Raw genomic sequence first — 121896 nt, 5'->3', positions numbered from 1 at the left:
AAAGTAATTTAATTTATTAAAGTATTATTAGAGTATTGAGTTGGTAAAATGAGTATAACCATTGAGACCATATCAATCACAGTTCTAGTCCATGTTATTAACTATGCTGTTATGTAAATCTATGACTTAAGTACTAATTTTTTTTTCCCTTTCTTTCCTTGAGCTGTCGTAGCAAACAGTGAGGATACTCAACACCTGACACCAGGAAAGATGAGTCAGCGCCAAGGGAAAGAGGCTTTTCCAACGCCAACCAAAGATTTGTATCAGCCATCTTTTAGTCCAGCAAGTCCTCATACCCCAGGTATGGAGTTGTTCTTCTAAGGTTTCTTTGTTGTTACTGATGGTGGGCTGTGAGTGTATGGATTGTTTTGGTTTTTTTTAGGGAGGTCTCTCCTTTGCTGGTGTATCATGACTTTTCTTTTTAACTATTTGGTTTTATAGAGGTTTATGTTTGTTTTGTTTTGGTCACCCATAATACACTTGAAATGAGCGCATTTTCCTTTGGAATACTTTTTAATTCTCTGCTGGGGTCCAGCCCCGGTGGATCCAGGGTAATTTGAAGTGGGAACAGAATCGGCAATTAGGAAAGAATTACTTGATTAGAGATATAAAGAGAGATTAGGGAAGAATAGTGTAGTGAGAGAAAGGAGAGAAAATAGGGAAGAAAAAGAGGCTGTATTCCTTGGTTTACATAGAAAGCCAATAAAGCCCCGAGACAAGGGCCTTACACCATCTACGCAGGCCGCAGGCGCCCCCTTGAATAGCGGAGGGTGCCCCACCTTGGGCTCCCTCTCGCATGGTTCTTAGAAGCCCAGGCAAATAAGTAGACATGGTGAGCCTCTATGCTCCAGACGGGAATTCAGCCTGAAAAGGAGAATAAGAAAAGAAGACACGGGGGGAGCCAGATTTCTGAGAAACTGGTCCGTCTCTTTATTTTCCAGGAAAGCTTTTATACTTTAAGTTGTACATAGAGATCAATGGATAATACAAAGTCATGCAGGGTCAGCAGCCCTGACCCTTATCGAGACCAGGCTTTCTCTCTGCATACCTAGCTGTATACACAGGTCTTAGGTGATTTACATCATCTTCTGGCCAGGAGGCCTATTAGCATTTTATGGCCCTTTTCTGATAAGGGTCTGTCAACCAGAAAACGTATTTGCCCTAAAAGTGTTGTTCTTACTAAAGTCTGGTGCCACTCTCAGAAAGCACTAATTAAGGTTACATTCTTACATAGCAAGGACACAACAATTTATAACAAAGAAAGAGGAGTACAGTAATTTATAAGAAAAAGAAAATTCATTAACTCAAAAGTCTAGTATTGCTAACATCAAAACTACTATATTCCTTTTTCTATATCCCAATTACATTGATTAATATCCTCCCAGGTGCCTAAAAGATAAAGGATTTGGAGGCCTGGTGGCAGTCATTAACTCAGCAATATAATTCTTAGCCCTTTAAAAAGGCTCTATATCTTTAAGATGTTTTAAGCTTCGTGCCTCTCATGGTTGGGGGGCTGTAAATAATCACATGCATAGTTGTAAAAGTCTGGGTAAACCTGTCAGGCAAGTTAGAGAGCCATCAGAGGGGTTTGAGCAGAGACACTCCTTTTATATGTAGGAGCTCTAAGTTAACTTTTTCCAGAGAAAGATGGTCGGGAATAGCCCCTGTTAATGTCATAGGGGTCGGCGAAAGTAATAAAATAATAAGACAGACAGATTCTGGTTTGGGGGTAGATGGTCGAGAAGTTCCAGGGGGGCCCCATGAGGCCTGATCCCGCCTTTGCATGTGAGGCCCCTTCCTCATGACCTTTGCCACAGGCGGGATTCCCCATGCTAGCTCCCGGCAATTCTCTTTATATTCTCTAAAATATTTAGTTAGTTATACCATTCTTTTAATTCAGTGATTTTTTCAAACTTTTTGATCTCAGGACTCCTTTAATACTGTCAAAAATTGAAGACCCCAAAGAACTTTTATGTGGATTAATTAACCTATTGATACTTACTGTATTGCATGTTAAAATTAAAACTTTTAAAAAATGTTCACTTTGTTTTTTGAATTGATGTATAGTTGATATACATATCAACTATATACATATGGACTTCCCTGGTGGCTTAGTGGGTAGTCTGCCTGCAGTGTGGGAGAGCCATGTTCAATCCCTGGCTTGGGAAGATCCCCTGGAGAAGGAAATGGCAACCCCCTCCAGTATTCTTGCCTGGAGAATCCCATCGACATAGGAGCCTGGTGGGCTACAGTCCATGGGGTCGCAAAGAGTCAGACACGACTGAGTGACTAACACTTTCTACACTTGATATACATCTGTATGTTACAGGTGTAAGTATCAGTTCAGTTCAGTTCAGTCACTCAGTCATGTCTAACTCTTTGCTACCCCTGAATCGCAGCACACCAGGGCTCCCTGTCCATCACCAACTCCGGAGTTCACTCAAACTCATGTGCATTGAGTCGGTGATGCCATCCAGCCATCTCATCCTCGGTCGTCCCCTTCTTCTCCTGCCCCCAATCCCTCCCAGCATCAGGGTCTTTGCCAGTGAGTCAACTCGTTGCATGAGGTGGCCAAAGTATTGGAGTTTCAGCCTCAGCATCAGTCCTTCCAATGAATACCCAGGACTGGTCTCCTTTAGGATGGACTGGTTGGATCTCCTTGAAGTCCAAGGGACTCTCAAGAGTCTTCTCCAACACCACAGATCAAAAGCATCAATTCTTCAGCACTCAGCTTTCCTCACAGTCCAACTCTCACATCCATACATGACCACTGGAAAAACCATAGCCTTGACTAGATGGACCTTTGTTGGCAAAATAATGTCTCTGCTTTTGAATATGCTATCTAGATTGGTCATAACTTTCCTTCCAAGGAGTAAGCGTCTTTTAATTTCATGGCTGCAGTCACCATCTGCAGTGATTTTGGAGCCCCCCAAAATAAAGTCTGACACTGTTTCCACTGTTTCCCCATCTATTTCCCATGAAGTGATGGGACCGGATGCCAGGATCTTAGTTTTCTGAATATTGAGCTTTAAGCCAACTTTTCCACTCTCCACTTTCACTTTCATCAAGAGACTCTTTAGTTCCTCTTCACTTTCTGCCATAAGGGTGGTGTCATCTGCATATCTGAGGTTATTGATATTTCTCCCGGCAATCTTGATTCCAGCTTGTGCTTCTTCCAGCCCAGCGTTTCTCATGATGTACTCTGCATATAAGTTAAATAAGCAGGGTGACAATATACAACCTTGACATACTCCTTTTCCTATTTGGAACCAGTCTGTGGTTCCATGTCCAGTTCTAACTGTTGCTTCCTGACCTGCATACAGGTTTCTCAAGAGGCAGGTTAGGTGGTCTGGTATTCCCATCTCTTTCAGGATTTTCCACAGTTTATTGTGATCCACACAGTCAAAGTCTTTGGCATAGTCAATAAAGCAGAAATAGATGTTTTTCTGGAAATCTCTTGCTTTTCCCATTATCCAGCAGATGTTGGCAATTTGATCTCTGGTTCCTCTGCCTTTTAAAACCAGCTTGAACATCTGGAAGTTCACGGTTCATGTATTGCTGAAGCCTGGCTTGGAGAATTTTGAGCATGACTTTACTGGCGTGTGAGATGAGTGCAATTGTGCGGTAGTTTAGTTAATTCACAAATTTAAGGATTATATTCCTTTTAAGTGCTGTGCTGTGCTTAGTCACTCACTCATGCCACACTCTTTGCGATCCCATGGATTGTAGCCCGCCAGACTTCTCTCTCTGTCCATGGTGATTCTCCAGGCAAGAATACTGGAGTGGGTTGCCATGTCTCCCTCCAGGGGATCTTCCCAACCCAGGGATCGAACTCCCACATTGCAGGTGGATTCTTTACCATTTGAGCCAGAAGAGAAGCCCAAGAATACTGGAGTAGGTAGCCTGTCCCACTCGAGGAATCTTCCTGACTCAGGAATTGAACCGGGGTCTCCTGCATTGCAGGTGGATTCTTTACCAGCTGATCTGCCAGAGAAGCCCATACTGCATTTATAGTTATTATAAAATATCAGTTCCATTCTCTGTGTTGTATAATATAGCCTTGTAGCTTATTTTATACATGATAATTTTTTTTAATGCTTACCCTTTATTCATTTTAAATTATAATAATAAACCTATTATAGGCTAATGTGAATAACATATTCTTATGAACAATAGCTGACTCCCCTCCCCACCAAAGAAGAGCTGAGTGAGAATGAGAAGAGTGGTATTCTTTTCCTTCAAGGTCCCACAGCCTTGCCCCTACTGTCATTTTGGGCTGGGTAATTCTTTGTTGAGGGCAGCTATCCTGTGCATTGCAGGATATTTAGCAGCATCCTTGACCTCTATGCACTAGATGCCAATAGCAATTTTCCTGGATGTGACAACTAGAATTAGCCCTAGATCTTGACAGATATCCCTTGTCGGACAAAATTGTCTCTGGCTGAGAACTACTGTTTAACATTTTTTGCTAATCTCTTTAATTTATGTCTGGCTTTATCAAGGGTATTTGTCAGTGAAACCGAACTTTTACTGCATGTGCATGGCAGTGAAGAAGTCAGTGCCTACTTCGGTCGGATGCCTCTGCTTTGATAGGGCCAAGGTTCCAGTGGTCGTCTCTAGCATTGGTTTTGCACTACTAGTGAAAATGTCAGCACGATAAGAAAGTATTATGAAATTAGTTTTGACCTGGCAGACCTTTTGAAAGTGTCTTGGAAACTTCAGTGATTATGCTAATTTCTAATTCATAAATTATACTTTTTTAATATTGGATTCTGTTTCTTAGCTGAAGTTTATTTGATCATATACTTTGAACTCTCCTTATCAGTTATCAGTACTAGTGATAATTACTGATCTCCAATTAGTTATCATACTGATAACTAGGGGGAAAGACTTCTGCTTTTAAAGCTAAGAACTTAAATTTGGTATTTAAAAGCCAATACATACTTAGATTATCAAACTTTTTAAAATTAATCATTTTAACTGAAGGATACTTTACAATATTGTGATGGTTTTGCCATACATCAACATGAATTAACCACGGGTGAGTCTTAAGTGTTATGTTATACTGTCTGCGTAATTAGTCAGGTTTTGGTGTTGTTACTGTGTGAATTATCCCTTGGGGTAGGCTTTAGTTACTTCTTTTAAAATGAGTATTAACTGGTTGATCGTAAGTTACATGACCATTTTCTAATTTACTCCAGTAGAAAATTTTTCTAGTCAAGTATTAGATGGAAACATTTTTACATAACCTTGTAAAAAAATTGTAACATAAAATTCTGGAAGGATGCAACTTATGTGATTTTTTTTTTTTTTTTGGTTCTGTGCACCAGAATTTTGACTGTAATAAATATTGTTCATCTTTCATATATTTGTGTACTTGAATATTTAGAGAAATCCTTTAACTTGATATTTAATGAAACAACAGAAGGGTTAGTTACTAAAGCTTCTTGTATTTATAGGTATCATGAACATTTTCAGACAAGCAGGGAGTTTGTAAGAATAATGCAGTTAACATTAATAAACCCATCAGGTAGATGTAATAAATTATTAACCTTTTGTTGTATTTTATTTATTTGGCGGTGGGACTGGAATATTTGGAGTAAATCATAGACCTCATGATGTTATACCCCCAAATACTTAATCCATCTCTGAAATTTAAGAACATTTTCTTACATAACCATAAAACCTTTATTAGGTCTAACAAAATTGATGATAATTATTTAATATAAGCTAATACCTAGTTTTGGAGAAGGAAATGGCAACCCACTCCAGTGTTCTTGCCTGGAAAATCCAATGGACAGAGGAGCCTGGTAGGCTACAGACCATGGGGTCCCAAAGAGTCAGACATGACTGAACGACTTCACTTTCTTTAATACCTAGTTCATAACTTAAATTTCCCCAGTTGTCCCCAAATCTTTTCCGGTAAGCTTGTTGAAACCAAGATCCAAGAAAAGTTCATACGTTGCATTTGATTATGTCATTATATCTCCTTTAATTCAAAGAGTCTCCTTGTTTACTCTATTTTCTTTTGTGCCTTTGACGTCTTTAAGAAACTAAGTCAGTGTCCCTGTGTCTGACCTTTTGAATTTGATTGCCTCCTTGCAGTGTTGTTTTGTTTCCCTGTCTTTGATATTTTATATGAACTGAAAGTTAAATGCAAAGGCTTGATTACGTTCAGGTTGAGCATTTTTGGCAAGATATATATTAGTGTGATATATCACTTGTGTGGGACTTGTGATTGTCTTGCTTTTCGCGGTGTGAGGTTGGTCAGTAAACTCAGCTGGTAAACAGCCTGATCCTCTTGTTACATCTTTTCTCTCCCTATAACCTGAAAATAAAATGTAGTAAATATTCTGTTCCTCTTTAGCTTTTTACCTAAAAATGTAAGCACTCTTTGATGATCATTGGGAGGTGAAAGTAGGCTGCAGTCCATGGGGTCACTAAGAGTCAGACATGACTGAGCAACTTCACTTTCACTTTTCACTTTCATGCATTAGAGAAGGAAACTGCAACCCATTCCAGTGTTCTTGCCTGGAGAATCCCAGGGACGGAGGAGCCTGGTAGGCTGCTCTGTGTCTACGGGGTCACACAGTGTTGGACACAACTGAAGTGACTTAGCAGCAGCAGCAGCAAGGGGTGAAAAATAGTGATTTTTTTCTAATTCTATCATTCCTTTTACATTTGTTACTGAAGTTTTTCTCTAAGCAAGAGATCTCACTTATCTTAAGCCTGCCTAGTAAACATTGGAATATAGTTCCTGTAGGAAAGTCAGGATAAATGGTTCTTAATGCCTAAGCACTAGTTTTTAGATTAAAGAGACGACATGAAGTCTACTTCTGGGGATGACAAATTTTTTTGGCTTAAACTTTTTTTTAATATCATAAAAAAACTCTCACATTTTAATAAAGTAGTTATGCTTCAGTCATTGGTAAAGTGAAGATAATAATAGTGTTTGTGTATCATATAAGATTTTATAAGGCTTAAAATGAGTTAATACATACAAAAAGCTTGAAACATAGCCTGGTAAATGAATACCACTCAGGATAGCTGACTAACAATAATAATAATAATAACCTCAACAACTATTACTATTATTATTATTTTAAATACATGAGTTTGAGTTGAAGAGTGATATTTTGACCTTTGCGACACTTCAGCATCTTATAGAGGCTTGTTTGGAAATTCTTTTACTATGGATGGCCATGTACAACCTCTAATTTTTGCATTTACATCAGCCATAGTGTTAGATATATCTTGATTTACACCTAAATGTTCTTGGGTAAGTTATGGGTAAATTAATATTTATAGTGTGAATTACATATTAAATGTACTTCTTTGTTAAACTCAGCTTATTGGGTTTTTGTAATGCACAGTATCTCCCTCTGGTTTACCATGATTCCATATGATAGTTTTCAGAAGTGAGAGATGTGTTTAAAATAAGATTGTGAAGATAAATAGTTGGAAATTATCATATATAGAAAATATCTCTGATAGGTCTGCCGTAACTCAAGGATTATACTCTAGATCAGTATTTCAATTTCTGAATGGAAAGAATTAGAATTCCAAAAGCTTATTAATAGTAATAATGATTAAAATTCCCCATGTCTTTTATGTGCTTTTCACATGCATTAGCTCCTGGAATTCTTACAAGAACGTTATGGTATATAAATCATTCTCCCTGTTTCCCAAATGAGGAAACTAGGCAGTTGGTGAGGGAAATTTCCTTGCCCCGGTTTATGTACTTAGTATGTAGTAAAGCTAAAACCTGAACCTGTGTATAACTACAGAGTTTATATTGTTAAGGTTTCAGTCAGTTTAGTCATTAGATTTTTTGAGGCTAAAATTTTCCAAACCTTAAACTTGGCTCCTGTGTCTTTTGATATAACGCCATTATGTGTACAGTGCTTTTAGTTCAGTTCAGGCGCTCAGTCGTGTTCGACTCTTTGCGACCCCATTAACCGCAGCATGCCAGGCCTCCCTGTCCATCACCAACTCCCGGAGTTTACCCAAACCCGTGTCCACTGAGTCGGTGATGCCATCCAGCCATCTCATCCTCTTCGTCCCCTTCTCCTCCTGCCCTCAATCTTTCCCAGCATCAGAGTCTTTTCAAATGAGTCAGCTCTTCATATCAGGTGTCCAGAGTATTGGAGTTTCGGCTTCAGCCTCAGTCCTTCCAGTGAGCACCCAGGACTGATCTCCTTTAGGATGGACTCGTTGGATCTCCTTGAAGTCCAAGGGACACTCAAGAGTCTTCTCAGTTCAAAAGCGTCAATTCTTCTGCGCTCAGCTTTCTTTACAGTCCAACTCTCACATCCATACGTGGCTACTGGAAAAATCATAGCTTTGACTAGATGGACCTTGGCAAAGTAATGTCTCTGCTTTTTAATATGCTGTCTAGGTTGGTCATAACTTTCCTTCCAAGGAGTAAGTGTCTTTTAATTTCATGGTGGCAATCACCCTCTGCAGTGATTTTGGAGCCCCCAAAAATAAAGTCAGCTGTGTTCACTGTGTCCCCATCTATTTGCCAGGAAGTGATGGGACCGGATGCCAGGATCTTAGTTTTCTGAATGTTGAGCTTTAAGCCAACTTTTCCACTCTCCTCTTTCACTTTCCTCAAAAGGCTCTTTAGTTCTTCTTCACTTCCTACCATAACGGTGATGCCATCTGCATATCTGAGGTTATTGATAAATCTCCTGGCAATCTTGATTCCAGCTTGTGCTTCCTCCAGCCCAGCATTTCTCATGATGTACTCTGCATATAAGTTAAATAAGCAGGGTGACAATATACAGCCTTGACATACTCCTTTTCGTACTTGGAACCAGTCTGTTCCATGTCCAGTTCTAAGTGTTGCTTCCTGACCTGCATACAGGTTTCTCAAGAGGTATTCCCATCTCTTTTAGAATTTTCCACAGTTTATTGTGATCCACACAGTCAAAGGCTTTGGCATAGTCAGTAAAGCAGAAATTGATGTTTTTCTGGAACTCTCTTGCTTTTTCCATGATCCAGCAGATGTTGGCAATTTGATCTCTGGTTCCTCTGCCTTTTCGAAAACCAGCTTGAACATCTTGGAAGTTCACGGTTCACATATTGCTGAAGCCTGACTTGGAGAATTTTGAGCATGACTTTACTAGCGTGTGAGATGAGTGCAATTGTGTGGTAGTTTGAGCATTCTTTGGCATTGTCTTTCTTTGGGATTGGAATGCAAACTGACCTTTTCCAGTCCTGTGGCCACTGCTGAGTTTTCTAAATTTGCTGGCATATTGAGTGCAGCACTCTCACAGCATCTTCTTTCAGGATTTGAAATAGCTCAACTGGAATTCCATCACCTCCACTAGCTTTGTTTGTAGTGATGCTTTCTAAGGCCCACTTGACTTCACATTCCAGGATGTCTGGCTCTAGGTGAGTGATCACACCATCGTGATTATCTGAGTCGTGAATGCTTTATGTGAAGTTTAATTTTTTTCCTTTCTTTTGAGTAATATGGAGTACAGTTATGAAATCATATAAGTGTGTTTTACTTTATAGAAGTGGCCTGATTTCTAAAGTAGTTATATCATTTTACATTTCTCTCAGCAGTGTATGAGGATTTCTGTTGCTTTATATCCTTGATATTTTTTATTTTAGCCATTCTAGTGGGTGTATAGTAATATCACATTGTGATTTTAATTTGCATTTCCCTGTTGACTAAGTGTGGAACATCTTTTCATATGCTCGTTGGCCACTTGTATATCTGAAGTGTCAGATTAGAATTTTTGCCCATTTAAAAATTTGGCTTGCTTGCTTGCCTTACTGAATTTTAAGAGTTTTAAAAATATATTTCAGCATCCTCCTTTGCTAACTGTATACATTATATTTTCTTCCAGCCTTGGCATGCCTTTTCATTGTCTAAATGACTTTTTGCAAAGAACAGATGTTTTTAATTTTGATGAAATTCAATTTATCAGGTTTTCCCCCATGACTCAAGCTCCCTACCCCCACCCCCACCCCCACCCCCAGTTAAAGAAATCTTTGTCTATCCAAAAGTTTCACAGAACATTTTTTTTGTAATTTCTTCTAGAAGTGTTAGACTGTCACAGCTTTGGTCTTTATTTTCATTTTCCTTCTTAACTATCATCATCTTAGGTCAGGTCCTTATTATTCCACACCTACATTACATAGTAACACAGTATTCTAACTTCTCTTAGGTCTTTGCCTTCAAATAACAAGGCTCATCTTTCTTAACAAGACAACCAAACAGAAAACTATTGTTACTTGGTAAGGTGAGACTGTGATATGAATAGGGTTTTATGGATGTATGTGGGCAGAGAACACATGGATCCAGGGAAGTAGGTCTCTTAGGGAAATGCTATGAATAAATGGAAATAGAAAATTATAAATTAAAATACAGATCTTTATTATTCAAGCTTGTAACTGAATACCTCACAAGGCTTCTGCATTCATGACACTCCTGTTTTCAAACAGTCAATGGTTGACCGTCGCCTGGAGCAGTGGCTGCTAGGCATGGCTGTGTCTGAGAATCACCTGGAGCTTTCTTTGATTAGATGCAGATTCTACTCCAGCCTTTCAAAGTCTCTAGGGTGAGGCTGTGCATTTATAGAGCTCTCCAGGTGTGTCTGGTACAGCAACATTTGGATCAGCAAGCAGAAACCAGCAAGAGAGAGCATAAATTACAGATTTCATAATGTTGTAGTCAGCACTCTTAGTGTTTCTAATCTTATTCTTCCCTTCCAATTTCATTTTGTATTTTTCCCATCATGAACTCAGCTAGATGACTTGCTTCCCTGTTCCCCAGAAGACTGTGCTTTTATTTATTTTTCTTCTCTGTTGTGGAATATCCTCTCCCCGGTGCTTATCTCTGGTAGTCCAGTGGTTGGGAGTCCACCTGCCAGTACAGGGAACATGGGTTTGATCCTTGCTTGGGGAAGGTTCCATATTCTATGGGGCGACTAAGCCCACATCCTAGAGACTGTGCTCCACATCAAGAGAAGTCACTGCAGTGAGAAGCCCACACACCACAACTTGAGAAAGCCCAAACCTAGCAGAGAAGACCTAGTGGAGGCAAAAGGAAATAAATAAACAAAATTTTAAATTCTCAGTTCCCAGGGTGTAGGAAAAATGGCCTCAAAATAAAGATCAGATCAAGAGTGCTTCTGTAAGATTTTTTTTGGTTGAGACCTCAGAAAGATTTACAGTGCCTCTCAGCAAGACAGAAGCACTTCAAGAAAAAGAACAGAGGACAGAAAGAAGATTTGTTATAAGATGAGACATTTGAGCACTGAAAGGATAAAGTCAGTAAGAGAAATACTGTAGGAGGAAGCTAGGAGAATCGATAAGGCAGGTTTTCGGAGAAGGCGGCAGGGATGGAGTCAGGTGTGAAGATTCAGGGATTGACTGGACTAGGAATCCAGCTAGAAAGTGGAGGACCGCAGTAGTGGGTGTGCCAACTCATGTTGAGGTTGGCATCAGCCTGCCCTAGTATGGGACTTTCTCCTGTAATGGTAGGCTTTGCTAGGCGTGTGCAACGAAAGAATGGGACAGTGCACAGTCAGTATGGGACCCTGGTAAGGGAAGGGAGGCTTAACGGATGAGTTTGGCGACCTGCTTTGGTGGAGGGGGCGGGATCTGTTGGAGGAAATGCCGGAATCAGTGCTGAGGGGCACTGTGCAGGAGCGTTGTGCAGGAGTGGAGAGCTGTGGGAGCAGGGGCTCTCTTACAGATGAACATGAAACTGATAAAACTAACAGGGTTGGTGTGAAAGGAAGAGTGTTGTTGAGAGTAAATAAATGCTTGTGGATGTGTTTATCTATAGTCCCCCATGCCTAGCATAGTACCTGGAACATAAGGACTTGTGTGTTTATAAGTGAATAAGTATCTTTATTGAGCACCTCTTATGTGCTGATCCCTGCCACTGGGATCACATTTTAATGAGTAAATGAAGTTTTGGAGATGATCTTCATGTGTTGGAAGCCCTTCTCTGACATGAACCCTGCATGTATTACTCCTGTTTCCTGACAAGAGAGAGTGGATGACCAGGCAAATAGATAGGTAGATAGATTTGTTTTTTTTTTTTTTCAAATGGCATTTGTTTTGGTGGTATTTCCTGGACTCATACTAATACCTGCCATTTATCAAGCACTTACTGAGTTTGACTATTAATATATGCCAACTTATATTTAACTTTTGAAACAACCCCACAAGATACAAACACAATTACTATGTCTGCTTTGTCAGTGAGACAGTTGAAAATGAGGGATGTTAAGAAATTGTTCAAATTCAATAAACTAGTAAATGTCAGAGGCAGGCTTCAAATTCAGGACCGTCCAAGCCCATGGTGTTTATTCTACTGTACTGGAGTGAATTACAGATGAGCTGGTTTCTTTTTGTTTTATACATGGTATGATGCTGGAAATTTGTGAGTACTTTAGAATGGCAAAGATTCGCATTGTTTTCTGGCTGAGTCTCCTGTACACACGTTGATTCATACCACTTTAATATGGGTCACTCTCCCTTAAAAATAGCTTGTTTGGTGTTTTGCAGTGTGGTTTCCTTCCATCACTTAAGGTTTTCTTTGGTTGGTTTCTTTGAGAAACTAGGGAGCCTCTGGCTGCCCTCACTAAAGCCCAAGACACTCTTTCATTTGCTTTATGCTTAGATCATGGTGTTGGACCAGGTTATTCTGAAAAGCGTCATTTGCCAGACTTCTTCCTTGTTTGAAGACTAAGTACCAGTTTATTTCAAGTAGTTTTATCTTAAGTATTGTTACAGTCTCTTGAGTAGGACGACGTTTGTTTCACGCTGATTTGAGTGTCATGTATTTTGATCGTTTACCAAGAAAGATAGACTTGTGGTTAGTTAGGCTTGTCGTCCCCCTTTTCCCCCCGTATGTGAATAAGGACAATGCTGCAGCAGCCCGGAGACTAAATTATAGCTTATCTTACAGCTAGATGTTCTGTGCCCTCCAGATCACGTTTGAGATTATCATCAAAACTGGATGCATTCCTGACTTTTTATCTTGTAGCCACCCTTGGTTCTTTGGTCATAAGAAGCTCTTTTCATGCTTTTATTTTTTAAAAACCGTCTTTCAATTACAGTGCTCTGTGAGAGAATATAAAATGTTGCCATGCCAAAATTTATATGAATCCATTTCAAGCTAATTTTGTGTTTAACGTTTTAAAACTAGAAGTTTTCCCTGCTTAATCAGTTTTATCATAGTTAATTTAAGCCATGTTTGGTTCATCTAGGCTTGAATTTAAATGTCTACACTTAGTACTGTGTTTCTCTTACCCTTTAGTGAATCTTAAACCTGTGAAGTCCCTTCACCTTGAGTGCTCTGGCAGCATTGGATGTGACATGATGGGTCTATATCTAATATTTCTAACTTTAACAGAGGGTTTACTATTGAGAAGATGTCATACAGATTTCCCCAGGTGACAGTCTGAAACACTGCTGGTATAATCTCAGGTGACTAACACAGACTAGCTTCATTAGAGTGGCTCACAGACAAAAGGAGACCTAGAATTCCGTTTCCTCCATGAACCGAAGCAGTTCCTCTGTCCTTGGTAAGCCATTTCTAGAATCAGTTCTGAAACTATATGAGACCATACACACATAACAAGTGTGTTCCTGAATATATGTCTTACATTTCATGAAAATTGTTTTGCCTGAAAGAAAACTTGAATTTATTCCCGACCCCCACTTTCTTTTTTTCCCCTAGCCATGCTTTGGTCGATTGTTTTCTTTAGAAAGAGTATAAATTAGAGGCTATATTGATTTTCTCCTCTGAGTTTCTGAGCCCTAAATAAGTTAGATTTCCAAAGTTATATCTTAAGACATAGTTGTTTTCTGCTTTGAAATTCCTTGTGTTTGGATAATTGCTTCTTAGAGCTATGAAAGTACCTATTATGTAATGAAGAAGTAATATTGGGCCTGTTAAAGAAAATAAGAATAAAATATTTTTATAAATCTCTCTTGTTAAATGTTGCAGTATCTGTGTTCTTCAACTATTCCCACAGGGAAATATGAAATACTTTGAAATCATTTGTTGAAAATTCAGTGAGAATGAATAATTCAGCTTTGTTTTAAGCACCTTTATAAAGATAAGAGAGTCTGTCTTATCCTTGCCAGGCCTTATTAATTGCTTCTTTAAGAAAGCAGTAAGATGAACATTAAGAACAACAAAGGATGCTTTTCTCTGCATAAACATAAACATTCATAAATTCCTTCCTCCCTACTTTATTAAGATAAGTTTATTTATTAAGATAACAGTAAAGGGTTACCAGATAGTACGTGCGCTTGTTTCTCGGCTCTTTTCTGGTGGGATCCCCCGCCCCCCGCCTGCTCTTTGTTCCCACAGCCTGAGAGGCTGAGCCTGTTTCTGTGTATAGACTGTGGGCCAGTGCTACTGCGTGTGGTGAGCTCCTTGTGCATAAGAGAAAAATAAATACACTGTTAGGAGCTTTCACTAAGTGAACTTCCTCCAGTTTAAAGAACTGCCCTTTATTATGAGATTATAGTCTTCCTGCTATATGATATTTAACATCCCTTTCTGAATTGAAGGCTGTGAATTTAGATTTTAAAAATATTGTGTCTTACCAAGTTGAGAACCATAATATCAGTGCTATAGTTCAGGGAGGGGGAATTTTATTGGTCCACAGATTCAAAATCTAGGAACCATAGTTTTACCTGTGGTTTACCTGCCTCACATAGTCATTTACCTGTGTGAGGAGATCGTGGATATTGGGGTAAAAGATAAGGAAATCCTTGTCCTTCGGATGGAGTAATAATGGACCATGAAGTTAGTTAGATACGTGGTTACAACTGTGGAATCAAAATAGCTTCTTCAGGACCTTATTAGGCTCATCATTAGGAAGTATCTGGAGTGTGGCAGCCAATAATTTAAATTGTACCCAACTCCAACGCCTGCATAGAGTTGGACTGAGTCTCTAGTGGCTAAGTAAAATGATGTGAGCATTGGCACCAATATTGGGATATCAGCTAGGAGAGAGAAGGGAGAGAAATCGATATTCGTTCTTGCCATCCTAGAACAATGTGTAAGCAATGTTGTCTTATAACATGGTTCCCATTCTTGAAGAGAAGGCTGGAAAGGAGTAGAATTTTTTTTATCTGTTATGTTTTGAGAACTCAGTTATACAGAAGGAAAAAGTGTAGTAGTTTTTTTTCTAGCATGATATTTGCACAGCTTTCTAGTGGAAAATTTTTTGAGAAATAGTTGTTTAAAGTTTTGAATTGTGTCCTTCATTTACGAAGTGTCCCTGTCTATATGTGAAAGCTGATCCAGTTGAGTGGTCTCTGTCCTGTAGGCTCTCCTTTCTTCTTCACTGTCATTAAGATATTTCTCGCTTTATCCCTTCCTACCACAGACCCTGGGATGCTGTTTTTTGTCCCCACTCTTTGAGTCTCACCCTACCACAAAATTGCCTGATGCTGGCATTTGTGTTGGCAGGCGTAGGGAAAGCAGAATGAGGATTTGGGGGAAAGTGAACACTGCTCCCGTGGCTGGATTCTCATCTGGCTTATTGCTCATTTACTGTGTGACTTTGAGCCTGCATGCCTCAGAGTTTGTGTACGGGTTAAGTCGCTTGAGTCGTGTCCGACTCTTTGTGACCCCATGGACTGTACCCCACCAGGCTTTTCTGTCCATGGGACTCTCCAGGCAGGCATACTGGGTGAGTTGCCATGCCCTCCTCCACAGGATCTTCACCCAGGGACTGAGCCCTTATCTCTTACTTATCCTGTACTGGAAGGCGGATTCTTCTCTAGCACCACCTGGGAAGCCCATGCCTCCGAGCTTGAAAGTGAAAGTGAAGTCGCTCAGTCAAGTCCAAATCTTTGCGACCCCATGGACGGTAGCCTACCAGGCTCTTGGTCCATGGGATTTTCCAGGCAAGAATACTGGAGTGGGCTGCCGTTTCCTTCTCCAGGGGATCTTCCCAACCCAGGGATCGATCCTGGGTCTCCTGCATTGCAGACAGACGCTTTACTGTCTGAGCCATACCTGTAAAACTGAGATACTGTTATTCTTTGGATCTATTGAGAACATATGTGAAAACACTTTTGAAAACTTATTACTGTATAATTCTTAGATAGTATTAATAAAGGTTACATTCATAGATGCTCTTAGTACCTTTTCAGTTAAATAGATTCTTGTGAACAGTCTTAGAAAGAAACCTAAGCACCTCATTTAGCATTTGTTTTGTGGGAATAGACCCTGAGTTTCAGTCAGCTTTTAGCGACCATGTGCTCACACATGTTGAAAGCTCAATAAGAGCAGAAATTAGGGGCTATTATATCACAACTGTCCTGTGCTTAACCTTTCTAACCCAAAGTAGATGCCCATCACATCTTTTATTAAATGGATGATTATTTGATATACACAAATAGTTACAAAGAGCTTTCCACCCAAAGGAAAGTACTGTCTTATACTTGCTGATGTGAGTATGGATATATAGGCAAGAATGCTCTCCAGTCTAAAATTATCTTAAGCCATCCTTTTGATTTTGTACGTGCATTTGCATGTGCTGTTGAGAACATATGTAGTACTGAGAATCTACAAGAGTTATTTTCTGAGGAAATGTGAGATAAAGAAAATCGCTTTGTGTGCTTTTCAAGCCATACACTCATTAGTGAAATTTTACTAATTACAGTGAAGAACTTACTTTGTCTCTTTGGAGGATGGAAATTGAGAGCTTTATTGTTCTGTTTCCTTTTTTAAAGCAAAAATCATTGTCAGCCATCTCAAATTGTATGTCCTTTGAAAGGTTATTAATAGACTTGTTTGCTAAAACTGAGCTGCTTAATTAATAATAAATAACTATGTTATTTTTAAAATTTTGTGCTCTGTAAGGAAACACTGCTGAGTTTGTATAGTACCACTGTCAGATATTTAGTTCATTTTTTAAGGTGGTGGTTCTATTCATGTTTGGGTATAATACTTTCTTAAATTCTTGTTGACTGATGTTTGTTTTTAGTATTTTGATCTTTTCCTGATTCTTCGTGCTGCTTTAAGAATTTTAAATCTCTTAAAACCTTGCTAATTATCTTGAGATTCAAGATTAAAGTATATAGTTCTTATAATATAATAACTTAAGCCAATATATTTTATCCTGAGTGTGCATATGGAACTGTATAGGGTTTAAGTGGATTTTCCAGCTACTGAATTAGATTATTTCAAAATATCAGCTATGTTTGCCAGTCATCTGGTTTTTAAATAAAGCTGATCTGGAATTTGTCCAGGGAGCTCATTAGAGTTCTAACATGAACAGTGAGCTGCCTTCTCCAGTCCTAATCTTTTGGCTCTATAGAAAGGAAAACTGAAGCTGGGCGTTTTCTTTGGGCACACAGCAGGAGAATCTAGGGATTCTTTCTGTTATGGCCTTTTGTGGGTTTTGTTGGTGTTGTTGGTCGGTCACTAAGTTGTGTTTGACTCTTTGAGGCCCCATGGACTGCAGCATGCCAGGCTCCTCTGTCCTCTGCTATCTCCTAGAATTTGCTCAAACTCATGTCTGTTGAGTCAGTAATGCTGTCCAACCATCTCATCCTCTGCTGCCCCCTTCTACTTTTACTTTCAATCTTTCCCAGCATCAGGGTCTTTTCCAAGGAGTTGGCTCGTCATATCAGGTGGCCAAAATATTGGAGCTTCAGCTTCAGCATCAGTCCTCCCAGTGAATATTCGGGGTTGATTTTTTTTTTTTTTAGGAATGACTGGTTTGATCTCCTGGCAGGCCAAGGGACTCTTAAGAGTCTTCTCCAACATCACAATTGGAAAGCGTCAGTTCTTAGGCACCCAGCCTGCTTCAGGGCTTCCCTGGTGGCACAGACAGTAAAGAATCCGCCTGCAGTTCAGGAGACCTGGGTTTGATCCCTGGATCGGGAAGATTTCCCTAGAGGAGGACATGGCCACCCACTCCAGTCTTCTTGCCTGGAGAACCCCCATGAACAGAGGAACCTGGTGGACTACGGTCCATGGGATTGCAAAGAGTCGGACACGGCTCAGTGATAAGCACAGCATCCTTCTTTATGGCCCAGCTGCTGAAGAATTGATGCTTTTGAACTGTGGTGTAGGAGAAGACTCTTGAGAGTCCCTTGGACGTCAAGGAGGTCAAACCAGTCAACCTTAAAGGAAATCAAGACTGATGCTGAAGCTGAAGCTCCGATATTTTGGCCATCTGACCCGAAGAACTGACTCATTGGAAAAGACCCTGAGCTGGGAAGGATTGAAGGCAGGAGGAGAAGGGGACAACAGAGGATGAGATGGTTGGATGGTATCGCCGACTTTATGGATATGAGTTTGAGCAAGCTCCAGGAGTTGGTGATAGACAGGGAAGCCTAGTGTGCTGTAGTCCTTGGGGTTGCAAAGAGTCAGAAATGACTGAGCAACTGAACTGAACTCACATCTGTACATGACAGCTGAAACAACCATAGCTTTGACTATATGGACCTTTGTCCGCAACGTGGTATATCTGCTTTTTAATATGCTGTCTAGGTTTGTCACAGCTTTCCTTTCAAGGAGCAAGCATTTTTAATTTCCTGGCTGCAGTCACCATCTGCAGTGATTTTGAAGCCCAAGAAAATAAAATCTGTCACTGCTTCCACTTTTTCCACTTTTGTTTGCTGTGAGGTAATGAGACTAGATGCCATGATCTTAGTTTTTTGAATGTTGAGTTTCAACTTGGCCTTTTCACTGTCCTCTTTCCCCCCTCATTAAGAGGCTCTTTAGTTCCTCTTAATCTTGTAGGATTTTCAAAAGCTCATTTGGAATTTCATTGCCTCCATTCGCTTTGTTTGCAGTAATGCTTCCTAAGGCTCGCCTGACTTCATGCGCCAGTATGTTCAGCTCTAGGTCAGTGACCACACTGTCATGGGTGACCATATCATCATGGTTATCTGGGTCATTAAGGCCTTCCTTGTAGTTCCTCTGTATTCTTGCCACCTCTTCTTAATCTCTTCTGCTTCTGTTAGGTTCTTACAGGTTCTGTCATTTATTATAGCCATCCTTGCATGAAATTGTCCCTTGACATCTCTAATTTTTTTGAAGAGATCTCTCATCTTTATCATTCTGCTGTTTTCCTCTATTTCTTTGCATTGAAGAATGCCTTCTTATCTCTCCATGCTGTTCTCTGCAACTCTGCATTCAGTTGGGTATATGTTTCACTTTCTCCCGTGCCTTTCATTTTTCTTCTTTCCTCAGCTATTTGTAAAGCCTCCTCAGACAACTGCTTTGCCTTCTTGCATTTTTTTCTTCTTTGAGATGGTTTTGGTCACTGTGTCTTGTACATGCTGTGGTTTTTGCCTCTGCCCAAATATCTGCCATTTTAATATGGAAAGAGCCCCTAGACCAAAGATAATATATTCAGAGGTATTAGTTCTTTTTAGTGTTAGGGAATTTCAAAATACATTTACCGGTACAGGAAATGCCTGTACTTTCCTCTCAATTTTGCTGTGAACCTAAAACTGCTCTAAAAAATAAAGTTAAAAAAAAAAAAAAAACACTTCCATGTATTTGAAGTCTCCTCAGTTTACCTATACATCAAGGGACGAGGGAAAGAGAATAAACATCAGCATACTGTCAGGACCTGTCAACATCAGAAAAGAATGTTGGTAAATCTCACAGAATTTGTCTCTGGGTCAAGAAGAGATAGTGCAGTGATAGGAGGAGACATTTTGATGATGACAGCTCTTTATATTGAGTAACCTGTTTCCTGTATTCTCAGTTCAGTTCAGTCACTTAACTGTGTCCGACTCTTTGTGACCCCATGGACTGCAGCATGTCAGGCTTCCCTGTCCGACACCAACTCCTGGAGTTCACTCAAACTCATGTCCATCGAGTTGGTGATACCATCCAACCATCTCATCCTCTGTTGTCCCCTTCTCCTGCCTTCAATCTTTTCCAGCATCAGGGTCTTTTCCAATGAGTCAGTTCTTCACATCAGGTGGCCAAAGTACTGGAACTTCAGCTTCCGCATCAGTCCTTCCAATGAACATTCAGGACTGATTTCCTGTAGGATTGACTGGTTTGATCTTGCAGTCCAAGGGACTCTCAAGAGTCTTCTCCAACACCACAGTTCAAAAGCATCAATTCTTCTGTGCTCAGCTCTCTTTATTGTCCAACTCTCCCATCCATACATGACTACCAGAGAAATCATAGCTTTGACTAGATTGGCCTTTGTTGGCAAAGTAATGTCTCTGCTTTTTAATATGCTGTCTAGGTTTGTCATAGCTTTTCTTCCAACAAGCAAGCATCTTTTAATTTCCTTTATTCTGTGTATCCTTGAGTTGCTGTCACTTTTTGGTAGAGTATATATTCTTTCTCAAGGGAGTTCCTGAGAGGGAAATGAGGAAGGCATATAACAAATAATATAGGTGAATATTTTCTCAATTCTCCCAAGAATATGGTGCATGGTAAGAGCCAGAATAGATACATGGGAGAAAAGAGTTAATTCATTTTAAAGAGTGGATGTTGTAGTTCATTAAGCTTAATTCTATTGTAGAACCCTAGGTAAGAATGATTATCCTAGTAAATTCTTTAAAAACATGCATGGAAAGTAAGTTTTTAAGACCCTGCATATCTAAAAATATTTTATTTTACCCTAATATGTAATTGATAATTAGACTGAATTGGAAGTCATTTTCTGAATGTCATTACTTCTGAATTGGAAGTCATTTTCCTGCTAGTTTTGAAGACATTGCCTATTCTTTTGTCCTGGTTCCAGTATTGTTGATATCAGTAACTTATCTGATCCCTAATCTCGGTGCTATTAATTATCTGTGGAAGGATTTTTTGCTATCATAGGGTTGGTTCTCAGTTTTTGCCACTGATGTGTGGTTCAGCTTTCTTGAAGCTGCAGGACAAGTGGCTGCAAGTTCATCTCATGCTTTCCAGGGGCAAGTTTATGTGTTAACGTGTCCTCTCTTGGATGCATACTTGTGGAATACATACCCACATTTGTGTATGCTTTTCTAAAAAAATACTCCATTCCTATAAATTTTGTCGGAATTTTAGGAGAAAATACATTACTAGGTCACTATCTTGATTCTACCATTTTAACCTGGAATCTTTCTTGATTTTCCATCTATTATCCAATTTGATCCTTGTAACAGTCCTGTAATATAGATAATGTTATTAAAATTTTATAAATGAGAAAACAAGAGACTCAGAGAAATTAAGTCAATGGCTCTAATCTATCCAACTAGATTAGAACTAGGATTTGAACCCAAGCAATTTTAATTTCAAATTCTGTTTAACCATTGCACTATAAATGCCTTTTGTGGTGTTATATTCTTTATGCTTTAAGAGGTAGGCAACACTGTGAATTATTTATAAGTATTTCTCTGATGCCTATATTAAATGGCAGTTTATATTTCATGACAAGGGAGAAAAGTGGGGGAAAAACTCCCAAACCCAAAACCTGTTCTAGTTGTGGCTATCAACCATAAACCATTTTTATCACTAACTGATTTTTAAATGCCTTTGCCAAAGAAATAGTATGTGCAGGAAATTAAGTTTGTTTAAATGTCCTTTCTTTTGAAGAGAAATAGTCTTAGATTTTGTGGGATGCTGTTGTGTATGAATGGAGAGCCAGCCTTGAAGTGTATGCATAATGAGGAAGGAGGTGGAGATCTTACAGTAAGGCGCCTATAAAAGTGAGCCACCAAGTCAGCTATAATTGAGTTGTTGTCTAAGAAGCTGTGTTTCCAGGTTGAAAGACCTGTGGTTAGAAAAATCAGTCTAGGGTATATAAAGAAAATAACTGACTTAAAGCTTTTTAACTTTAGTTAAGGTATACAGTAAAGTAAATGCATTTTAATATAACTAGGAAAGTCTTCTTGGAATTTTAAAGATTAGGTATAAAGAGATGACATACTGTATCATTTTGGCTAGAGGTACTTTCCTGTTAGATTTAATGATATGGGATTATCCTAGTCACTTAGTTTTAACCCAGGGGAAAAAAAAAAAACGATATTTATATTTGTTACTGTGATAATAAAGTTGCATTTTTTAAATAAGAGTTTTAAGTGTAAAATATTCATTGGTTGAGGATATCTTTTGAAAAGTTTAAATGTAATGAAGAGGAACTATAGCATCTCTTTCAGAGAAACATTGGAGCATACAGCATTATTAGTGGTATCCTTTTAATCTTTTCTGTTAATGGTTTGCATTAGCGGTGTCTTAATGACACATGTATCTCTACTAGAGGTAAAATTTAAGTGTTTATTCTCTGTTAGCCATTGGAATCCATCAAAAATGTACTTGAAAGAATATCTTCCCTTATGAATTCTTAATCATAGCTAAAGCAAGCAGTAGATTAGATATAAATCTAGAAGCTTCAGGAAAGATAAACAAGTGTTATATCCATTTTTAAAGTAAGCAAAAACTGGAAAGAATTGGAAGACGTGGGAAGTGTGGCAGATACTATAAAAGCATAATGAGTATGAGAAGAGGATTGCGTATTTTGAGAAGAGAGAAACTGAGTGTATTATTTCATCCTGAATCTCTAAGTATTAATCTTGCTTTGTTTTACTAAGGCAGTAATTCGGTGCAGGGCATTACTGGTTTGATAAAAAGGTAAAACAGTAGAATAGCCTTTCTTGTTTTTCAGCTCATTTCTTTTAAAACACCCAGCAGCATGGCTTAATGCCTTTTCTGTCAGCCTCTTTCTCTATCTGTTTATTGCTGATTTGACGGTCTCTGGTCCTTCTCCTTTGCTGTTAAATGTGTGTGTCCTTTGTTTGTGCTGGTGGGTTCGCTATATTTGGATGTGAAGAAAAGCCTGTTATTGCCATACTGGTCTAATTAGCCTTCTGGGTGAGTGTATACATTACATAGGCCTTTTAAGCCATGAAAGAAGACAGCTCACAACAACGTAGGTTTTCTTCCTGTACTGTGGTTTCGCCTGTTTTATTTCCTCCACGAATTGATGGCCGAAAGCTTGTCCGGAACGCTTCATTTGGAGGATACAATGAACTTTCTCCTTCTTTGCCAGGTTTGTTTGTTTAATCTTGCATTCTTTTCTTAATTTCTTATAGACTTTTCATTAAAATAAACTAGACATCTTAATATCTTAAAGCTGCTTTCTTTTAAACAAAACAATTCTATAGTGAAAGGTTAGATTTTAGTAACTGCTACTATATGGCTTGGCTTTCCATATTTTCTTTTACATTCTCTTTATGCTTGAACTTGAAAGCTAGTGATTCAATGAAGTATGAATCTTGAGTGCTTATAGCATGAGTTTTTAACTATTGAAATAAATATTATAACCCTTTGATAAAAATAAAGCCCTTTGTAGAGTTGAGATAAAATTCTATAAATAAACCAATTGTTCTGAAGTTTCTGCAAATGAAACCCGCATATTTAATATTAATATTTGCTTGACTATTCCCAAGCAAAATAGTAACTGTGAAAATTGATGTTTAGTTTATGCTTTAATAGATTAAGTCCTGACTAACATGAAGTTATCTGTGTAATTTAATTTTTGAAATGCCTTACTTCATGTTGTTAAATGTGTTTATGTATGACCAGTTTTTACTTAGAAAATGTTATTTTTAGGGCAATATTTATTAAATGAAATTAGACATTTGACAGCTATGATTTAGACGTTAAACAATTGGTCAATGAGATGTAGCTGTTAACTGATCTTTTATTGTTTGAAAAAGATTTATTGTAGCAAATATTTGGATATAGATGTTAAGATATAAGCAATCTTTGTTTTCTTTTCAGAATATTAAACTGCTACATAATCATATCTACTCTTTTAAGGTTATATTTTTCTTTTAAAATAAAAATGTTCTTTTAATCCTCGTGACAAATATTGACTGAGCTGATGTTGTTTTAATTGTTTATGTATTTTTCTGACACTCATTTTGTGAAATTCGAATTATATTTTCATTTTTCACACTAGCCTTTCTTCTTAGCTTTTTGTTAATACTCATGCTGATAGGTCGGACATACATTCTCTTGAGATACAGTGTTACTTGGACAATTAAATAAATTATTATAAATTCACTGACTTCATTTTCTTTTCTAACGGTATTTTGAAAATATTGGAAGCCATAGTGCTGAACTGTTGCCTGAGTAACATAAGCTTTAAACAGCACTCATAATCCGTGTTGAGTCTTTTAGTGTAGCATGATTACTATCATGCTTCTTTCTTAATGTTCTCATAATGGTGTAAATTTTACCATTTGTCTTTGTTCAGAAGTGACTCTGAAAATACAACAAACAATTTTTTTTTTAATGTTGTTGGATACTTACTTGCTTTTTCAATGTGACTTTGTTCCATTTCTGTGTTTGGCTCCTTGTTTTTCTTTTTTTAAGCCAGCAAGCTTGCTGACCTTCATGCTATGAGTCTACTTAATGTAGAGAATAATCAGGTGACCTTACTTAACAATAGAAAACTTAACGTTTTAGAAGTTTGGTTTTTACTTCATTTAATTTAAGACAGAGCTGTGAGTTTCTTCTGTCAAAGAGAATATTGAAGGTCATCCAGATAGATTTCTTTTAGTGGAAAAGCAGATGTTTAGCTTTGTTTTCTAATTCTTGAACTAGATAAGGTCATATTCGTAAGGATGCTTCCACAGTCCTCTTAATACAACTAACAATAATAGTAAAACCAGCCATGATAAAAAGCGCTTTCTAATATGTTTTATCAGCTAGGTAGAATAGTTGAATAGAATCAGGTACTTCAAAGAAGTGGCTCTTTTAAGTTAAAAGTAATAATGGGGCAGTTTATTGTTTTTATCTGACAGCGTTGGAGAAAGAGAGGTTATACATTAGTGATATTTAAAGATAGCTTTGTTTCACTGCTTTGACCACAACCCCTTTTAGTTTTCATTTTCCTTAGGAAAATCCACCCACCCTTTTTTTGGTCACTTCTACCTTAAGGAACAAATTGGTATGACCTTTTTCTGTATGATAGAGTTATAAAACAGAATGGTACCCTTTGTCCATGTACCTAGAAATTGAAATAAACTTTGAACAAAGAAATTTACAGACACTCTGTAGAAGCTTTACTATATAGTTAGATCTTTTTAGTATATTTTGACTTCTCCGAATTTTTTTTCTTGTGCAATTTCTTAATTCTTGCCTGTGTTCAATTTAGTTAATGCAGTAATTCTATATTTGTAAATATTTACCGAATCTACATTTTTAGATACTGTGTATGTAATCTGATTTTAACAAGGCTGAAGCAGTATAAAATTTGCTTTATTATATCTAAACATTATTGAACCAATTTTTAATGAGGTATATAAAAAGTTATATCTTATCAGTGATGATAGCATTTTTCATCTGTTAATAAGAAGTTAGGGACAATGTACTAATTTATTCAGAAATCACATTCCATTGAATTTAGTAGGAGAAACTTTTACTACTATATTACTGGAAAATATCTTCATGCTATTTTCCCACAGATTTAGGGAAGATTTTCTTGAGACCCAAAAAGCACTAACTGTTAAAAGAATGAGGTTGTTACATTTGACAGTGTTCAAATTAAGAGACATTCATCTAAAGAGACCATGCAGAGAATTAAAAGACAAGCCATAGAGTGGGGAGATATTTGTAATAAATATAACTGGCAAAGAACCAATATTTGGAAAACATTATGAATTCCTATATAAATCAAGAAAAAGGACAGAGTTTTTTTTTTTTTATGTACTGAAGAGTTTCTTCACAAAGAGAAAATTTAAATGGTAATATATGAGATAGTACTCAATATCATTAGTGATCAGGAACACACTAACTAAAGCCTCACTGATATACCATTGACACACCCAATAGATTGGCAAAAATATTAAAAAATTTGTCAATGTTGATGTTACCATGGATGTCGGAAAAGCAGAACTATCATACACTGTTGGGGGAAAGTAAACAGATGGTAAACAATTTGGTGTTCTTAAAGACACATGTGTACTCAGACCTAGGAGTTCTGCTTCTGGTTTAAACCTTAGAGATATATGTCTACTGGGATGCATTGCCAACAATATTTGTATCACCTATATTTTAAGAGGGACAAACTAGCAACAACACAAGCAGATGGATAAATAGTAATATAGTCATGCAATAGGATTCTAATCAGCAGTGAAGATGCATGAAATGCCGGCTGTGGCATGCTGGCACATAATCGTAAAAGTCAAGGTAGTTATTTCTGAGGGAAAGAAGAGTAGATAGGGTCAAGAGTGGCATGGAGTGGCATAGGGAGTGGTTCTCACAGGATGGCGACAATTCTGTAATTCTTGATTTGGGTGGTGGTTATGCAGATAGTTACTGTATTCATTACATTATGTTTTTATGTTTTATGTATGTTTCTGAAGTATGCGTATTTCCCATATTTTAAAAAGCCACTACATGTAAAAGTAGAGTCCATTTTTATTAATCTTTGGATCAGTTTATCAAAAATTTAAATGGATGAATAAGAATTGAGACCCTTCTTTTCAGGAACTCCCAGTCAAGTGTGGGACGCGAACATGAAAACAGACAATTGAAATATTTTGTGATAAATAGAGTAGTGCAAATGTACCAAGTGCTGTGTCTCAGAGGAGACAGCTGACTGTGTTTATGCAGTCTAAACATGACCTCCCAGAAGACGGTGGCCTTAAATCTAGAGAAGCACTCTGACATTCCAGAAACACCATGAATTTTAAAGTTAGACCTAAGTTTAAATTCGCGCTGGTGCTGGCACCTATTGATGTTTGTCACATTACTTAATTTCTGTAAGCCTCAGTTTTTTCAGTTATATAGAATGTACCTGATGTTTGAGGGGGAAATTATCATCATATCTTAAAATTGCAAGGGTTCCTACAAACAGATACTGGTTACTTTATTGTTTTCATTAATATTATGTTAATTATCTTCTTAATTATCATGGTTGATGGAAGAATCAGAATCAGCCCAGAGCAGGATATGTTAAAGGGATATAGACTAAGAAAGGATGCCATAGTGAGAGCGGTCTAATACTTTGGGAGATTAAGGAAAGAGGGTGGCGCTAGTAGTGAAAACCCCACCTGCAGGAGACGCGAGAGACACTGGTTCAATCCCCGCCTCAGGAAGAGGAAATGGCAGCCAACTCCGGTCTTCTTTCCTGGAGAGTCCCATGGACAGAGGAGCCTGGGGGGCTACAAAGAATCAGACATGATCAAAGCGACCTAGTAAAGTGTGTATGAATTTTTAAAAAAATTATTAAGGCGTAACCTACACATGGTTCATTGCACAACTTTTTGAATTTCTAGTTATGTACCTACTCCAGTATTCTTGCCTGGAGAATCCCCAGAGGAATCTGGCAGGCTACAGTACGTGGGGTCACAAAGAGTTGGATGTGACTGAGCAGCAAAGCACAGCACAGCACACAGCCATATGTGTAGCCACTCTCCAGGTCCCCAGAAAATCTTCTCAGGCCCAGACCCCAGTCAGTCTCCTAACAAAACTCCACCGCTGTTCCAACCCCTGCCACCATAGGTTAGGTTTGCTCGCTGCTGTTTAGTCTGCTGAGTCATGTCCGACTCCTGTGACCCCGTGGACTAGCCTGTCAGGCTCCTCTGCCCATGGTATTTTCCAGCTAAGAGTACTGGAGTGGGTTGCCACTTCCTTCGGCTAGTTCCTGACCTTTATATAAATGGAATTATATGGTATGTGCTTTTTTTTTTTTTTTTTTTTTGATGGCGAGATGTGGCTTTCTTCACTCAGTATTCTGTTTGTTCTTTTGTGTAGTGGTGATTGGTTCTTTTTCATTGATGTTTATCATTCCATTGTGTGACTGGAGCATAAAGTGTTCATTTATTCTACTGTCAATAGTTGTTTGAGTTGGCTCCAGATTTTGCTATTATGAATAAAACTGTTGTGAACATTTTGTACCTGTCTTTTAATGACCGTGTAACGCACTCATCTCTGTTTAGTACTTCTAGGATCAGAATTGCTCTGTTTTAGAATATGAGTACTTTCAACTTTAGCGAATGTTGTAAAACAGCTTTCCAAAGTGATCATGCCATTCCCGTCAGTAGTGAATAGAGTTCCAGTTGTGCCATAGTCTTACCTGATGGTCCTCGTCCTTTTAATCTTAGCCATTTGGGTGGGGATGTAGGTTTCTATCTTATGGTAGCAGTGAGGAGGATAGCAGGAAGAGAATTTACTGCCTGATATCACTAATGAGCAAACTTGGTAAAAGTTATGAACTGAAACTGTTCTACATTTTACTGATAATGGTCAGTAATGTATTGTGGGGTGTGTGCTATGCTCAGTTGCTTCAGTCATGTCTGACTCTTTGTGACCCGGTGGACTCTAGCCCACCAGCCCCCTCTATCCGTGGGATTCTCCAGGCAAGAACGCTGGAGTGGATTGCCATACCTTCCTCCAGGGGATCTTGCTGACCTAGGGATCGAACCTGGATCTCTTACGTCTCCTGCATTGCAGGTGGATTCTTTACTGCTGAGCCAGGGGGGAAACCCATGCATTTTATTGATAACGGTCAATAATGTATTGTAGGCTTCAGGATTTTATTTATAAATGTCACAATAAAAAAATTAAGGAGTGATTTTAAAGTAATTTTAGATCCCCACACATGGAAAATAAATACAACTCTAAGAAATATTTTGGCTGAGCCCTTTTTGGCTTCTAATAAATACAGTACATTCATGACTGACATTTTAAGATAAATATTATTTTGCTCATTTTTAGGGAGCCATGTTTATGCAGTCTAAAGAAAAAGTCCTTCATATGATGCGTTTTGCTTTGCTTACCTTGGAATTATCCTTGAAAGCATACTGTACAATATGACAGTACCTTCTTTTTTAAGGCTTTTGTACATTTTGGACTATAGTCCATAGGGTTGCAAAGAGTCGGACACAACTGAAGCGACTTAGCATATGTGCACGCATATGATCATTGCATTTTATGGTAATCTTCTGCTTATTTGCACTTAGCTGAAACTCAGAGTATTTGACCGGACTTAGCCTTTTTTTTTAATCTGCTATAATTTTGAGTAATGCGGAAGTCATCAGGGCCGCCTTTTAAAATAATGATTTGCAAGTCTGAGGTATAGAAAATCTTTTAAAATGGTATTCATTTATTGGTCTGACATAATATACAACCTAGGTTTATGAGTGACCTATTCTTTTTGTTTTTTGGGGGATTTTTATTTAGTCTTGTTTTTGTGTGTCCTTTTCCAGTATTTGAAACTTTCTGTAAGACATATTTAAATGTTCAAAAAAGGTTTATTCAGATTTATAACTTTGTTTTAATTTCCTGTTATGTTTGTAAAATAATATGTGACTATAGATACAGTGAAGTAGCCATTTTATTAGTCTAATAAATGCATTGATATAGATTTATCTGAAACCAAAACCTCACTGGAGAAATTGAAGTAATAGTCTTGTTCTTATGAAAATAAAGGAAGACATCATGTTTTTTCCATTCATAATTATATTTTTAGAAAATCTTTGTTCTTTTATACATATATTTAGAAGATCTTTGAAATAATTAATGTTAATTCATTAGTATTAAGAATTGCCTATGTTTATTACTCTGAATAAATATTTTTAGAATTTTTAAGCTGAATTATGTAACTTTGATTTGCTTTACACTAAAGTTTCAAATTCTGGTAAGTTTCATTTAAAATTCCATGTTAGATTTAATAAGGTTTTTTTTCCCCTCCTCAACTTTAAAATTGCCTGATCTTGCTCCTTACCAAAGATGGAAAAGGAAACAAAAAGATTTCTTTTTCATATTACAGAAAAGAAAAAAATTGGCAAAATCATTGAATTAAGAAAATAGAATGGATTTGTTTTAGCTAATATAAGTCAAATACAGAATAAGTGGTCTCACTGATATGTTAGAAATGATTTTTAAATGCTTCAGGCACTGATACTGCTGGTAACTTTTTAAGCACTGCTCTATGAATGATTATTTATGCATTATTATATAGGCTTTATTGGACTCAGAACAAATGGTTGTAGAGAAGAGTTAATGCTGCTTGTCCACAAAAGTAGAAAGAGCTTCATTAAAGTGGGCACTGCTGCACTTACGGCGGCCACACAAGTCTCAGCATTAGCGTTTCTCTGATTATACCCATACGACACTAACTCGTGACTGCTTTGGCATCGTGCTGTACTGGCTTCCCTGCTAGGATGGTAAGGAATCTGCCTGCAGTGCGGGAGATCTGGGTTCAATACCTGGGTCAGGAAGGTCCCCTGGAGAAGGGAATGGCAGCCCACTCCAGTATTCTTGCCTGGAGAATTCTATGAGGAGCCTGGCAGGCTATATAGTCCATGGGGTCTCAATGAGTTGGACACCACTGAGTGACTAATGCATATACATAGTGCTGTATTAATGTGGCATGATTGGAAAGATGTGTGCATATATCCCAATGCACTCATATTTATCCTTTTAGAATTTATATAACAGTAGTCCATGCTAAAGCTGAAACTCCAGTACTTTGGCCACCTCATGTGAAGAGTTGACTTATTGGAAAAGACTCTGATGCTGGGAGGGATTGGGGGCAGGAGGAGAAGGGGATGACAGAGGATGAGATGGCTGGATGGCATCACTGACATGATGGACGTGAGTCTGAGTGAACTCCTGGAGATGGTGATGGACAGGGAGGCCTGGCATGCTGCGACTCATGGGGTCGCAAAGAGTCGGACATGACTGAGCAACTGAACTGAACTGAGTCCATGCCAATGATAATATTAAGGGTCAATGTTAATTGAATATAGTGAAAGTGAAGTCTCTCAGTCGTGTCTGACTCTTTGCAACCCCATGGACTGTAGCCTACCAGGTTCCACCGTCCATGGGATTTTCCAGGCAAGAATACTGGAGTGGGTTGCCAGTTCCTTCTCCAGGAGATCTTCCCAACCCAGGGATTGAACCAGGTCTCCCACGTTGTAGGTGGACGCTTTACCATCTGAGCCACCAGGGAAGCCTATATTGAATATATGCTATGTGCAGATGCTATGCTAATTGTTTTCTAGGCATCCTCATTTAATTCTCACAGTAAGCACATTGTTAGATTTTTTTTTAAGTCTGTCCCTCAATTCAGATTCATTTCCCTAGTGGTCTTTTATCACCAATTCTGGAGTTGTTTTCCAGTTTGACAAGGGGTATGAAAAGTATGTTGGGTTGGTTCTTTGTTAGAAAACAACTAACTGAAATAAACATTCTGTGAGCACTGAATTCATTCCAAGTGAACAGGCAGGAAAAAGAGGCATTTATCTTATGTTGATGGGTTCAGGGAAAGACACCAGCGCCTCTGTAAGCCTTGATTTATTCTAAAGAATTACTAGAGATGACCCCAAGTAGTTTTTAAACTATAATAGTTTAAAGCTGTATGTTGAATCTAGGTTTCTTGCACTGATACACATCACATATTGTATAATGTATATTTGAAACTGAATAACTTATGTGTATTTGCTTTTTATTACCTGTATATGTTCAAATGTGGTAATACTGAAATAATGACTGTATTTTAAGGTTTTGAAAGAGGAAAGGAAGATGTTTCTCAAAATAAAGATGAATCTTCACTTTCTATGTCAAAGAGCAAGGTAAGCATATTGTCCTCAAGTATATGATCATAATATTTTTCTAACATTTAAGATGAGTGAACTAACACCAAAATCTTATCAGATTTTTACAGAATGTATTTATGTTGGTATATCTAAACCAGGTAGTATTTATGAGAAAAGGAACACTCCCCTGGGGCTGGTTTAGATGCGTTGGTTATTCGGAAATATAGCCAGTTGGTAACCAGGGTTCTCTCCTGAGTGATACTGTACTGGTGTGTCTGCTGCAGCACACATCTCAGACTTAAGTCTGAGGCTTCTGTCTGGAGAAACAGTCAGGGTTCTTTTCTGTTTTTTAAGTTTTAAGTGTTTGGGGTTCATTCAAATGACTGTCAAAAACATGTACATTTTAACAGTTAAAGACCAAATATCTTTTACTATAGCAGCATGCAACTGAAAACCAGTTTCTTAGAATAAAACAGAGTTCCTTAAATTAGTAGTTTTCAGATTGGGTCCTTGTATATATTCTTGGGCTTCCCTAGTAGCTCAGATAGTAAAGCATCTGACTGCAATGCAGGAGACCCAGGTTCAATCCCTGGGTTGGGAAGATCCCCTGGAGAAGGAAATGGCAACTCACTCCAGTATCCTTGCCTGGAAAATCCCATGGACAGAAAAGCCTGGCAGGCTGTACAGTCCATGGGGTCACAAAGAGTCGGACACGACTGAGTGACTAACACATATATTCTTAGGTCTGTTGAGAATTTTTTCTCTAAGAGTACTATTCAAATTTGAGAAGTGCTGGGTGATGCATAGGCTTTCCTATGGGTTTGTAATTCACCAGATTTTCTATAATTTGTCAATGGATTTGACTTTTGACTTATCTCTGGTCAGGTTTAGTAGCAGAAGAAGCTTTTTTGTTTATGGACTCAAACTTCAATGACTAAGAAAATCTGTTTCTTAAGCTAGTGAATTCTCTGCTGTTCTTAGAATAGGCTTTGCTTGTAAAACTGGACATTTTTTGTTCTGTTCTTAAGAGTGGTTGAGTCAGAGGATTCCGTGATGTGTTATACAAATTTTATTCACACTTAACTTTTCATTACATAAAAGTCCATCCTCTATTTAATATGGGTAAAAGTATATAAGGTGAGAGTTTAGTGCCATACTTTGTATGTATAAAATACAAAGAGAAATACATGAGAAATGCCTTAATCACTTTACGTAAGATGCGTAATTAACAAGGAGATAGTTTATCTTGGTTCTGCCATGATTTGAAATGCAGTGAAATTTATGGAATTTTAAAAACCTATTTTCACGCAGTTAATACGAGCATTGGTGAATGTATGTTTAATTGGTATTCCTACTCAGAAGCCTAAACTCCATACCTACCTGCCACAGCCTCCCAGTCTCCTAACAGGAGAATGGGGGAGGGGCAGAAGGGGTCGGGAGGAGAGGGAGCCTGGAAAGGGAAGCAGTGCGGATTCATGAAAAACAAGGAAACTAGACTGCACCTCGAGTGTAGTAGCACTGAATTGTATATGAGCTTTAAAATTAGAAATCTGGTTCCTCAGTTGCACAAGCCACATCTCAATAACTCACTAGCCATATGTGGCTAGTGGCTACCATATTTAACCATTCAGATATAGAATATTGCTGTTATTCAGAAAGTTCTACTGGACACCAAGCACTCACTACTTTAAGGTTAAAAAAGTGAGTTTGAATCTTGATTCTCATACTTTGCCTAAGATTTATTAGCTGCTAATTACAATGATATTAATAACTAGTTTGTATTAAGAGCTTGCTAAGTGTCATTTTAACTCTCTTAACAATACTAGAAGACAGGTATTATTGGCCCCATTTTTTAAATGAAGCTTAGAGAAGTTAGATAGCTCTCCAAGGGTCAAAGTGTTAGAGCTAGAATTCACAGTGGCTTCAGTTTTCTTCTCTGTACAAAGGAGATAAAATCTAACTCACAGATTGTGATACTGTAAGTGCCTGACAAAGTACCTGGTTAATAATAGGTGTTTGAGAACTCATTTTCCTTCCTTTGAATAAAGAACTACAGTGAATGAATGGGCTTCTTGGTGTGGTAACTATTTAGTGTAAGTAAAATTGTACTCGTTTTGTTTTCCAAGAGCTGAATCTTATTGATTCTTAATCTCAGTTTATTCTGTTACCTTAAGAGATACAGTCACTAGCTTGTCCTTGAATAGTTTAACATATATTCTACTTTATTACTTTTCGGAAGAATCCTAAAATGTATGCATTTATATCAAGCCTTATTCTCATGAAATTAGGAAGATTTTGTTCTTACCTAAGTAACTTTGGAAAGCAATCTTGTTATTCCTTCTATGATTGATCTGTATAACTGAGGCCATTAAATAATTTTAACCTTATACTTTAATGAATTTGATGCAAAAAGTATCAATACTGTCATTTAGGTAATTGATTTTGCAGTTAAGTGTTATTTCTTAGAAATACATAATTGAGACCAATCGGCACAACCCTTCTTTACCTTAGCCCCTACCATTTTAGAAATAAAAGCAGTTCCTGTTTCTTATGCATCCTGTAAATGAGTGAATTGAAGAAGGCAGTTAATCAGATCACCTCTTCCTTTTAGCATTTTAAAATTGATTTGTAATTGTCTGTCTCAATGAAAGGAATTGCCAGCATGAATAATATTTCTAGTGGGGTAAAAGGATCCTCTTACAAGGATAAGGAGTTTCTGAGCTGAGATCTCATGACTTGTTTCTCCAGTCATCAGTCTCCTTGCCTGAAGGTTTGCTAAGTCATCTATCACTTGCTATAAAAAATATGTTTACTTGGACATTAAAAAAAAAACCTTTCCAAATCCAAAATATCTGATAGAATCATAGTAACATCATTATTGCTATTATTCTTATGTCTACAGTATTTTAGTTTTCAAAGCAAGTCGAAAGTGTTCTAGTTATATTAATGTTCCATTTATCTGAAGATTATATTTTTGTCAACACTTGCAATCTAGGAGATAGTCACAAATCTGAAACACAATATATATCAAGTACGGTGTTAAACACATCGTGCACACTGCCTCATTACCCAAAGCAACGCTATGAGTTAGTAGGAATATCCTTATTTTATAAATAAGGCAATTAGACTGGAAGAGAATATCTTCCCATAGTCACACAGCCCATAAGGTGTCATCATTAAGACAGTGGTCAGTAAGGTTATCAAAGAAGGAAACTTAGTTTAATAAGATGTTTCCAATAGTCACACAGCCCAATGTCATCATTAAGACAGTGGTCAGTAAGGTTATCAAAGAAGGAAACTTAGTTTAATAAGATGTTTCCAATAAAAACAGTTTCTGATTCTTGATGTTTAAAAGGTAACTTGTTGATTCATGAGACTTAGTATTACGTTGAAAAGAATATAGAACTTGGTCACTGGATTTCTTTTCTTTCCCCCAAACTAGCTCACTGTATGGCAGGATTTCTTGAAGTATGTGTGCTGTAATTTAGCAAGCTCTTGGTATAGCCATTTGGCCTCCTGGTCCCTTAGATACCAGAATCATTTAGGAACCTCCAAGCCAATCTTGTCATGTCTAGGGAAATAGATTTCCTGTTGTTCATAAAGATGAGTCTTAAATTTGAGCCTGAGATTCTGTATGAATAGTTGTAAAAAGATGAGCAATAAATGTAGTGAGAGGGCTAAGAGCATGGCACTGAGAATTGGGCCAGCAGAGTACACATCCCAGGTCACCTGCTTATGGCTCTGTGACTTTGGAAAGTTGTTTAATCTGTTAGTCTTAGTTTCCTAATTAGCAGAAGAAACTGCTACTGTCTCATAAGGTGGCTTTGAGGATTGAAAGAGGCAGAACACGTAAAGTATTTATTATACTACTTGGTGAAGAGTCAAACAACCGTTCATTTTCACTAACTTTTAAGTTAATACTATGGAAATTCTTTACTTAATAGTATCTAAAGAATACATTATAATACACATTCCCTATTAAGCTGTGGGAAATAGAAACCATTATATTCCTCTGACAGTAGCTGTGTCATCTTTGAGTTTCCAGCAGCAAGGAGAGGACAGAAACCTGTTTGGCTTGATGACTTTTGTGAAATGGTTTTGATATCACAGTATATCTTGTCATCATGAAAGTAAGCCGTGTGATGTTTCAAGTGCAGTTCTCAAAGGAGTAACTTTAACAAAAATTTAATTAGGTTAATCCCCACCTTCTACATTGAGTGTAGTTTGCAGTTCCCTTCCAGTTCAGCCGTTTATTTTACCATCAGCATAATAATTTGTATTTTGTACTAAATAGCAGAGGCATTTTTTAAGAGAGATGAACTGCCAATGCTAGTTTCATTTTGATAATTCTGAAGGTGTTCATTGAGCCCTTGCTTTACTAAGTTACTTAAGTTGTGTCCAACTCTTCACGACCTTATGGCCCATAGCCTGCCAGGCTCCTCTGTCCATAGGATCCTCCAGACAAGAATACTGGAGTGGGTTGCCATGCCCTTCTCCAGGGGTTCTTCCTGACCCAGGGAACAAACCCAGGCCTCTTACGTCTCCTGCATTAGCAAGTGGGTTCGCACCACTCGCGCCACCTGCAAAGCCCAAATTAGCCCAGGTGCTGTCTGGCTGCAGCTGTTGAACAGGCATGGTGCTGTGCTCGTGGTTCTTCAAATTGAGTGAGGGAGTTTATTTCCCAGTGTTCTTCCTCCTTGATCACATCTAGTGATATTATGCAGATCTGGCCATTTAAACACTTGAAAGCTACCATTTCAGTCAAGTCCCATATACTTTCTTGGCCCTAGGAGTAATGCTGTGTACTTGAAGTACCTTCTCCCATGTCTAACAACAGATAAAAATGAAATTCATAGGACAGTGAAGGAATACGTTCACTTTTATTGTTCCAGTATTTATAGAAGCAGCTTTTAGTTTTATGTTCTTCTACTCTGGTAGAAGAAAGTCGTCTCCTTGGAAGAGGACTGGATTAACAGCACTAGGTTCTGATCCCTGCTATTGATTGATTATTTAGAAAATCAATGTCCATGAGCCTCCCTTTCATGATTTGTAAAATGGAGATAAAACCACTTGTAATGCCTGTTTTTCAAGATTCTTACAAGGATCAAATTGAAATATCAAGTATAAGCAAAATCAGGAAACAAGTTTGAGGCATTAATATTTATTTTTTGAGGCACTGGATAGTTAGAAAGAAGTGCTGGGAATATTGTTTTTTAAACACTATACAAATTAGGGTATTTCAGTACTAGTTTCTAAAGATGTTTGTATCTACACCCTTTGGAGAAGGAATAGTAACAGGGCAGTGTTTGCAGCAATTTGCTAGTTTTTTCGTTTTTAGAATATTTCAGTCTAAAAAATTACACTGCTTTGGACTTTGTCCTAAGAATTATTTTGTATAAAATAACTATATTCTTTAGAAGTACTCTGAAAAACAGAATGCAGAGATTTTCAAATGATCTTGTTTAACCTTACATTGTACGCTGATTTATTGACAGGTTTTTATTTTTGTGTTTCTGTGGCTTTAATGTGGATTAGTTTTCAAACCCAAGTACTGTATAAGAAAAATCAGTATTTGGAAATTGGTATTTGCCTGAAATCACAGTAGTGAATGGGAAGGTCACAAACATAATTTGAACATCAGTTTTATGTGCCATATGTATGTGGAGAATGAGTGACAGTTTTAATTATTATTTCTCTTTTCTTCCTGCCTGTGTGGTTTAGTCTGAATCTAAACTTTATAATGGCTCAGAGAAAGACAGTTCAGCTTCAAGCAAGCTTACAAAAAAGGAATCTCTCAAGGTTAGTTTCCACAGTTATTTTATAACTAATGTTACGCTTTACCTGTGCTTTTGAAAGTGGGCTAGTAAGATAAAGAAAGAAGTATTTGTATTCCTAAAGGAAAAAAAAATGTTAATGTTTGTGTTTGCGTGGCATGCTGGAGTCAGCTGAAAGGGCTTTCTGATGACGTCCCAGCGCTACTCTGCCCTCCGTGGGAGGGGGGCTGAGGACTGGATGTCTGCACAGGTGTGCTATGGAACACCTGGTGGGACGCTCTCTGCCCTTTGAACTTAGCGTTTACTGGCTGCTAGGTCATGGGCTGAATTTGGTCCACAGGTAGATACATTTTGTGTGACCTACACAATGTCTTAAACATTTGAGCCAACAATTACAGGTCCAGGTCTCTAGCTTCCCTTAAGAAATGGGTAACACTGGACGTGCCTTCCAGAATGGCCACAGACCCTGGAGCTAAGGAGCGCATGCTTTCTGATTGACTCTTGATTCCCATACAGTCTGTTTTGCCACCCCCCCGCCCTTTTCCATATCTGATCCCTTATGCATTTACATTTATAATCATGTATTAAATCTGTTAATTCACTTATGCACGTTAATAAAGACCAAAGTCTAAATATTTTTTTTACTGTGTAATTATTAAAATTTTGTTGTGTGTATGTAGTCTCTTTACCATTAAGTGCAACTAGGACAATTTTGTGTTTTACTTTAGGAAAAATCACTGAAAGGTTATCTTCTATTCATAAGCAACGCAAAGTAATAAATAATAAGACTGCTCCACTACTGCTTTCCCAGAGTATCTGAGAAGTGACTTAGGAAGGGTAAAACTTTGATAATTTGAATGTATTAATTTCACTGTTGTGGTTTCTTAATTATTTATTTATATCTTATGTATCAGTGTCAGGAAAGAGAGCAAGATTGCCAATCCTAAATAGTTATAGCATTGCTGTGGTATGAAAAACTGACAACAGAGTAATTACCATCAGCAAGAGAGTATATTAAGAAAAATAATAGGAGCAGCGTAGCATGGTGGTTCAGACATGTCTTTTAGGGCCAGTCTGCTTCTGTTTGCATTCTGCTTCCACGACTCAGCGATGTGGCACTGAGCAGTCTGCTCTCTGTGTATCAGGTTTCCTCATCTAGGGAATAAGGAGAATTATAGTCCTACTTCCCAAGGTTATTGTAAGTATTAAATGCGGTGATACATGTAAAGTGCTTATAGTAGGGACAGGTACACAGAAGGTGTCCAGTAAATGTTACCTCTTATTGTTTTATTCATAGGAAGAATCCTTTGTAGCAGTTAAAAGAATGAGGTAGGCAAAGAATGGAAATAGAGTTGAAATACTCCAAGCAATATTGGAGAACCTTTTTTTATGTGTTAGAAAAAGCAAAAGCAAACACAAAAGCTATGTATTTGAAAAGACCTGAGTGTATAGTTTCCTGAACATTATAGTGTTTTCCTGCAGGTTAACAGTGATCAATTCTGGGCATCAGAATAGGAGAAGGTATATTAAAAATGGTTTTTAGCTTTTGTTTTGTTGAAATTTTTACCAAGAGTTTATATTCATGTATTGTGTAACTTTAAAAGGGTAAAATTCTTTAAAAAAAAAAAAGCTCTTCTGTCCTAAGATGCTATAATTCTAAAAGAGGTTTAAAATTTTATTTTACAGTGTAAAATTTTTACATTCCATAAAGTTAAAAAATGGAGAAGAAATTGCCTGTTTCTAATGAATTTTTTATTTATTTTTCTATGATTTCTGTAAAATAGGTACAAAAGAAAAATTACCGAGAAGAAAAGAAAAGAGCCACAAAGGAGTTACTCAGCACAATCACAGATCCTTCTGTTATTGTTATGGCTGACTGGTTGAAGGTCAGTTTGTATTGTCTTGAATTCAGATTGCTGGATATCTACCAACTGGCATAGGAAAGCCCAGAGTGCACCTGCCTAAAGCCTGCAAGACAAAAAAACTCTAGGGTGATTTTTTTCACTGACGAAGAAGCCATTAATTGTATCCCAGAAGGTCTGTGTTCTGATCTTAAGGGAGAGCAGGAACCTGAATGTTGGCTCTCTTGACTGTAACATCAAATACGGATAGCAGTGCTTTTTAAAAAGCTTTGTGATGATATTTGTGACAGGACATAGTCTAATCAATGTGAAGTGAAGAAATATTCTGTGTGCTGTTCAAATTCTCATTTAGTATGATTGTAGACTTGGTGTATATGCATTTTGGTGAAGATATGAGACAAAGTTAGTGTAAAAGTTGTCATTTGAAAAGCTTCAATTTTCCAAAAAACATACATATTGCTATTTCCATATCTTATTCTTTTAGCCTCTGGTTATTCCTACTTATTTTTATTTCCATTTCTGTCATTCTAGTCACTCTGTTTTCTGTATCAGTATTATTTGTAGGATACTCGGTAGGAATTTTTTAGACTAATGCTAACTTTGAGAATGATCTTGTAAGACCCTGACTCTCAGAAAGTTTCATTACCCGGCTTTCACCTAAAAATCACCCCAGCCCTGGAAAGCTTTTCTCTTTCCCCAAGGGTAGGTACAGCCTTCAAACTAAAATCTTTGTGAGATCTATCATGGAAGTCCTCTTACTAAAATGGGAGTCTAGTGGTATTTCCTTGACAGTTCAAGTAGTACTGAGGTCTTCTTGCCTGCTATTCTGAAAACACCTTTGGACTTACATTGGCTCTACTTACTAATCTTTAAGCTCCAGATCTTGGTACTGGGAAAGTATGTTTTAATGGCCCCTGACCTGGCCAGGAAAGTTAGGATTCTTTTGAAAATGTTGATGTGATGCAGTCTCCCACTAGAATTTAAGTTCCTTGGAAGTAGCAGCCATGCTGTTTTCACATTTATTTGTAGTGCTGGCTAATTAGTAGCTTAACGAATATACATCTAGTGAATTTAAAATGTACATTGTTTGAAAATTTTAGATGAAAATACCCTATTTGCCTCTATTCATTTAGTACCTTGTGAAGCAGAAAAACAGACCTTTATTTCTTAAAATAAACTTATCTTTTTGTAGATTCGTGGTACCCTAAAGAGCTGGACCAAATTGTGGTGTGTGTTGAAACCCGGTGTGCTGCTGATCTATAAAACCCAGAAAAACGGTCAGTGGGTAGGAACAGTCCTTCTGAATGCCTGCGAGATCATTGAACGTCCATCAAAAAAGGATGGCTTCTGTTTCAAACTTTTCCATCCTCTGGAGCAGTCTATTTGGGCAGTGAAGGTAAGTAAGCACTTGTTACACAGGCGAAAAGTAAGGGTGACAGTCTGTGAGTAGAACTGAGCCACGTCAGTGAGTGGCTGACGAGCGGTTGCTGTCCTCTGCCAGAGCTTTCTTTCTGTCCGCAGCCCCGTTGTTCCTCCTCCTGTCTCTGCCCACAGTGAAATGTGCACCACAGTGCTTAGTTCATTTTACCTCTAAGATCAAACTTTTTTTTACTTTATTTTTATTGTATTTTATTTTAATTAAGATCAAACTTAAAAGTTTCTCCAGAAAATGTTTCTCAAATTTATGTTGTTCCCTATTCTCTCTTGTCTGTGGGGATTGTTTCTACTATTCTTTTAGTTTGCAATTACTAGCTTTGCTTTGTAATAGTGTATCTGGTTTACTGTGACTGTTTTTCTCTTGATCAATTTGTCAGACTCCCTAGAACAGAAGCTGCCTTTTCTTTTGGTGGTCTTTCCTGCAGGGATGTAAACTTGTGACTGGAAGCCTGTAAACAGAAGGGGTCTTATTTACTCTTGAGAGGCACCTTTCTTGGAAGATGGAGCTCTAATGCTTTTATAACTAAAAAGCATGACTGTGGTCACTCCTATGAATAGGAACAGAATAATGTTTGTAAATTTCTTCTTTGTGTCAGGGACTCTTTTCAGCATACTATATGGAATCTTTTTTTAAATTCTCCTACCTGTAAGGAGGATACAAATTTCTCCTATTACCCAGATAAAGAGATTGAGGCCTAAAGAAGTTACTTAAGTAGTTTTTCTAGTATGGAGTCATACAAGATTGAAACCCAGGCAGTTTGACTCATGGGCCTACCCTATAGTGGTTCTAGGAACTGGACTGTAAATTATAAAGCCATTTGAAAACACCCAGGGGATACTGTAGGATTTGTTGAAATCATATTGATTTGTTTCTACTTTTTTCATTTTGAATGTTCCTCCTTACTTCCTGAGGTGTATGCTTCTTAAACTCCGTTTTATTCTTTGACAACTTAAAAATTATTTTTCCCCAGACCTAGTAAAAGTTCATTTCTCTCTTTCTGATATTTCCAGCTGTTTCTTTAGGCTTCCAGAAATTTAGTATTTCTTAGCTAGTAGTTTTTGTAGTGTGGAAATTCTCCATTAAATTAAAATTTGGTCTAGTATGTTAAATTTTAGGCTTTTTAAAAATATGTAAACCATCTGCAGAGATAATATTAAGTGTTAACTATAAATTCAGTTTTCTGGTAAGGAAGTTAAGTTTGGTGGAAGAGGAAAGCTTTCCTGACTGCTTGACATTTGCTCTCAAGAAGCATGAAATTAACGCTTGCTTGCTTTTAAAAATTATAATCTATGCCTTACTTAGTTTATTACAGATATAATGAATAAAATAAAGTTGAAATCTCATAATACTATACACCATTTAATTGTTATTTTGCTTTTTAAGGGTCCAAAAGGTGAAGCAGTTGGATCAATAACTCAGCCCTTACCTAGCAGTTATTTGATCATCCGAGCCACTTCAGAGTCAGATGGTAAATAGAAATAATGGATTGGATTTTGATCCTAATTTTTAAGGGTTTATTTCATATATGACTGTGTTTTCCTTTGGGAAATTTGTCTTTAGTATGGAATTTCAGTAAAGGTATTACAATCATAAATTATTTAGAACACTAAATATTTATATCATCAACTTGATTGACAAACAGGGAAATCTGATAGAAAGGGAGCATTGTATATTGAGTGATAAATTAGCACCCTGGAGTTTCCGCTCCATCTTTCATGACATATCAACACTCTCTTGGCTTGGCTAGTGTTCTCTGTGGTAATTCATTGTTTTGTCATTTTAGAAGTACATTTAATACTATTTATATTTTATCATTAAATGTTAACATGAGACACCATGTGCATTGTTTTTCTTTACGTAAGACATTCAAATGCGAGCTTCTCTTATGTACTTAATATTTACTTCTTGAGGCAAACATAGGGAGGGTGTAACTTATATGAGAGCAAGTCATCTTTAAAACCTTAATAACTGGTAATGGATTTTTTTTCCCCAACTTTTATGTTTTATAGTTTAGACCATCTTAGCTTATGTAACTTTCTAAAGTTCCCTTTCACTAGATGATTATTTTTTAAATTAAAATATCATATGCATGCATTTTCATTATGAAAATGATTTATTTGGCTGATTTTTTAGCATATCTTGAAACAAATATATATGACTTCTCAGAGCAATTAACATTTTTTTTCTGCTAATGCTCTGAATTTTAATTTCAAAAATAGTTAGTAGGAGAGGAGGACTGAATTGGGAGTTTGGGATCGACATGTACACACTCCTGTATTTAAAAAGGATAACAAACAAGGACCTACTGAATGGCACAGGGAACTCTGCTCAACATTCTATAACAACCTAAATGGGAAAAGGTTTTGAAAAAGAAGAGATATTTGTATATGTACAGCTGAATCACTTTGTTGTACACCAGAGACACAACATTGTAAATCAACTATGCTGCTAACTGCTAAGTCACTTCAGTCGTGTCTGACTCTGTGTGACCCCAACAACTATAGTCCAATATAAAATAAAATTTTAAAAAATATATATAGTCAACCACGCATTAAAAAATTAAGTTGTTAATGTTTCTCCTGACTAATATGACAATAACATTATTTGTACAGGCATTTTTCTGACTTAAAATTGAGGTGCTAAACCTGGAATAGATGTCTTAGCAACAACAAAATATTAGTTTGTTTCCTAGTAGAAACGTAATTCTTAGGTAATTTTATGTACCTTTTTGATATCTTCAAATTATACTATGTATTAACATTCGAAGGTTTTAAAAATTAAGTACACTTATTTTAGATTAAGTGTATATCCTAATGTGCATTAATGCTATTTATTTACCAGTGGTTCTAGATATTTAGAATGCAAAAAGCATTTATTATACTGAAGAATTGCATTAAGCAATCCTGGAAGAATTTCATATTCTAATTAGCTTTTATAGTACATGTTTCTGAGAGAAATAATATGTTCAAAAGTTAACTGTGATAAATTGTTGGATGCTAGTTTTTCTAGTTCCTTGAGTTACACTGCTTTTGAATCTGTGCTCTTCTAGGAAGGTGCTGGATGGATGCTTTGGAGTTGGCTTTGAAATGTTCTAGTCTTCTTAAACGTACAATGATCAGGGAAGGGAAAGAACATGACCTGAGCATCTCATCAGAGAGCACACATGTGACCCTGTATGGCTTATTACGTGCTAACAATCTCCACAGTGGTGACAATTTCCAGTAAGTAGATATTGTCACTCATACGGTGATTATTTTCAAGACTGTGTTATTCACTAGGTCAGTCGGCAAGCCGAGAATTTTTGTATGATATTTAGGACTGAAACCTGTCTGCTTCAAACCCCTTTGTGTGCTTGCTCAGGCACTCAGTCATGTCTGACCCTTTGCAACCCCATGGACCGCAACCCCATGGCCCGCAACCCCGTGGCTCCTCTGTCCATGGAATTTTCCAGTCAAGAATACTGGAGTGGGTTACCATTTCCTACTCCATTAAACCCCTATGGCCTGGTTTAAAATTTGTTTAGTTGCTACGATGAGGTGTAGAAAGTTCTTTGATTTTAGCTAATGTGAATTACTCGTTCTTTCCTAAATACAACCATGCTAACAATCTTGTCTTTGTGTATGGTGTTCCCTCCATTAAGAACGATTTCTAGTCCTCCTTGCTTTTTTTCTATCATACTCCTGTGTCTTCTTCAAGGCCAATCTCAATCTCAAATACTATATGTGAAGCCTTTCTTGCCTTATAAAAATGAGATGTAATTCATCCTTCTATTGCTGCTCTATAACACTGTTGTTTTGTTTTGTTTTGTTTTAAATGGGACTTGGCTTATTCTACCTGGTCTTTGTGGAATTCTTCTGTTATATGGTATTTCAAGTGTGAACTGAATCCTATTTTGGGGTTTTTTTCCCCTGAAGCATTTGTTGTAGTTACTAGTAAAACAATGTTTCTCCAAGGAAAGAAGAGGTTCAGAGGGTCGCTGTGGTTCAGATCTCTTCCATTGCTTTGCGAGAAAAATGGACCTCCCCGTTTCCTCCCTGGCCCAGCCCTTGGCTTCTCTGTAGTCACTTACTCATATCGGCATTGAGGTTATTCTCCTCAAAGTTGAGCCGCTTCTCTCCTCACCTCCCTGTAACTGGAACTGAACTTTTTCCTTCATTTTCTTTTGACTGTTTTTCTTTACTCTCTTTTAAAACTACCATTACCTGATCTTTTACATGCTTTCTTTGTAGATCTATTAATGTAACCTGTAGCTTTATTTTTGGAAAAGGAAATGGCAACCCACTCCAGTGTTCTTGCCTGTAGAATCCCATGGATAGAGCCTGGCGGGCTACAGTCCATAGGGTCACAAAGCGTCAGACACACCTGGAGTGACTGAGCAGCGTAGCTTTGTTTTATCCAAGTATAGGAGCGTGAATGAGACAGGATGTGGGGGAGGGAGGTGCAGCTGATATAGGAATGGATTTTTGCGGGGGCTTCTTCCCCTGGTCTTATTGAATACCAGGTAATCCTTAAATCCTCTTATGTGGGGATCTTAAAAATTCATCTGCTTCACACATGTATTCATTAAAAATTTTTGAGCCTCTTTTCTTTGTATGTAATTGGATAATATAAATGTTGGACATGTTGAAGAAGCAGTGGTTTCTGGACATACAGATGGTCAGCCAAGCATTTAAAAGCAAGCATGGGAAATCATCAAATAGAAGTGATGATGAAGTCTTGGAACTGGATAGCTTGCCAAAGGGGGAGAGAGGATAAAACAAAATAAAAGGGAAAGTAAAAACCACACTGTGAGGGGTAAAGGAGAGACTGAATCGTAAGAAAGCAAAGACAGGAATTTTAGACTTAATGTTCTTTAAAAATATGTGATTGTAAAGGATAAGAAAGGAAATAGCCAGTATTCAAAAAAATGAATTTGTATTAGGAGTTCTCTGATTAAACGTAGGAAGATTTTTAAAAATAGACACTAAAATAAGAATCAAATGGAGCTTCTAGGGCCTGTTACCTACCTCAGCATTATTAAAGTATCAGTCATATATAATGGCACCACGTAGTCATTCGTAAAGAGCTTTATAAAATTTTCATACCAAATGAAATGCACAGGTACTTTATCAAATAAGAAATTTCTAAAACAAAAAATTGATTTTGGAAATGATTTGTTTAATTATTTCATTTTTATGCAGATTAGCAACCCTAATCATGTAAGTAAGAATAAGGTTGGATATAGCAGTTTAACAATTTTAGGCTGAAAGTTCATTTCCTTAAGCTGAAATTTCCATTTCTAATTCTTCCTGGATTTTTTTCCAAGGTTAAACTTATCAATCAAGTATTAAATCAACATAATTGCCTCATATGTTTTCTCCTTTATTTTTGGAATTTTTATGAGTGAATCTGGAGACCTTCACAGGTAGAAAGTCATAATTCATTTGTGTTCACTTGAGAATCTGGTGGTCTTGATCTGAAGTTTTTCTTTAGACCAGAAGTGATAGGTTGATTCAAATATTCAAGTGATGTTTGTAAAACTAAGAAAAAATTATAGCAAGAAATAGTCTAAAATTTTTGTTTTGAAAAATTTAGACCTAAAGGATTGAGAAGTAAAGAGCTTAGAGTGTCATCTTTTAATATTTTCCAAGTTTTTGTTTCTCTATGCCCCCATTTATCTGTGAAGTGAGAATAATCATTTTACTTATCTCATAGGGCATTTTTACAATTAAATGAGTTAAACTATATATATAAAACACTTAGAATGGTGTCCAGCACATAGTAAATTCTCAGTAAGTGTTACATATCATACTTACTTATAAATTAAATATCCTTGACCTCCTTTATCCTTTCTGCTAATGATTCTTTCCCTTAAGGTTAAATGATAGTGAAATTGAACGACAGCATTTTAAGGACCAAGATATGTATTCTGATAAATCTGATAAAGAAAACGATCAAGAGCATGATGAGTCTGACAACGAGGTGATGGGGAAGAGTGAGGAAAGTGACACAGACACGTCAGAAAGGCAGGATGACTCATACATTGAGCCTGAGCCTGTCGAGCCTTTAAAGGAGACCACCTACACTGAGCAGAGCCATGAAGAACTCGGAGAGGTAACAGCTTGTGATGTTCAAAGGTTTTTACTTTCTGTGAACTTATAGATGAAATTGAAGATATTTGTATGACTTATTGCTTATTTTCTTAAAAGAGAATAGTATTCATATAATACTTATTTTAAACAGCTAAACATATATACTCATACAAATGCCAGTATAGTATATTGAATTTAAAGTTTCTATTATCTTATTTCTTTTGAAATAAGATACTCCTTGATATTATTGCCAGATACAAAGTAAACTGCAGGGAAGTGTGAATTTATAACTTTCCTGTTGCTAAGGCATAGAAGTAAACATAGTCTAAATAGAGTATGATATTTTTAGAATGGATTCTTTGAAAATATCATTCACTTTAGTGTCTCTTGCAACTACCCTTTTACTAAATTTTATAGCTATTGACTAATTGCCTAATGGGTTATTTTCATATTTTGAGAATGCTCAGAATAATCCTATAGTAAATTATTTTTTTTCTGCATTAGCTTTCTTATCTATATACATATCCATGCGTCTGAAATGAATACAGTATTTCAGTATTTTTTGTTAATTGCAAAAGGCAGGGGAGGCATCTCAAACAGAAACTGTATCTGAAGAAAATAAAAGCCTTATCTGGACTTTGCTGAAACAAGTTCGTCCTGGCATGGATCTATCCAGGGTGGTCCTGCCTACATTTATTTTGGAACCCCGTTCTTTCCTGGATAAACTTTCAGATTACTACTATCATGCAGATTTCCTATCTGAGTAAGTAAATTCTCATTTCTTAAGAGATGCTTCATGGTTTTAGAGATTTTTCAGAGTGCTAATTTCAGTTGTTGGTTTCCCCGGTGGCTTAGATGGTAAAGTGTCTGCCCACAGTGCAGGAAACCTGGGTTTGATCCCCGGGTCGGGAAGATCCCCTGAAGAAGGAAATGGCAGCCTGCTTCAGTACTCTTGCCTGGAGAATCCCATGGACAGAGGAACCTAGTAGGCTGTCCATGGGGTCACAGAGTGTCAGACATGTTGTTATGCTGTACCCAAATCAAGCTCTAATGAGATCCTGTTCTCTCTTCTCCACCACTAGTATAGTTGACCTTAATAAGTATGTTTAATGCTTTGCTGTGATGTTTCAATTTATGAGGTCAAATGGGGTGATCTCAAGCTTGAGGAAGACAGGACTTCTGCCTCTGCCTTGACAGCACTGCCCTCAGAGGCTCCTGACCTGTGTACTAACCCCGCACGGGGAGAGCTGGCTGGCGTTCTCTGTTCTCCTCACCTGAGTCCTCGTGCAGGTCCTGTCCTAGGGTTTCTGCTTGTGTTTGTGCTTATCCTCTCTGTACGCAATAAGGCGTGTGCAGCTTACTGCATCCGGAACACCCGGCCAATTGCTGGCTCATGGCATAAATCCCCACTCTCTTTGTTTTTCTTCCTGCCAGCTGATCCTGGGTGTAATTCTGAAAAAGGCAGGCCTGAAAGAGGTGGAGGAGGATCTGCCTGCCTCCTTCCCAGCCGTTTCTTGGAGAACCATACTTTTCAAGGTTCCACCTGCTGCCCCCATTTCAGCAGCAGTTTCAAGGAGCTGTGTTTTCTGAGATACAAGGTTCTGGCCTTGTGACCTGATTTTTAGATTCTTCATCAATATCTGTATTCAGTTTATTAGTGAATTAGTTTATTAATGAATATTGCAAGGAAAAAAAGCATAAGCTGATTCAAAGGATAATTTATAAAACTGTGGGAGATTTTTGCAAATTAAGTCATACATTAAGTGTTAAGCTCCCTAAAAGAAAAAGAGTTCTAAACCAGTGCATGAAAATGATCAATAATTTAATAGAAAAAAGAGTGGAAGAAATGACCAGGCAGTTTAAAAATGAAGTATAGGAACAAAGAATTCTGCAGGCAAGAATACTGGCGTGGGTAACCATTCCCTTCTCCAGGGGATCTTTCCAACCCAGGGGTCGATCCCAGGTCTCTTGCACTGCAGGCAGATTCTTAAGGCTTCCATGGTGACTCAGGTGGTAAAGAATCTGCCTGCAATGCATAAGACCTGGGTTCAGTCCCTGAGTCAGGAAGATCCCCTGGAGAAGGGAATGGCTACCCACTCCAGTACTCTTGCCTGGAGAATCCCACGGACAGAGGAGCCTGGTGGGCTACAGTCCATGGGGTCACAGAGAGTTGGACATGACTGAGTGACCAACACACACAATAGAGACACGTCCTTAAACATGTAAACTTAACTTTAAATAAGAAAAGTTCAAATTCAAACCATAGTAAGATCTATTTTTCCATCCATCTCATTGACCAAAAATCTAAATGTTCTAATACCTCAGTTCTCCTTTCTTTTATCTACCCTAGAAACTTATTTCTCTCAGAATATGAGGCAGGTTCCTATGAATCACAATAAGATCTTGACAGATGCCCATTTCCCCAAATTGAGAGATGGTACTTCAGGCAACACACAGTGTTGGGGAGGTTGTGTGGGGCAGCAGGCGCTTGTAGACTGCTGCTGGCTCATCCAGACTTGCCCAGTGCCTTTGAAAGAAACTTGGCAGTATTTACCAAAATTATGTCAATGCATTCAATCCCGTGATGCAGTAATCCTACGTCTGAGAATAACTCCTACAGATACAACTTTACATATACAAAATGATACACATACAAAATTGTGGCGGCAGGGCTTAAAATAGCAAAAGATTAGATAACTCAAGTGTCCAGCCACAGTTGACTGGTTAAGTAATGTATGGTATATCCACACTAAGGAAGAGCTCTGTAGACTGATTTAGAGGGATCATCAGGACTTTATGTGTGTGTGTGAAAAAGCAAAGTACAAAAGTACAAAAGAATGCATTGTTTCCTCTCCCCTTTAGAGAAAAAGGCTATATATTATATTTGCTTCCTTATACTTTAAGAAAACTGTGCATAAAAAGAAACATTTTAAAAAGAAAGTTGCCTATGGTAGGTTAAGTAGGAAGAACATGGAGCAATGGGGCAATGGCAAGACTGTATACTTTTTATATTGCTTTGGAGTTTGAACTATGTATATGCATGTAAAGTTTTAAATAAACTTCATAAGAGAATTTAAAGCAAGAAAAGAAGAGCACAATCAGAGGGATAACTCCCGAAAAGTTCAACAACTTTAAGTTGGCACAGTTGTCAGCAAGCCTAGGCCTAGCCTCTTCCATCTCACACTGCATCTCAAAAATCACCATATTGGACCTTTAGACGTGCTTAGAGGGAGTAGTATAAATAGTTAAATTGCTGTGTTTGTGTGTATGTGTGTGTATATATATATATGTATATATATGAAACTTCTCAGATAGACTTCTGAAAAACAACACAATCAGTGTTTTGCTATGTTCCAGCAATAACAGAAGGGCAAGGGGACAGGTGAGTCATAGCTTCTAAAACTCTCTTTTAAAATGAAAATTGTCTTTATCTATTAAATTGGTAGTTATTAAATAACTCTGGAAAATCAGTTGGTAGCAAATAGGGGAGATTCAAGTCTAAAGATGGGGTTAAAACCTTTTTGATCGATATAAATTATTTTGTCTTCCATATTGGTGATTTGAAACTTCTGCATTTTATACTAGGGACTAAAAGGGCACATAGTCATGTGCTTCAGAGAGGCAATTTCATGAAAGAGGCTGATGTACTATAGCACTCACCAGCTACTGTTGATCACTTCTAATTAATATCACCAACTGAAAATAGACTAGATCAAGTGCGCATGGTCCTTTTCTGACATAAAGGACCAAAGACTTCTAATGAAATCATTAGCAAGACTGCTTGGCATTGCTTCAGCATTGCAAATGCTAGGGATCATGCAGTGTGTGAATCTCAGACTCTATTTTTATTTTTTTCAATCACAATTTCAAATAGAACTCCTGGCAATATATGGGGTTCTATAGTACCCCAGCTGAGAAACCTTGGTTTAGAGAGTTTTCAAAAACTACTTAAGCAGAGGCTGGGGCAGTATATCAAATAATAAGAAAAAGGGGGAGAAAAATAACTAGATTATGCAAAATGATTCTTGCATACTGATTGACATGGTTACTTTTACCATCTGTTTTAAATATAAATTGTATACTTTCCTGTCATTTCATATTCAGTTGTTGGCTTCATTAATATTAGGGAGACTTTGTGATATGTTCTATAAATTTTTTGCATGTTATCATTTTGTTTTTTAGGGCTGCTCTTGAAGAAAATCCTTATTTCCGTTTGAAGAAAGTAGTGAAATCGTATTTGTCAGGATTCTATAAAAAGCCAAAGGTAGAGTTTATATTTTACTTTCTTTAGCCTTATATATTTTGGGGGGGTTATCTTAGATTATTTATGAATAATTACATTGCAAGCCCTCTTTCAATTAGCAAAATTGCAAAATACTTGTTTAGACCTATATTCTGATTGAAGTCATTTAGTTTCATTTCATGTCATTATAATTTTATAAGGATAATTCTCAGATGATACAGTTAAGCCCATCTTGACTGGTTTAAGTTAGTACTTTGAATCTTCCATGTTTATGATTTGAAACTTCTATGTTTTTTACTAGGGACTGAAGAAACCTTATAATCCTATACTTGGTGAGACTTTCCGTTGTTTGTGGATTCATCCCAGAACAAACAGCAAAACTTTTTATATTGCTGAACAGGTATTAGAAATGCTTGTTATAGAAGAAAAACTGATTTGGAAGTTAAGATTTTTTTTTTTAGAGAATATTAACTCGGTAAACTCACTGTTGATTAACCTTTCTTATTAGTGAACATTTGATAAGCATTTAACCTCTTAATACTGACTACTACTAAATACCATATTTTCTTACAGTCATAGAATCCTGTGATCAAAAATAAGTCTTTATTTTTCTTGCTTTGCTCTCTGTTTTTTCTTTGGACCAGATACTTCAGTGGTTCTCCAATTCCTGAATCAAATTTGAACCCATTTCTCTAACATTCAGAGTCCTCCATCTCTTTCTAAATTTATCTCACATTGCTGGCCTTTTGGGGCTTCCCTGGTGGCTCAGCTGGTAAAAGAATCCGCCTGCCGTGTGGGAGACCTGAAGTCGGTCCCTGGTTTGGGAAGGTCCCCTGGAGAAGGGAACAGCTACCCACTCCAGTATTCTGGCCTGGAGAATTCCGTGGACCGTGTAGTCCATGGGGCCGCTGAGTCAGATACGACTGAGCGACTCGTGCTCACCTGCCTTTGTAAGCACTCCACAGTGGTCTTATTATCTGTGCATTCACAATTAGATAACCGGATACTGTACTTTTTTGCCTCATTATTTTAAATTTAATTCTCCAACCCTATTTCTTCCCAGATACTCATCTAAATAAATTCTGGCCTGCTTATCTTTCATATAGGGAGTGTAAGGAGGATGAGAATACAATGAGTTATTTGAGAAACCTTTGTCTTCCCAATAAATTTTGATGTACTCCTCAGATTGAAAGCACTTTATCTGTATTAGTTTTTTAAATGATTGCATTTTAGTTTGCTGTAATTCTTCACTAAGTTGAGAAGCTTAAGAAGTGATTAATTTTATCTTTGGCTCATTTTAGAAACCTTAAGATGTATATGTATCAAAATATTAATTATTAAAATGACATATTTGTTAAAGCTTTTGTTAGATTCTTAAGTCTATTCAGTAATTTACATGAAGAATAGCCACTGTATTAGTTATTCATTGCTGTATAACAAATTAAAACTTAATGGCTTAAGACAACAAACAGTTATTATTTCGTATAATAAGGTTAGGAATCTGAGAGCTGTTTAGCTGGGTGGTTCTGGCTCAGAATCTCTCCTGAGGTTGAGGTCAAGATGTCAGCCAGCTTTGCAATCTTCTGGAGGCTTCTAGGCTGAAGGATTCTGCTTCCGAGGTCATCACATGGCTTTTGAGAGGAGGTCAGTATCTTATCACGTGGGCCTCTCCATAGCTGGTCACAACATGGAAGCTGGCTATTCAGAGCTAATGATTTGAGAGAGATGTGCACACATCAAGATACATGCTGCCTTACAGCCTAATTTCAGAGGTGGCATACTATGACTTCCACACAAACTGACCCGGGTGCAGTGGGCACAGTGTAAACGGAGCTCATCCATTGCTGTGAATACCAGGAGGTGGGTTTCCTTGAGACACATGTTGGAGATTGGTTCCTACAATCATCAATATTTAATTTTACTGTTAAATGCTTACCAAATATTTCTTTTAATTCATTATTAGAATATACTTCTAAGACTTGAGCTTTTGATAATATCACAGTAATATGCTTATAATTATTATATTTTCATGTATGTTTCCTGTATCCAACAGGTGTCTCATCATCCACCAATATCTGCCTTTTATGTCAGTAACCGAAAAGATGGATTTTGCCTTAGTGGTAGTATCCTGGCCAAGTCCAAGTTCTATGGTGAGTCTACCCATGTCTCAATCTATACACTTTTCCAGGATGTAGTATCTTCTGGTGAGCTTTAATATAGACAATGTCTTGTACTGTTTTCAACAAGGGATTTGTATGTCATTTTAAGTATCAGTTTTACTTGGATAATGCCTTTTCGTTTTTGTTGTTTTTCTTTGCTCATTCATAAATAGAGGTTTCATCTATGTGTAAATTTACCGCAAACACCACTTATCAAAAGACAGAATAATGACTGTCCACTGTAGCTCGCCATTTTAGTCCACAATATATTTCTTTTGCCTTTAGCTCTACCAAGATTTTTTGTTTCATTTCCGTGTACCTGAGGGGTTGATCTTTTGATTTAGTCTTTGAATAGAGAGAGAGAGAATCTAAATACAGTTAGAATACTTGTCCAGAGTCCAATATTGAAAGTAATGATATTTTTACCTTGAGACAAGTAACATGCTACTAAAAACTTTTGTAAAAAAAGAAGAAGGAAAATAAAGAAATAGGTACAGTAGGAAATCTTAATCTAAAACCTGTGACAATTCAAACAAGCAGATCATCCCTTGATGCTTGCTTTGTTTGGCTTTTGAGTTTGATTTTTTTTTTTTTTTGCCTAGTTTTATATTTTGCTTGTTTCAGAGTGTGATCATTTTCTCCTGAAAGTGCATGTATTTGAGTTTTTCCCCACTGTACCCTTCATCTCTTCATGTCCCTTCCCTGACTATAGTGTAGATAGCTTTTGTGAATGTGTGTTCTACCCTTGTAGAATTTTTATTGAGTACCAACTACACAGCTCGCTTTCCAGGATTACTTGCAGCTAGCCTTCTTTTTTTCAGTATTATAGTGAATATAGTTGTGTATATCAGAGCTATCTGTTCCTTTGTAATTTGAAAGAATTTACTAAGTTCAGACTTTGTAGGGGCAGTTTTTCTGTAACTTCCTCATTTCTTCTTTGGTTATTGACTTGCTCATATAGAAACTTCTTGCTTGGAGAGTGTGATAATTTATTTTGTTTTAGGAATTGGTGCATTTTCTTGAATCTAAATTAAGCTAAATTTAATGACATCTGAGCAGAGTGTATTCCTCCTAACAAGTAGTTTCTTGACATTTTGATGTACTAAATTATCAGTTTTTCCTTTGATGGTTTTTGCTTTTGATGTCAGAGAAATCCCTTCGCACTTCAGCTTATATAATAATTTACTTATATATTCTTATACTTTTATGCTTTCATTGATCTTTAATTTGCCTGGAACTTACTTTGATGTATATATTGTGAATGGAGTGAAGCAAGAACACAACTTTCTTTTCCTAAAAGCCAATTAATTTTCTCAGGGTCTGTTTATAAATGATTTTTAGTGTCATTATTTCCTGTTTCAGGTTCTGTCTTCCCAGGTCTGTTGATCTGTTTTTTTCTTGTACCACTAGGCTTTGCCCTAAGAACCATTTATTTTTAAATGGGTTTCTTATATTCTGTGGAGCAGGTGAAATATAGGTACTTAGCCACTTTGCTATGAGTTAAATAATTTATCATCACTTGGGACAGCTGCTCTTGTTTTTCAAATAGTATGCATGAACTATCAATTTCATAATCAGAATACGAGTTAAGACTTTGGAATCCTGAACCCCAGTCTTGACTTACCAAATCACAATCACTGGACTCAAGAATATACATTTTTATAATCTCCTCAGGTAATTCTAATGTACACTATAATATGAAATAGCTGATGATACAATGTTAAATGAAAAGCAGAATACATCTATGCTCTGAGTCACCTCTACTTTAAAAGTATTCATGTTTTTGAAGTACAAGTAAACATGCGTTCATGTTTAGGGAAAAAATCAAGATTTCATGATTAACCTGAATTATAGAATTATGGATAATTATCTTTGGATTTTTCAGCTTGCCCATGAAGAACACGTTTCCTTTAAAATAAGGAAACATTCAGTTATTTTAAGATATAATATGGCTATAAATATGATATAATAAAAGATAAATGATTTAATGATAAGCCAGCACATGTATACAGTTGAATACGAAAGATCTGTGTGGTTTTACTGTGTTAAAAATGTATATGGACAGCAATGTCTGAATAAAGCCCTCACGAATAAAACCATCCTTCTCTGTACCTCTGGCCCTAATACCAAAAGCAGCTGCCTGAAGGTATTAAAGAGAGAGCAGTTGCAGGCAAATTCAGTGGGAAGTCCACAGTCATAGGACAGAAATCACACAGAATGGGTCCTTGCTTCTCAGCTCCTGGTTACATACGGTTAACAGGGTAAACCGGTAGAAACATTGCAACCTTTGCAGCCTGGAGCACCAAACGCTAAATTTGAAGAAACCATGGCCCCTAGACAGAGAATAGGCACCTGGAAAGGAGAAGGGCCAGAGAGGGGGATCCCAAATTTACTGTCGTGAAATCATCCACAACGTTCTCTGACTTCCTTTCAGTGCCTATAGGCTGTGCCACGATTTGGCTCATTCTGTTCCTCATTTGTGTTCTGTGTTTTGATCTGTCTGTATCAATTCTTGGCTTCCCTAATTTTCTGAATTATCTGTCCACTTTATACACTGATGTCTGCTCATCCTTATTTCCTTTCTTCTACCTACTTGGAATTTAATTAGTTCTTTTTCTAATTTCATAGGGTCAAAAGTCAGATCACTGATTTGAATTTTTCTTTTTTTCTAATTTAAGTTGTGAATTTCCCTCTAAGCACCCTTTTCTACTGTAGATATCTGATAGATGTCCTCAGTATGTTTTGTTTGTTTTGGAATGGTTAAATTATTTTCTGTGAAATTTAATAAGCAATTTTTATTTCAGGAAACTCATTGTCTGCAATATTAGAAGGAGAAGCACGGTTAACTTTCTTAAATAGAGGTGAAGATTATGTAATGACAATGCCATATGCTCATTGTAAAGGTAAATATTTTCTATACTTGTTAGATTTCCCCTAATCATCTTTTTAAGTAAATGTATTTGACTGTAATTTGTTATGTTTTGAGACTGATGGAGTTACTTGGCCTTTTGTTTGAAAGTGTCCTTGATTTACAGATACGCAAGATCATTGTTATCATCTGCTGAATCTTGTATGGTGAATTAATTCACCACAGTGGACTTTCTGTGACATGTATGTTAGTTTGGTAGAGACTGATTTATAATAATGGAATTTCATTTGCCTTATCTGCAAGTTGTAAAATTTGATGAGACTGACTATTATTTCAGAATCTTTGAAAGTGATTTTCATTGTTTTGTACCATTACGCATTCCTTAAATGTTAATTTACTCCCTTTCACTATAACAGGCTCCTTAAAATTTTTTCTCATCCTTATTTGGCAGTTTATTAAAAATTAATGCATTATGCTTTTCTCTCATTATTTAGTGTACAGATAAAGATATTAAATAATAACTATCAGGACAGGACAGGCACTCAACTATACTGTGCACTCTACATTTATAAACACATCTAATCATTCCAGTAGCCCTATAAATTAGGTAATATTATCTTTGTTTGATGGACAAGCAAAATGAGGCAGAAAGAGGTTAACACAAGCTCTGCAATCTGTACTGCAGTTCTATACAGCATCATCTTAAACACTCTGCTCCATCATTACGTATACCGTCCTTTCCAAACCATTTCTTAAAAATAGCTTTTTAGGGTAATTATCCTCTATTTTCGGAACTGATTCATGAAAACATAGAAATTACTTAATATCGCCTTATTTCACAATGAACAAACTTTTAAAGGTTAGGAATCTTACCTAAAGCCAGACCAGCTAGTTAGTAAGAATGCTGAGACTAAGCTCTAGGCTATTTGAGCCCATCCATTGTACCATGAATCTACCTGGTACTAAGTACAAGACTGCCAACTTGTGGCCTCCGGCTGGATAATTCTTAGAGCTTCGTGTATGGTTCTTGAAATAAGCATGAAGTGAAACATTTGAAATCATGATTTGATAAATATATTTTTTTAATTTTGGAATAAGTAAAATAATATTTTATGTAGATAAATACCTGATGCCAGACCTAAATAGCAATAAGGAAAACTTTTCATAGCACGGTTTATATTGCACGGAAAAAAGAGGAAATTATAGCCTCCTGTGAATGAGGAAGTTGTTATTTTCTACCTTTGTATATATTTTCTAAGATGTGTTCCCTAAATCAATAGTCTCACATTATTTTATAAAGCAGGAATTCCACAGTCAAATAACTTGGGAACATTGCATAGTCTGTTCCTCTCTTGAAAATTAGCATTGTGTATTTGCATATTAAAGACTGCCATGGGAGTTTAGTCCAACTTGGAAGGCATTATGCTAAGAAGTAAAGTCAGGTAGAGAAGGACAAATACAGTGTATCACTTGTACATGGAATCTAAAAAATACAACAAACTAGTGAATATAACAAAAAAAGGAGATTGGTAGATATAGAGAACAAACTAGTGGTTACCAGTTGGAGTGGATTTTAGTGGTAGGGAAGTAGAGGGCACAGCTATTGGGTGTAAGATAGGCTCAAGGATGTGTATACCACATGGGGAAAATAACCAAGATTTTCTAATAACTGTAAATAATCTTTAAAAATTGTATGAAAATTTTTAAATTTTTAAAAATTCTATCTGAAATGTTGTTTAAAAAATCAAATTGAAGAAAGACCTGTCATAGTATAATTGTATGCAAAATAAGCTTATATAGTTTCTGTGCATACATGGTGAAAATATACAAACTATGGAAATGATAAGCATGGGGGAAAAAGAAATTAGTCCAAGAACATAGACACACACACCCAGCCTGTTTAACTCATCAAACTCAGAATTTCCCCAGCTTTTAGTCAAGTGCCAAAATGGAGAGATTTTTAAATTTATCTTACGCAGTTGACTATCGTTGTTTGCAGTACTTACTTTTTATAATGTCACCATAATGCTGAATTAATGAATGCCAAACTATTGCTCCTAGAGGAAACACATGGTGAGGTTCTCGTGAGGCTTCTGTCACCGTATTCTCATCACCCAGTCAAAACATAACTTTGTTTTTATTTGTGTGCTTAGTCACTCAGTCATGTGCGACCTCACGCCCTGGAGCCCGCCAGGCTCCTCTGTCCTTGGGGATTCTCCAGGCAAGAATACTGGAGTGGAGCTATGCCCTCCTCCAGGGGATCTTCCAACCCAGGGATCAAACCCAGGTTTCCCGCATTGGAGGCAGATTCTTTCGAGACAAGGATTGCTTTCTTTCTCGTGGTATATGTTTTTGATTCATTAACATTGAATTAATAGCCAGCAGCACTATAACGCATGCCTAAACCAAGCATTAACACACGTATTTGCCCTATAAGGCACATCACAGTCTTCTGTGCTTAGGAACACCAGAGAGCACTTTAGCACTACATTTGGGGGATTGTAAACAGTAAAATCACCCACAAGAAGCACGAAAATGTGGCACTGAATACACTGCATAGAAGACTCTGCATGAGCAATGAAACCAGAAATCAGTGTCTCGCATTGTTTGACTTCATCTCCAATGTGCACATTGGACAACTCAAATATTTCACCACTCTGCACACATCCATGAATGACTACAAAAATCAACAATGCTCTGGGTAGGGACTCCTAACTTATTTTGGTGAGAATAGGGAATTCCCTGGTAGGAATAAGGAATTCCCTGGTCAGGACTTTGACTTTCACTACAGGGGGCATGGGTTTGATCCTTAGTGGGGGAACTGGAAACTAAGATCCTACATGCTGTGTGGTACAGCTTAAAAAGAAAAAAAAAGAAAAAGGTATTTTAGTGAGAGTATTAATTTGCAAATGTAGAATCTGCAGGTGATGTGGATCGACTGTTATCTTTTTAAATCCTTCAAAACCAACTTTGTGTGTGTATTATTGATTGTTATTGGAGAGGATAGAATCCTCTTGAATTATTAGTTTCTGCTAGGAGATTAAATTATAAAGTTATGCTTGTGATAAGCCATTGCCTCTCTCTTCAAACTTTTATCAAAATTGTGTTTTTTTTTTTCTTTAGGAATTCTTTATGGCACAATGACACTGGAGCTTGGTGGAACAGTCAATATTACATGTCAAAAAACTGGATACAGTGCAATACTTGAATTCAAACTAAAGGTTAGTAGAGAGTGATAGGAGGTGTCACCTAGTTAACGAGGAGCTATGCTATAAATATTGAACAAAGAGCACAATTTTGTTCCTAATTGAAAACTAAATATAAGAACACAGAATTCATGAAAAGGCAGCCTTGGAAGATTCAAATCAATAGAAAGCTGGATTTTCTTAGTTAATAAAACTGTTGGCGAGTGAGTGAGTGAGTGAAAGTCTCTCAGTCGCGTGCGACTCTTTGCAACCCCGTGAACTATATAGTCCATGGAATTCTCCAGGGCAGAATAGTGGAGTGGGTAGCCTATCCCTTCTCCAGGGATCTTCCCAACACAGGAATCGACTGGGGTCTCCTGCATTGCAGGCAGATTCTTTACCAACTGAGCTATCAGGTAAGTCCATAGGAAATTTAAGAAGAGAATGAATGGAAATTTCTTATTAAATTGAAGCATTGCTTTACAGAATACCAAAAAGTATATATCTGAAAAGAAGTATGTATCAGCTTGAGCTATAGCTGTGTAATTAAAGGATTTGTATTACTTATTATTTCTGACTTAACATATTCTGAAATTTGCAAGCTTAGAAACAAATATGTTCTGTTTCTTAGTGGTTCTATGGGCCAGGAATTTGGACAGGGCATATTGGGGATGGCTTGTCTCTGCTGCATTAGGCCTGGGGCAACAGTTATGCAGGCTGTGAGAGACTTAACAGTTGGGGGCTGGATACATCTGAAAGCTCATCACTTACATGACTGATGACATGTAAGTAATGTTGAAGTGGCTGAAAGACTGGGACTGCAGATCTGAGCTGTGATCTTGTGTTCCTCACATCAAGGCAACTTCAAGATAGTTAGACTTCTACTTGGCTCAGGATTCCAAGCACAAGTGTCCTTGTGAGCAAGGCAGAAGATACACTCAGAATTCAAATTACATCATTTCCACCATTCTCTACTAGTTGACGAGTTACAAACCCACCTAAATTTAAGGGGAAGGGACATAGACCCCATTTCTCAGTGAGAGGATGGATGCCATTGAGGAAGAGCATGTGGGCTGAAGAGGGAGGGGAGATATAGTTGAGGTCATCTTTGGAAAATTCTGTCTGCCACAGCATGGCAAGGAAATTTAAGATCCTTTCACAGTATCATTTGTTGATGTAGCACAGCATTATTTTTAGATAAAAATATTTCTATGAATTATTTAATGCTTACAACCAAGTATTAGTTGTAAGTATCAGCTATGATGAATTCCAGTAGATCAGCAGCTTTAGTCTAATAAAAAAGATCTCTTTAAGTATTATCTGATGCAGTGCCCTTTGATTTTTTTTCCTTCTTAGCAAACAGTACTGAAAATCACGACTGAAGAGGTCCTAAGTAATTTATGACATCTTTAAGGATTAGATTGGAGCATCACAATTTTGTCAGTGAGGACAGACATCAGTAAGGCAATATAGTGACTCAAAATATATTTCTTCTAATTGAATTTCAGAAGTGTTTTGCTTGTGGTTTTATTGGTTTGTTTTAAAGGAGGAGTTCCTATTAAATATATGAGTTAAGTCTCTTATGTTTACTGAGTTGTTGTGTAAAATACTGCAGCGTGGATAGAGTGCTGTCTGGAGTCGAGAGAGCTCAGGACACGAGCCAGTTGTCTCCGTGTTAGCCTCTTAGTGTGTTTCCTTGGACCTTTACAGTCTGCTTTTGTCTGTTTACACACAGCAATAAATTTACAATTTTTCCTGAATATTTCTCACTAAAATTTGAGTCAGTATTTCACCATTTGTGCCTCAACAGCACTGTATAGTTATACAGTTACTTTTTCAGTTAGTTCTTTGTTTTTGTTTTTTTGTCTACATTGTATGTAAATATATTAAAACTAAAATGTTTCTTCAACGTTTTTTCTTTTAAAAGCCATTTCTAGGTAGTAGTGACTGTGTTAATCAAATATCAGGCAAACTAAAATTGGGAAAAGAAGTACTAGCTACTTTGGAAGGACATTGGGTAAGTATTTTTATATTTTAGCTTTACAAAAAGCATTTTATTCAGTGGGAAAAAATTAAACATCAGATTTTATAAGTTCACTTATTCCATTTCTAAAAGCGTGACTATTCAACATAAGCTTCAACTTAAATATTTTGGTATTGCTGTTATCAATAATATTTAGTTTAATATTTGAGCTTTCTAAAACCTTAAATCAATAAAAGTAGCTGACACATTTATATCGCTTATTATGGAGTGCATTGTTTAAATAATTTGTTCAGAGTGGTGAAGTAAGATTCCCAGCCTAGACACTGGTTCCAGGGCTGTGCTTACACATCACAGTATACTGCCTCTCACCAGAAGAGGCGTTTCCAGTAAGAGTTCTAGTTCCTTCTGAGGAGCTTGGAAAAGATACAATGTTTTTTGACAGCAGTGGCTTTTATTTACTTCTCTGATGACCTAAATTCACATTTATGTAATTTTTCTAAGAGGAGCATATTAAGTTAATTTTAAAGAGGATCATATCATGCTAGTGCCAAATGCATTCTCGCTGTTAACTCTAGTATATGCTTTTTTCTGCATTATAATCAGAAAATGATGGGAAATATGGTGTTGAAGATGGACCTAGAAACTCAACTTAGAGGTCACAATGCTCTGTTATTTTTAGAATTTACTTCTATCTGAATATCATTTGGAAAAAAGATAGAACTCTTTTTAAAAAAATGAAATTTATGAGATTGTGCTCAGATTTTTAATGCAAGGAACGCTGTTAGCTTTTTGTGCATATATTGAATACGCAGATGGTCTGCAGCATCTCATACTGGTCTACAGTAACTAGAGCAAACACTGTGCTGCTTTGACGATGCAGAGGATTAAGTGAAACTTGTGAAAACTCACAAACGTTTTGCCTGTTCAACCAGACTTTTAAGGACAAGTATTACATATTTAATCTTAATGTTTTCATAACAAGAGATTTGGGGCTTTTAGAAAAGTACTTGTTGTATTTGTTTTAGAAATGTCTTTTACTGGGATTAAGTGGCAAGAAGAAATGGTTATTACTGAACTACATAATTCCCTTTTAAATAAAGACAATTCTCTACGTTAATTTTTAATATCCTTAAATATAGGATAGTGAAGTTTTTATTACTGACAAAAAGACCGATAATTCAGAGGTCTTCTGGAATCCAACACCAGACATCAAGCAGTGGCGATTAATAAGGCACACTGTAAAATTTGAAGAGCAGGGGGATTTTGAATCAGAGAAGTAAGTATACCATTTTTTCAGTTAACTTCATGAAAATCCAAAGAGTTTTTTTCCTTTTAATCCCTCAACAGTGTGATCACTTTTTTCTGTTTGAATTCAACAAAGTAGTTTACTATTTGTGGGATGTGTCAGGATTTTGTTTCGGTGTATGTGAATATCAAGTAATTACAATACAAATCATGCTGCTCTTCTGCTCTAAATTAAGGCTTCCTGTGTTTTTCCTTTCTCTTCTTATCTGTTGCAGGGCCTATTTAAAAAAAAAAAAAAAACTGTTTTCTGCTTGCATGAAATTACGGGACCAGGTCTTCTCTCCCAGCCCAGTGGCTGACACTCCTCACTCCCAGTGCAAGGGGCACAGGTTCAATCCCTGATCAGAGAACTAAAATGACAGAAAAATACAAGACTAACGATCCTTGGTTTTTATCTGGCCGTTTGCTCACCCGGGTTAGGCATGTGGAACTCTAGGTGGAGGGAGCAGAACAAAATCTACTTTTGTTTTATTTTCTAAAATACAAAAATTACTGCACTGGATGTGCAGCTTCTAGAGGACTTATTAGTTGGGGACTAATTAAGGCCATAATTTCTTTTCTTAAATCATGAAATTCTTGCTCAATCTGGTATACTTTACTGGAGTGGGTTGCCATTCCCTTCTTCAGGGGATCTTCCTAACCCAGGGATTGAACCCAGGTCTCCTACATTGCAGGCGGATTCTTTACTGTCTGAGCCACTAGGGAAGTACCTCAAAGATATGGTATAATACTGCTCAGTTGTATTCTTCTATTCCTTTCTTTGTGTTAGGAGAAGGGGGCTGCTGTTTAAAAGACGGTCTACTAGGTACTTTATATACATTATCCAGCTGACTTCCCAGTACGAGTTTCTGCACACATATCATTCTCTTCTCATGAGGATTCAAGTCTACATCCACTTTCCTTCTATACTCAAAAACTGAGTTTGCCACGTTCTAAAAACTCTGTTTCAGGGGACTTCCCTGGCAGTCCAGTGGTTAAGACTTGACCTTCCAGTGCAGAGGGTGTGGATTCGATCCCTGGCCAGGGGACTAAGGTCCCACATGCTTCATGGCCAAAAAAATAAACAAATAAAACAGAAGCAATATTGTAACAAATTCAATAACAACTTAAAAAAAAAATTCACATTAAAAGAAAAAATTCTGTTTTACTATAACCACATGATGCTCGCCATCAAGAGTGAAACTTTGCTAAGGCATACGACTATTTTTAAGACATGGATATAATTTAACATATGTTTAAGATGAGGAAAATGAGTTTTGGACAAGATAAGTAACTGTAAGTTCCCCAGCCAAGAGGTGGCGTATCTAGGATTATCTGATTCTATAGCCTTTATTTTTTCAGCCCCAGCATACTGTCTTGCCAGAAGGGTAGAATATAGATATACTTTTATGTATCTAATATAAAACTAAACTTTAATAGGGGAAAAGATTTTACTGTGATTCTCAACACTGGCTGCACATTAAAATCACTTGGGAAACATTACAAAAACAATACTTGGGCCCGCTCCCATAGATTTTGATTTTTTAAATTCCCTGACAAATCCTGCATCCAAGGTCGAAAAGCATGACGTTACACTTTTGTATCTTTGAGGCCAGTGGATCTTAATCAGCATGTGCAAGAATCATCTGGGGAGCTTGTTAAAAATGTAGATTATGGAGCCTTCACTAGAGTTTTATCATCATGGGTCAGCACCATGTATTTCCATATATTTAAGAACTTATGTAATAAATTTCTCTTGCCAAGAAAAGAAATTGGTCTCCACTGTCCTGCTGTATCTAAGGCATTACTTTTCATATCTTGACTTGTTTCTAAGCACCTGAGCTTTAGCTTTGTCAAAGCCAAAAACCCACATGGGCATCATTTCCTCTCAAGGGGACTCAAACCTACTCCACGTAGATTTGATTCTCTGCTGTTTTCTCAATGTTATTTTTTGCACATGAATTAGACTCTGGCAGCGGGTAACTCGAGCCATAAATGCCAAAGACCAAACAGAAGCGACTCAAGAAAAGTATGTTTTAGAAGAAGCTCAAAGACAGGCTGCCAGAGAGCGGAAAACAAAAAATGAAGAGTGGACTTGCAGGTTATTTGAACTTGACTCGCTTACAGGAGAATGGCATTACAAGTTTGCAGAGTAAGTAATTAAAGTGTCTCACAAGTAATATCTCATAGTTTTTTGCCTTTATTTCTAGGTTTTTTATTGTTAGTATGAATAGTTTTTAAATTAAGCGAGCACACATACACAAAGTATGAGATTTTGCCTTTGATGTTCATTATAAATTTGTGATAATAGTTAGACTATAAAATGAGCTGAGGATCAGAAGATTATATATAACAGATCTTAGTTTTATGGCTTAATTTATAACTACCATTGAAAATCTAGTCATAGAATAGGAAGTTTCTGAAAAAGTTTTTGAGTGCTTTGCTTAGTCATGAAACAAGTGGTGTTTTTTTCATTTATGTAGTACTCGACCATGGGACCCACTTAATGATATGATACAGTATGAAAAAGATGGTGTTATCCAGACCAAAGTGAAACATCGCACTCCAATGGTATGTACTCAGAAAGTAATTAGACTGCCAGTCGTAGAGGAACATCCTCCCTTTAGTTCTCCCACACTGCCTCTGCTTCTTTGTCTTCAGTAAATAGTTCTGAATTTCCACATGGAAAAGAATGAAGTTAGATCCCCTACCTCAAACCATACATAAAAACTAACTCCGAATGGATTCACAACCTAAAATAAGAGCTAAAACTATAAAACTCTTAGAAGAAAAAAGGAGTAAATCTTCATAATCTTATATTTGGCCCTGTATTCTTTTTTATTGTTAGTATGAATAGTTTTTAAATTAAGCGATACATACACGCACACACACACACACACACACATAAACACACACACAATGACATTAAAGGCAGGAGGAACAACAAGGAGAAATAGATACATTGAACTTCATCAAAATCAATACTTTCGTGTATCAAAGGATGCACATCAAAGTGAAAGACAACAGAGAATATTTGCAGTAATTGATCTCATAGGAGTTTAATACCTAGGGTATTATAGAACTCATTACTTAACCAAAAACAAACATTCCAAGTAGAAAATGAACAGAGGACTTGAATAGACATTTCTCCAAAGATAGACAAATCTCCAACAAACATGAAAAGATGCTCAGCATCATTAGTCATAGTTCAGTTCAGTCCCTCAGTCGTGTCCGACTCTTTGCGACCCCATGAATTGCAGCACACCAGGCCTCCCTGTCCATCACCAACTCCCGGAGTTCACTCAAACTCAAGTCCATCGAGTCAGTGATACCATCCAGCCATCTCATCCTCTGTTGTCCCCTTCTCCTCCTGCCCCCAATCCCTCCCAGCATCAGAGTCTTTTCTAATGAGTCAACTCTTCACATGAAGTGGCCAAAGTACTGGAGTTTCAGCTTTAACATGATTCCTTCCAAAGAACACCCGGACTGATCTCCTTCAAAATGGACTGGTTGGATCTTCTTGCAGTCCAAGGGACTCTCAAGAGTCTTCTCCAACACCACAGTTCAAAAGCATCAATTCTTCGGCACTCAGCCTTCTTCACAGTCCAATTCTCACATCCATACATGACTACTGGAAAAACCATAGCCTTGACTAGACGGACCTTTGTTGGCAAAGTAATGTCTCTGCTTTTCAATATGCTATCTAGGTTGGTCATAACTTTTCTTCCAAGGAGTAAGCGTCTTTTAATTTCATGGTTGCAGTCACCATCTGCAGTGATTTTGGAGCCCCCAAAAATAAAGTCTGACACTGTTTTCCACTGTTTCCCCATCTAATTGCCATGAAGTGATGGGACCGGATACCATGATCTTCGTTTTCTGAATATTGAGCTTTAAGCCAACTTTTCCACTCTCCTCTTTCACTTTCAAGAGGCTTTTTAGTTCCTCTTCACTTTCTGCCATAAGGGTGGTGTCATCTGCATATCTGAGGTTATTGATATTTCTCCCAGCAATCTTGATTCCAGCTTGTGTTTCTTCCAGTCCAACATTTCTCATGATGTACTCGGCATATAAGTTAAATAAGCAGGGTGACAATATACAGCCTTGACATACTCCTTTTCCTATTTGGAACCAGTCTGTTCCATGTCCATTTCTAACTGTTGCTTCCTGACCTGCATACAGATTTCTCAAGAGGCAGGTCAGGTGGTCTGGTATTCCCATCTCTTTTAGAATTTTCCACAGTTTATTGTGATCCACACAGTCATAAGGGAAATGCAAATCAAAACTACAAAGAGGTTAGGTACCACTACACACCTACTAGAATGATAATAATTTTAAAAACAGAAAATACACGTTGAGAGGATGTAGAGAAATTGAAACCCTCATATATTGCCCGTGGGCATATGAAGTGGTGCAGCTGCTTGGAGCACAAGTTGGTGGTTCCTCAAAAAGCTTAACATGGAATTGCTGTATAAGCCAGCAATTTACTACAAAAGAATTGAGAACAGAGTCAAACATACACTTGCACATCAGCGTTCATTGCAGCATTATTCTCAATAGCCAAAAGGCAGAAACAATTCAAGTGTCCGTCAACAGATGGATAAACAAAATGTGGTATATGTTTACAACTGGCTATTATTCAGCCATTTTAAAAAGGAATGACGTTCTGATACATGCTGCATCATGAATTAACTTTGAAAATAACATGCTAAATGAAATAAATGAAACACAAAAGGATTGATACTGTTTGATTGTACTTATATAAAATATCTAATAAGCAAATTCATAGAAAGATTAGAGGTTACTAGGGACTGAAGGGAGGAGAGAATAGGGAGTTTCTGCTTAATTGTTACAGAGTTTGTCTTTGGAATAATGAATATGTTTTGGAAATAGTGGTGATGGTTGCAAAATATTATGAATGCACTTAATACAACTCAATTATATACCTAAAATGGTTAAAATGGCAAAAAAATATTTTTATGTGTGCATGTGTGTATAGGTGTGTGTATGGTACCCCCGCTCTAGTACTTTTGCCCGGAAAATCCCATGGATGGAGGAGCCTGGTGGGCTGCACTCCATGAGGTCCTAAGAGTCGGACACGACTGAGCGACTTCACTTTCACTTTCCACTTTCATGCATTGGAGAAGGACATGGCAACCCACTCCAGTGTTCTTGCCTAGAGAATCCCAGGGACGGGGGAGCCTGGTGGGCTGCAGTCTGTGGGGTCGCACAAAGTCGGACATGACTGAAGCGACTTAGCAGCAGCAACATACATATATACACGTTTTCAATTTATAATTTTTTAAAATTTTAAATTTTGTTTCTTCCCTTAACAACACTATCATGATAGCGACATATAGGGCATATATATTTCCTAACAGTAGAGTTTACTGATCACATTAAATCTTTGTCTACTGAGAGTTAGATTACTGACTCCTGTCTCATTTTAAATAACTTCTCACCAAGCCTTATCAACCTTATCTTTGCATCAGGCCATGTCAGTCTCTTGAACTACTATTTGACCTACTTCTCTAAGAATGTGGATTTGGATTCTAAATGTTATAAAATTTTAGGGTTTCCATGATTTAAAGTATGAGGGCACAGTGTAGGCTGAATCTAGAACCTGCCTTGTTACTTTCTGTAATAAAATTATACAAATTTCAATTTGAAGCCTATGAGTAAGATTTGCAAAATTATTTTAAGGCATAGTTAACTGGGGATGATTCCTATTTAGAACAGTAAACAGATAAGAATAAAGACTTAAGACCACTGATTCCATGTTTTTCTAAGCATAAATTACCTTGCCCTTCTATTTCTAGTTTCTTCTCACATTTTTTATTCTAAGGAAAATTTAGTCCTAATTGATGGTTAAATACACTTTTGAATTTTGTACATTTACTCAGATATTTACAGTAAGTTTAAATTGTGCTCTGCATGACAATAATATCATTTCCATTTATTGTAAGATGCTTTCTACATTATCCAGGTATTATTAAAACTTTTAGGTAAATAATTTTATTGGAAAACCAACGTCATTCGGTGAGAATGTTTGTAATGTTGGAACCAGGTATGATCTTAAAGTAGCACTGTTAAATAAAAATCCAGCTAGAGGTGCTAACTTGGGCTTCCCAGGTTGCGCTAGTGGTAAAGAGGCTGCCTGCCAATGCAGGAGATGCAGGAGACATGGATGGAGTCCCTGGGTTGGGAAGGTCCCTGGAGTAGGAAATGGCAATGCACTTCTCTGATTGTACCAGATGTACTAACTGTGCAGTTAGAAAAGTAGGGTATCTGTATGCATATTTGTGTGTGCATAAAAATATCTCTTTAAAGATACACAGACTAATAGCACTGAGTATCTTTTTAGTCGGGGAGAGACTGGGTGTATATGGATCAGCAGTGGGGAGGAAACCACTTCACTGTATAGTTTCTTATACTCTTCAATGTTTGTGCCAAATTAATATTTCCTGTTAACGTTAAATACTTTGTATAAGTATCACCTCTTGTTAAGTTTTAATTAGACTGTTTCATATTTGTTTTTATTTCTAAGTATTGTGCCCATGAACAGTTTTGACAGTTGTACAACATTGATCTTTAGTTACAAAATTCAGCACAAATTCTCATAATAACATGATTTTTTGTTTTCAGGTTAGTGTCCCAAAAATGAAGCATAAACCAACCAGGCAACAGAAGAAAGTGGCAAAAGGCTATTCCTCCCCAGAACCTGATATCCAGGACTCGTCTGGAAGTGAAGGTAAAAAATATTTATTGCGAACTGTTGATTATAAAGAGTCTAAATTTTTAAAAGGATATTACTATACCGTGATATATTAAAATGGTTTTTCATATTAACTCAAGAAGATTTGTAAGTTTTGGTAGGGGATGGGGTGATGTGCAAGAAAAGCTTTTCTAGATTATAGATAAATTTCAAAACCAAGCCACAAGGTAAAGTCACAGAAATGGAAAAGGGGAAGCATGCAAATCAAGAACCACACAGTAGTAGTGGCTCCTGTGCCTTATTAGCTCCTGGAGAAGTGTTGATGGCTTCCTAGATGCAGCACAGCCACCATTTCTCGAGTTTTGGGTTTGGTTCATGCTTCAGAAGGTTTTCATTCTCATAGTAAATTACTGTGGTTTTTAGAAATCACAGACAAGTAAAAATATAACTGTATCAAAATTCTGAACTAAATTAACAAGTGTGCCATTTCTAAGTCACATAATTTATAAGCTGTCTTGGACTACACTGAGATGTAATCAAAGATTAAGATAATGTCCGAGACGTTATGAAAAAATAAAGGTTTTTTGTTAAAGCCATAGTCTTTACTAAGCTTACACTAAGCTGGGGAACTCTGTTTTACAGCGATAATACTAGAGATGAAGAAATGGTAAGTGCTAAGAAATCAGTAGATAACAAATAGTAAAGAGTTTAAAGGAAAGGGAGCTGAATTCAGTTTGAGGGAAGGTTCTTAGGGGAAAGGAACCCTGATGAATTACTAGGATTTTTAACGGATTACAGTGGTCTGGGCTTGAGGGACGCTGGTGAGTAGACAAGATAAAAGAGGAGTAAGATGAATAAAGTTTCTCTAAAAGCAGGAGCCATTGGCACCATTGTGCTCCAAAGGAGAATATTGTTTATGCTGTTGTTCCCATTTCACAGTAAAGGAAACTGAGGCACAAGTTAACCTGCCCAAGGTCATATACCCTGTAAGGCAGTATATATATATATGTTATATATGCAGATATTCTGGCTCCTTAATTCATTGTCTTATTCACTCCACTATATTACCTATAATGTATCAGCTAACATTTATTCAGTACCTAACATGGCCAAACTGGATGTTTAAACACACGTTACTACAACCGTGTAAGTGTGAGTATTATTATTATCCCAAGTTTACAAATTAGATAGCTGCAACCTGGAGAGAGATTAAGATCTAAACAAAAAAGGAAAGGAAGGAATGGGTACTTGAAGGGATTAAAAAAATACCATACACTTTGTTGGTTGACAATAAAAATTTGTAGAAGAGATACTAAAACCAACAGAAAAGTTTTAAAATGTAGGTGACTAAGGGAATAAAGATAACATTAACAATTAATTTTAAAAAACTGAAAAGGGTGCTCAAAAAGCTGACTTCTTCATATGTGTACAAGTAGGCAAGAGATAGAAGAGTAATACCTCCCCCAGATTAATATATGTATTTTTAAAGAAATATTTCTGTCTATTTTAATTGGCTAAAAAATAAAACTGATTCAACCCAAAATTTAACTACTTTATGGTTACTTGTAATATGTCTATAGTGTTCTAGTTTTGAACTAGGATTGAAACTTCAAAAATCCCAAGTATTAGGAGTAGTATATTAGTCTCTAAACCATAAAAATAATGTCTAGGAAAATTTTTATTACATAAGAATCACTAATCTGAAATGTAAATTGTTTATAATTAAATATGTCCACTATTTTCACTGTGTTTATTCTCAATGTCTTTTTAGCTCAATCAGTAAAACCAAGTACAAGAAGAAAGAAAGGGATAGAACTGGGAGACATTCAAACTTCAATTGAATCTATTAAACAAACACAGGAAGAAATTAAAAGGTAACCTATACTGACAGTGACTATTCATTTGAGTCCAGGGGAGTTAAAAATCCTGTTATGTAGAAAGTCATATGCAAACTTTACATTTTTATAACATTGCTAAGCTAAACCAGAACCCTGGCTTCTAACACCGGATTACTGAAACATAGGAAATTCCTTTGGCACTAAAGTACTGGGGGAGAGAGGGAGGTTGTTTTGTCTCATTTGTGAGGCTAGAATTGGAATCTCATCTGACTGCTGTAGCATATTAGGAATGTAGCTGAGTTAAATATGGAAGTGGGATGGTTTTTGAGAACGTCAAGGCTTCCACAGTCCTTTGTACATGGCTAATTTTAATTGGAATGTACCAGTTGTTGAAATATTGAAATACATTCATAACAGTGGATGAGACCTTTGAGTGTTCCCTTTGCATTTCCGCACACTCACCTCCGGATGATCCAGCACCGAAAGGTTGTGACACCTAGGGAAGGGAAGAAGGTTCCTATCTATCACTAAGGCCAGCCCCAGTTCAGAGTGGTTGTATCCCATTGCTATGACAGATGTTTAACTTTTTTATATTAGCCAACCTGCTTTTGTGTATTCAGCACTCAGTGCTAGCTTCTGGGGGATTTTTTTTTTTAAGATACTTATTCTATTCTTGGTGATTTTATAGCTTATATTTAGTTGCTGTTTTCAGCCTCATCTCTTGCCATTCCTCTACACTGACCCTGTGTTCTAGTCCTATGAAACTTCCCACATCTCCAGAATATAGTGTGCCCTTTCATATCGGGGCTTCCCTAGTGGTTCAGATGATAAAGAATCTTCCTGCAATGCAGGAGACCTGGGTTTGATCCCCAAGTTGGGAAGATCCCCTGGAGAAGGGAATAGCAACCCACTCTAGTATTCTTGCCTGGAGAATTCCATTGACAGAGGAACATTGTGGGCTACAGTCCATCGGATTGCAAAGAGTTGGACATGACTGAGTGACTTAACACTTCTGTCTTTGGATCTTTACCCACAGTGAGTCTACTTTTTAAACTGCCTCTCCTCCCACCTTGCCCTTCAAGAAAATCCCTGTTTATCCTTCAGAATATAATTCAAATGCTCCTCTTTTTGTACCATTTCTGATCACTCATCCTCTCCGCCCCCAGAGTTTCTAACTCTTCCACTTGGCGTGTGTGGTTCCCGTTAGTCTTTCTGAGTGCTCACTATACTGCAGAGTTGCTCACTGTGTGTCTGCTTACCTACTCCCACTCCACCCCAATGGGACTGTGAGCTCTTTTAGAGCAGGGAGCATATCTTCTGCATCTTAGTATCATCAGTCCCTATATAAGTGATCGCATTTCCTAATTTAATTATATTTATAAATTAATGAGCCTACTTGTTCATTTTGCCTCCTTTTTTCTTCTATACTGGGAAAACACTTTAAAAGAAGTCATAAAAAGAAAACATCTTCACTAATCAGCTTGTTTTAGGCAAAGTATTCAGAGTCGCACTAGGATAATGTAAGCTTGTATTGTGACTAAATTAACATTTTATTTTTGTTAGCATATGAAATGCCTGCCAAGCATTCTTCAAGTTAGAAATATCATAAAATTTGGTTTTTTCCTGATAAATAAAGGATTTTTCTCCATCTCTACCTTTGTCTCCCTTAAAAAAGATAAAAGAACCTTAGTGGACCAACTGAGAGGCAAAATTTTTGTTTTAAAACCACTGTGATAACAAAGAAGGTGATATATTATAAAGTCTGCAAACTTTAAAAATTATGTTTGACATGCTCAGTCACTCAGTTGTGTCCAACTCTTTAGAATCCTTTGCACTGTAGCCCACCTGGCTCCTCTGTCCATGGGATTTCCCAGGCAAGAATAGTGGAATGGGTTGCCGTTTCCTTCTCCAGGACATCTTCCCGGCCCAGGGATCAAACCTGCACCTCCTGTGTCTCCTGCGTTGCAGACAGATTTCTTACCCACTGAGTCATCGGGGAAGCCATGCTCAACAGGCATCATCAAGTCATGCATTTGATACAGTGTGCAGTACAGATTTAGGCAAAACCTACTAGTGGTTCCACATAGCATAATCAGTTCCCTGTTCAGGAGGTGGTGAATGTTTGAACTTTAAACAATTGAATTTTATACAGTTGAATTATGTGGCCATATATCAAATTGTGATTTCTCTGCTATCATTTTTTTATAAATAATTATTACATTTATTGTTCCTTATTTTTGTAGAAACATTATGGCTCTTCGAAATCATTTAATTTCAAGCACACCTGCCACGGATTATTTTCTTCAACAAAAAGACTACATCATCATTTTTCTTCTGATTTTGCTTCAAGTCATAATAAACTTCATGTTTAAGTAGAAGCCCTTTACAATTGAATTAACGAACTGGAATGATCAGATTTGGCCTGGGACCAATGTTGAAGTTGGTTTGGTCTTTATTAAAACATCACAATATTTATAAAACTGAAAACCTTAGAAATAAATGTAGAAGTGTTGACTTTTCATACCTTTTATCCTTAACCTGAAACAAGAGCTATTCTATTTGATGATTACAGTGAACTATGTGTTAAGTGCCAGAATGTTTCTAGCTTTTGTCAGAATATGTCTACATGTGAGTATAATGAATCCACATGTATACACAATTGTGTCTTATATATACCTTACAGTAATATTTGTAGTCTGTGGTATGTTCATGTAATGAAATATATAGCATTAATGTCAGTCATAACAAAAATGCTATCGATCTTATATATGTAACAATCTATTTTCTTCATAAAACAGGCACAAAACTTTTATCAGTAAGGAATTACAGAATGGGAAATAATGGGATACTAGGCATAAATTGTTCAACACACTGTACTGTTAAAAAAAATCATTTTCAAAGCATTCAGTTCAACTGTCTTCTTACAAACAGAAGACAAACAAAATATGTGGTCAAATTGAGACAGAGTGGCAAATTGCTTTTTTCAAAAGTTTACACAAGATTTTTTTAATCCATAGAATTTAATGTTTATAGATACAAGTATAAATATGTGTATATCAACAGCAGAAAACTGGTATGCAGCTACTTGGATCTATTGATTCTATCTTTCTTATCATACGTACATAATACCCACTTAAGCACTTGCTGGAAAAAAGTGTGGTCAAACTTGATTGCTGTCCTTTTTTATTTTTTTAAACTCGGTCCAATAACATAGGCTAAATTCTAGAGATGTTTGTAGGGCATATAAAATGCTGATAATCATGATTTTTCATTATGAAAACCTTTCTTTAGCTTTTATTTAGATTCTGGTGTGTTCAGTGAAACAGTAGAATAGAAAATATATATATATATATTTATATCCCATATTTTACTTCAAAAGCCAAGTAAGAGAAGAGTGATAAGAAAAGACACTTAGTGGGGTGGTAATTATGCATTTTAAAATTGGTTTCTTTAAAATGTGCAATAAGTTGAGCATCTAAGAAGAGCATCAAGTTCCAAAGTTTAATTCTCTGTCCCCTTTGCTCTCAGTAACTGCAGTCTGGAGCAAAACTACAATTCCTCAAGGTTCATTTTGTACAGGCTCAGGCAAACATTTTCCCTAAATTTTTTTTTCAGTTTAATATTTTTACTTTATGTATCTTAGAATTCCAAAAGTAGATTTTGAAATGAAAATGAAGGTCAGAGAGGAAATAATTGCTCTGGCTACATTTGCCCTTGACTAAGAAGAGACTGTGAGACACTAGTGAAGTTATAGTCAATGTTTATGCCATGCTAAGCATACAATAAAGGAAAGATTACTAAATTATTGAAAACCAAAAATGATAAGAAGAGCCTGCTTTGTTCCTCCTAACCAATATAGTGATCTTTAGTCTCCTTAGGTTTTCTGAGGAGCCATTTCTCATGTATTTTTGGCAAAACAATAATTGTGAAAATGTTTTTTAAGTAGATCATACATAAATAAGATATACCTATACCCAATATAAGCATAGGTATGACTACACTAAACAGGAGGGTTTTTTGTTTGTATTTCATACTCGTTGATATCATCTTTGTACTCTGTTACCAATATTATGCTCAACTGCCTATTCATTAATATATGTTTTGTAAACATTGTACAACTCGATCCTTTTTTATGGCTTAAATTAGAATTAATTTATATAAGTTGATTGGCGGATCACAACGATAATTTCATCCTTAAACCCTGAAAACTTAAGGTTTTTTTGTTGGTGAACTCCCTTGTGGGGCTTTAGGCTTATCTACTTGTATGTCACTTTCATTTGGTCTTAGTGTTTTGTTTGTATGGTTATCCTCTAAGACTAGAGGGGGAGTTGTTTTCCTTATTTTTAAAACTTTCTTGTTAGGGCAAATGTTATGGGTTCTTATTATCCCAGGAGTCAAAAACTATTTCATGAGAAAGACCAGGGTTACTCATGCTGTTTCTTATACACTAAAAACATATGTCTAATCTAATAGTCTGACGCTTTTAGTTATATGAGTTCCTTTCTGTGAACTAAATACAAAACTCAGGAATTGGTGGCTTAGTTTTAGATCAGTTCTTATACAAGGCTTAGTATGTGAATCCTTTAAAACACATAATGAACTTTGTATTTAGCCATATATGTAATTGACTTTGAATGTTCTCTGCCTGAGATTAATCTTCACACATGGACTCATAAAAATTGTGATTTACAGTTCCCAGTTATCTGAGAGTCTCATGATGGTTTCTAGGATTTAAGACCTATAACCAGTTTTTTTTTTCTTTTTTCATTTGATCGAAAAGTTTATTTTTTCACTGGAAAATTTAAATAAGTAATAGTATTGACATGTGGGTTTTTGTTTTAGTTATTAAATATACTATGCCTTCAGTTATCCACCATTTAGTGAGATGTAGCTGGCCCACGAAAAGACAATAAATAGGGTGTGTGATATAAGTAAGTTTCAGTGATAGATATTTCATTTGTATTTCATATTACTACTTTTTTTGTATTACTTATAAAGGTACAGTGTAATTTTTGTTACCATTCCATTGAAAAAGTTGGCCTTGTAAAATACAACTCTCATTTAGTATTCATGCTTTTGTGCCTTTAAGAAAATAATTTTTTGTCATTTTTGTGTTACAGAACTGTAATATGGTTCAAAGTGTTTATAGGCTTAATTGTCATAAAAGGGTCATTTCTCTGTGTCACTTTATTTCCTTTGATATAGCTATAGTATATTTAAACAGTAATGCTGTACTTTTTTATAAGAGTTTGTCCATTTACCTTCTTAAATATATTCTTCACTTTCACACATCACTGAAGTAGACTTGTCAGGTTATTCTGAGTATTGTTAAACAGTGCCTTTTCGATGGAATTCACACTGTTTTAGGGTGTCAACTCGTGCCATATGTACACAAAATTATGTGGAGAAGGCAGTTTTAACTTTTTGAAGAATATCTTGGTCAAATATTTAAGGAAACAAATGTATAGAATTCCATTTTTTCCAGTGTTTCACATTTCTAATGAACAGTGAATATATTTGGGGGTTTTTTGTTTGACATACAGTGATAATGATGAGCCATACATGATGCTGCAGATTATTTTGAATTATGTTAAATGCACAGAAATATTAAAATCAACATTTATACCAAATTTTCCAATTTGAACCATAGCTGAGAGGGGAGGAATCCCACACAGATCACTAAGTTTACATTTGAACTGCTATCTTATTTGACTATGTGGAAAAAGATTCTTTAACCTGTATAACCTGCCACTATTATGTAATTTGGCTTTATTTTGTTTATCTATAGTGTGAATTTAGTATGTTTAATTTACTTTTTGTTACTCTTAACATGCTGTTTGTTTTGTTACAGTTTTAATTGAAGATGGACTGTTAAAATTGAATAGGACCAGTGTCTCCTTAATATGATTAATATATTTAGAAGAGCCACAAGAAACCCGTGACAAAATGAATGTGAATATACTTTATAAAATATTTAGAAAATTTTCTTTCTGAATTTATCATGAAAAATCATTTGAGAATTACAATACTTAAAGAAAAAATGCCATGAAACATTTGAACTAATGAGCCACACAACTTCAGTTGAAATTTTTTACTTTTTAGCATGTTACCTATATATCTAAGTTAAATATCCTGTTTAATGATCATTTATAAATTCAAACACTGGTCAGTTTTGTAAAATAGAATAAGAGTATGTTATCTGCAGTGTAAGTACAGCACACTGTCGAGTTATTTTCCTTAAGGTGCATAGTAAATGTACAGCTAGTCATAGGCAACTGTTTTGTAATGTATTACATTTCTAATCTGTTACTCCTAACCTATTATAAATGTTTGCAGAGACAAAAGAATTGAATTTTTCTAATGATCTGTAAAATGATGCTAACTTCAACTAGGCATTCTAAATAAAATTTTTAAAAAGAGCAAACTGATCAAATGATTTTGACTATAACATGGTGACTAAATTACATAGTAATACGTTTTTAGTTAAAAGTCATTTGAGGGGTAGTTGTGAATGATGGTGAAGGGATTTAACAGCTAGAGTCCCTAATGTATGCATTACGTGATATTTTACATTCATTCTTCTTGAATACCCATAATAACCTTCAGATAAGTGGAAGTTAGATTAGAGATGAAGAATATGAGGCTCATAGAAGTTACATGATTCTGAAAGCTACATAATAAAAGTGATAGCAAGCCCAATTTGAATCCATGTCTGACTTCAGTGTCCATTCTCTTTCCACTGTACATTTAAACAGTACTCTAATCAAAGCACTTTACTTTTATATGTTTGTAATAATCCATTGCTCAAATCAAGTAACCCCTTTGTGGTAGATAAGGAAAAAAAACCTTGCTATCATTCAGTTCAGTTCAACTGCTCATTCATGTCCGATTCTTTGTGACCCCCTGGACCGCAGAGCGCCAGGCCTGATGCCATCCAACCATCTCCTCCTCTGTCATCTCCTTCTCCTGCCTTCAATCTTTCCCAGCATCAGGGTCTTTTCAAATGAGTCAGCTCTTTGCATTAGGTGGTCAAAGTATTGGAGTTTCAGCTTCAACATCAGTCCATCCAATGAATATTCAGGACTGATCTTTAGGACAGACTAGTTGGATCTCCTTGCAGTCCAAGGGACTCTCAAGAGTCTTCTCCAACACCACAGTTCAAAAGCATCAATTCTTCAGCACTCAGCTTTCTTTACAGTCCAACTTTCACATCCACACGACTACCGGAAAAACCATAATCTTGACTAGACGGACCTCTGTTGGCAAAGTAATGTTTCTGCTTTTTAATATGCTGTCTAGGTTGGTCATAACTTCCCTTCCAAGGAGTAAGAGTCCTTTAAATTCATGGCTGCAGTCACCATCTGCAGTGATTTTGGAGCCCCAAAAAATAAAGTAACCCACTGTTTACCCATCTATTTGCCATGAAGTGATGGGACCAGATGCCATGATCTTTGTTTTCTGAATGTTGAGCTTTAAGCCAACTTTTTCACTCTCCTCTTTCACTTTCATCAAGAGGCTCTTTAGTTCTTCTTCCAGTTCCAGTTCAGTCACTCAGTCGTGTCTGACTCTTGGTGTCGCATGAATCACAGCACGTCAGGCCTCCCTGTCTATCACCAACTTCCGGAGTTCCCCCAAACACATGTCCCTTGAGTCGGTGATGCTATCCAACCATCTTATTCTCTGTCCCCTTCTCCTTCTGCCTTCAATCTTTCCCAGCATCAGGGTCTTTTCAAATGAGTCAGCTCTATGCTTCAGGTGGCCAAAGTATTGGAGTTCCAGCTTCAGCATCAGTCCTTCCAATGAACATTCAGAACTGATCTTTAGGGTGTACTGGTTGGATATCCTTGCAGTCCAAGGGACTCTCAAGAGCCTTCTCCAACACCACAGTTCAAAATCATCAATTCTTCGGCACTCAGCTTTATTTATAGTCCAACTCTCACATCCATGCATGACCACTGGAAAAACCATAACCTTGACTAGATGGACCTTTGTTGACAAAGTAATGTCTCTGCTTTTCAGTATGCTCTCTGCTACTGCTACTGCTATGTCACTTCAGTCGTGTCTGACTCTGTGCGACCCCATAGACGGCAGCCCACCAGGCTCCCCCGTCCCTGGGATTCTCCAGGCAAGAACACTGGAGTGGGTTGCCATTTCCTTCTCCAATGCAGGAAAGTGAAAAGTGAAAGTGAAGTCACTCAGTTGTGTCCAACCCTCAGCGACCCCATGGACTGCAGCCTTCCAGGCTCCTCCATCCATGGGATTTTCCAGGCAAGAGTACTGGAGTGGGGTGCCATTGCCTTCGAGTATGCTCTCTAGGTTGGTCATAACTTTCCTTCCAAGGAATAGTTCTTCACTTTCTGCCATAAAGGTGGTGTCATCCGCATATCTGAGGTGGTTATTTTTCCCGGCGATCCTGATTCCAGCTTGTGCATCTAGCCTAGTGTTTCATGATGTACTCTGCATATAAGTTAAATAAGCAGGGTGACAATATACAGTCTTGCCGTACTCCTTTTCCTATTTGGAACCAATCTGTTGTTCCGTGTCCAGTTCTAACTGTTGCTTCCTGACTTGCATACAGATTTCTCAAGAGGCAGGTCAGGTGGTCTGGTATGCCCATCTCTCTAAGAATTACCCACAGTTTATTGTGATCCACACAGTCAAAGGCTTTGGCATAGTCAGTAAAGCAGAAATAGATGTTTTTCTGGAACTCTCTTTTTCGATGATCCAGCGGATGTTGGCAATTTGATCTCTGGTTCCTCTGCCTTTTCTAAAACCAGCTTGAACATCTGGAAGCTCACAGTTTACGGTTGCTGAAGCCTGGCTTGGAAAATTTTGAGCATTACTTTGCTAGCGTGTGAGATGAATGCAATTGTGTGGTAGTTTGAACATTATTTGGCATTGCCTTTCTTTGGGATTGGAATGAAAACTGACCTTTTCCAGTCCTGTGACCACTGCTGAGTTTTCCAAATTTGCTGACATATTGAGTGCAGCACTTTCACAGCATCATCTTTTAGGATTTGAAATAGCTCCACTGGAATTCCATCACCTCCACTAGCTTTGTTCATAGTGATGCTTCCTAAGGCCCACTTGACTTCACATTCCAGCTTGTCTGTCTCTAGGTGAGTGATCGCTCCATCGTGGTTATCTGGGTCATGAAGATCTTTTTTGTATAGTTTTCTGTGTAGTCTTGCCACCTCTTCTTAATGTCTTCTGCTTCTGTTAGGTCTGTATACCATTTTTGTCCCTTATTGAGCCCATCTGTGCATGAAATGTTCCCTTGGTATCTCTAGTTTTCTTGAAGAGATCTCTAGTCTTTCCCATTCTGTTCTTTTCCTCTATTTCTTTGCACTGATCACTAAGCAAGGCTTTCTTATCTCTCCTTGCTATTCTTTGGAACTCTGCATTCAAATGGGTATATCTTTCCTTTTCTCCTTTGCTTTTCACTTCTCTTCTATTTTAAGGCCTCCTCAGACAGCCATTTTGGCTTCTTACATTTCTTTTTCTTGGGGATGGCCTTGATCCCTGTCCCCTGTACAGTGTCACGAACCTCCATCCATAGTTCATCAAGCACTCTATCAGATCTATTCCCTTAAATCTATCTCTCACTTCCACTGTATAATTATAAGGGATTTGATTTAGGTCATACCTGAATAGTCTAGTTGTTTTCCCTACTTTCTTCAATTTAAGTCTGAATTTGGCAATAAGGAGTTCATGATCTGAGCCACAGTCAGCTCCTGGTCTTGTTTTTGCTGACTGTATAGAGCTTCTCCATCTTTGACTGCAAAGAATATAATCAATCTGATTTCAGTGTTGGTCATCTGGTGATGTCCATGTGTTGAGTCTTCTCTTATGTTGTTGGAAGAGGGGTTTATTAGGACCAGTGTGTTCTCTTGGCAAAACTCTATTCGCCTTTGCCCTGCTTCATTCTGTACTCCAAGGCCAAATCTGCCTGTTACTCCAGGTGTTTCTTGACTTCCTACTTTTCCATTCCAGTCCCGTCTAATGAAAAGCACATCTGTGTTGGGTGTTAGTTCTAAAAGGTCTTGTAGGTCTTCATAGAACCATTCAAGTTCAGCTTCTTCTGCATTATTGGTCAGGGCATAGACTTGGATTACCATAATATTGAATGGTTTGCTTATATAAGCATAGATAACAAAACTCACATGAAAACGTTTTTCTCCCACACATTATCTATTAGTCCCAACTGAGTCAACGTCAACATCACATATGTTGCAAGAAATCATCCTCTAGTTTTCCTCCCTCATCCTCCAATCCAGTATTTGCTCCCCTCAGTTGCTTGTGGCTAAGAGCAAGTTAGTTTTGTCTTACTGCCGGGAATGGGAGGGCTTACAGGTGTCTCCTGTCCTATCAGTCAGTGTAGTTCAGTTGCTCAGTCATGTCTGACTCTTTGCGACCCTGTGAATTGCAGCACAGGAAGGCACAGCCAGGCCTTCCTGTCCATCACCAACTCCCGGAGTTCACTCAGACTCACGTCCATCGAGTCAGTGATGCCATCCAGCCATCTCATCCTTGGTCATCCCCTTCTCCTCCTGCCCCCAATCCCTCCCAGCATCAGAGTCTTTTCCAATGAGTCAACTTTTCGCATGAGGTGGCCAAAGTACTGGAGTTTCAGCTTTAGCATCATTCCTTCCAAAGAAATCCCAGGGCTGATCTCCTTGCAGTCCAAGGGACTCTCAAGAGTCTTCTCCAACACCACAGTTCAAAAACATCAATCCTTAGGCACTCAGCTTTCTTCACAGTCCAAGTCTCACATCCATACATGACCACAGGAAAAACCATAGCCTTGACTAGATGGACCTTTGTTGGCAAAGTAATGTCTCTGCTTTTCAACATGCTATCTAGGTTGGTCATAACTTTTCTTCCAAGGAGTAAGCGTCTTTTAATTTCATGGCTGCAGTCACCATCTGCAGTGATTTTGGAGCCCCCCAAAATAAAGTCTGACACTGTTTCTACTGTTTCCCCATCTATTTGCCATGAAGTGATGGGACCAGATGCCATGATCTTCATTTTCTGACCTGCCTCTTTAGAAACCTATATGTAGGTTAGGAAGCAACAGTGAGAACTGGATATGGAACAGACTGGTTCCAAATAGCAAAAGGAGTATGTCAAGGTTGTATATTGTCACCCTGCTTATTTAACTTATATGCAGAATACATCATGAGAAACGCTGGGCTGGAAGAAGCACAAGCTGAAATCAAGATTGCTGGGAGAACTATCAATAACCTCAGATATGCAGATGACACCACCCTTATGGCAGAAAGTGAAGAGGAACTAAAAAGCCTCTTGATGAAAGTGAAAGAGGAGACTGAAAAAGTTGGCTTAAAGCTCAACATTCAGAAAATGAAGATTATGGCATCTGGTCCCATCACTGCTGTCCTATACATAGGAGTAAAGGGTAGGGAAAATAGCCCCTCACTGTTCAACCTCAATGAAACATCTAAAAGGTAATTTTACTGACGTTGACCAAACTCATATATAGTTGTATAGTATTGGGTTGATCATTCTTTTTAACCTTACAAAATATCCCTTTCTTGTGGAAATAGTGGGTCCCTACCCTGGTGACACGTGACGGTAATTTGTTGAGTATGTTGTATTTGTTGAGTGCTTAGTACTTATGACACACCATGCAAAAAAAAAAAAAAAATCCCACAGCTTTGTAAGCACTGTCCACTGCCACCCTCAAAAGGTTTTTTACATATCACCATTTTTTCTTTTAAGATGAAAAAAGTGGAGACAAAGAATGTCACAGATATGTAAATGGCACAGCAAACCCAGGTAAATCTTAAGCCCATGCTCTTTACCATTTCATCCTTAAAAGAGAGGGGTATGTGTCTTAACGTACGAAACAGTATGTTCTTTCTGCTTAACAGTATTTTTTTTCCTGCCGTCGGATTGTGTGCAATAATCTTGAGTCATTGTTTTTAAAGCATACTATTGATTACCAATAAGTCCTCACATCTATCACCTCTGCTAAAGAAAAAGAAAATTGCGGTGGCGAGGATTTCATGTTGTTGATACTTAAGCCCAGGAAATGTGGCAAAGCCCCCTCAGAACGCATGAAGCCTACAGCTCGTGACCGTGGCCAGGCCCTCATCTGGCCTGCATCACGAAAGAAAACCGCTGGTGCAGAATGTGGACAGGATATCCACAAGTTCAAGGCAGAGGTTTGGGAACGAATTTTTGACGGCAGTTGGAAACGAACCGAATTCTAGCCGCAGGGCCCAGTCCCTCCATTATCGTGCCGAGCTCCTGGGAAACGGAGGGTTCTGGTGGCAGCTGAGGCCTCCAGGAAAGGAATGAATTCACCTCGGGAGCTGGGGAAGGGCTTTCAGCTTCCTCTCCAGAGACAGCTCCAGAGAAGCCCCGACCTTTTTTCTACCTTCACGGACTTTTGGACCGCTAGCCCTACTGGCCGAACCGTGGGGCGGGACGGCTGACCCTCGCCCAACCAAGAAGCCTAGCTGCCAGGCTTCCGGTCTTCTACCCGCCCCTTCCGCTTCCGGCGGTACGCGCGCTCTATTCCTTCCTGGCAATCCTGGTTTTCTGCAAGCGGCGTGCGTAGGCCGCTGGAACTTGAAGGCCTATGGCCGCTGCGGGGTCTGTGACGGTGGCGTTGCATGTGGCGGAAGTGCTAGAAACCATCGTGAGCGGTTGCTTGGGGCCCGAAGGGCGGCAAGTTCTGTGTACCAAGCCCACTGGCGAGGTGCTGCTCAGCCGGGATGGAGGCCGCCTGTTGAAGGCGCTACATTTAGAGCATCCCGTAGCCAGGTACCCGCGACGCACGCTCCAGCCCGTTAGAGCATCCTTTAATTAGGTACTCACGTCCCACACTCCAGATGGACACCTCCTGTCATCTCCCTGGACTTCTTGCCCGTAAGATTTTGCTCTTTGGGAAAACTGACATTCTCCCTCTAGCCCAGCAGAAAAAGCCCAGCTATTCTGCCAGTAGGAGCTAGAGGTCCTATAGCCCGGAAGATGGTAAAGAGGTCGGGGCTTCTCGGGAGCTGTTTCTGGAGAAAACTGACGTTGGATGAGACCAGTGTACGCTCAGAGTTAGAGCACTGTCCTAGGGAACATTCCACAACTGAAAAGAGCATTTCGCCTTTCCTTCCAGCTCGACCCAACCCTAGAATCTTGAAATAGCACAAAGGTGGTTCTGTTGTTTTTCCCTTTTAAATAACAGAAACCATTCAGCCTATATTTAAGTAAATTTTAAAAGGGAGAAAACTAAGTACATTAAGGAGATAGTATTCTCATTTTATAGATGTAAAAACATGCTTTCAACTTGATTCAGATGTGGAAAGGCAGCCCTCTGAAAATCTGAGTTGCTTTTTTTTTTTTCTTGTGCAGGGTGATGGTGGCCTGTGTTTCCAGTCATCTAAGAAAAACAGGAGATGGTGCTAAAACATTTATTATCTTTCTTTGCCATTTACTCAGAGGACTTCGTGCGATCACAGGCAAGGAAAAGGATTTTTTCCCTTTTGAAAATATTCAAACCTGTGGAAGGCATTGGAAAAATTGCTGTCAGTGGAAATTTATTTCCCACGCTCTTCTAACATTTCAGACACAAATATTAGACTATGTTATGGACCATTACTTAAGTAGACACTTCTTGTCCATCTTTTCTTCAGGCACTAAAGAAAGAACATTGTGTAGGGGCTCTTTAGAGATGCTCTTAGGGGCATACTTTTGTGGAAGAGTGGGAAGAAATAATCACAACTTGATATCTCAGTTGATGTGTGACTATGTTTTCAAGTGTACAGCTTGTGAAAGTAGGTTTGAAGAAGTACTTGAGATAGTGGATGACTGTTTTGTTGAGTTGAAAGTTGGTGTCACCGGCCTTCCTGTTTCCGATTCCAGGATCATAGCTGGGCTTGTGCTTCAGAGAGACTTTTCTGTGTACTGTCCAGCAGATGGTGGCATAAGAATAGTGATAGTAACAGAAACCATTCAGCCTCTTTTTTCAACTTCTGGATCAGAGGTTATTCTAAATTCAGAAGCACAGTTTCAGACATCTCAGTTTTGGATTACAGAAAGAACAAAAGCAATAGTGAAACATTTACAGAATCAGAATGTAAAGTTACTCCTATCTACTGTGAAGCAACCAGACTTAGTAATTTATTTTGCAGGACTGAATGGCATATCTGTGGTGGAGTGTTTATCATCTGAAGAACTTTCTCTTATCCAGAGAGTCATTGGTCTTGTTCCCCTTGTACTATCAGAGGCCTCTTCTCAGTATGAACTCTCTCACACTGCTTTGGTGAAATTCTGTAAACCCCTTATCCTTAGATCCAAAAGGTATGTTCATCTTGGCTTGATGAGCACCTGTTCATTTACACCACATTGTATAGTTCTTTGTGGACCGGTGCAGGGTCTTGTTGAACAACATGAGGATGCTTTACATGGAGCATTTAAAATGCTCCGGCAGGTATTTAAAGACCTTGATTTAAATTATGTGACACAAACCAGTGACCAAAGTTGTACATCAGGTCCTTGTATATATAAGAATAGTAGAGAAAGTAATGAGTTACCAAAAATAGTTAACAGCTCAATACAAAGGTTGTATCAGGACACTGTTGTAAAGAACGAAGGTGAACTGGCAAAAACTCAAACGAATTTAAAAGTATGTTCAAATTTGATAGTTTCAAGCGTCAAATTAGAGAAAAATGTATTGTGTTCAACACCAAAAGTGGCAGTAACAGATTCATACCAGACAGCTGAAACATTGAGATGTTCATCCCCAAACAAAGGGAGGGTAATGGATGACCATGAACCATTTATTGAGAATAATTCTGCTAACTCAAAAACAGAAAATACTAGAAAAGAAATTTCTTACAAAAATTTACAGGTTACAAAACTTGCTAGAAAGGACAGCATTTTACCACTGAGATATAAGTCACTAGAGCTGTGTACTTCCCAAAGTTACTATTTCTCATCTATACCAGCTGGTTGTGTTTTGCCTGTGGGTGGTAATTTTGAGATCTTATTGCATTACTATCTTCTCAACTATGCCAAAAAATGCCAGCAATCAGAACAAACCATGGTTAGTAGGATAATAGCTAATGCACTTTTAGGCATTCCCAAAATCTTGTATAAGTCTAAGAAAGGAAATTACAGCTTTCCACAAGTATATGTAAGCGCTCTCCAGGCACTGCAAACCAATCAACCCATGATATGCAACCAAACAGGTTTGGAATCAGTTGCTGGTAAATACCAGTTACTAACTTCAGTTCTTCAGTGCTTGACAAACATTTTGACTGTTGACTTAGTAATCAATATTAAGAGACAGCCTCAGGAAGTTTATGATCAAGATTCAGAAGAGGAACTATAAAATTGGAAGCTTTTTATTAACCAGAGTTTTAATCCAACTCAAGCCATAAAACAAGGCAGGCATATGACCACTGATTTTCAAGTTAATTCAACCTATTTAGGAAAACAGCAGAACTTTAAAGTCTTTAGAAGTATATGAGGCCACCAGACATTCAGATATGAATATTCCAGACTGCACTCATTATGGAACAGTTCTGAGGAGGAAGCCTGGATGAGTGAAGCCAAGATCTGAGTAAGTGGATCTTTTTCCCCCCTCAGTGTCCCTGTGTCTCAGCTCTTGAGGTAGTCTGTGGTTTGGGGGAAAGGTGTTTTCTCATAGCTTCCTTTTACTTTTCTGTATCTTTTTTTCACTCTTCCCTTCTTCCTTGCCTTTCTATAGTTAGTTAATAGAATAACCTCAGATTTGGATGAAGTCTCCAAATGCCATCCTACTTTAGTTCATAAAATATTATTTGCTTTATTGAAAATAATTTATTTTCCCTACTCATAATTTCTGTAGCAAAAGTCTCATTATTTTTTCTCAAACAGTATATAAGTAAAATTATTTTTTACTTTAATTGTCCCCTTATTTAGAGCCTGGATAGATTTTTTTCACCATTCATGCACTATTGAATATGTTACCATAAATAGGATTTTGTGGATTGTATTTATTTTCATTTCTTTAGTTGAAATAATTCCCAAAAGAATATGAAAATCATACTATCATTTTCTCCTGTTCTCTAAGAGCTTGCAAGATAGTTCATATATCTTTTGGGTTTTCTTGTATTTGATGCATAGCCATAGTTCAGTAGTAACAAATAATTTGAGGGTTACAGTTGGCTCTTTGATCTGTGGGTTGTACATCAGTGGATTCAACCAACTGTGGATTGAAAATATTCAGGAAAAAAATTTACAGAAATTTCCCAAAAGCATAATTTTAATTTGCCAGGTGCACCGGCAACTATTTACATAGTATTTACATTGTATTAGGTATTATAAGTAATCTAGAGATGATTTAAAGTACAAAGACTATGTGCATAGCTTATATGCAAATGCTGTGCCATTTTTCATAAGAGACTTGAACATCCACAGATTTTAGTGTCTGCTGTGGGGTGGGGCTGGGGGTGTGTTCTAGAACCAATCCCCCTTGGATACCGAGAGACTGCTATATTTATGTCTAATATGAATTTTTTAATGCTTATGTTTTAAAGGTTTATAAATGCAAATAATATTGTGATTCTAGCTGTGAATAAGGGCAGTAATCTACTTTTGGTATTTCTCTGTAACACCCCAGACAGTACTGTGTTCATACCGAGTATTCAGAAGGGCTTGTTGAATAAAACTGTTTTCTTTAATCTGTTCTAATTATGTGTTTCCTGTTTACTAATTCAACAAATTCTTATTGAGTGCTTGCTATGTGCCAGATGCTGAATATACTGTGGTAAACAAATAGATATGGTTCCTACCTTCAGGCACTTTTCCTTAAAGGTTAATGTGTAGTGGATAGTGACACCAGTTGGACTGAAATTAAATTTAGGAAAACCAGTTTTTAAAATTTCATTACAGTTAAACTTGAAGAAGCAACGACTGACAATATATTAAAAGACTGTAATGTCCCATGCTCAGCTGGGCGGCACACAGACTAAAATGTGTGCAGTAACGTTAGCAGGACCCTTGCACAAGGATGACACACAAAAAACCAATGTTCCATCAGTGCAAATCTTCTATATCAAATAAAATTTTATTTTTGTAAGGTTTATGTTATATGAAAGTGAAAGTGTTAGTTGCTCAGTTGTGTCTGACTCTTTGAGACCTCATGGATTGTAGCCTGCCAGGCTCCTCTGCCCATGGAATTCTCCAGGCAAGAATAATGGAGTAAGTAGCTGTTCCCTTCTCCAGGGGATCTTCCTGACCCCAGGGATCAAACCAGGTCTGCATTGCAGGAAGATTCTTTACCATCTTAGCCTACAGTCTGAGCCAAGCCACTCTGGACCTCTTACGTCATATGTGATAACACTGTTTCACTTCTGTGATTATAGAGAGAATATATTATTTCTCTTTCTTATGCTAAATCCATAGATATATAGATGTACTGTAAAATTATTGTATCATTTTTTTCATTCACTATTTAAAATTGCCTGTCAGGTCTCTTGATAACTTTGCTTCATTTTGCTGCTGTTGTTTTAAATACTTCTCCATCAGTGAAGGCATTCAAAGACATGCATGCCCATGCCTTTCATTTGGTAGGTGTTTATAGCTATAAATAGTCACTGGTCCAGGAGCCCCTTTGTAAGCTGGGAGTGTTTGTGTTTGGTACCTAGTCTAATATCTTCCACATAGTAGTAGCCAATTAATATCTGTTAGGGCGCTCTGGTCCTCATAGATGAGGTCCTAATTATTTCTATCAAACTTTCATGGAAAAGAATCTGTTTGCAGAGGGAAAAGCAGAAAATGTAGAACAGGTCTATACAAAGCAATCTTTTTTCTTTTCATTAAAAACATCCTAAAAAATGGTGCTAAAGCTTTCATGGGTCATCCTTGTCCTTTGCAGAATAACACTAGGGAGTTCACGTTACTAGGTTAGATAAAAGAGCATTTCAAACAATGTGGTCACGTTATACTTAAACCCACTTCCACAAAGGGTTTGAGGTGACTGCAACAAAAATAGGTAAAGTAAAATCTGAATAAAAATTAAAGAAGACCAAAGAAAATGTAAAGATGATTAAAATCAAGCCCATGTTCCTGTTTTTATTGCTGCATGATGAATATTTTTATTCATTCAAAAATTTTATTCAAATTTTACTTCATTTGAATCACTGTATCATTACCTCTCACGGTTCTGAGAGCTGCCTGGATTTAGCTGGACAAGTTTCACTGTATTCTGTCGGTTCAGGCAGCCATAAAGGTCAGCTGAAATTCAAGGGGAGGGAACACAGGCCCCACCACTCAATGGGAAGTGTCGATGTCCCCTTATAGGAAGAGAATGTGGGATGAGATATGTAGAGGCAGCTATCTTTGGAAAACAGAATCTGCTATACCATGGGAGAAAAAAGCTGCTCAACTGAGGTTTTCATTATTGTTTTCTGTAGTTATATGTCAGTCTACCTTCCACAAACACATTTTCCCCAATAACTTTTATGAACCCCTTATTTTTTCTCATTGGGCCAGCACAATCCATTTTTATTCCCAAAACAATAGGCATTAAATAGTTGAACATCCTTCAATTGCTTTAGCCAAAGAGTTGTTTAACCATGTTACACTGGAAGTGTCATGATATCCATGTTTTAGACTAAAACGGACAGGGAAGAGTTCAATTTGAGCCTGAACTTTTATCAGAAATTACTCATTCCCTTCCAAAAGGAATAGAATATGTTTTTCCCATCATCACAGCAAATCAGGGAAAAGAAAAATTCTAGTTTTAGGGGGAGTGGGGCTAGGATGGAGCTTTGTAAATAGCAAGAGATTGGTAGCAACCCTCCTGGCTCAGATGGTAAAGAATCTGCCTGCAATACAGGAGACTCAGGTTTGATATCTGGGTCGGGAAAATACCTTGAAGAAAGGAATGGCTACCCACTCCAATATTCTTGCCTGGAGAATTCCATGGGCAAAGGAGCCAGGCAGGCTAGTCTATGGTGTTGCAAAGAGTTGGACACAACTGAGTGACTAAGCACACATACAAATCTAGATGGATCCACAAACTAAATGGATTGGGGACAGTGACAAACATGCCTAGGGAACAGGTGATTTCTCAGTGTATACCTTAATGGCATTTTGATTTTTGAGCCATTTGAATGCTACTTATTGACATGAAATGAAATTTTAAAAAATAAATTTAGAGCACACATATACAGAATACCCCTTAAATAGCTAAAATAAGGTTCCTGACCTAAGGAAATGCAAGATCATGATGGAAGAAGGATGTGAGATACACACTAATGGATCAGTGCTTTTACAGCAAAAAAAAAAAAAAGATACAGTCACAGAAGGGAATATTCTCTTAGCCATAACTAAGAGCAGTTAGTTAGTGGTTAGTTAGTTAGGTAGCGGTTTTCACAATAATTCTGGAAACATTCTTCCTCAGGAGGTTACTCTGAGCCAAAGAAGTACCGACAAGTAGCGTGGCGTTCATTTCCTCAGAGAATTTCCAGTCCTGTGTCTGGCTCCTTAGGTAGACTCACCATCAGATTTTGTCAGGCTGCCGAGAATGGCTCTGTCTTAGGGACTGAATCTAACCACACTTGTGAGTGTGACCAATTTATTTACAATAAGAACTGTCACGAGATCACTCCCAGTCCATCTGACCAGTCAGACCTATATGTGGGAAGTCAAGTAATAATCAGGTGGTTGCTCAGTAAGCGTGGAATGAGAACAAGAGAAATCAACTTAACCGAATGAGCCCCCTCCCAGCCAGTTACGCTCCAGTTCCCCAGTGCTCAGTCGTGGCCTTCTTCACCTACACTTGCTTTCTGCGGGTTTCTAGTTATGTAACTTGTGTACCACCACATGCCGATGATTCCCAACTTTTTATTTCCAGCCAACCTCTTCTCTCACCTGCCAACTCATTTATCCATGTCCCAACCCAGTCTCCACGTGGATGCTTACCCTTAACGTGTCCAAAACAGGATGACTATTTCACGTTCTCTAAACCTGGTTCTTCCTCTGCTGTCCCATCGCAGTTAGTGACATCACCAATCTCCCAGTCAATCAGAGCAAAAACCTGGAGCCGTTTTGACTCCAGTCTTACCTTCACGTCCTGTAGCCAACCAGCAAATCCCACTGCTCCACAAATGAAGTAGATTTCAAATCTGCCCATTTCCCAGGATTGCCTTTCCAGCCCCCAGTCACTTCCTCTCACCTGCCATAGCTTCCTAATGGTCTTGCTTCTAGACCTTGCATTTTGTCCTGGACTGATTTCCCTACCCCCAACGTTTTATGTAAAAAATTTTAACTCCACAAAAAATGTTGAGAAAAGAGCACAACACCCACAAACCCTACATCGAAATTCACCAATTACCATTTAACCCTTTGTTCATGCATGAGTGTGTGCACACACACACACTTTACTGAACCATCTGAAAGCAAGTTGTTTCCCTAAATACCTCAGTATGTATTTCTCATGAACAAGGGCTTTTTCTACATGACTAAATGATTCTTTTTAAAATGCAAATCCTGTCATGTCATCCCTCTGCTCAGTCTTCCAAAGATTTTTCCTTCACACAGAATGAAATCCAAATTTTTCATAGTCTACAAGGCTGTGCATGTTCTATCTCCTGCTTATCCTTAAATATCACCCCCTACCACTCTCCCTCCAGCTTTCTCCCACCAGTTACACTGTCAGTCAGGACAAGTTATGCCATACTGAGGTAACAACTCCAGATCTCAAGAGGCTTGACACAATGCATATTAATGTCCTCACATAGCTATTAAAGGTCAGCTAGGAGCTCTGACCCCACATAATTTTCTTCTTCACTCCTAGATCAGGGCTGATGGAGCAGTTGCTGTCTTTACCAGTCGTCATGCCAGAGAGAGAAGAGATCTAAAGGGTCTTTCGGTGGCTGTGTTCAGAAGTGGCACATGGCATTTCTGCTCATGACTCACTGTCCAGAATTAGTCACACGGAGCTAACCCATGCACAGAAGAACCAGGTGTTTCCATCCCACCTTGAGCCTGGAAGAGGAGAGAAGTCTTGGCAGACAGCACTAATGAGCACCCAAACCAATGTTCCTTCCGTCCCTTGAACACACAAGTTGTCTCACCCTGTTTTCCATTTGCTGTTCTGTCTGCAGAAAACTCTTTCCCTCTGTGCTCACTTCAGCAGCACATATACTAAAATTGAAACGATACAGAGGAGATTAGCATGGCCCCTGTGCAAGGATGCCATGAAGAGTTCCATATTAAAAAAAACACCACCACCTCTTTCCCTCTGATCTTCATATGGCTCACTTCCTCACTTTATTCAGGTATCTCTGCTTTATTGTCACCTCCCTAGAGATAACTTTCTTGACTTTTCAGTCTAAACATATTCCTTCTCCATGACCTTCCTACCTTGGTAAGCTCTTTTTGAAGCACACATCTAATGTTATTAGTGTGTGGGTTTATTTTTTACAATGACTGCTTTCCGCACTAGAATAAACTTCGTGAGAATGTGGACTTTTTCACTTCCCTGTTTCCAGCACGTAGGGTACTGCTTAGCCAAGTAGGCACTCTACTAAGTTCAGTGAATGAATGCATGAGTGAATGAATGAAGACAAATGGACCAATGGAAAGACTGACTAAGTCTCCCTTCTCCTGAGTGGTGATCCCAGAGATCCAGCCAACGTTTGGATTTGCCTTGATGACTCCATTTTTGTGTCTAACACTACCTAAACTGACGTACCCAGTTTTTTCTTAAAATACTAAATCACTGCAACGTTCTACCATCCTGGAAGCCATTCTGTTTCCTCTAGGTGACTTAGCATGTCTCTGTTCTAAACAGTCATTTGTTCATTTTAAAGAGCAGCGCTCAGTAGGAAATTTTATTCCCAAGTCTGTGCAGAAGGCCTCCCTGTAGCCTTACGTATTGATGACATGTTGTGGTTGAATCACATTTATGCTTAGGTTAACAGTATAGTAAGGGCTTCCCTGGTGGCTAAGATGATAAAGAATCCACCTGCAATGCAGGAGACCTGGGTTTCAACCCCTGAGTTGGGGAGATCCCCTAGAGAAGGGCATGGCAATCCACTCCAGTATTCTTGCCTGGAGAATTCCATGGACAGAGGAAGCTGGCTGGCTACAGTCCATGGAGTTGCAAAGAGTCAGACATGACTGAGTGACTTAACACTCTCACTTTAACAGTGTAGTAAATATGCATAATTTGTTAGTCTCTGTCACTTACAACTACTCCTTTGGATGTTTGTATTTAGCACCAAGCAAGGGAACATTTCATGCAAAGATGGGCTCAGTAAAGGACAGAAATGGTATGGACCTCACAAAAGCAGAAGATATTAAGAAGAGGTGGCAAGAATACACAGAAGAACTGTACAGAAAAGATCTTCACAACCCAGATAATCACGATGGTGTGATCACTCATCTAGAGCCAGACATCCTGGAATGTGAAGTCAAGTGGGCCTTAGAAAGCATCACTACAAACAAACCTAGTGGAGGTGATGGAATTCCAGTGGAGCTGTTTCAAATCCTGAAAGATGATGCTGTGAAAGTGCTGCACTCATTATGCCAGCAAATTTGGAAAACTCAGCAGTGGCCACAGGATTGGAAAAGGTCAGTTTTCATTCCAATCCCAAAGAAAGACAATGCAAAAAAATGCTCAAACTACTGCACAATTGCACTCATCTCACATGCTAATAAAGTAACGCTCAAAATTCTCCAAGCCAGGGTTCAACAATACATGAACCGTGAACTTCCTGATGTTCAAGCTGGTTTTAGAAAAGGCAGAGGAACCAGAGATCAAATTACCAACATCCGCTGGATCATCGAAAAAGCAAGAGAGTTCCAGAAAACCATCTATTTCTGCTTTATTGACTATGCCAAAGCCTTTGACTGTGTTCATCACAATAAACTGTGGAAAATTCTGAGACAGATGGGAATACCAGACCACCTAACCTGCCTCTTGAGAAATCTGTATGCAGGTCAGGAAGCAACAGAACTGGACATGGAACAACAGACTGGGTCCAAATAGGAAAAGGAGTGCATCAAGGCTGTATATTGTCACCCTGCTTATTTAACTTCTATGCAGAGTACATCATGAGAAACGCTGGACTGGAAGAAACACAAGCTGGGGTCAAGATTGCCGGGAGAAATATCAATAAGCTCAGATATGCAGATGACACCACCCTTATGGCAGAAAGTGAAGAGGAACTAAAAAGCCTCTTGATGAAAGTGAAAGAGGAGAGTGAAAAAGTTGGCTTAAAGCTCAACATTCAGAAAACGAAGATCATGGCATCCGGTCCCATCACTTCATGGGAAATAGATGGGGAAACAGTAGAAACAGTGTCAGACTTTATTTTTGGGGGTTCCAAAATCACTGCAGGTGGTGACTGCCTCCATGGAATTAAAAGACGCTTACTCTTTGGAAGAAAAGTTATGACCAACCTAGCTAGTATATTCAAAAGCAGAGACATTACTTTGCCGACTAAGGTCCGTGTAGTCAAGGCTATGGTTTTTCCTGTGGTCATGTATGGATGTGAGAGTTGGACTGGGAAGAAGGCTGAGCGCCAAAGAATTGATGCTTTTGAACTGTGGTGTTGGAGAAGACTCTTGAGAATCCCTTGGACTGCAAGGAGATCCAACCAGTCCATTCTAAAGGAGATCAGCCCTGCTATTTCTTTGGAAGGAATGATGCTAAAGCTGAAACTCTAGTACTTTGGCCACCTCATGCGAAGAGTTGACTCATTGGAAAAGACTCTGATGCTGGGAGGGATTGGGGGCAGGAGGAGAAGAAGACGACCAAGGATGAGATGGCTGGATGGCATGTCTGACTTGATGGACGTGAATCTGAGTGAACCCCGGGAGTTGGTGATGGACAGAGAGGCCTGGCGTCCTGCAATTCATGGGGTCGCAAAGTCGGACATGACTGAGCGACTGAACTGAACTGAACTGAAAATCACCAGGCAGCAATGCCTGACCTTATTATAGACAAATGTCTGGGTGAAAGCCTCCCAAATGATTATAGCAATCAAGGTTTTATGCCCAGATTAAATATATCTAGTTAGTCATTGGGAGTACTCTGTGAACTCAGAGTGGTTTCCATTCTGTCCCCCACTATCGGGAAATCCTTACTGCAGCAACATAAATGTCTGTTTTCTTTAAAAAGGGGACCCTATAGTATATGCAATCTTAATACATATTCCAGAAGTACATTTATGTAAAACTTCTTGGGACTTTACCTGTGTTTCTGTCACAATTTACATACCATTTTGTAATTACTAAACTCCTGTACTGGATTCTTCTAATTTGTATTATATGTCTTAAAATTTACATTAACTTGCAATATAAAGTGAAGTCGCTCAGTCATGTCCGACTCTTTGAGACCCTGTGGACTGTAGCCCACCATGCTCCTCTGTCCATGGGATTTTCCAGGCAAGAGTACTGGAGTGGGTTGCCATTTCCTTCTCCAGAGGATCTTCCCGACCCAGGGATCGAACCCAGGTCTCCCTCATTGTAAGCAAGACGTTTTACCATCTGAGCCACCAGGGAATATACCTAGTCTTAATAATCAGGGTTTCTTACACAATCCTCCAGGATAGTAATGCCTACAAGAACATTAGCAAATGATAACCTGTGCATAACTTGAGAAGGGTGTTATCTGATGTGCTCCTTGAGAAGACTTTGTTGGCTATTTAGGGGGGGAAAGCTTTCCCTGATAGCTCAATTGGTAAAGAGTCTGCCTGCAATGCAGAAGACCCCAGTTTGATTCCTGGGTCACGAAGATCCACTCGAGAAAGGATAGGCTACCCACTCTGGTATTCTTGGGCTTCCCTTGTGGCTCAACTGGTAAAGAATCCGCCTGCAATGCAGGAGAACTGGGTTCGATCCCTAGGTTGGGAAGATTCCCTGGAGAAGGGAAAGGCTACCCATCCCAGTATTCTGGCCTGGAGAATTCCATGGACTGTATAGTCCATGGGGTCGCAAAGAGTGGGATACAACTGAGCAACTTTCACTTTCACCTGGGGGGAAAGGTCAATTTATATATTTGTGTTATTTGCAATATTTTATTCTAACCCTTTTGAGAAGTGAACTAGGAGGATATATATATATATCTCTGAAGAAACAAAATAAACTGTGTAGTGAAGACAAAATCAGGACAGTTTGAATGTTGTATTCTGTGAACCTCAGGCACTTCATAGTGAAAGTGCTGTCTCAACCACTGGCCGCCAGTGTCACAGTTTAGATTTCACATATAAGTGATATCATATGATGTTTGTCTTTCTCTCTCTTACTTTACTTAGTGTGATAATCTCTGGGTTCATCCATGTTTCTGCAAAGAGAATTATTTCATTCTTTTTTATAGCCGAGTAGTACTCCATTGTGTGTATGTTCCGTGTCTTTATCCACTCATCTGTTGATGGACATTTAGGTGCTTCCAATGTCTCAGCTATTGTGAATAGTGGTTCTGTGAACATAGGTGTGTGTGTATCTTTTTAAATTTTTGTCCAGGAATATGCTGAGGGGTGGGATTGCTGGATCATATAGAAACTCTATTTTTTGTGTTCTGAGGAACCTCCATACTATTTCCCATAGTGGCTGTGCCAACTCCCATTCCACGAACAGTGTAGGAGGGCTCCCCTTTCTCCACATCCTCTGCAGCATTTGTTATTTGTAGACGTTTCAATGATGGCCATTCTGACCAGTGTGAGGTGATAGTTTTGACTGTAGTTTTGATTTGCATTTCTCTGATAATTAGCAGTGTTGAGCAAATTTTCACCTGCCTTTTGGCCACCTGCATACGTACTGCATGTGGTGATTTGTGTTCTTTCCTTTTGTGTTCATCTCCCATTCTCTTCCCACTTTCTTTCATGTTGTCCTTTAGATGATTCTGCCTAAACCAGCTAATCCTATGAATCACCTACCAGGCATATTTTTCATTTTGCTGTTTATAAAATCAAATACAAATGCATTCATATTCATTTATGAATATATGAGTTGTTTTTTTACCTTGGCTGAGATTTCTCTTAGCTTCTTGTCTCACTCACTGCCCCTCCAGGGAGGCGAACGGACTTGCCAGATTGGTGAACCTGGGTGGAGGAAGTACGGGTGCCTGTCTGAGCACTCCCTTTCTTTCCTCTGGTTAAGAGAAAGGAAGCAGGGTCAGCCTCACCCCCAGAGGCCCTGCTGGGAACCATGCCTGGGTCCATGTGTGTGACTCAGAGGTGGAACATTCACCTGCCTGCTCCACGTAGCATTTTAGGCCCTGGGGTCCAGTATAAACATCAGAGGGAGTTACTCTGCTGTTTCTGTCTCCTTCAGCCTGACTCCTGTGTATGCATCCCAGTGGAGGGGAGTGATTTATTCAGTCTGCTAAAACCCATTCCCTGCCACTGACATCGCCAGTGTTTTGTTGCCAGTGTCAGATGAAGTAGCAGCAAAGACCAATTGAAATTACCTGGTATCCTTACCATGACCTCCCGTGCGCCAGGGCTTGCATGCTCACTGGCTGAACTCTCTCCCCAGGCTCTACTCATCCCACCAGTCACGAAGCAGGCCCACAAAGAGAAATGGAAAGGCCAATGGCTCCACATCACAAACAGCTAAGTTGTCCTTGGGAAGAAGGTGTGTGAACCTGTCAGGAGACTGAGGTTTTGGTAATCAGGTCTAAAAGCAATCACCAGAATCAGTTAATTTATCCAGAGACCCAAGTTAGATTTTTTTCTATTTCCAGAGTAAAGCAAGATTCTGAAAAAGTAAAATTATTTGGAGAACCAAAGTGTTGCATGTTCTTTGCCACTGAATAGACATTCTTCCATTAAACCTACTCACAGACATTAAGTTGGAATCATAGACAAGAGGTGGAGAGAGAAAGAGCTCTCCAGTTCACAATTCTGTAGCTTGCTGGGACCCAGCAATATTCCTGCTTTGGGGTGCCAGGAGACTGCTCTGCTTTTAAGTGCAAAGAGTCTAATATTCCTGATGAGGGAACTAATGATAATGCTTAGTGGAGTGACTGGATGAAGGGACCATAGTTTGACTACGAAAATGGAAGGAACAGTAGGAGAAGGGAAATTGAGTCATTCCAGAGTGCTAGGATGAAGGTATAAAGTTTTATCAGCTTAGCCTGAACACCGTGCACGGAGATAGCTTACAATGGCTAATCAAGGTTGTGTTGTTAGGACTGGTGCCTTTTGTGTCCTGTTGAAGAAATCTTTGCCGACTCCAAGATTCTGGCCTTTGAAATGGTAACTAAGAAACCTCTGAGAAGTACTGCCTTTCAGTAATTCCTTCATAAATACTAAATGTAAACATTTGAAAATATACAAATAGATTAAAGATATATATAAATAATATTGACCATATAAATATATGGAATGTATTTTAAAATTGAGCAGTCTAGTTACACTCTGAAACTATTTTATCTTATTTTGGTTTGACATCCTTATTTCGTCTGGGCTGAGGCTTCCTTGCTGTACATGGGCTTTTTCCAGGTACTGCAAGTGGGAGCTGCTCACTGGTTGCAGTGTATGGGCCTCTCACTGCTGTGGCTTCTCTTGCTGTGAAGCACAGGCTCCAGCCGCATGGGCTTTAGTAGCTGTGGTTCAAAGGCGTAGTTGCCCTGTGTCATGTGATATCTTCCCAGACCAGGGATCAGACCCATGTCCCCTGCCCTGCCAGAGGATTCTTAACCACTGGACCACCAGGGAAGTCCTGAAAACTATTTTATTATACCATAATAGAGACCCAACGAATGGCACCCCACTCCAGTACTCTTGCCTGGAAAATCCCATGGATAGAGGAGCCTGGTAGGCTGCAGTTCATGGGTTCGCTAGGAGTCGGGCAAGACTGAGCGGCTTCACTTTTACTTTTCACTTTCACGCATTGGAGAAGGAAATGGCAACCCACTCCAGTGTTCTTGCCTGGAGAATCCCAGGGATGGCGGAGCCTGGTGGGCTGCCATCTATGGGGTTGAACAGAGTCGGACACGACTGAAGCGACTTAGCAGCAGCAGCAGCAGCAGAGATCCAAACAGTCCATCCTAAAGGCGATCAGTCCTGGGTGTTCATTGGAAGGACTGATGCTGAAGCTGAAACTCCAATACTTTGGCCACCTCATGCGAAGAGTTGACTCATTGGAAAAGACCCTGATGCTGGAAGGGATTGGAGGCAGGAGGAGAAGGGGACGACAGAGGATGAGATGGCTGGATGGCATCACCAACTCGATGGACATGAGTTTGAGTGAACTCCGGGAGTTGGTGATGGACAGGGAGGCCTGGAGTGCTGTGATTCATGAGGTCGCAGAGTCAGACACCACTGAGCGACTGAACTGAACTGAACTGAATGAGCTAAAGAAAAAAGTTACTTTCAAGTTACCTTTTTTCTGATTTATGACAAACTTGCTTCAATCTATCCCAGTGAAATGTCTTCACAGAAATTCTTTAAATGGAACACTACACTTCTTCATTAGAATTGCTTTTTAACCACCACTCTTTCAGAAATTCTTCAAGTAAGCAGCTTCTTTGGAAACCCAGAAAGCAACCTCCTGAAACTGTACCATGAACCAGTCTGCAAAGATTTTATACTCGCACAGTCAAACCATTTTGTATTTGCCACACTGAGCATCTTTAGGAGGCATCGTGGCATGGTAGAGATCAGGGGCTTTAGAGTCCCACCACCTGTGTTTGGATCTGCCACTTACTAGTTACATGACCTTAAATAAACTACTTAAACTTGCTGCACTTTACTTCCATCTTTGGTTCTTTCAGTTATCTATTGTGGTGTAACAACAATATTATCCTCAAATGTAGTAACTCAGAACAGCAGGCATTTATTCTCTCACACAGCTTCTCTGGGTCAGGCATCTGGAAGTGGGTTAGCTGTGTGGTTCTGGCTCAGGGTCTTTCATGAGGTTGCCGTGAAGATGTTGGCCAGGGCTATAGTCATCTGAAGACTGGCTCCACTCACTGACGTGGCTGTTGGCAGGAGCCTCAGTTCCTCACTGTGTGGACCTCTCTGCAGGGCTGCTAATGTGTCCGAATGACATGGCAGCTGGCTTCCCCCAGAGGGGTGACCCCAGAGAGAACAGGGTGGAAGTGCAGTGCCTTGTATGACACTGCCGGGTCTGCTGCATTCCATCCATTTTAAGTAGGCCACTGAGTCAGCTTATGTTTGGTGGGGAGGGATTTAGGCTCCATCCTTTGAAGGGAGGAAAGTCAAAAAATTTTTGACTTAAGATCATCACATAGTAAAACAAAAGTACTACTACTGACCTTAATGCACCCTTGAAAGAATCAAAAGTGAACATCGAGAACAGTGCTGGTTTCAAACTGTACACTCATCTACTCGGTCTTTATTGAGTGTTTGCTACTACGCTGTATCCTCAGCATATGATCATGAGCAAAACCCAGTCCCTGCCCTTATGAACTCACAGTTTAACGTGAAGATAAATGTTAATCAAATAAAACATAGATATAAAATGACTGCTTCACATGTGCACAAAGCAATGTCGACGGCTTGGAACTAGATAGGAAAGACTTCTCTGAAGAAAGAATGTTGAAGCTGAGATCACAAGGATGAGTAGGAGTTGACTGGGTACAGAAGAAAGAGAAGAGGGTTCTAGGTAAAGCAGATGATGTGGTAAGATTAGCAGGTGGAAGCATGGAGAGGGCCAGGCACTGGAGGAGACAGTGTGGCTGGTGCAGGGGAAGTGCAGTGTGCCAAGCAGCCAGCCTCTATTCTGCTTATCTGTGTTTGAAAAAAGAGGGGAGAAAAACATTTTATATACTTTTATGAGATTGGTATACATTTTAGATCAGAAAGACTAGCGATCTCTTCAAGAAAATTAGAGATACCAAGGGAACATTTCATGCAAAGATGGGCACAATAAAGGACAGAAATGGTATGGACCTAATAGAAGCAGAAGATATTAAGAAGAGGTGGCAAGAATACACAGAAGAACTATACAAAAAAGATCTTGTTTAGTTAACCCAGCTAACCATGATGGTGGGATCACTCACCTAGAGCCAGACACCCTGGAATGTGAAGTCAAGAGGGAAGCATCACTATGAACAAAGTTAGTGGAGGTGATGGAATTCCAGTTGAGCTATTTCAAATCCTAAGAGATGCTGCTGTGAAAGTGCTGCACTCAGCATGCCAGCAAATTTGGAAAACTCAGCAGTGGCCACAGGACTGGAAAAGGTCAGTTTTCATTCCAATCCCAAAGAAAGGCAATGCCAAAGAATGTTCAGACTAACACACAATTGCTCTCATCTCACATGTTAGTAGAGTAATTCTAAAAATCCTCTAAGCCTGGTTTCAACAGTATGTGAACTGTGAACTTCCAGGTGTTCAAGCTGGATTTAGAAAAGGCAGAGGAACCAGAGATCAAATTGCTAACATCCATTGGGTCATCAAAAAAGCAAGAGAGTTCCAGAAAAATATCTACTTCTGCTTTATTGACTACACCAAGGCCTTTGACTATGTGGATTACAGCAAACTGTGGAAAATTCTGAAAGAGATGAGAATACCAGACCACCTTTTCTGCCTCTTGAGAAAGTGTATGCAGGTCAAGAAGCAACAGTTAGAAATGGATGTGGAACAACAGACTGGTTCCAAATTGGGATAGGAGTATGTCAAGGCTGTATATTGTCACCTTGTTTATTTAACTTACATCAATGCACATCGTGCAAAATGCCGAGCTGGATGAAGCACAAGCTGGAATCATGATTTCCGGGTGAAGTATCCGTAACCTCAGATAACGCAGATGACACCACACTCTGGCAGAAAGAGAAAAGGAACTACAGAGCTTCTTGATAAAAGTGAAAGAGGAGAGTGAAAAGGCTGGTTTAAAGCTCAACATTCAAAAAACTAAGATCATGGCATCTGGTCCCATCACTTCATGGGAAATAGATGAGGAAACAGTGGAAACAGTGACAGACTTTATTTTGGGGGGCTCCAAAATCATTGCAGATGGTGACTGCAGCCATGAAATTAAAAGATGCTTACTCCGTGGAAGACAAGTTTTGACCAACCTAGACAGCCTATTAAAAAGCAAAGACATTACTTTGCCAACAAAGGTCCGTCTAGTCAAGGCTATGGTTTTTTCAGTAGGCATGTTTGGATGTGAGAGTTGGACTGTGAAGAAGGCTGAGCGCCGAAGAATTGATGCTTTTGAATTGTGGTGTTGGAGAAGACTCTTGAGAGTCCCTTGGACTGCAAGGAGATCCAACCCGTCCATCCTAAATGAAATCAGTCCTGAATATTCATTGGAAGGACTGATGCTGAAGCTGAAGCTCCAATACTTTATCCACCTGATGCGAAGAGCTGACTTATTCAAAAAGACCTGAGGCTGGGAAAGACTGAAGGCAGGAGGAGAAGGGGACGACAGAGGATGAGATGGTTAGATGGCATCACCAATGCGAAGGACATGAGTTTTAGCAAGCTCTGGGAGTTGGTGATGGACAGGGAAGCCTGGCATGCTGCAATCCATAGAGTTGCGAAGAGTCAGACCCGACTGAGCAACTAAACTGAATTGATATGTTCTATATACTCTTATGAGGCACTTGCTCCTTGGAAGAAAGGTAATGATAAACCTAGAAAGTAAAGTGAAAGTCACTCAATCGTGTCCAACTCTCTGTGACCCCTTGGACTGTATAGTCCATGAAATTCTCCAGGCTGGAATCCTGGAGTGTAGCCTTTCCCTTCTCCAGGGGATCTTCCCAACCCAGGGATCAAACCTAGGTCTCCCACATTGCAGATGGATCCTTTACCAGCTGAGCCACAAGGGAAGCCCAAGAATACAGGAGTGAGTAGCCTATCCCTTCTCTAGAGGATCTTCCCGACCCAGCAATTGAACTGGGATCTCCTGCATTGCAAACGGATTCTTTACCAACTGAGCTATCAGAGAAGCTCATAAACCTAGACAGCAAAAAAAGCAGTGACATTACTTTGCCGACAAAGGTAAGGTTAATCAAAACTATGTTTTTTCCAGTAGTCATGTACAGATATGAGAGCTGGACAATGCAAAAAACTGAGTGTTGAAGAATTGATGCCTTCGAACTGTGATGCTGAAGGACACTAGAGAGACCCTTGGACTTTAAGGAGATCAAACCAGTCAACCCTACAGGAAATCAATCTGCAGTAGTCACTGGAGGATGGATGCTGAAGATGAAGGTCCAGCATTTGGCCACCTGATGTTAAGACAGACTCAGTGGAAAAGGCCCTGATGATGGAGAAGATTGAAGGCAGGAGGAGAAGGGGATGACAAAGGCTGAGTTGGTTGGATGGCATCGCGGACTCAATGGACATGAGTTTGAGCCGGCTCCAGGAGATGGTGACCAGGAGGTAGAGTTGGGGTAGGAGCTGAGTACAAGGAGGCAGGAGGAGACGTTGGGGATGATGGGAGGTTCTGTATCTTGATTGTGTGCTGGTTACACAACTATACGCGTTTGTTGGACCTCAGAACTGTAGACTAAAGAGGGTAAACTTTATGTAAATTTACATATGGTTTATTGTAAATATAATAATATAGTAAATTTATGGTTTACTGTCTGTAAACTATATTGTACCTTCATAACCTGAGTTTTAAAAAATATGTTTTTCTGCAAGCATTTATTGAAGGGTACCATGACATTCTGAATTTTCCTATAATAGAGCTTTTGGATTTCTTCCAAGCAGTATTAATTCCTGCAATATCAAGAGAAGACTGTCATCATGAAGTTTAACCTACTGAGTGGTGCTGTAGCTAAAATCTTGCAGTCAGTGAAGAGTGAGGGGTGCGTGTGTGTGTATGTGTGTTGGTGGATGGAGACTGAACACATATCAAAGTAAACTAAATGTAGTGCACTTACACTTTTGTCATTAAAAGGAACATGTTTTCATAAGTGTGTGAAGTGTGAAGGTAAGAAGAATTTCAGAGAGAATAAATTAAGTTACTTGAATATAAATGCTGATATTTTTGTTTGCTCTAATTTTATTCTGAAAAAATGTTGCTGTATGAATAGAGTTCTAAGATCAATAATGATACTTAACAGTGAAATTTAGGAGACTATTATTTTGTTACAAAAGCAATAGCAGACATGAAGCAAAGCAGACTCAGATATGGCTCAGAAGCTGAGATAGTACCCATAGTATTTTACTTAATGCAAGACACTGAGGCTGTTATGAAATTGAAGATTTGAGAGTAACACTGTTCATTGCAGCACTGGACTTCACTTTCAACAGCTAAGCCCCTGAGATTTCCAGTGTAAAATATTTTTAATGAAAATGAAATGGGTAGTACTCCACTGTATAAATATATCACAATAGATTTTTTCATTGAAAAGCAGTGGAAGGAACAGCCTCCAGCATGCACACAGCACTGGGAGTGAGTCACAGACAGAAGAATCCAGCTGCCAGAATGCACCTGGTGCGATGCCCTTTGTATAAAGTGCAGAACCTGGCAGAGTCAGTCAAGGCTGCTACAAGTCACTGCAGTGGTCCCCTTGGAGAGGAGTTGTGGGGACAGCTGAAAGAGAGCACGATGTGGATTTCTTGGGATGGATTACATTCTTTTCTTCCTTTCTTTTTTAACTGAAGTATAGTTGATTTACAGTGTTGTGTTACTTAATTCCTACTGTACAACAAAGTGATTCCGTTATATACACACGTATATATTCTATTTTAATATTCTTTTCCGTTATGGTTTATCATAGGATTTTGAATATAGTTCTGTGTGCTGTAAGTAGGACCTAGTTTGTCCATTCTATATATAAAAGATTGTATCTGCTAACCCCAGCCTCCCACTCCATCCGTCTCCTAACCCCCACCCTTGGCAACCGCTAGGCTGTCCTCTGTGGCCATGATTCTGTTTCTGTTTTGTAGGTAGGTTAATTTTTGTCATATTTTAGATTCCACATTTAAGTGATCTGGAGTGTAGATATTAATGAATAGTTAAACCTGCTAATTTTTTAGGGTAGGGTATTGATTGTCCCAACAAAACTTTTTAAAATCATGTAATAATATTCGGCGGTAGTTACTCGTAAGCTGCTGCTTGTTTTGAAAATGTTAGGTAGTTATGGGCTTCCCAGGTGGCCCACAGTTAAAGTATCCACCTGCATGAGTTCGCCCCCTGAATCACGAAGATCCCCTGGAGAAGGAAATGCAACCCACTCCAGTATTCTTGCCTGGAAAATCGCATGGACAGAGGAGCTTGGCGGGCTACAGTCCACGGGGTCACAAGAGTCAGACACAACTTAGCCACTAAACCACCACCACCACCACCACACATGTGACCACAGGGCCATCCTCTTCTCTGAGAAGAACCCCCGACCCCGCCACCGTCTTTGAGCAGGTGGCTTCAAGAGGCAATGTTTAGGTAGGAGTTAAGGAGCACAGGAACACCAACTCAAGCGTAAGAATCAGTGAGGTGTCACTCATAGCCCAGTCACTCCATGTTCTCATTACAGATCGGGGGTTTTACATAAAAAATCCAGTTAAAACTTTTAAATGATCCAGACAATAAGGTGTTAAAATATTTGCTCATAGCATTTCTGTAGGACTGGGAAGTTGGAAAATCTGTTTCATGATTTCACTATTTATAATACATTTATCAACAATTTTATTCAAGTCCCTTTTCCAGAACTTGTGAGGAATAAAAAGATACATGAGACACAGTCCTTGACTTCTTTTTTTCTTTTTAATGTATATTTGTTTACTGATACATAAGTAATACAGCATGGACTTCAGAGGCTCTGCCACTTAGGTATATAACCACTGGGTATAATTTAACCTCTTGGTAACTTGGCTTCCTCATCTTTAAAATGAGATTTACTTGATAGGATTACTGTGAGGATTAAATGAATAAAGATATGCAAGCTATTCAGTTCAGTTCAGTTCAGTCGCTCAGTCGTGTCCGACTCTTTGCGACCCCATGAATCACAGCACGCCAGGCCTCCCTGTCCATCACCATCTCCTGGAGTTCACTCAGACTCATGTCCATCGAGTCCATGATGCCATCCAGCCATCTCATCCTCTGTCATCCCCTTCTCCTCCTGCCCCCAATCCCTCCCAGCATCAGAGTCTTTTCCAATGAGTCAACTCTTCGCATGAGGTGGCCAAAGTACTAGAGTTTCAGCTTTAGCATCATTCCTTCCAAAGAAATCCCAGGGCTGATCTCCTTCAGAATGGACTGGTTGGAGCTCCTTGCAGTCCAAGGGACTCTTAAGAGTCTTATCCAACACCACAGTTCAAAAGCATCAATTCTTTGGCGCTCAGCCTTCTTCCCAGTCCAACTCTCACATCCATACATGACCACAGGAAAAACCATAGCCTTGACTAGACGGACCTTAGTTGGCAAAGTAATGTCTCTGCTTTTGAATATACTATCTAGGTTGGTTGTAACTTTTCTTCCAAGGAGTAAGTGTCTTTTAATTTCATGGCTGCAGTCACCATCTGCAGTGATTTTGGAGCCCAAGAAAATAAAATCTGTCACTGTTTCCTCATCTATTTCCCATGAAGTGATGGGACCAGATGCCATGATCTTAGTTTTCTCAGTGTTGAGCTCTAAGCCAACTTTTTCACTCTCCTCTTTCACTTTCATCAAGAGGCTCTTTAGTTCTTCTTCACTTTCTGCCATAAGGGTAGTGTCATCTGCATATCTGAGGTTATTGATATTTCTCCTGGCTATCTTGATTCCAGCCTGTGCTTCATCCAGCCCAGCGTTTCTCATGATGTACTCTGCATATAAGTTAAATAAGCAGGGTGACAATATACATCCTTGACGTACTCCTTTTCCTGTTTGGAACCAGTCTGTTCTTCAGACCGGTTCTAACTGTTGCTTCCTGTTGCTTCTAAATGTCCAGTTCTAACTGTTGCTTCCTGACCTGCATACAGATTTATCAGGAGGCAGTTCAGGGGGTCTGGTATGCCCATCTCTTTCAGAATTTTCGACAGTTTGTTGTGATCCACATAGTCAAAGGCTTTGGCATAGTCAATAAAGCAGAAATAGATGTTTTTCTAGAACTCTCTTGCTTTTTTGATGATCCAGCAGATGTTGGCAATTTGAGCTCCAGTTCCTCTGCCTTTTCTAAAACCAGCTTGAACATCTGGAAGCTCACAGTTCACGTTCTATTGAAGCCTGGCTTGGGGAATTTTGAACATTACTTTGCTAGCATGTGAGATGAGTGCAATTGTGCAGTAGTTTGAACATTCTTTGGCATTGCCTTTCTTTGGGATTGGAATGAAAATTGACCTTTTCCAGTCCTGTGGCCACTGCTGAGTTTTCCAAATTTGGTGGCCTATTGAGTGCAGCACTTTCACAGCACCGTCTTTTAGGATTTGAAATAGCTCAAGTGGAATTTCATCACCTCCACTAGCTTTGTTCATAGTGATGCTTTCTAAGGCCCACTTGACTTCACATTCCAGGATATCTCGGCTGTAGGTTAGTGATCACACCGTCGTGATTATCTGGGTCATGAAGATCTTTTTTGTACAGTTCTTCTGTGTATTCTTGCCACCTCTTCTTTTTTTTATTTTTTATTTTATTTTTTATTTAAATTTTATTTTTTTACTTTACAGTACTGTACTGGTTTTGCCATACATTGACATGAATCCACCACAGGTGTACATGAGTTCCCAACTCTGAACCCCCCTCCCACCACCCTCCCCATATCATCTCTCTGGGTCATCCCAGTGCACCAGCCCCAAGCATCCTGTATCCTGTGTCAAACCTAGACTAGCAATTCGTTTCTTATATGATATTATACATGTTTCAATGCCATTCTCCCAAATCATCCCACCCTCTCCCTCTCCCACAGAGTCCAAAAGTCTGTTCTTTACATCTGTGTCTCTTTTGCTGTCTCACATATAGGGTTATCATTACCATCTTTCTAAATTCCATATATATGTGTTAGTATACTGTATTGGTGTTTTTCTTTCTGGCTTATCGCTGTATAATCAGCTCCAGTTTCATCCACCTCATTAGAACTGATTCAAATGTATTCTTTTTAATGGCTGAGTAATACTCCATTGTGTATATGTACCACAGCTTTCTTATCCATTCATCTGCTGATGGACATCTAGGTTGCTTCCATGTCCTGGCTATTATAAACAGTGCTGCGGTGAACATTGGGGTACACATGTCTCTTTCAATTCTGGTTTCCTTGGTGTGTATGCCCAGCAGTGGGATTGCTAGGTCATAAGACAGTTCTATTTGCAGTTTTTTAAGGAATCACCACACTGTTCTCCATAGTGGCTGTACTAGTTTGCATTCCCACCAACAGTGTAAGAGGGTTCCCTTTTCTCCACACTCTCTCCAGCATTTATTGCTTCTGGACTTTTGGATCGCAGCCATTCTGACTGGGGTGAAATGGTGCCTCATTGTGATTTTGATTTGCATTTCTCTGATAATGAGTGATGTTGAGCATCTTTTCATGTGTTTGTTAGCCATCCATACACCTCTTCTTAGTATCTTCTGCTTCTGTTAGGTCCATACCATTTCTGTCCTTTATGGTGCCCATCTTTGCATGAAATGTTCCCTTGGTAGCTCTAATTTTTTTTTTAAGAGATCTCTAGTCTTTCCCATTCTATTGTTTTCCTCTCTTTCTTTGCATTGATCATTGAGGAAGGTTTTCTTATCTCTCCTTGCTCTTTGGAACTCTGCATTCAAATGGGCATATCTTTACTTTTCTCCTTTGCCTCATGCTTCTTTTCTTTTCTCAGCTATTTGTTAGGCCCCCTCAGACAACCATTTTGCCGTTTTGCATTTCTTTTTCTTGGGGATGGTCTTGATCACTGCCTCCTGTATAATGTCGTGAACATCTGTCCATAGTTCTTCAGGCATTCTGTCTATCAGATCTAACCCCTTGAATCTATTTGTCGTTTCTACTGTAAAATCATAAGGGATTTGATTTAGGTCATACCTGAATGGTCTAGTGGTTTTCCTTACTTTCTTCAATTTAAGTCTGAATTTGGCAATAAGGAGTTCATGATCTGAGCCACAGTCAGCTCCTGGTCTTGTTTTTGCTGACTGCATAGAGCTTGTCCATCTTTGACTGCAAAGAATATAATCAGTCTGATTTCAGTGTTGACCATCTAGTGATGTCTGTGTGTAGAGTCTTCTTTTGTGTTGTTGGAAGAAGATGTTTGCTATGACCAGTCCATTCTCTTGGCAAAACTCTATTAGCCTTTGCCCTGCTTCTTTCCGTACTCCAAGGCCCAATTTGCCTATTACTCCAGGTATTTCTTGACTTCCCACTTTTGCATTCCATTTCCCTATAATGGGCTTCCCTGGTGGCTCAGGTGTTAAAGCATCTGCCTACAGTGCAAGAGACCCAGGTTCAATCCCTGGGTTGGGAAGATCCTCTGGAGAAGGAAATGGCAACCCACTCCAGTACTCTTGACTGGAAAACCCCATGGACGGAGGAGCGTAGTAGGCTACAGTCCATGGGGTGGCAAAGAGTCGGACACGACTGAGCAACTTCACTTTCTTTCTTTCACTTTCCCTATAATGAAAAGGACATCTTTTGGGGGCGTTAGTTCTAGAAGGTCTTGTAGGTCGTCATAGAACCGTTCAGCTTCAGCTTCTTCAGCATTGCTGGTCGGGGCATAAACTTGGATTACTGTGATATTGAATGGTTTGCCTTGGAAATGAGCAGAGATTATTCTGTTGTTTTTTGAGATTGCATCCAAGTGCTACATTTCGGACTTCATGATGACTGCAGCCATGAAATTAAAAGACACTTGTTCCTTAGAAGAAAACCTATGACAGAACTAGACAGCATTTTTAAAAGCAGAAACATCACTTTGCCGACAAAGGTCCATAATAATAATGTACAGATGTGAGAGTTGGACCATAAGGAAGGCTGAGCACCAAAGAATTGATGCTTTTGAATTGTGGTGCTGGAGAAAACTCTTGAGAGTTCCTTGGACTGAAAGATCAAACCACTCAAGCCTAAAAGAAATCAACCCTGAATATTCATTGGAAGGACTGATGCTGAAGCTAAAGCTTCAATACTTTGGCCACCTGATGTGAAGAGCTGACTCACTTGAAAAGACCCTAATGCTGGGAAAGATTGAAGGCAGACAGAGAAGGCGGCAGCAGAGGATGAGATGGTTAAAGAGCATCACGGGCTCAGTGGACATGAATTTGAGAAAACTCCAGGAGATACTGGAGTCAGGGGAGCCTGGCATGCTGCAGTCATTGAAATTGCAACGAGTCAAACATGACGTAGCAACTGAACAGCAACAACTGGATAACTCAGGATGAATGCCTGTAATTTGCAATCCTTGCAAAAGGATTTTGCATGTTTGCCAGGGTAAAATAATATTCACAGATTCAGGGAATTAGGATGTACACATATCTTTCTGGTTCAGTCTTTACAGTCACCAAGTCCTCTAAAGGTCCTAGCACAGTCATTTTTACATAGTAATATAAGCTGAATTTAGGAATTATTTGCATAGATGTAATGGGTAAGCTGTGAACATGCAGCTGTGCTGTGCTGTGCTTAGTTACTCAGTCATGTCTGACTCTTTGTAACCCCGTGGACTGTAGCCCGCCAGGCTCCTCTGTCCATGGGATTCTCCAGGCAAGAATACTGGAGTGGGTTGTCATGCCCTCCTCCGGGGGATCTTCCCAACCCAGGAATGGAACCCAGGTCTCCCACATTGCAGGTGGTTTCTTTACCAGCTGAGCTACCAGGAAAGCTCCTAACATGCAGCTAGTGAACAGTTATTCCAGGTTCAAAGCCAGGCTGTAAGAGTCTGAAGTTCGTGCTTTTAATCACTAATGGGTGCCGTCACCTTCTTGTCCTTCTTAAATGTTAATTTTGTCACTGACTTCCAATGTATTGTAGAAGTCAACATTTACAGGAAGGAGGCATGGGGTCAAGTTGTACCAATATCCCCTCGGTCCTTGGGTTGGCAAGTGTTCTACAGACACCATCAGCCCCCTTAGTTTCGCCTATTAAAAAGTCCATGTGATGCATAGATGCCCTCAGTTCAGTTCAGTTCAGTTGCTCAGTCATGTCCGACTCTTTGCGACCCCATGAATCACAGCACGCCAGGCCTCCCTGTCCATCACCGACTCCCAGAGTTCACTCAAACTCATGTCCATCGAGTTGGTGATGCCATCCAGCCATCTCATCCTCTGTCGTCCCCTTCTCCTCCTGCCTCCAACCCCTCCCAGCATCAGAGTCTTTTCCAGTGAGTCAACTCTTCACATGAGGTGGCTAAAGTACTGGAGTTTCAGCTTCAGCATCAGTCCTTCCAGTGAACACCCAGGGCTGATCTTTAGAATGGACTGGTTGGAGCTCCTTGCAGTCCAAGGGACTCTCAAGAGTCTTCTCCAACACCGCAGTTCACAAGCATCAATTCTTCAGCACTCAGCCTTCTTCACAGTCCAACTCTCACATCCATACATGACTCTAGAAAAACCATAGCATTGCCTAGACGGACCTTTGTTGGCAAAGTAATGTCTCTGCTTTTGAATATACTATCTAGGTTGGTCATAACTTCCCTTCCAAGGAGTAAGCGTCTTTTAATTTCATGGCTACAATCACCATCTGCAGTGATTTTGAAGCCCAAAAAAATAAAGTCTGACACTGTTTCCACTGTTTCCCCATCTATTTCCCATGAAGTGATGGACCGGATGCCATGATCTTCGTTTTCTGAATGTTGAGCTTTAAGCCAACTTTTTCACTCTCTTCTTTCACTTTCATCAGGAGGCTTTTCAGTTCCTCTTCGCTTTCTGCCATAGGGGTGGTGTCATCTGCATATCTGACGTTATTGATATTTCTGCCAGCAATCTTGATTCCAGCTTGTGCTTCTTCCAGTCCAGCATTTCTCATGATGTACTCTGCATAGAAGTTAAATAAGCAGGGTGACAATATACAGCCTTGACGCACTCCTTTTCCTATTTGGACCCAGTCTGTTGTTCCATGTCCAGTTCTAACTGTTGCTTCCTGATCTGCATACAAGTTTCTCAAGAGGCAGGTTAGGTGGTCTGGTATTCCCATCTCTCTCAGAATTTTCCACAGTTTATTGTGATCCACACAGTCAAAGGCTTTGGCATAGTCAATAAAGCAGAAATAGATGTTTTTCTGGAACTCTCTTCCTTTTTCGATGATCCAGCGGACGTTGGCAATTTGATCTCTGGTTCCTCTGCCTTTTGCTACAGCAGAGTAAACAGGAAGCCGAGTTCTCTTTCTTGCCAGTTCCTTTTGATTTGCACTTCAGTGCTCAGAGTTTCAGTCTGAGATATAAAAATGACCCTGATAATCATCTGCCTGTCCAAAAAACTCTCTGATGGGGGTTGGTGCAATTTAGTGAGAATCAGCCCTTATGAGGACCATTCATAATCAGCTTCTCATTTTGCAGAGACTTTCTGCCCTACAGGCCTGATGAGAAACATGAGCTCATAAATCCTGAAGACTTATGAAGCACTTTATATTTCATAAGCACTTAGCTAAAATTAATTATCCAGTTAATCTCCAAGGATGATAACCAAATGATTTCTTTTAAAAATCATTATTACTTATTAACGAATCAGAAAGCTGAAAGCTGATAGATTTTGCATGAGTTTCCACTGGGGAAATTGGAGTCACTGAGGGACCAAATTCCAGTCTCTTCAGTGTATTTTGACAAAAATGCAACAGAGCCCAAACACAGGGAGGTGGAACGCTGGAATCTGCACTGTCCACCACGTGGAAATCATGGAGCCGCTAAACCCCTGGAGGCGTCTGTTTCTCTGTTAACCACAACACTAGAATTCTGCCCCTGCTCCTCTGACTGCACTGAAAAAGTGAAGTCTTCATGGTAATGAAAACATTTTATTCTGGGTGTGTTGATTGACTTGTATGTTAAGCTAATTTAAAATAAAGTTTAATTAAACAAGAATGTTTTTAAGTCCGGGATCCCTTAACTATGAGTTACTATGTAACTGGCTTTGATGGTGTTATGTTGTGGTTGAGAACTTAGGATCTGGGGCCAGATGGCAGGATTTGAATCTCACTCACTACCTGGGTGACTGTGGGCAAGTCACGTGCCAGCTTCCTTTCCCATAATATGGCATCATGACAGTATTATTTTGAGGACTGAATGAGTCAGTGCAGGTAGAGGCTCTTGGCTCTGTTCCAGGTCCGTGGCAGGAAGCCAGTTACTGCTTGCATCTGCGTAGCTAATTCAGGACTTGGGAGTTTTATCAGGAAGGGAAGAGGACATGAATGTGTCCCCTAGGTTTCCTTGGCCAGATGTGCACGGACTGAGCGTCCAGCAGACGCACAGCCTCTCACAGCCTCCTGCCTTCCCTCCACTCCCCTGCCTTTCCCCATCTCTCTGTTTACCTCCCTCTCTTCTCCCTGCCTGCCCTTTTGCTTTTCATCCCCCCTTCCTGTTTTTTCACCGTTGAGGTCAAGGAAGGATCCCCCAATTGGCTGGGTCTGCTTGTGGGAACGACTTTTTTCTCAGGGAGTCTCAGAGAAAAACAGCCTGCTTTGTGAAGGTCTCTGAGTCCTCTCTCCTCGCTGAACAGACTGTGTATGCCCCTGCCCCACGTTCTGTGTCTGCCTCTCTCTGACTCTCTTTTCTGTCTCTCCCTGTATCTGTCATTGTCTCTCATCATGTGTGTGTGTCTCCCTCAGTCGTGTGCGTCCCCTCACTTGTAGGGGGTGAGCTCCCTGGGCCCTTTGAAGAATTGCCGGCGGGGAAGCAGAGAGAAAAAGATCTTGTGCCTCCTCCTGCACTGGGACACGATTGAGAGAATGCTTTCTCCAGCGAGAATTAGTACCAGTATGACCTGGCAGGTAGTTCTGGAACTCCAGGGAGGCAGGTCCCACTCGGTAGACCCTGAAGTAGCAAGACTTGAAACAGTATGTTTCTGAACAGGTGTCTGAGTGAAGCAGAGATGATGGTTCTAATGACGACAACTTACACAAAAGTTAACTGGGCACATATTTAATGATGCATGTAATTACGATTGTGCTGCATGGTAATTAGCATAAATGGTAAGGGGCTCATGAAAATAACTTTAAAAAAGAAAAAAAAATTACTATAGTATTACTTTCTCACAGCTAAGCCAAATTTTATCTCCCCTTCCTACACTGCTAATTCACCAGCGTCTGTAATCAGTGTCAATGCTGATAATTTCTCGATGTCACACCCTGTGAACATACTTGGATCCAGACACATAAATGCACTTGGATAGACACACACTCACACTCTCTCACTCACAAAAAGACACAGAGTGCGCCTGGACTCCACTGTAAAATGAGAATTCCCTTATCCAAATTCACCTACCCTCTCCTGCAGGGCAGAGGTTACCCCCCATGAATCCCCCACCCTGTTCCCCTCCTTCCTGGATCCCTGTGGCCTCTTTGGAGAGGCTTGACCACTAGCTGAAGTGATGTGTGAGTTTCCTTATAATCATAATATTCTATTTCAAAAGTAATAATGAGGGGGTGGTTTAAAAGTATAAATGAGTAGGTTTTGGTACCTTCATCATATCCCCATCATCTTCATCATCACAAGAAATTAAAACTGTTGAACATATTCCAGATACAATGATGTACTCTTTGTATACACAGTCCATTTAAATTTTGAAGTAGATATTCTTCACTTCCTAAATGAGAAAACTGCAATTTATTGAAGCTAAGTATTTGCCCAAGGTCATGGAAAAAATCAGTAGGAAGTCAGGATTCAAATTCTGGGGATTTTGAGTGAAGCTCACGGTGTGAAACCAACTTGTTCTAGCAAAATACAAGTGATAAGAATAGATACTTCCTCCCCCTAAACCTTTATTTTTTTTATTGGTAGCTCTGTGCATAGGGCATGCCTACCTTTTATGAGAGAGAAGGGCCCTGAAGCACACAGTTCCCACGTGGCTCCTTCGGTGGCCCTCGATGTCCCTGTCAACTGAGCTTGTACCCCTGCTTGCACGTGACCTCAGCCCTGCCCTGCTCCTCCCACTCCTCTTGGTAAAATCCAGATTGTCCAAACAATGGCACTTAATTAATCAGAATAATTCCTTCTTTTCCCCAGAACCTCTTGGAACAAATACTCTAGAAAGTAGCTGAACTTCAGCTGACCCTGCCTACTGAATCTCTGTAAAAAAATTCCACCCTCCTTCCCAAGTTAGAAAGCTCCTTCTCCTGCCGACAGCTTTGAAAAAAGACTTATGCTAATGGAACCCTTGTTTTTTTCCACAAAGGATTTGCGTAAGAGATGCTGAGATGCTAATAGCTATCCACAACTTGGAGAAGATGGAGAAGCTGTCTTAGGAAGAGTGAGATTAACACAGAAAGAGGTAAAGACTTAAGTGCTGGGAGAAGAAAGAGAGGTGGAGGCAGAGACAGAGATATCGAGTGGTATTCAGGTTCCCATCCTATTTCTCTAAGCCCAGCACAACATCTGTTATTACCATTTTATTCTTATATAAGTGAACTAGTTAAACATGTAGGGTCAGAAAAAAAAAAAAAGAGGACAATCTCAGCAATCCTCAAATTTGGCTGTGCAAGCATGATTTTTATAACTCAGTTCTGCAGTAAACTCAAATCTAGAGCCTCTGTGTCCAGGAATGAGGGTAGACATTATTTTCCCCTTTTTATTAGCTCACTTAACTAGTATTTTCTGGGAAAACACTCAATCGGAAACTCAGGGATCTCCCCCCACCCCTTGCCAACCCCACTTTTGGGAATGAGCTCAGTTGCTAGAGAATCAGGGTGCTAAAACATAATTTTTAAAAATTGTGCTCTCTCATACAAATATAAAATATGTGTCGAAGATTTTATTTCACTCATTTAATGAGAAAACCAGTGAGCACTCAAAACTGATTCAAAGGAAAATCCAAAGGAAAAGCACATATATGGGCAGTTAGGAACATGGAATTGAATTTGCTGATAGAGACAAAACTGGCATCTTCCACAGAGTGGGAATTGATGCCCCTTCACTGGATAAACGTCACTTGTATTTCTGAATGTGGAGTTGTTTGCATCATCTTCAGCCTTTCACAAGTTAACTTCACTTTCTACAGACTTCCAAACTAAGCGCAAGATAAGACACAGATCCCTATAAAATCAGGTAATCCTGAAAGGGTCTTTTCTCCAGAGATTTTTACCGAGAATTCTGTCTGTACAATCTGATCCGCTACATGGGATCAGACTAGTTTAAATAGAAGTGAGATTTGAATAACTGAGCTTAAAAAACTTCCTGCCACATATGACTTATAGATTGCTGCCAAACTAAAAGTATTCTATTTTTCATAGTCCCCCACCCATTTCATGGGTTGTGACAAAACAGGGAACTGTTCACTCTTCACTGCACAGTCAAAGCTGGGCTGCAGACAAGGCTGGGTTACCATTCACAGATAAGACAAAGTAGAAACGCAGGGCAGCCACATTCTTTCTAAGTCAGTGATCAAAAGCTGCGTGTGTTGCTTTACTCTCATTCCATAGTCAGAGGAGCACACGTAGCAACAAGGGTAACTAGGGAACAGAGCTTTAGCTTGGCAGCCGCATGCGTAACTGAACTCAGTTCCTCTGGAAGACGGGGAGTGGCTTTTGGCAGACGCCTAGCTGGCTCCCCAACACCATCTGCTCCTGCAGGATCCCTGGCCTCCCTCCATGGGATGGAGTTTTCTGTGCTCCCTCATCCATCCACTCCCAGTTTTCCAGCCTCCGTATTCTACTTATTTGATGTGGCTGAAGTACTTACTCTGAGTAATCGATATGTGTAAAAAAACTGCGCATATTTAATGTATATAATTTGATGGGTTTGCGCATAGGCAAACATGCATGAAACCATCACCGCAGTCCAGGTAATAAACATATCCATCACCCCCAAAGTTTCCTCCATCTGTATCCTGTTCTATGTGTATGTGGAACACTTAATCTGAGGTCTGCCTCTCAGCACATTTTTCAGCGGACATTACAGTACTGTTGACTGCAGGCACTGTGTCGAGCTGCAGGTCCCCAGAGTCTATTCGTCTTGCATAACTAAAACTTTATACCCATGAGCAACAACTCCTCAGCTCCTCCTCCCCCCAGCCTCTGGCATCATCCTACTTCCTGCTTCGATGAGCTTGCCTATTTTAGATACTTTTATTGTTTATGTGAGATCATAATGAGATATCACTTCACACCCATTAGTATGGATATGATCAAAAACACAAAAGACAACAAGTGTTGGAGAGGACGTGGAGACGTTGAAACCCTTGTACACTGTTGGTGAAATGTAATATGGTGCTGCTGTTATGGAAGACAGTGTGGAACTTGCTCAGAAAAATTAAAAATAGAACTACCATATGATCCAGCAGAGGAGGGCATGGCAACCTACTCCAGTATTCTTGCCTGGAGTATCCCATGGACAGAGGAGCCTAGTGGGCTACAGTCCACAGGGTTGTAAAGAGTCAGACACGACTGAAGCAACTTAGCACGCACGCATGATCCAGCAATCTCACTTCTGAGTATATATATCCAAAAGAATTGGCATCTGGATCTCAAAGAAAAAGCCTTTCTAATTACCCTATTTATTTCCAGCTGTGCTGGCTCTTTGCTGCTGCCAGGCTCTGTAGTGTGCAGGTGTGGGCTGCTCTTCGTTGTGGTGCACGGCCTTCTCGCTGCAGGGCCTTCTTTTACTGCGTGTCACAGGCTGCAGGGCTCAGCGGCCTCAGTAGTTGTGGCCTCAGTAGTTGTGGCGCACAGGCTTAGTTGCTCCAAGGCATGCGGGGTCTCCCCGGACCAGGGATCAAACCTGTATCTCCTGCACTGGCAAGCAGATTCTTAACCACTGGCTCACCAGGGAAGTCAGAGAGATAGCAAAGCTATCAAAGAGATATCTGCACACCCATGCTTATTGCAGCATTGTTCACACTTCCAAAATATAGAAACAATCTAAATATCCATTGATGGGTAAATGGAAAATGTAGTATATACATACAATGGAATAATATTCAGCCTTGAAAAAGAAGGAAATTCTGGGAATTCCCTGGTGGTAGAGTCATTAGGACTTCGAGCCTTCACTGCTGAGGGCCCAGGTTCAATCCCTGGTAGCAAAACTAAGATGCCACAAGTCACATTGCACAGCCAAAAAAAATTTTTAAACAAATAATTAGAATAGACAGCAACTACATATGAGTCCAAACGGATGAAACTAGAGGACCTCATGCAAGTGAAATGAGCCAGTCACAGAAGGAGATAGGGTCTTTAAAGAGGTAATTAAGTTGAAATGAGGTCACTAAAGTGAGCTCTGACCCAGTATGATGAGTGTCCTCGTAAGCGGCAGTCAGGAAATAGACACGCAAAGGGAAGACCATGAGATGGCAGAAGGAGAAAACGGCCATCGACACACCAAAGGGAGGCTTCGGAGGAGCCAGCCCCGCCAACGTCGTGACCTTGGACTCCTAGCCTGCAGAACTGTGAGAAACTTAATTTGTTGTTTAAGCAACGCAGTCTATTTCACTTCGCCATGGCAACCCCTGGTGGCTCAGACAGTAAAGAATCAGCCTGCAATGCAGGAGACCTGGGTTCGATCCCTGGGTCAAGAAGATCCACTGGAGGAGGGCATGGCCACCCACTCCAGTATTCTAGCCTGGAGACTCCCCATGGACAGAGGAGTCTGACGAGCTACAGTCCATGGGGTCACAAAGAGACGGACGTGACTGAGCAATTCAGCACACGCAGCACACATGGCAGCCTTAGCCAACACTGCTGCTTTTAATGCAGAACACTTTCATTCCCCACTTCACTGCTCAGAAGCCATGAAAGCCTCCCTTGGGAAATCCTTAACCTCATTAAGGCTCTCTGCTAAACAAAAGGCCATTCTCTCTGGGTATCTGCCTGTTAGTAGCACAGAATACCCACAGAAACTCAGGAATTAGCCTTTCCTTGAACAAGATCAAACTCTGGCCCACCAGTCTCCTTAGGTTGGAAGGGGACAGTATAAAAGTCTGTTCTTCCCTCATAAGAAATATGCTACTTCATAAGAAGCTGGAAGCATCTACAGGCAGATATTCTTTTGTTTTCTTGAAACTCATTCTCCCCTTGCCACTGCAGTCACATGCATTCATTCACCATTCTTTTAAGGACCTCGGTGTGGCCCAAGTGAGGCAGACTAGTTCCAGCCCTAGTTCCAGCCCTTATGGAGCTCACTTCCCAACAGAAAGATAGACATTAAAAGAGTAAACAGAGCAAAAAACATATAAATTGCTACTTATGAAGGACTGTAATTCGAGTCTGGAGAAGGCGATGGCACCCCACTCCAGTACGCTTGCCTGGAAAATCCCATGGACGGAGGAGCCTGGAAGGCTGCAGTCCATGGGGTAGGACACAACTGAGCGACTTCACTTTCACTTTTCATTTTCATGCATTGGAGAAGGAAATGGCAACCCACTCCAGTGTTCTTGCCTGGAGAATGTCAGGGATGGAGGAGCCTGGTGGGCTGCCGTCTATGGGGTCGCACAGAATCGAACACGACTGAAGTGACTTAGCAGCAGCAGCAGTAATTAAAGTCACTTACTGTGATAGAGAATAAGGTGAAGAGGGTTAAACCACTTTAGAGTTCTCAGAGAAAAAGACACTGAACAGGTCCTGCAGGATGGGAAGGAAATGACATGCCTCATGGGAAACTAGGGTGAGAGCATTCCTGGAAAGACTTTTCAGGTAGCTATATCCAGGTATACTTTTCTTGGTTAAAAGGAAATGGGCAGAAGACCTAAATAGACATTTCTCCAAAGAAGACATACAGATGACCAATAGGAACATGGAAATATTCTCAACATTGCTAAGAATTAGAGACATGCAAATCAAAACTTCAGTGAAGGAGAACAAGATGGCAGAGGAGGAGGTGGACGTGGAGTACATCTCTCTCCATGGATACATCAGGAATAAACCTTCAGACACAGAAGTGCATGCAGAAGACCAGCTGAGAGTCGAGAGTACCTGCAGAGTACCAGCAGAAAAGGATATACCAGCAAAGGAGTACCAGCAGAAAAGGATATGTAGAGCCACACAAAACTCAGCAGGACGAAGGAGCTAGGGGGAAACAGAAGTGTTAGAAGGACTGGACCTGCCCTCGGCACGGGTCCGATCCCCACATCAGGGCAACTGTCTATAAGTCAGAGGAGGAGCATTTAAGGCTGAGAGTGAAACAGCCGATCAGTGGCAGCCTAAATGGAATGAGAATCAGACAGTCCTTGCTGCAGCCGTGCATACCCTGGACAGGGACACAGGTCCCCTGGAAGGCACGGCAGCTGGGAGCTGGAGTTTAGGGAGTGTGGAGCAATCCCAGGGCGAGGGCTGCTGTTGACTGCAGAGAGATGGATTGAGGGGATGTGAAGGAGGAGACTGTGGTGGGAAATGCCTGTGGAGGAAAGCTGGGCAGCCATGAAGCAAGGCGATACTGCTGAGTCACACATAGGGGATGGAGCCATCACCATAGCCTCTTGAGAAAAGACTCTGATAGGGCCATAACTCCTGTGGCAGAGGCAGTCTGTGTCCCTGCACACTTGGCACCACCAGGGTCCCCACAAGCCACGCAGCCACTCCACCTTCACGCCCAATCCTCACTGGGGCAGAGCTGCCACAGGCAAAAAATGTCTTGCATCTGTGCGTGCAGGGTCTCTTCAGTCGTGTCCAGCACTTTGTGACCCTGTGGACTGTGGCCTGCCAGGCTTCTCTGTCAGGGAGAGGTGTTCTCCAGGCAAGAATCCTGGAGCATATTGGCCAATACTGGTCAGCATACCCTTCTGGAGCACTGTATTTCCTCCTGCCCTAGCCGCCAACTCCCCTGAGCACCTGGAGCTGCCAGAACCCCTGTGACCCAAGCAGCTGCACCACCTCCACGCCTGGCCCTCACAGAGGCAAATCCAAGCCCTCCAGGGCAGCCTCAGGAGCAAACCCCAGTGGACGACCCACATGCAGAGATGGAAATAAGACCACAATTGAAACCCAGGGGCAGTGTGGCTAAGGAAGAAGACCCAAAATCTTCCCACTAGCTGTACAAGCTGCAGATTAAATCCACACGATCAACTAGGCAGACTGTGTCCATGGAATATATATGAGAGCTCCCACAAAAGAAAATGCACTAGCTCTGATAGCTGTGGACATTGGAGGCAAGAACACACAGGAGTAGGACCAGATTAGAATCTGAGCTGCCCCCACAGCAGGTCCAGAGACCAGCACAGCGTTGGAGGGCATCCTAGGGAGGCAAGGTGGACTGTGACTCCCAGCGAGGGAAAGAACTGACAGCAGTGACTCAAGAAAAACTTTTATTATTCTTATGTTTTGACTTGTTCTATAGATTCTTTTGGATTTTTTTCTTTTTTTCTCCCCCCTCTGTTTAGTAGTTGATTTTATTGGCATCATGAAATCTAATTAAGCTTTTGAGCAGTTTTTTTTCCCTCAGTCACATTTTTTTATTGTTGTTATAAACCTCTGCCTCTGTGTTGGGCTTTTACAATTCTATGGCATTCTCCTTTTTTTTAATCTCTTTTTTTTTATTTTGAATTTTTTAAACCTATTATTATTTTTTCTACATTTATTCCTTCATTTGCTTTTCCTACTGTTCTTTTCTCCTTGCACTTAATCTTTAATGCATATAAATCTTCTTTATGTACCTCTATTTAACTTCACATATCTATTCTTTGTTTCCTTTCCTATCTACATATTTGTTAGTTTTATTTTCATTGCTTTATTCCCCAATTGGCACCTTGCTTTAGTTTTGTTTTCCAGTTTGTGCTTTAGTTAGTTTCGTTCTTAACTGGTAGATATAATTTTTGGTTTCCTTGGTCTCCTTTGGTGGAGAAATAAAAAGCTTTTCAGACAAGCAAAAGTTCAGAGAATTCAGTACCACCAAACCAGCTTTACAACAAATGTTAAAGGGACTTATATAGTCAAGAAATACAAGAGACGAAAAAGATTACAAAATCAACCCCAAACAATTAAGAAAATGGCAATAGGAACATATATATCAATAATTACTTTAAATGTAAATGGATTAAATGCCCCAACCAAAAGACACAGATGGCTGAATGC

The 121896-nt window shown here is 39.0% G+C and overlaps 2 protein-coding genes and 1 pseudogene across 3 annotated transcripts; all 3 read left to right on the top strand.

Annotated features, from left to right (window-relative positions):
- The first annotated feature begins 210 nt into the window (after window positions 1-210).
- OSBPL8 (oxysterol binding protein like 8) lies at window positions 211-73880 on the top strand. Of its 2 annotated transcripts, none has more exons than XM_068972232.1 (21): window positions 211-301; window positions 31472-31542; window positions 37228-37305; window positions 39065-39166; window positions 40335-40538; window positions 41964-42048; window positions 43630-43801; window positions 46436-46673; window positions 47230-47414; window positions 50834-50915; window positions 51196-51294; window positions 52948-53044; window positions 55858-55956; window positions 59046-59143; window positions 61035-61124; window positions 62231-62367; window positions 64342-64527; window positions 64859-64946; window positions 69018-69123; window positions 70859-70961; window positions 73169-73880. In XM_068972232.1, exons 1-21 carry the CDS (start codon window positions 211-213, stop codon window positions 73299-73301), a joined length of 2544 nt encoding a protein of 847 aa, XP_068828333.1. In that variant the 3' UTR covers window positions 73302-73880. The 2 variants fall into 2 exon arrangements, with proteins under 2 accessions (XP_068828333.1, XP_068828332.1); XM_068972231.1 differs by lacking the exon at window positions 211-301 and adding an exon at window positions 22856-23000.
- Window positions 73881-83529: 9649 nt separating this feature from the next.
- Window positions 83530-86397, top strand: BBS10 (Bardet-Biedl syndrome 10). The gene is made up of 2 exons (XM_068972238.1): window positions 83530-83714; window positions 84297-86397. The coding sequence occupies exons 1-2, from the start codon at window positions 83530-83532 to the stop codon at window positions 86275-86277; spliced, it is 2166 nt and encodes a 721-aa protein (XP_068828339.1). The 3' UTR covers window positions 86278-86397.
- Window positions 86398-92057: 5660 nt separating this feature from the next.
- On the top strand, window positions 92058-92154 carry LOC138079372 (U6 spliceosomal RNA; annotated as a pseudogene).
- The last annotated feature ends 29742 nt before the right edge of the window (window positions 92155-121896 follow it).

This window comes from Capricornis sumatraensis, chromosome 4 (genome assembly GCF_032405125.1).
Source record: "Capricornis sumatraensis isolate serow.1 chromosome 4, serow.2, whole genome shotgun sequence".
In the NCBI taxonomy this organism is placed as follows: domain Eukaryota; kingdom Metazoa; phylum Chordata; class Mammalia; order Artiodactyla; family Bovidae; genus Capricornis; species Capricornis sumatraensis.
The sequence above is the reverse complement of the archived record's forward strand: the minus strand, read 5'-3'. Positions and strand labels throughout refer to the sequence as shown.

Coding starts and splice junctions, on each gene's coding strand:
- OSBPL8 (XM_068972231.1), top strand. CDS start 22,856: ATGAAAGAAGACAGCTCACAACAACGTAGGTTTTCTTCCTGTACTGTG. Junction 53,045..55,857: donor GGCCAAGTCCAAGTTCTATG/GTGAGTCTACCC, acceptor TTTTTATTTCAG/GAAACTCATTGTCTGCAATA. Junction 55,957..59,045: donor GCCATATGCTCATTGTAAAG/GTAAATATTTTC, acceptor TTTTTTCTTTAG/GAATTCTTTATGGCACAATG.
- BBS10 (XM_068972238.1), top strand. CDS start 83,530: ATGGCCGCTGCGGGGTCTGTGACGGTGGCGTTGCATGTGGCGGAAGTG. Junction 83,715..84,296: donor TTAGAGCATCCCGTAGCCAG/GTACCCGCGACG, acceptor TTTCTTGTGCAG/GGTGATGGTGGCCTGTGTTT.